The sequence below is a fragment of the Tenrec ecaudatus genome, chromosome 16, assembly GCF_050624435.1.
Source record: "Tenrec ecaudatus isolate mTenEca1 chromosome 16, mTenEca1.hap1, whole genome shotgun sequence".
NCBI lineage: Eukaryota > Metazoa > Chordata > Mammalia > Afrosoricida > Tenrecidae > Tenrec > Tenrec ecaudatus.
In genome coordinates this window covers 50,870,975-51,011,210 of record NC_134545.1, presented here as the reverse complement: position 1 = coordinate 51,011,210, position 140,236 = coordinate 50,870,975, and the positions used below count along the sequence as shown (strand labels likewise).

At 47.9% G+C, this 140,236-nt stretch overlaps 4 protein-coding genes and 2 pseudogenes across 9 annotated transcripts; 2 read left to right on the top strand and 4 right to left on the bottom strand.

The window, feature by feature from the left end:
- The first annotated feature begins 7,939 nt into the window (after window positions 1-7,939).
- Window positions 7,940-10,463, top strand: LOC142428865 (WW domain-containing adapter protein with coiled-coil-like; annotated as a pseudogene).
- A 2,689-nt stretch (window positions 10,464-13,152) lies between these two features.
- AIFM2 (AIF family member 2) lies at window positions 13,153-48,652 on the bottom strand. 3 transcript variants are annotated; one of them, XM_075533756.1, is made up of 10 exons: window positions 48,555-48,652; window positions 41,783-41,872; window positions 40,764-40,957; window positions 40,368-40,483; window positions 38,823-38,942; window positions 33,607-33,699; window positions 26,905-27,013; window positions 26,070-26,222; window positions 24,489-24,689; window positions 13,153-24,294 (listed from the first exon to the last, which is right to left on the bottom strand). In XM_075533756.1, the coding sequence occupies exons 3-10, from the start codon at window positions 40,939-40,941 to the stop codon at window positions 24,143-24,145; spliced, it is 1,122 nt and encodes a 373-aa protein (XP_075389871.1). In that variant the 5' UTR covers window positions 40,942-40,957; window positions 41,783-41,872; window positions 48,555-48,652; the 3' UTR covers window positions 13,153-24,142. The 3 variants fall into 3 exon arrangements, with proteins under 3 accessions (XP_075389871.1, XP_075389873.1, XP_075389872.1); XM_075533758.1 differs by having other exon boundaries at window positions 40,764-40,954; XM_075533757.1 differs by lacking the exon at window positions 48,555-48,652 and adding an exon at window positions 48,293-48,496.
- Window positions 48,653-52,397: 3,745 nt separating this feature from the next.
- Window positions 52,398-60,088, bottom strand: TYSND1 (trypsin like peroxisomal matrix peptidase 1). Its single transcript, XM_075534227.1, has 4 exons — window positions 58,758-60,088; window positions 56,415-56,545; window positions 55,482-55,667; window positions 52,398-53,523 (listed from the first exon to the last, which is right to left on the bottom strand). The coding sequence occupies exons 1-4, from the start codon at window positions 59,930-59,932 to the stop codon at window positions 53,306-53,308; spliced, it is 1,710 nt and encodes a 569-aa protein (XP_075390342.1). The 5' UTR covers window positions 59,933-60,088; the 3' UTR covers window positions 52,398-53,305.
- Window positions 60,089-65,318: 5,230 nt separating this feature from the next.
- On the bottom strand, window positions 65,319-78,389 carry SAR1A (secretion associated Ras related GTPase 1A). 4 transcript variants are annotated; one of them, XM_075534587.1, is made up of 9 exons: window positions 78,251-78,378; window positions 76,109-76,166; window positions 75,587-75,644; window positions 74,259-74,332; window positions 74,020-74,139; window positions 73,551-73,616; window positions 69,781-69,884; window positions 66,739-66,870; window positions 65,319-65,483 (listed from the first exon to the last, which is right to left on the bottom strand). In XM_075534587.1, exons 4-9 carry the CDS (start codon window positions 74,314-74,316, stop codon window positions 65,367-65,369), a joined length of 597 nt encoding a protein of 198 aa, XP_075390702.1. In that variant the 5' UTR covers window positions 74,317-74,332; window positions 75,587-75,644; window positions 76,109-76,166; window positions 78,251-78,378; the 3' UTR covers window positions 65,319-65,366. The 4 variants fall into 4 exon arrangements, with proteins under 4 accessions (XP_075390702.1, XP_075390700.1, XP_075390701.1 ...); XM_075534585.1 differs by having other exon boundaries at window positions 75,587-75,630; window positions 78,251-78,377; XM_075534586.1 differs by lacking the exon at window positions 75,587-75,644 and having other exon boundaries at window positions 78,251-78,377.
- An 11,626-nt stretch (window positions 78,390-90,015) lies between these two features.
- PPA1 (inorganic pyrophosphatase 1) lies at window positions 90,016-117,359 on the bottom strand. Its single transcript, XM_075533988.1, has 11 exons — window positions 117,192-117,359; window positions 114,909-114,967; window positions 105,449-105,502; window positions 104,122-104,241; window positions 101,387-101,473; window positions 99,116-99,242; window positions 92,841-92,968; window positions 92,517-92,602; window positions 91,587-91,656; window positions 90,736-90,778; window positions 90,016-90,367 (listed from the first exon to the last, which is right to left on the bottom strand). Exons 1-11 carry the CDS (start codon window positions 117,253-117,255, stop codon window positions 90,336-90,338), a joined length of 870 nt encoding a protein of 289 aa, XP_075390103.1. The 5' UTR covers window positions 117,256-117,359; the 3' UTR covers window positions 90,016-90,335.
- LOC142429025 (microtubule-associated protein 1 light chain 3 beta pseudogene) lies at window positions 97,185-97,810 on the top strand (annotated as a pseudogene).
- Window positions 117,360-140,236: the final 22,877 nt, after the last annotated feature.

Below are 140,236 nucleotides of genomic sequence, written 5' to 3'. Positions count from 1 at the left end.
GGGCCACCAAGTACAGTTGTGCAGGTCGCACGCTGCACAGGCACACATTTAAAGAACTGCCGTTCACATTCCAGAATCAAATACTTGTGGTTGCATGCTGTTAATTTTCACGACTCCTGGGCTTATGTTTGTGAATTTGCCTAGTTGCTGAGATTTATTTGTAGCTCCCAAATCCACATTGTGACTTTCACAGTCTCTCACAGAAATTTACAATGCAGAAAAAAATAGTCTCCCAAGGTGAATGCTCGCAGCTGAGGTCAAATCTGCCCTCTTGTTTCAGATCGCTTGCTCTAAACAAGTGTCCTTGCCAAAGCATGTTTGCTACCATGTTTTTCAATAGTTTTTATGCTTTTTTGCTGGAAATGTTGCTGTTGAAAGTGGCTCCCAAGCACAGTGCTGTGTTCTTGAGCACAAAAAGACTGTGATGTGTGTGTCATACACTTGGTTCAGACATGAGTTACAAAGGGGGTTGGTCATAAGTTCAGTGTCAGTGATTGTGTTAAATAAGGAGTCTTGGAACAGACAGGCACACAAAAAAGTTATTATTGATCATCTGACAAAAATGTTGGGGCCAGAGGCACACAGGAGCCTATGTTTGTCCTGGGAGCATTGGCTCATTATTTACTTATACAATAGTCTCATCAATAACCCTGCTAGCATCATTGGGTATGCATTGGGCTAACTCCCAGGTGGGCAGTTCAAACCCATATGCCTCTCTGTGGGAGAAAGACTGACACTTTCTGCTAAGTTAAGATTTATAGCCTTAGAAACTTCCCACGAGCACTTTTCTTCTGCAGAATCAACTCTATTTACTACAAAAATTTCCAGCAGATGGCAGTAAAGAGTGTCTTGTTCTAACAAAATCAGGGAAGTGAGGGACAGCTTTTTCTAATTTGTCCTGAGCTCTCTGTGGAGTTGTGGCATCGTTGGCATGGGTCTGAGGAAAAAACTAGGGGCAGGAACCCATTTACTATGATCTGGACGAGAAGGGGAAAAGTCTTCACCCAGACAATGACAATCAGCATGGAGAAGAGGCGCAAAGATGCCTAAGCTGCATGAGGTAGCAGGCGACTGGGAAAGAGGTAGAAAACGTAGAGTTATCACAGAGCAGTGTGTGAGAGAAGAGCTAATCCCAGTGGAGGTGGATAGAACAGGAGGCTGGGTTACCTGTGGAAGCCCCAGGTGAGGCTGTCTTAAGCAACACCATGGCAGGGCTAGACTGTAGCATGGGCTGGTAGATGGTAGCTGCCGCCCTAAACTGAATGAGCTACCCTACACTGGCATAGACTGCACTGAGGAAAAGACACAGAGACCTCGTGGCGCTGCCACTTGTTAAGTAATAAGACAAAGGAAAAGGAGCCAGTGAGGACAGAGTCTCTAAGGAGTGGCCCTCTACGCCCTTCATCTTCAACCTCCATGGGCTGGAATATTCACGTTGTGAATAAGACAAGGGCACCTTGCCCCCCAGCAATTAAAAACCTCAGTGCAATAGTCTATAATTCAGGATAAAGCGAAGGTGTCCACTTCTGCCACTCCCTGGACTGTTCCGGAGCCGCCCAGGGTATCGTCCACTTATGGAAACACTGGTCCAGATTTTGTGCTGTATAAAAGCATTGTTTTTAATCATTTTATTGGGAGCTCTTACAAATGTCATACATTTCAAAGTTCAATCACATCAAGCAGTATTGTATAATTTCCATCACAATTGGTTCAAAACACTTTCCTCTTGCGCTCCTTGACATCAGCTTCCCTTTATCCCCTCCCTCCCCAACCCCCCCCCATGAACATTTATCTATTTATTTGTGTCTCACCCCATCCATCCATCCATCGGCTCCTTTCACACACAATGCTGCCATTCACTCCCTTGAGTGGGGCTACACAGTTATCCATGCTCTCAGTGCCCCCTCCAGTCCCCTCTTCCCAGACCCTCAGAGCTGTGATTCCGATGTTTGCGGTTGGAAGGGGGATTCGAAGACAGGCAGCTTGATCACCTTGAGGATGTGAGGGCAGGCAATTTGGTCACCGTGCTGCCCTTGGCTGAGGATGTCCTCGGAAACTGACTCAGCTCCAGCTTGGTATCTCCAGCCAAGAGAAGACAAGAGCTTTCTGGCCTGCTCACAGGTCTCCAGCCAGCTCCGTATCTCAGCCTGCTCCGGATCTCTAGCTAGCAGTCACAAATTTCTCATCTCTTAGATCTTCAGTTCACACTGTCTTCCATCTTGTGTCCACCAGCACAAACACACTGGACCTTGCTTCCATTCTTCCTTATTTTGATAGAAAATTGACCCTGCTTGTTACCAAATGCCAAGTGGAGAGATCACACGCATGCACGCCCAAGAAGCTTCTCTTTTAAAGAAAAAAGTTCTGCCTCTGCCTTTTCACTAAAACCAAACCCACTGTCATAAAATTGATTCTGGCTTACAGCGACCCTATAGGACAGCGCTCCTTAGGGTTTTATGGCAGCAGACAGCCTCATCATTCTCCCAAAGAGCAGTTAGTCAGTTCGAACTGCCCACTTATGCTTAGCAGCCCAAAGCTTAACGCACTGCACCACAAGGGTTCCTTGTTATTGCAGTAAAGCACATACTCAATTTTTCATGCTTTTAAATGATTAAGGATTAGGCCCACTCTGAGCATCATATCAGGTAGGCATCATAGTGTATGCAGACCACTGCTTTAGACTCTTCATTTTTAATAATTGTTTCATTTTATAAAGATATATACACACACATTTTATTTTAAGAGTGATCCTTTTTAAGAGAAAGAGCTGAGCAGCCAGACTATATCAGCATGAATGTCCAGTACTCTCCCCAACCTTTGTACATGTTGTTGCCATCATCATTTCCAAAACACTTTCTATCTACTTGAGCCTTTGGCATCAGCTCCTTTTCCCCGCTCCCTCCCCTCCCCTTCCTCCTCACTGAAGCCTTGATAATTTATAAATTATTTTTATGTTCATATTTTACACCATCCAGTCTCCCTTCAATCACATTTCTGTTGTCTATTTCCATGTGGGTGTGAGTGGGGGAGGGAATACACAATCATTGAGATTCGTTCCCCTTTTTAAAACACAATGCCCATTGCTTAATAACTTGAAAAACATGATATGGAAAAAATGTACTATATGTTAGTGCATTTTGTTATGAAATCGATATAAGTATTTAACTCAAATGTTTATTTTATCCTAATGTTTTCTTCATCACATTTTCTTAGTTAATATAACATACCACGTACGTATACTTATGTATAAGCCAAGTTTTTCAGCACAAAAAATGTGCTGAAAACCTGGGGTTCACCTTATACACGGGTCAGTGGTACCCCAGCAAGGGACCCCAGCAAGGGACCCCAGCAAGGGGGCCCCAAGATAACAGGATGAGTGCCCGTTATCTCGAGGGTGACTGCCATTTCTCCGATGTTCATTCAAAGTCCCGCTGACACTGCAGGGCTTTGAATGTTTGTTTACTCACATCTAACCAATCAGAGCCATCCTATGACGTGAACTGCTCCAATTCGCAGAAGCACCCGTAGGATTCACTTACGCCAGCAGCTGAACTGGTAAGGATGTGTCTGTGGCTGCACTCTGTCTCTCCTCTCTGGTCTCTGTGTTAATTCACATCCTGCATCCCGGAGTCCCCACTTCCTCCCTGCTAACACGTCGCGGGGGAGGGAGCATTACCATGAAAGTTCTTTTCCAAAGTCTTGGTTTTTTATCCTATTAGAAATGGATACACTTGAACTAAAAAACGCAGGTCATATGAGGGTGGTTTCAAAATGAAGGTTGTGTCAAGAGCAGAAGAGAGCAATAACAGTATTGCAAGTAGGGAATTCTGTGTTGACAAAAAGCAAGTGAGGGAGTAGCGGAAAATGAAGGCTGACTTGGAACAGATTCCAAAAGCTTAAACAGCTCGTCATGGTTTAACATCTTTTTATGGGGCTCTAGAGAGTGAATTGCATAAGGGGTTATGGAGTGTCGTCAAAATGGTTACTGCGTAACACGCATGGGAATCTGCATACATGATCTACAAATGACTAAAGATGACAAAAATAAAGCACCAGGCATTGAAAAATTTGCTGCATCAGCAGGATGGTATACCTGCTTCATGAATAGGTTTGGCCTATTCTGTTTGAAACAAGGAACAAAGATTTCCCCAGAAATTGCCACAAGACCTTGAAGAAAAAATTATGTAATTCCAGTCATTTATTATAAAACAAAGAAGGATTTATAATTATGACCTGGCAGATATTGGGAATGTGGATGAAACTGCCATGACTTTTGATCTTCTAAACAGAACTGTGGCACGTTTAGGAGAAAAAACCATTTTTCTCAAAACCACAGGAAATGAAAAAAAGTTCTTTACAGTTGTTCTATCATGTTTGGCTAATGGAACTAAGCTGCATCCTGTCAATATTTTTAACAGAAAGACCTTGACTAAAAAGATCAATTTCCACCAAGAATTACTGTGCGTGTACATGTTAAAGGCTGGATGGATGAAGACGGAACAAAAAATGGCTGGAGTAAGTTTGGAACCGACAACCAGGAGCAGCCTTAAAGAAAAAGCCATCATTACTTGTTTGGGATATGTTCAGAGCCCACCACCTATCAGATAACATAAAAAAATTTGGCAACATCTAGTAAAGTTACTTTAGCCATTATTCCAGGTGGGCTTACATCTGTACTGCAGCCTCTGGATGTACCTTTGAATAAGCCTTTTAAAGACCGTGCGCGAAGGATGTGGCATGAATGGATGTCATCTGGTCAAGCCCAACTAACACAAGGAGGAAATCTCATGAAGCCTGACAAAGTTATTAGCAAAATGGGTTTAGGATGCATGGGAAGACATTCCAGAAGACATGGTGCGATGTGCCTTCCAGAAATGTAGTATTAGTAATGCTTTGGATGGCAGTGAAGACTGCACTTTGTATGAAAATGACAGCAGTGATGGTGATGACAGCAATCTCAGTGAGGACAGTGTCTATGATGACCTCACACCAGCTAAAGCTCTGCATTGGGATACGGATGATGATGAGGAATCCAGTTTTCAAGGATTTTAACTCTACATTTTAGCTTGGTTGCTGATTGAACTCAGGGAATAGTACTCTTAAGATATCATTTTTGATACCTTATTGTTTTTGTTGAACCTATTTTCCACTTACTATGCTGGTTTACTAATGTTAAATGACTTGTCCTTTTGTTTTTTATTTAAAATAAATATTCAAATACATTACCCCACTGATGTCTCAATTTTTAGTAATTTTATTTTCATTTGTTTTGATTATTGAAACTCACCAATAGTTTCTGCATTTTCCACCCTAGGCTTATACTCAAGTCAATCAGTTTTTCTGGTTTCCCAGTTAATAATTAGGTACCTTGGCTTATACTCGGGTCGGCTTATATTCAAGTACATATGGTACTTATGCTGTGCTTATTATTACCATTTTTGAATGATGGCAATTTCATGTGCTATTCTATCTAAAATTAGTGATTGTAAAAATTTATACAGAATTGCCTGTTAATTTTATAGCTTAGTGTTGATGTCATTATACATGCTACCAGGCATCATCTAGTTCTTCTGGTCTTGGGCTAGTGGAAGCTAAAATACATGCTATCCATTAGTCCTCTTCTTTGGTCCCAGCAGAGAGAGACCAATAGTAACTGCATCTTAGATGGCCCCTGACAAACTTTCAGGATCCCGTTATCTTTGTGGATTCTGCTAGGTGGCCTTCTGTTTTGTCTCTCAAAAAATGACAATGCTCCTACTTTACATACAAGGCTGTGCCAAAAAGTATTGCACCTACAGTTCCCGTTCAGACATGCACAGGCTTATTTCAAACAAAACACGTTTAAACATAGTTCTGAGCTTAGTGCAGTAATATGTGTGTCTGACAGTCCTGTAAGGGGGTCTTCAAACGAGCATCCAGTCAGAGCAGTGGCTTTGGGAGGAGCCGCTGGACCAGTGCAGTTTCGGACCAGTGCAGTTTCAGGCAGAGGGGTCAACCTGAAGGGTAGAGCATGATGATTATTTTGGAATTTCAAAGGAATGATCATAGGGTTTCCTGAACGACACAGGACAATCACAATTACGAGGACACATTGGGAAAAAGTTTAAAGAAAACAGAAAACTGCACTGGTGACTAGAAAGGCCTGGAATGTTGCAACAAAGAATCTGATTCCAATATGGTGCCCACTGGGCAGTGGGCAGGGGCCTAGATGGTCGACATACAGTGAGACCTCAGGTAAGGGTGCCCTGCAATAGGTAGTGGCGTGGCAGGGGCAGAGACGGATTCCGTTGGACTTTCTACAGAGGCAGGGGGGAGCCCAGGGAAAAGTGTTAGGGAGCCAGGGTAGGGAAGGGGAGGTCCCTCCCATGCCTGTACAGGCCCCATAGAGGGAATTGGGGCGGAATCAGGCGAACATTAGCCACCCACGAAGACCCCTTAAATGGTAATGCGCAAAATCAGGCCCAAAGTCAGGTGGGTGGTACACCTGGGTGGTACACCTGGGCGGCCCAAAGTAGGCCCAGGTGGGCTTAGTTCAACCAATGGGTCAACAATTACCTGCGACCACGCCTCCCAGCCAGAGGTTTACAGTGGTCTTTTTTAACCTCGTTCTGCGCTTGGCCAGGCAGGTCCCCCAGGCCCAGTTCACCCCGAGTGGGCACGCGGGGCTCGAGGCTGTCCGTGGGCCGTGGTGGACCCCAGCGCGGCTTCCCCGCGATTTGCACGCGTCCCTGAAATGGCGAGTCCCCCTTTGAGACGGCAAAACCTGCGACTTCTCCGACCTTCATCAGGACTCACTTGGGTGACAAACCAGGCTTCGCGTGAATTCCTTCTCGTGTGAAGCCGAACTGAAGTCTTGCCCCGTCGAGAACCTCACAAAAGTGCTGAGTCCAGGCGGCACCAGCTTGCCCAGGGCTAGACCCCGGGACCCTGCGCGACTTCCCGGGCCGAGGGGCGCCCGCGGGGCCGGGGCGGGACGGGGAGCGCCCGCGGGGGGAGCGCCGTCCGGCCTCCGGGGCAGAAGGCGGCGTGTGTGCAGTCGGAGTCCGCCGGGCGGCTCGGCCGCGGGAGGAGCTGCGCACGCGCGGGCGGCGGCGTCTCGCCGCTGAGGCCCCGCCCCGGAAGGCGTCCCGCTTCCGGATCCGGCGAGGTCCCGGCGGAGGACGGGAAGGCGGAGGACGGGAAGGCGGAGGACGGGAAGGCGGAGGACGGGAAGGCGGAGGACGGGAAGGCGGAGGACGGGAAGGCGGAGGACGGGAAGGCGGAGGACGGGAAGGCGGAGGACGGGAAGGCGGAGGACGGGAAGGCGGAGGACGGGAAGGCGGAGGACGGGAAGGCGGAGGACGGGAAGGCGGAGGACGGGAAGGCGGAGGACGGGAAGGCGGAGGACGGGAAGGCGGAGGACGGGGCGACGCCCAGTGGAGATGGCTGCGGGCCCCGTGGGGTCGGACGGAGGTGGGCGCGATGGCGCCGGGGTCCAGGGCCCGGAGCGGAGCCGGCAGAGAAGGGGAGCCGAGTCTGTGGGGCCCGGGAGGGAGCTGTGGCGATCGGACTGGAGAACGAGCGAGCGAGGCTGCGTCCTGGGATCGGCGGAGGGCGGGGCTCCCGGGAGGAAACCCGGTGCCCACGCGGGAGAGGCATCGGAGGTGGGCGAGCTGGGGCGGCGAGACGCGGGCGCCCGGGGCCGGCGGGGTGCGATGGCCTGGAGGTCACACGGGGAAACGAGGGACGAGCTGGGCTTATTAGTGAGAAGTGGTCAACTAGAGGTTATTAATAGGGAGAAGTGGTAAATTAGCGGGCCAAGGTGATGGGCCCACAGATAAAGTTCGGAACGTAACTGGAAAGAAGACGCCATGAATGAAGTCGTGAAATAGCAGATCTGGGGAAGTGGTGGGCAGCGGAAGAATGGAGATTGAAGAGGGGTAAGGCTGAGAAGATGTGTTGGGCCGCGGCGGCAGAGCAGGAGAAGGCAGGCTCTGAGAGGATAGCCGGACACATCTGGCCCTGCCCCCGCTCTTTGGCACGGTGTCCCCTGGAGCAAGATGGCCAAAAGTCCCGCACCTCCCTCCGGGGACACACGCTCACAGGTCGCACACCGACGGTATGTATTCAAGGAAAGTGCAGACTTCAGGGCCGGACTGGGAACCCACAGGCTCACCAGGCACTTAAATAGTGATCAAAGAGTCACCGCAGCAGTGGTGATCACAGACCTGTAAAGATGGATGACACCTCAGATCCTTCACCACCTAATACAATTTTGGGAAGACCTGATACTCCAGAAAACAAATATAGTGACGCCCATGTCATAGGCCAAAAAGGTACATGCTCACAGAGTTAGAGAGAGGGTGGACCAGTTATTCTCTACAAGAAAGGTCACACATAGTCCAGAGCATGCACACTGGTACAGATAAAAGCTCACAACACATGGCATCCAGGTCAGATAAACCCTCAGGAACAGAAATGGGAGTAGCAACACCAGGAAGGTAGGGGGAAGGTGGGAGAAGGAGGGGAGGAATGGGGGAACCTATTGCAATGATTGATGCATAACTCCACAATTCATAAATTCCAAAAACAATAAATACTTTGTAATTTATCAAGGGAGGAGAAGGGAGGGAGGGAAAAAAGGAGCTGATACCAAGAGCTCAAATAGGAAGTGAATGTTTAGAAAATAATGATAGCAACATATGTACAAATTTGCTTGACACAATTAATGTATGGAATGTTATAAGACCTATAAGAGCCCCCAATAAAAGGATTTTTTTTTAAGTCGCACAACCACAGTATACTTCATAGTTCAAATTCACTTTCTAATCCAAGAAAGCATCCAGGCAAAACTTCAGATACACTTTAGGATGCTGCAAATGATTACTCTGAGCATATTAGGTCTTTGGTGTGGGGGGAGATACTTGTACAATTGCTGAACAGGAATTTCCCAGTGGGCAAAGCCAAGAGTGGCTTCAAAGAGAACAGAGACAAGAGACATGGTTGTCAATAACTTCCCAGAAGACAGGGGTTGCAGAAGAGCGGTGATGAAAGCAACAGCTGTCTGGGGGTTTTCCAGTGGTGTGGTAGACAAGCATTCCAGTCATGCCAGTAATTGCTCCCACAGAAGATTTCATCTCAAATATGCAGACATAAGGACAGACTACAGACTGTCAAGAGCAGAGGCTCACAATATTTCTAGTACAGCACCCCATCAAACCAGTGCTTCATCAAACTGCTACCCCAAACCCTGTGCCTTCTAGTCCATTTATTTTACAATCTGATCACCAGCTAATGGAGCATCTGCTTTATCAAAACTGCCCTCACCCACATTATCTGCCCCTGCATAGAAAACAGCAAAAAAAGAATCTACTTCAGAAGACAAATCTGTATCGCCACCACCTATGCCTATTACATGTTCCACAGTCACCAAAAACTCCATTATTTCAGGATTCCAGTCTTAGACAGTGGTTTCCTGCTTTGCAAGCTACACTGTGGCTTAATAATTGCAATGTGGATACATCCAAAGTAAATGAAACAGCTATGACACGAGCCTCACTGCAGTCTACGATCCTACATTCTTACTGCTGGACCAGTGGCTTTCCACATCACTTCTCTGATTTCTCAAGCTGCTCCACTCTACTCAAGACCACCAGCTACTCGTTCTCCAAGGCTTTGCATATCTGGTGCATCATCCCCAAGATCTCAGGTGGGATCTAACACAGTAACTATCAAGCCTTTGATTAGTACTCCTGCTTCATCACGGCCAAAGGTTAGTACTCCAATAGTTATGCAAGGATAAGTTTCACAACCAGCTACTCAATAGCCTGTACCTTTTGAAAAACAGCAAGGTAATTTACCTGTTTCTCCAAGAAATCTTCAGCACTCTCACCAGACAAGTCCTTCACCTGGTTCAAATCATGTGTCTTGTCGTAATGCATCAAATGCAGCAGGTTTACCACCAAATTCATCTGCCTAACAGACATGTGACTAATGTCTATGCTAGAAGCATATCTCAATGAAAATTTCATAAAATCCGCCCCCCCACCAGAAGAATGTACTTCAGCGGACAGCACTGAAGCTACAGTTTGTGGGGAGGGGCACGTCTGAGAGCACACAGGAGAAACGAAGAGGGCAGGAGAGATAGTGGAACACATTGTGGCCCACCAAGCCCACAGAAAGGACCATAAGGCCAGCCCCACCACAAGATATGCCGTCCCTCACTGAACTGTAGCGCTACAGGAATTGTTCCCGATCTGACCTCATCACACTGGGGTGAAACACTAAGGGCGTGCAACACAGCAGCAAGGGGAGCAAAGTGATGAAGTCCCTGGGAAATACCAAAAATAGACTTTGGGGACAGAGTAGCACCCCATCAGACTAGACTGGCAAACACTCCTAAAGATCAGCAAACAGATCTGGAACTATTTATACTTTTTTTTCCTTTTTTGTCATTGGCTTTCATTTTGTTACTGTTATTTTGGTTTGGGTTTTGTTGTTGGTTTGTAGGTTTTGTCTTCCTTTGTTGTTTTGCTTGGCTTGGCCTGGTTTTTGCACTTATTAATGTCTCTGCATGTTTATCTAGTTAAGATAGGTGGGATAAACAATTCGGAGAAGAAAACAATGGGACCCATGGTTCCAGGGGGACTCGGGAGAAGGGGAGGTGGAAGAAAGAAAGGGGCGGGAGGGCAGTATGTGTCAACCAACACAGAGCCAAGGGAACTAAAAATGGAGAGAAGGGCGTAGAATGCCTAGTGGGGCTTAATCAAGGGCAATGTAACAGCGAGGAATTACTGAACCCAACTGAAGGCTGAACATGATAGTGGGACAAGAGGAAAGTAAAAGGAAGTAGAAGAAAGAACTAGGAGGCAAGGACATTTATAGAGGTCTAAATATAGGCATGTACATATGTAAGTATATTACATATAATGATTGGGGAATAATATCTATGTACATATATTTATAGGTTTAGTATTAAGGTAGCAGATGGACATTGGGCCTCTACTCATGCAAGAACACTTTGTTCTAATAACCTGGCCTTCCATGATGCTCACCTTCCCGACACGATCACTGAAGACAAAGTGGGTTCATAGCAAATGTGAAGAAAGCTGAGGGTGCCTGGCTATCAAAAGATACAGTGTCTGGGGTCTTAAAGCCTTGAAGATAAACAAGCGGCCATCTAGCTGAGAAGCAACAAAACTCATATGGAAGAAGCACACCAGCCTGTGTGATCATGAGGTGTCTATGGGATCAGGTATCAGGCATCCAAGACTGAGAACAAAATCATTCCAATGTGAATGGGGTGGGGGGTATGGAGTGAAGACCCAAAGCCCATCTGTACACAATTGAACATCCCCTTACAGAAGGGTTGTGGGGAGGAGACGAGCCAGTCAGGGTGCAGTATAGCACGGATGAAACTTACCACTTTCTTCTAGTTCTTTAATTCTTCTCCCCAATACCATGACCCCAATTCTACCTTACAAATCCAGCTAGACCAGAACATGTACACTGCTACAGATAAGAGCATGCAACACAGGGAATCCAGGACAGATAAACCCCTCATGACCAATTATGAAAAAGATTCCAGGAGGATAAGAGGAAGATGGGGGGAGGAAAGGGGAATCAATTACAGGATTGACATATAACCCCTTCCCAGGGGGACAAACAACAGAAAAAGGGTGAAGGGAGAAAGGATGATATAAGATATAAAAATAATCTATAATTTATGAAGGGTTCATGAGGGAGGAAGGGGTTTAAGGGAGGGGAAAATGAGCTGATATCAAGGGCTCAAGTAGAAAATGTTTAGAAAATGATGATGGTGGCAAATGTGCTTGACACTGGAAGAAAGTATGGATTGTGATCAGAGATGTAAGAGCCCCCAATAAAAGTATTTTAAAAACAGAAAATGATGATGACAACATATGTACAAATGGCTTGATACAATAGATGAATATGGATTGTGGTAAGAGCCCCCAATAATTTTTTTAAATAAAAGAAAATCTCCCTTTCTCTTCTAACCCTTTCTCTCTGATCCCCTGGGCACTGGTCCTGCTCTTGTCTCTTTTCTTGCTCTGAGGCTTACTCTCATATCTCAATCCTGCTTGCTCTTGCCTGGGGCCATTCTGATACCTCTCTTTCTCTGATCTCCCTTCACTCTGCCTCTTTGCTCTCTCTTCTAGTATAAAAAAACCTCCGCGGGTCATATTTCTCCATAAAGCCTATTAATTGATACTCACACACCCCTCCCATCTCTTGATCTATCCCCCATCTCAAGCAGAAGTACTAAAAATAGATAAAGAAAGAAAACCTCAAAAAATATGTTCAAGGATGGGCTGCAGATCATTCAGAGAAGCAGACATCACGATTGCATGAAGAAGCTCATGATGTGATAGGTTTACTGTGCCAACCTGGCCAACAGGAACATGTGGGATTAATCAGGTTGTAGTTTGGAAGGCAAAGAGATAAATTGCTCTGCAAGCGCCCCCCTCCCCCCACCGCTTGTTCTCTGGCGATTGGACCAGTGTGCTGCTACTTTAGCTAGTTTTTTGCCTCAACCTGGGTGCTTCACCACCTGTGGGCCAAGCCAACCCATGGATCATCTCGCTAGAGCTTGAGGCTCCTTCAAGACCTGCTTCACCATGCTGCTGGTATGTACATCCCTTGAGCTTGAGGCTGGTTGATCCTGTCGCCTTGCATTTCTTGAGTTCTATATCCCATCAAGGCCTGCTCTGCTCAGCTCCTGAGCTACTGACTATTGCTGACCCACCCTGCTGTTTGCTGCTTTGCTGGCAGACTGCCTGCCTCACCCAAGGGAAGACTGCTGTGTGCCTCCTTGGCCTTGGACTTGGCAACCCACGTGAGTTGAAGGACTTCCAGTATATTAACTGCTCCATAGAAGTGAATTGAACTGAGTCCTCTGTACAACTGTGTGGACTAATTAGCAGTTATATTCCTTTGTGCTGTATAAACCTATCCTCATATATATATTCATAAGTATCCTGGTTTTGTTTCTCTAGAGAACCCTGCCTAACACATATGTGAAGTGTCCACATATCAGAAATATGTATGAATTTTTAAATTTAAGATCTTTAGTCTGAGTATGAGAAATTCAAACAACTTAGTGAAAGCAATGGGTACTCTTTAAAACCAATTTTATTGGCATACAATCCACATATATAATTCAAAGTTCAATAGTATCAAGAATAGCTGTACAATCATTACCACATCTATTTTAGAATAGTTAGGTTTTACTTCTTCATTTTCTTCTTTCTTTAACTCATTATTAGCTCCATTTGCCCCCCAACCTGCCCTGCTATACTCAAGAAATCATTGATCCAGTTACTGTCTCTAAATATTAACCCATCTTATATTTCACATACCGAAAACATACAAAAGCAAGGAACAAAAAGTTAATAACAATCACAATATAAAATATAGAAAAAACTCCAATAGAAAAGAAAAAACAAAAATTAGAACAATTTTTAAATGGGTCAAAAGGGAGATCAAATGATAAGGTTTAAACTTTAACCTAACTACATCTGCCATGAAGTGTAGGGAACTGCGTGTCTCCCTACCCTGGATTTAAGCCATGAATTTACTCTGTTTCCTGCCATACAAATTGCCCTGAGGTTTTACTGCCCTTTGTCTCAATTCCCGCCAGAGGGTGGCTGCCTTGACCCTTGCTAGGATTGGTGCTCTTTCACTAGCAGCTGCTATGCTCATTGGTCAATACATGACTGATGGCATCTCCCCCCAGGCTCTCCAGGTGTGCTTCATTAGCATACTTACCTGTTTGACCAGTTGCCCGCCATTTCTTCCTTATTTAGAGATGCACGACTATTGGCTACCTCAGCTGTACCTTATTTAAACCTCTGCTCTCAGCTCAATAAACGAGGCTTGATCAGATTCCTGTCTTGCCTCCATTTCTCGCGCCCTTGCCCATCTTCATTCCCAGTCCCTCTTTCAGGTGTCCATGATCTTGATGTCCCACGGGACGTGACAATGAAGCACTTTCCATTGAACGCTGCATGATATCAAGACTATTCACATCCCTGGTCTATGGTCAGAGGGGACTCAACAGAAGGTTAATCCATGTAGAGTTTAATCCTGCAAATGGATTTCAGGCTTCCAGTCATTCATAGTTTTCTGCAAACTGGGTTTTCACATTTGAAACTCTGGTATCATTCCCTCCTCAGATTTGGGTTTTATTTTGTGAAATCCTTGAATCACACAGGCTGGTATGCTTCTTCCCTGTGAACTTAGTTGATGCCTCACTTAGATGGCTGGTGTTTGAAGACAAGCCTTTAAAACTTCCGGTGCAATTCTTTCAGATAATGGACACCATCTCCTTTTTGGATCACAGGTTGCTATAGAACCCATATTTCCATGAGGGCAAGTATCCAGTGGGGCTGTGTCATAAGAACTAATTGTTCTTAGATTGGAGCTAGAATTAACTGTGAGCCCCAAATCTATGCTTTATATTGTTTCTGGTTCACCTTAAAGACATTGTTGTCATTTTATGTTAAAGAACATTATCAACCATCTCCCTGGGGCATAATTTTATTGATTGGGTCACTAACTTAGCCAATGATATACAATTTTTCAAACACTTTTGAAAAGGAAATTATACAAGTATTGGCTGGCTACAAACCACAATAAATGAATTATTGATTTGTACACATTAAACTCTTAAATGACTGGACACTGTTTCCAAAAAGAGTAGGGGTTAGTGATAAGACAAAACTTTCAATAATATTCACTGACAGTGGCAGAACCAGACCTAACAGATTAATACACATCTTAATAAAGCAAGGAGGGTATTAAAAAAAGTATATCAAAGGGACACTATTTTTTAAACAACAAATGAAGGAAATCAAAAGGCTAAAAACCCACAATTCTTTCATGGTTTAAAGATGTGAGTGATTGCACATGGTTTGAGAGCAGAACTGTAAATCTGTTACCCAATCTTGACATTTTTGAACCATATTTAAGTAGACTTTGGACTTTTTCTCTGGGCAAAAGAAATGACAAGAGGATGAGTCTGTGCCGATTAATTCAGGGGAAAGATACAAGCTCAATTTGCAAAACCCTTGAAATGTAGGTTTCTTGTAGATAATTCTTCATGTTGTAAATATGTTTTGTAGAGTGAAGCCATAGGAAGCCATGTGCAACTAAGCTCAGGTATCCAAAACTAATCAATGCTGAGGTGACGAAACACATAGCCTTTAAATGTAAACCTGTCTACCAAATTAGCTTTAAAAACAAAATAGAGAAAATTGGGGGTTTAATTTATCAATCAGAAATCTTGCATTTTTAAAAATTTAATGCATGCACTAAGTGATCTGTATCTTAAGGATGTGATTTTGAACCATATTATGAAACAACTGGTTCCACACATGCTACTGATCAAGAGGATTCATTATTTGCAGACAATATGGTTTTTGTTTGTTTGTTTTTTTGACAATATGGTTTTATAGAGAGAAAACCCCAAGCACTCCACAAAAAAAACTGTACAAAGGAAACTACAGAATAGTATTACAAGAAACCAAAAAAGATCCACACAAATGGAATAATACACCATGTTGATGGATTGGAAGACTTAACATTGTGAAAAATATCAATATTATCTAAAGCAATCTAAAAATACAACACAATTCTGAGTCAAACTTCATTCTTTAAAGAAACAGAAAAAATAATTACCAACTTCATATGGAGAGGGAAGAGGCCCAGAATAAGCAAAGAAGAAGAACTTCTCAAAAAGAACAAATTAGGAAGCCTTGCACTACCTGACCTCAAAACCTACTGCCCAGCTAGAGTAGTCATTGTACTGATACAGTGACAGATACATAGACCAATGGAACAGAATAGAAAACCCAGAAATAAAAGCATCCACCTAAAGCCAACAGATTTTCAACACAATCAGAAAAACATTAAATGGGAAAGGGATACTCTCTTCACCAAATTGTGCTGAAAAATAAAACACACAAAGATTTCCATATGCAGAAGAATGAAACAGGGCCCATACCTCTTGCCATGCACAAAAACAAACTCAATATGAATTAAAGATCTAAATGTAAACCCAAGAGCTATAGGGATCACCAATTAGAAAATTGGGACAAACTTAAGGACCCTACTGCAGGGCATACACAGACTACCAAATGTAATAAAGGAGGCACATCTAGGTCCTAGATAACTAGGAACTATTAAAACTAAAATTTATTCACATCAAAAGAGTAAAGCAAGAGGCCGTGGATTGGGAAAAACTCGAGCATTGACACAATGAACAAGGGGAAATTACTAAAATATGCAGTGGGCAAAGGAGTGAATAGATCATTCACAAGGGACACCACTCAAATGGCTGACAAACATATCAGGAAATGCTCACAATCATTATCCATCTATGGGAGATGTAAATCAAAACAATGAGGAGATAACACCTTACACCCACAATGAAAGTCCAATTTTTTAAAAGAACAAATGCTGGAGAGGGTGTGCAAAGATTGAAGCTCTTATACACTGCTTTTGGATTTGTAAATATGTATAACCATGGTGGAAAGTGATATGGCGCTAAAATTGGGAGTAGAAATATCATACAACCCAGCAGCATCTATGCTAGGCAAACACACCAAAGATAAAAGAGATAGGATATCAACAGATGTATGCTCTCCCCGGTGATTGTAGCACATTTCTCAATAGCAAGAAACCATTCAAATGCTCATCAATAGAATGGATAAAGAAACTCTGGTATATACCAACAGAAATGAAACCTCATGACATGGATGGACCTGGAAACCATTCTGCTGAGTGAAGTTAGTCAATCACAAAAAGCCAGATACTCTATGAATCTACTACTATAAGGATAAACACCAAGACCAAGGCAGGCTTCCATTCTTAGGTTATGTAATCTTCTAATCCAGTGTGGCAGTTACATAATCTCCTGTCAACTTGCAAAGGGGTGGAATCTAGACTGTCAATCAGTCATAGCCAATGAGGCCTCTGTAAGGCCATGGCCTACTGAGGATTCTGGTAACTCCCTGGAGGTGAGACACACTCTCTCTGCTTCATCTCCTGTGAGACATTCCTACTGACAAGACATATGGAGTTAAGCTTATAGCACCCAGAGCCTTAGAACTGGAGGTGTCATGTGGAGACCCACGTCAGTGCTAAAAGGCTTCCACTGCCATGGGATCCACAAGACTCTCCACCCACTTGTCTGGCACTCAGTGTCATTGCATGTGTTGTGTAAGTCTGAAGAGGAATTTACAGACTGGTATTGACATATGGGCTAATATCAGACTTATGGATTTGATCTGGAATGGGATGGGATGTTTTCTTAGTATACAATTACTCTTTTATATGAGTACACATATGGCTTTCCCTGGATTTGTTTCTCTAGTCTACCTAGACTAACACATCCTGACTCAGAAGAAATGAGCTAGAGAGCCTGGCTAGTTCCCATGAAGCCTCTTATGTACATCTAAAAAGTCCTTCAACAGAGCAGAACTCACCTCAGTTGGGGTCAGTTTTGCAAGATGAGGGGAGAGATAGACAACAATTCAGTTGCTACCATACAACATTGAGCTAAGGCCACTCCAAATCAACATACCCTTCTACAAGAGTGATTATTGAAGCTAGTGGAAAGTCAACACGGTGGGGTGGAGGGTGGGAGGCAGAATGTCTGTCTCAGAGAAGTCTTTTATATTTCTGTGGTGGGTAAACCAAGAGGAGCAAGCTCCCATGAAGAAAAAAACCTTTTAACAATATTTATATAGAACCTAAGGGAAGAATATGCCTGGTACTATGCTCCTAATTGGACATTTTTGACATCGTTTCTACTCAGCCCTTGGTGACCTGGGCCATATGCTATAGGCTATTTGAAATTTAAGACTCTGGCATTTTGAGGTGCACAACATCCTGCATACGATTTGCACAATACCAGGATTTGATGTGGAAACCCCACAAGTCATGTAACAGATTTAAGAAGCTGACATACACCCTTGGACTGAAGGCTGAAACTCCCTAGTGTGAGAGGAAGCAGCTGATGGCTATCCCAAGGTTATGGAATTGGTGGTCGTTGGTTCAGATCTCTTGCTTTGGAGGTGCTCAATGAATGATGGTCCAGGACTACCATATATTTACTATATTAATGTCTTCCTTGCTTTATTAGGCCATGTATTAATATGGCAAGCATGGTTCTGCCCTTGTGAATAAGTATTATTGAAAGCTTTGCCCTGTCATCAACCCCCATTGTTTGAATAAAGTGTCCAGTCACTTAAGAGTATATTCTGTATAAGTAAACAATTCACGTATTTCGGTCTGAAGCTGGACTATCTTGTATAATCTTCTTTTCCCAATAGTGTTTTTAAGTTTTCTACCGTTGGCAAAATAATAACATTAACAACAGAATTACCCTATGCCCCTGGGAGATTTTTTATAATGTTTTTTATGGATTTGGGTCCCTCATTTAATTCTATCCCCAAACAATTAGTTCTTATGACATGGCCATACGCCATGCTCACCCTCCTGAAGAGATCCCTACTGAAGATATGGGTGCTAGAGCAAAATGTGACCAAAAATCTAGATAGTACCAGCCATCAGAAGAACAGCATCTGGGATCTTAAAGGCTTGTATTCAAACAAGCAGCCATCTAAATGAGACATCAACTAAGTCCAAGTAGAAGAAGAACATCAGTCTGTGTTATTTAAATATTTAAAAAATAAAATCCAAATCCCAAGGAGGGCATGCTATTAGACTTAACTTGTGGGGAGGAAAAAACTTTTTTTTTTTTCAGAAGGCTATGGATGACAGCAGAAACCCAAAATCCATTTGCAGGGTCCCCACATGGATTAAGTCTCCAGTGTATTCCTGATCATAGGCAAGCAATATGAATACTCTATCAGAAATTATTGTAAAGGTGATTGTGACAGATGTGGTTACATTACAATATAATACTTTATCATTTGATTTCCCTTTTGACCCATTCTAAAGTTGTCACAGTGTTTAATATTTTCTCTTTTTGTTTGAGGATTTTCTATATTTGGTCTAGTCATTATTGTTGGGTCTTTTTTGTTGTTTGTTTGCTTCTGTTTTGTATGATTTTCTATATGTGAAATCCAGGATAGGCAGAGCTATCCAAACAGAAACTGGATTGATAATTGCCTAGTGGCATGGCATGGGAGGATGAGCTAATGAGTATGAGAATAAAAAGTTCTGAAATTGATTGTGGTGATATTTGCTGAAATCTTCATAATATGATCGAACAATTACATTCTATGATATGTGAAGTAATGCCAAAAAACTATTAAATATAAATATATATTTTTAAAGAGTAGTGCTTCTCCATTTTTTTTGCAGAAATGTGTTTTTCCTGTGTGTTTCATTTCCCTCTGAAATCCTAGATCTGATTTTTTCCCTTTTTAAAAGGCACCTCTGTAACTCTGTTTCTTAAGGCACTGCTGTTATGGCACCTTTCTATAACCTTTTCATTCCTCTGGGCAGCAGCTTAACATTGCAGCGATTGAACATAACCCACTTGTTCGTCTGCATGATTGAAACCCATTTGCACCCTGTTAGAAACAGACTTAAAGGATTGCTGGACATGTGTGTTGAAAGTACATTGTTTGCTCACATGAAAATGGTTCAATGAACATGGTTATGGGAGGGAAAGAAAAAGCAAAGCTAGTCAGCTATGAATGGCATCTGCTGTAAAAAACATGTTAAAACAAACTATTATTTTTCATTTCCTTCAGTCAATACATAGAATGTGAACTATCTGGGGATTCATTTTCAGAAATATTCTTGTTGAACATTAATAGTTGATTCAAATAATTCATTAATAGAAAGTTTTATTGCCTATTAACAGAAATTGTGTATAAAATACTTAATGAAATATGAAACTCATCAAGAATGACTGAGTCACTTCCCAAGTGGTTGTCATTTGTCAAACCTAGCTTACATGTCTTCAAAAAGACACTTCATTTTGTAGTGTAGTCCCTGTTCAAATCTAGCGCCCTCTGCTGTTCTTAGGCAGTACAAATGCCTGCTGTTTTCTGGAACTGGTGGGAAAGCTCAACTTTTACAGTTTCCTAAAGTATATTAAAATTTAAAAAGAAACTACTGCAAAAATGCTTTTTAAAGAAAAATTTTGAGACGATGTTTATATCTAGTCTGGATATAAATATGGCCCAGCAAGGGCACGGAAGGAAGCGGAGAGGCAGGCACTCTGACCGTGGTCAGCCGTCTGTGAGTGCCCGTGTTTATACTCACACAGGAGGGTGGAGCTTTCTAGCGACAGTGTCCCTGTCTGTCCTAAAGGTAACCAACATGTTCACATTGAAGGAAGTGAGAGCCCTGGGGGTAGTGATGGATGTTTATTACCTGGTTCCATCCTTTGAGTTCTGGAGGCATAGTGGTTACACATTGGGATGCTAACCAAGAGTTCAAAACCACGAGCTGTTCCAAGAGAGAAAGAGGAGGCTTTCTACTCATAAAGAGTTACAATCTCAGAAATCCAAGGAGCCAGTTCTACCCTGTGCTAGAGGATGACTATGAGTTGGAATCAACTCGCTAGAGCCCTGGTGGATCCTTGGGGGGGATCCTTCGTCAATCTACCATAGTCTTCACAGATGATCCCAATGTGCACTTTTGAAGAGGAACTACTGTTAACAGGTGAGTAACGTCGGGAAACGTTGCTCTTCCTTCAGAGATGCACTTGTAAAAGGGACATGCTACCCCCTCAACATCAAAGGCCATCCTCAAGGCAACTTACCCTACTCTGATAAATCCAGAGGATCCTCGCGGAAGGCTTACTTCCTCTCTTGGACATTACGTGCATGGGGATCTACATACAGGAGACGGCCGAGCTGGATGCCAAATAGCTGCAAAGCCGGGCCACCGACAGGGAAGGGCGGAAAACTGGAAAGACGTTTCACTGCTGCTTTCTGTTTCACTGTCTCTGACCTTGAGCCCCAGTAACATCCGTAACGTCTCCTAAACAGTTCTCCCTTCAGTCCTTTTGATGCTGTTTCCTTTGAAAAAGGAAATCAAAAGGGAAACGAAAGACCTACTGTTTTCTTTACTGTAGCCTTTTCCTTGGCTTGAAGCCACTATGTCCCATGGCAGCTCCATCTAGAAGGCTGTAGTTAAACGGACAAGGTCTGCCATCAATGACTAGACTCGGGGCATAGCGAGGGGGAGTCGCAAAGTTGTGCCCCTAGCAACTACAAGATGGAAGACAGTCGGCAGCAGCAGAAACATCTCCTCCGGCTGCCTCAGCCAGGTGCCTTTCAGCGTACTGTGACACCTTGAAGTTCAAGCCTCATCTGGTGCTGCCTTGACTTGCCCACAGGGAAGACGCGTCCCCTCCTGTCCACCCTCCCTTCCCTCTCCCCTCTGCCTCCGCATGTCTCCTGTGCTTGAAGCAGGGCATGGGGCGCACGGATTCCTATGAAGAGAAACTGCTGCCATCGCTTAACTCCGCCTCCAGCTAGACCCCCACTACCCTGGGCCCCGGGTCAGAGAGCACCACAGTGGCCTGCTTCTTCCGCAGTAAGGCTTGTTCCTGGAAAGGTGAGTAATCTTTCTGGTGGTGGAGTAGGCTGGGATATTTTCTCAATATTCAGCTGGTCTTGTATATAAACCTCTTTTTTAATATACATATGAATGTCTATGGATTTGTTTCTCTAGTCTACCTGGACTAACACACCGGTTGTTTGGAAGTAGATTGCCAGGCCTCTCTCTGTGTGACCAGGTAGACTTGGTTAGCAGCCAAGCATTTGTCCATTTGTGCCCCCAGGAACTCCCTGTCAAACATGAGTCATTTATATCACTTAAGACAGGCGGTGGCAGGCACTATCACCAAGTGGCAGTGCCATCAGATGACTGGCATTGGGCTTGGCCAAGAAACCAGAAGCCCAAACTGCAAAGGCTCCTGTTGGACCTCCGGCATTCATCTGGATGGTGTCACAAGTGCCCAGGGGTCCCCTCCTGACCACTGCTCTGCTTCCTGAGTCTCACCCATCACAGGCCACCAAAGGATCCCTTTGCCTGGCAGCCCCTGCCTCCAGTGGCTGGCATGTTGGGTTTGATTTCAATCATTAGCTTTAGAAAAACTCACTTCTTCAATGTTACCTATGGTGTGTAATCAAGGAGTTCTGGTGGAGCTGCCAGGTAAGCGCTGGACTGCTAACCACAAGGTGGGTGGTTCTAACCAACTAGTCGCTTCACAGGAGAATGGTGAGACTATCTGGTCCCATGAAGACTTACAGCCTCCAGACGGTATACAGGGCTGTCACGAGTCTGAATCCGATCAATGGCGGGAGGGCGGGAGTAATCAGGATCTAAAAATGGGATTGTAGAAAGTTTCATTAAAAATAGACCGCCAGGGACTATGGTAGAGGCGGATTAAAACCAGATTTCCTCTTCCAGATGTAGAAGTAACGATGGCGGATCAATGCAATTGCAGCAGCAGCAGCTGGAAGCCTGGCTCCGAGGTGCACTCGCTGTGAGACTTGATTTCCTCTGTCTGTCCAGTGAGGCTACCGAGGCAGTGATGACGGAGCTTTCCGTGAGCATTCGGAGAGGGAGGCCTGAGAGAGGCTGAGGGAAGTGTACTTCAGGCAAATCTTTTTATCTGCCCTACTTCTGAGTATGGCCGCACCACCCAGAATGCATCGGAACCCCTGGTTAGTACTTGGACAGGAGACTGCTTGAGCAGACTGAGCACTGTGTGTCTGCCAACCTGCTGTGCTGTGATGGCCTGGGTACTGCTGTGAGCAGCAGACTTCCAGACTCCAGACTATGAATAAGGAATCGGAAGCCCACTTCACAGGAAGTAGCTGCTAACCACCTCTGCGTCGTTCTGAAGCGCTGTCAGACGCTGACGGCCTAACGAACAGAAGCAGAGCATGGTCGGTGACAGTGCCAGAAGACGAGCCCCTCGGGTCAGAAGGCCCTCGAAATGTGACTGAGGAGCAGCTGCTTTCTGGAAGTACAGTCGACCCGGTGAAGTGAATGACAGAAAGCCTTTGAGAATCTTCATTTGCTGAAGAGGCAAAACACACGGTGACAATAGCCAAAAAGTCAACTGCCCAAACCGTGGCATTTGCCATTGTCTCACATGCATGTGGACAATGAATAAGAAAGACCAAAGAAGCATCGATGCATGGCGGTGCTAGGGAAGAATGTGGAGTTTCATGGACTGCCACAAGGGAAAACAAGGGCAGAGTCCTCCTTGGAGGCAAGATGGCAAAACTTGGTCTCACCTCTTTTAGACATCTTGTCAGGATAGCCCGATCCCTAGAGAAGGACATCACGCTTAGTAATGTAGGGGGGCAGTGAAAAAGAGGAAGGCCCTCAACGCGATGGACGGACACAGGGACTCCAATAATGAGCTCAGACACAGGAACAAGTGTGAGCGCGGGCAGTGTTGCATTCGGTTGAGCAGAGGGGCAGTGTGGATGGGAACCAACTTGATGGCCTCTAACAAGGTGTGTCAAGTTCACATCGTACTGAATGGCAACAGCTTCCTAATCTGCAAATTCCATGAATGCAGGAACCATGGATGTGGTGTGGTTGATTAAGTGTTCAACAAATATTTTTCATCAATGTTCAAAAAATAAATTTGGAATTAAAACATTTGGCTTCTATTAACTATCTACGTATTTAGGGGGTACAAGATGTTTGAATGCCTACCTTCTGATGTGATGGGAGAGGTTTGGGTGCAAGTCGGCTCTACGCCAACTCACCTGCCTTGGCTAATCTCACTCTGCATGTTGTCCTGCCTGCCCTTACCAAGGGAATGCCAGCCACCGAGCTCTCTCCTTTCCCTTCCGGAGAGCTCTGAACGTGCCCCCCTCCTGCCCCCAAGGAGGAGCCTGGGCTGGAGAAAGCTGGCGGATTCCTCAAGACCACAGACTCCTTCAGTCAGTACAGGTGCAGGAGATCTTGCTGAACCCAGAAAGAAGTCTCTCGGCGGTAGTTTTTGGTTAGTTTCTGTCTGTTTAATTCCTCTCTCTCTACTTTTACACAGTTGCGTTTCTGGTCAGTACACTGTAGGCATCTGACTCCAGAAAACACCTTGCCTTTGACAGTTGTCAGCCTGGTGCTGTCCGTCCAGTCGTCCACTGACCGTCTGCGGTGAAGCTCGGCCCCTCTCTGGCCCCCATTAGGGGGGAGACTGCCTCATGGTTTTCCAGCTCGTGGAGACAAAGAGGTCCCGGCTCTTGGCCAGCCGGACCATGAGACGACCTACGTAGAAGCCACTGATCTGGCCCACGCCGTCGTTTCTTCCCATGGACAGGAGGAAAGTCAGCGCACCTGCGGAGAGGAGAGACGGGCACCAACTAAAACCGTGCTTGACATACACGGGCCTGAAGCCCTGTCAGGGGCCTGCAGTGTGAGACTTTCCAGAGTCAGTCTGTCACCAGCTCTGAGAGTCTGTCCCGGTGGTCAGTCATCTGAAAGACTTTTGGAAAAGCTTCCCCACGCGGAAGCCCGTGGGCTTCCCTTACCAGGTTTGTAGGCCTTGAGGGGCCTCTGCTTCAAGGAGTTGACGATGTTGGTGGTGACGATGCTGGCGTGGAGGCCGGCGTGATAGGCCATCTTGGGCTCCTTCACGTCCGCACAGTCTCCGATGGCGTAGACGTTGCTGTAGCCTTCCACCTGGAGGTGCTCGTTAACTCTCAGAGCGCCGTCGCTGGCCAGTCTACTCTCTGCGGGCCAAATGCGAGCCGTGGTTGCCATCGGAAGTGGCCACCAGAGGACCCTCGAGAGCAGTGGTTCTCCACCTCCCTAATGCCGCGACCCGTTAATACAGTTCCCCCAACCAGAACATTATTTTGGTTGCTACTTCCTAACTGTCATTTTGCTAGTTATAAATCCGGTGACCCCTGTGAAAGGGTCATTCAACCCCCCCCAAGGAGTCATGACCCACAGGTTGAGAACCACTGCTCCAGAGGCACAGCCCTCCCCCTCTACTCCTGCCTGCAGTCCCCATCGCAGACCTTCCCGAGGAGCAGGGCTCCTGCTTCCAGCTGCGTGGGAACTGGTCCCCAAACGACAAAATGCTCACTCACGGGGACCGAAGGGACAGAGGAGGACTGGTCCGCAGGGTTTACAAGACTGCAATCTTTACAGAAGCAGAGGGCTCTGTCTCGCTCCTACGAAGCAGCTGGTGGATAGGAACCACCACCTACCGGCTATCAGCTCTTGTGCCCTGAAGGGGCCTTGCGGCCTAAAGAAGCCCTCCGCAAGTGTCACTGCATAACATGCATGTAACTCTCTTTCTCTTTCACACAACTCTTTGCAAAATGTTATTAATTTCTTTTTGAATGTGGATAAATTTTAAATAAATGCAGTGCTTTAATAAAACAGATACTGTTTCCTGTTAAATTCTATCCTACTGGATAAATTAATGGCACTGTCAATAGAATTACCTGAAGTCCAAGGGGGTGGACTGATAATGGTCTCTATCATAAAATGATAATGCAGCCTTTAAAGTGAACCAGAGACATATATAACCCACAGATACATGAGTGGATTTTGGACTCACACCTAATTCTAGCTCCGCCATATGAAGAATTAGCTCTTACAGCATGGCCCTGCCTAACGGTCGCCCTCAGGAAGAGATCACTGAAGACAAGGGTTGTATAGCGAAGCATGGTGAAGAAGGCAGATGTGGCCGGCTGTCACAAAGAACAGCTGTGGGGACATCAACGGCTTGTCTCCAAACAAGCAGCCATCAAAGTGAGGCGTCAACTAAGTCCACATGGAAGAAGTCCACCAGCCTGTGTGATCCAAGGGTTTTAAAAAATAAAATCCAAATCTGAAGGAGGAAACGGTTTCAGAAGGACTGTGGGAACCCATTTGCAGGGTCCCTACCTGGATGAAGCAGCCTCCAGTTAGACAATTGTAGCCAACATTACAGTCTAATGTTGCTGCTCAGAAAAGGCCGCATGGCCTGTTGGGATGAAAGGGGAAGGCGGGGTGGTGGGTCCTGGGGAGAGGTCTGTGGGAGGGCGCCCTCCCCTCTGACCGGCCTGCTGGAGAGTGAAGAGGCAGCCAGGGAACGGGTGCCGCGTGCTCCTGCTTACCAAATGCACTGCGGTAGGCAGAGCTGTTGATCTCGATCCCGGTGCAGCAGATCACCAGGTTGGTGGCCACCTCCGTGCCCTTGTCGGTCTGCACTTTGATGTACTCCCGGTACTCATTGAGAGGCAGCTCCTTCAGGTTGCTCACCCGCTCACCTGTCACGGGGCAGGACAGCTCAGTGACCAGGAGGCCGGCAGAGGAGGGGGGTGGGGGACGCGCCACCAAGGCCAGTTCCAGGCCCACACAGATGGAAGAAGGGCAGATCCCCATCAAGGGCATTACTCCAGTCCCAACTTCCTCCCAGGCTCCTCCCCCAGGCTATTTTCTGGTCCCAAGGGATCCAAGTGGAGGAAGATGTGAGAAGGTATTTGGGGAAGTGGGTGTGAATTTCCCAAGAAGTTCTGGGAAAAGCGATTCGACACAAGCTCTCAAACCCAGTTCTCTGAATGTCAGCTAGACCATCCTGACTAGATAGGACAAGAACTCTAAGAATTCCACTGGTAAATAAAGACAAAAACAAGACAAATCAGAGTGCCAGCTTAGGACATTCACTGCGCGAAGGGAAAGGTGACAATGCTAGGTGCACCCAGGTGCCAAAAGCAGTCTGGAGAGCCACGAGGGACAGCCCACCCAGCGCCAACAGCGCGACTGAAAATGAGCAGACTGAGGCCCAGGGCAGTGAAGTGTCGGCCACCCCATTAGGACCAGAGCCTCCTCCAACATACCAGGTGGTTCTCTTTCCACTTGCTCTGGACACATGCCACAGGCAATAGCCAACCCACAGAACCAAATCTCACCAGCCGAGTGGGGTGGGGAGGAAGGTGAAATTGCACCTACTCAGCAGCAGCTGCACGCCTTTCCGGAGCAGGATCTCCTTCACTTCCTGTCGGACACAAGGCAGGAGCTCCTCGTCTGCGAGGGGCACATGGGAGTGAATGAGAGTGACCTGGGGAAGCAAGCACAAGGACTAAGGAGTCGCCGAGACATGTATACAGGCTTCAGTGCACATCAGCCTGGCTCCCCGGTCCCACCCCGTTCCCGCACGAGGACAACACATGAGACTGCAGAGAAAGAATGTTCGGGGCTGGTCCCCAGCAGTGGGGAGCCCACACCTCCTACCACCAGCCTCCCTAGGGCCAGAGGACCACCACAGCGCCGCTGCTCTGTGGCCCATCTCACCCGGGAGCTCATGGGAAACTATTTTCAAGCATCCTTGGACACTTGCAATTATGCAATGTGTAAACAAGCCACTGACTTCCCAGTGTAAATCAGGATGATAACGGTAGTAGAGATGCTTCTAAAATGAGCCCTTCCAAAAACAAAACAATAAAAATTAAAATGAGCACTCCCAGACCCATCTCCTGGGAATGTGTGTCAGCACAGGGGTGGGAGGGGACATCCACTGCTTGTGGCTCTTCTACCCATTTCTCTAAAACGCCCACCAAATGATCGATCGGGTGGGACCAGGCCAGTAAAGTGTGCGCCTGAGGCGACAGCGAGCGCCGTCTCAGAACAGGAGCAGAGAGACTCCCAGTGCCATCCAGGAAGAAGAGCCACAGTGGAGCCTGTTCAAGGTGCCGGCCTGAAGTGGCAGACGCAGCCCAGACCCTGCCACCACGCTGAGCCAGAGGCACCAGAGCAGAGGTGCCCTGCCGTTTAGACCCTGCAGCCTTCAGGCTGAGCAGGGGGCTGGCTTTCCGGCCCACAGAGGCAGAGACCAAAGGACCACATGACTGAGAAGATGGCTACTGGTTGAGATGAGGCGCTGCTGGGGACGTAAGGCTGTGTCCTTAATGTTTTCTGCTCCGGGTTTGTGGTGGCCTGGTACTTCCCTCAAAACCCCCCACAATCACATTGTATGTGAGTTCTGTGTGGCCACTGCAAGGAATCACTGGACCCAACCAGGAAGTGGACTGCCCCGGGAGGGATGGTTGGTGTCAGAATCTGGTGCAAACGGATGAAGGGTCTGACCCGGCCTGTGGCTGTCAGCCTGGCATTCTTTTTGTCTCTACTGAAGCCCAGGAGCTCCGGGGTGGCCCCTGCACCATTTCCTCAGCGGGCAGTGCCAGGCAGCCTGGGATAAAGCTCAAAGCTTGGGGGTTAGAATTCAGAGTGCCTGCATGGAAATCCCCTCTGTGACAGTCACCTGGACACTTCCGGGAGCCTGGGTTACATCACTGTCGAGTGTGGACCCCATTCCCCTCTCAGGAACTTCATCATGGACAGTAGGTAGAACACGTGACTCAGCGTGGAGTAACTTCTTCACAAAGGTTGCCTACTATTGCTATAAGGGACCCAGGTGGCACACTGGTTAGTCAACTGGCTGCTAACCGAAGGGTCGGTTGTTCAAACCCACCAGCCACTGCACAGAGGAAAGATGTGGCAGTCCCCTGGGGTAAGATGTCGGCCTTGGGTACCCTATGGGGCAGTTCTCTGTCCCACAGGATTGCGATGAGTCAGCGTGGACTAGACCCAACAGAGCTGGCTTGGGTTTACTACTGATCTCATTAGTCTCCTGATTCTAAGCATGTAGAAAGTGTACTGAGAGACTTAAGATCATCTAGTGCTTCTTTAAACCCATTAAACAAAATGCATAAGCTCTAACCACATCAATCAACCACAATCATTTCCACAATTTGTCAGAAGAGAGTCATCTAATTAAATTAGCCCCTATTGATTTTTCTGCATCAAACCAACCGGCCTTTCTCCAGGGGAAAGGAACCATCACAATTCCGCTCCCAGAAGCTCATCTGACCTCAGCTTCATGAAGCCCCGGCCTAAAGAAGACCTGAAGCCATTAGGTTCCTTCGGACCCAGGATGCCTGATGGAGAGGGAGGGAGGAGCTAAACTCGCCCATGGGGGTTGGAAGGTTGTCACTGTCCACAGGCAGACTGCCCGCTACCCCCGCCCCCCTCCCGCACGGAGGTTGGTAGGTACAAACAGTGGACCGTTCCATTAGAAGTCCAGTGCTTACCCCACACTCCCCGCTGGGCTTCTCGGGTCCTGCCTGGAAACGTTCACTCGCTGCCATCGAGTCCGTGCCGACTCATAACAGACCCCTGTGGTTGCCGAGCCTGGAACTGTCGTCTTTCTCCCAAGGAGCTTCTGGTGGTTTGGAACTGCCGACCACGTGGCTCACAGCCCAACAAGCCACCCCCAGGGCTCCATGGGTATTGTCTAGACACTATTATTCCTGACGATCACTCAGACCTCGGCCAAAGCCAAGAGTTTCTCACACTCCCCGGGGTGCCAGCAGGGAGCTTGAGTCCAGCAGAGCAGGCCCATGGGACTTTCTGAGCAGGTGGCAGGCTGGCCGACCATCTCCGGCAAGGCTCTCATGGCGCGGGGACCGTGAGCAGGTCCAGGGCATGGGATCTGAGAAGAAAGAGACTGAAAGGCCATAGCTTGTCCCAGAAAAATAACCAACTGAGGGGACTGCGGGGCCACGAATTATTTAATGTGGTTCTTCTAGCCAAAGTCTCGAACTCTCACCAAACGACCTTCTCTTGCAGGGGTCTGGTAAGACGGCGAGGGAAGATACTGATGGGATTCACTTGTGAAGAACTGAACAGGATTGCCTGGAGTGCCGTGTACAAAATGAGCCCTCTGGGAGGCCCGATGAGAGATACCTCATTACCAGCAAGAGCCAAGAGGGGGAGAGCAACCTCTGGACCCGAGATCCCTGAGCAGGGAACCTCCTGGATCCAGAAGACCCATGAACACCAGAGGACAACAGCAGAACCAAGAGCCAGCACACGGGGAGGGGTGGTGGATTTCGCAACCCCCAGAGCTAGTAAAGTCGAGCGCTTTGTGCAGGAAGCTGGCTTGGGGAGTGGGTGCCTCTAGACCAGTGATTCTCAACCTATGGGTCGTGACCCCTTTGGGGACTGAACGACTCTTCCACAGGGGTCACTTAAGACCATTGGAGAACACATACATATTTCACAATATATAATTACATATTCTTTTGTGATTAATCATTATGCTTTAATTATGTTCAATTTGTAACAATGAAAATACATCCTGCATATCAGATATTTACGTAATGATTTATAATTATAAAGTAGCAAAAATACAGTTATGAAGTAGCAATGAAAATAATTTTATGGTTGGAATTCACTACAAACTGTGTTGAAGGGCCGCAGCATTAGGAAGGTTGAGAACCACTGCTCTAGACCAGGGGTGCGCAATACGTCGATCGCCATCCACGAGTCAATCGCAAATGCAGTGTGGGTAGGTCATATGACATTAAAAAAATAGACGTAAGCCTATCATCAATCCTGCCACTTAACTGACATACAGCACAGCCAATCAGATGCGATCTTAGGTGTCAAACACATGCCCACACAACTGCGCTAAGTGGGGCAAAACTGACAAGCTATGTTATCGCCAATTTTGAGACCTTGTTTTTTTTCCCTCTTAAACGTAAGAAAAGGTATTAAAATAAGTGGGGGAGCTGGACCAAGTAAGAAGACAAAAACATGTCACTTTCACATGGAATGAGAGATGTTGACACCACAAGCCAACATTCAGCTGAAGTCCAGAGCGCAGGAACAGTCGCAGAGGGAAAGTACCCAAACATGAGAAAAGTGCTCCCTCCTTGACTGCATTATTCAGCTCTACTTATTTATGTGAGTCAGCCTTTCCCACATAAAGAACATGAAGTCCAAGCACCGTTCCACCATGACTGATGATCATTTGGAAGTGTGCCTGAGGCTGGGGGTCAGCAGTTACTGTCCGGAATACGCATCCCTGGCTCATTTCCTTCAGCGCAAGTCATCAGAGTAAACTCAGGCAATGACAAACAATGTACATAGTTAATTGTGTTGTGTTGTACAATATGGACTCATGCAGTTATGCAAGGTACATAAACATACATTGTACATATAAAGAATTCTCAATATTTATGAATAAATATGCTTTGCATTTTTGTAGTTGGTAGATCATTTTGACTGGATCATTTTATAAGTAGCTTGCATGCTAAAAAGTGTGAGCCCCCCTGCTCTAGACACGTCATTGGGGAAGCTGAGCTTGCTGACCTGGGAACTGGAGTGGAGTGCCTTCAGGCTGAGGCTGACTGCAGTGGGGCGGCTCTGGTACTTAATCCAGGCAGCTGGGTTTGCTGATCCTCGGGGGCTTGAGCTGAAAGCCTGCGGGTGGAGGCTTATAGGGGAGTGGTGTACCCCTTTGGGCATTTATTAACAGACCTGGTAGGACTTTGTAGCATGCCCTGATGAACAACTCTTATCCTGAGTATTTCTGACTGGCGTGATAACTTGTTTATTTCCTTAATGAATCTTGTAATCGTGAATTTTGCCTGTGAGTTCTGTGTAGCATTGGATACTAGACTCCACAGAGGCAACATGGAGCACATTAATCAACATTAACTAAGGCAACTACCTCCTGTCTGTGAGTTTGCGCACTGTGCTGGCTTGTGTGTTGGTGTGATGCTGGAAGCTATGTCCCTGGTATTTCGAATACCAGCAAGGTCAGCCATGTGGACAGGTTTCAGGGGCACTACCTGACTGAGAAACTGAGAACAGACTACAAAGAAGGGCTCAGCTGCCCACTTCAGAGGAAGAAACTGCTAAACCCGTATGCATAATTCGAGCCACTGTCGGATACCAAAGTCCTAATGGACGAAGTAGAACATGGTCCGAGATGATGCCCCCTGGGTCGGAAGACACTTGAAATGTGACTACGCTTTCTCGGAGTGGAGTCGACCAGGGTGACGTGAGTGGAGTAAAGGCTGTGGGAGCAGAGCCTTCTGGATCCTCATCTGATGCTCGGGCACAAGGATGGCCTTGAGAAGAATGGGAATTCCAGAGCACTCCACTGTGTCATGGGAACTTGAACATGGATCAAGGGGCAGATGTGGGAACAGAACAAGGGCACACTGCATGGTTTAAAATCAGGAAAGGTGTGTGTCAGGTTGTACTCTCTCATCATACTTATTCAATCTGTGTGCAGAGCAAATCATCAGAGAAGCTGGCTGCCATAAAAATATGGCATCAGGATTGAAAAAAGGCTTATTAACAACCTGCGATAGGCAGATGACACAACCTTGCATCCTGAAAAGTGAGGAGGACTTGAACCCTGACTGATGTTGATCAAGGATTACAGCATCAGTATGGATTACGACTGAATGTAAAGACCAAAATCCTCACAACTGGACCTATAAACATCATGATAAATGGGAAAAAGGCTGACGTTGTGAGGATTTCATCTTGCCTGGATCCGTAATCAATGCTCATAGAAGCAACACTTAAGAGATCAAAAGACACATTGCATTGGGTAAATTGGCTGCACAAGACCTCTTTGGAGCGTTCGTTCTAAAGCAAGAACGTTACTTTGAGGACTAAGGTGTGCCTGACCCAAGGCACGGTATTTTCCATTGCTTCCTACACATGTGAAAGTTGGAGATTGAGTAAGGAGGGCGGAAGAATGGGTGCGTTTGGGTTGTGGTGCTGGAAAAGAATATTCAAAGTACCGTGGACTGTCTAAAGGACAAACACTTCTGCCTTCTAAGCATAGCCAGAGTGCTCTTTAGAGGCGAGGATGGCAAGACTCTTACATACTTCCGACATTGTCAAGAGAGACCAGTCCCTGGAGAAGGACATGATGCTTGGGACAGTGGAGGGGCAGAGAGCGAGGAAGGTCCTCAGTGGGATGGGCAGCACAATGGCTAACACGATAGCTCAAGCCCAGGAGTGACTGTGAGGATGGCGCAGGACTGGGCCACGTCTCGTTGTGTTGTGCACAAGGTGGCTGTCGGTCAGAGTCAACGAGATGGCATCTAGCAACAATACCAACAACTAGATGCCACGGGAAGCTTTGTCCAAGTTGGGGGTCAGCAGGGAGAGGTGATCAAATCCCACCTCGATTCACAACATCCCAACTCATGGCAAACGCCAGGTGCTACCAAGCAAAACTGGTTTCCGGGGGCCTCTCGGCCATGATGCTCATGGTGCCATGATTGGTTAAGCACTCGGTCACCAACAGACACGTTGGGACTTAGAATCCACCCAGTGGCTCCATAGGAAAAAGGCCTGGCCATCTGCTCCCATAGAAATCACATGTGTCATCATATGTGTCACATGGAGTTGCCCAAGTCAACTCAGGGCACCTAACAACAATCTTCACCGAAGGAGGTTGCCAGGCCTTTCTTCCACAGCACTGTTACCTGAGTCCGAACCACCAAGCTCTTGGTTAGGGTTCAAGTGCCAACCATTTGTACCACCAAAGGCATCTCTCCTGGACTTCATTCTCCCTGTTGGGCACCAGGGGGAGGACCTCTCACTGACCTAGGCCACACCCAAAACAACTCTGTTCTCCACGTGAACTTCAGGCACAATGGGCCCTGGACCTCCCAGAAAATATCCCATGGAATCACACTTCAGCGGGCTCCCCTATACAAAGAACAGAGGTGAGAAAACATTACTTGTCCTGTCAGTTGGCCATCTGTCTTCAGGGCCCCGAAATATAAAGCAGAAAGAAGCCAACAGCTTGGTGTTCAAGGCCAGGGCTGGCTGCCTCACCTCTTTCTCAGGATATTCTGTTTTAATCTCTGCTGCCATCTCCACTCCTGCGGATCCTCCTCCTACCACCACGATGAACTGTGAGCTCTGGACCTGGGCGAGGAGAAGGCTTAGTCAGAGACACCCACATGGCCCGCCCTTGCTTCAGAGGTTAACCCGAGACTGTAATTGTTTACAGGATGAGGAAATCCCAGTCTTTCTCCCGAGGAGCTTCTGGTGGTGTCGAACTGCCAACTATGTGGATCGCAAGCCAACATGTAACCACTACCCCACCAGGGCTCCTTCACTGACCCTCTGCTTTACCAAACATGATGCTGTTCTCCAGGGCCTCGGCCCTCCTGAGAACATGGCCAGAGTATGTGAGACCAATTCTCACCGACCTTGCTTCTAAGGAGCATTCTGGCTGTACTTCTTCCGAGGCACAGTTCTTTGTTATTCTGGCTCCTAGGAGGCAACCGACAGCACCAAGCTTACAGCTTCAGCAGGGAGCACCGGCAAGGGGACGAATGCAGACGCAGTGTGGTGCACCCTTCCCACCTTATCACTTCTTCTCCCTTTCCGCCCATTTTCAACCTGCACTAGTTCTTGATCATTTCTGATATCTTTTGAACAGAGGTTTTTTTCCATTTAATTTTGCTATTGCTGTTTATTTTTTCTTTCCTTTTTTTAAAAACATTTTATTAGGGGCTCATACAACTCTTATCACAATCCACACATATACATACATCAATTGTATAAAGCACATCCATACATTCTTTTCCCTAATCACTCTCAAAGCATTTGCTCTCCACTTAAGCCCTCTGCATCAGGTCCTCTTTTTTTCCCCCCTCCCTCCCCGCTCCCCCCTCACTCATGAGCCCTTGATAATCCACAGGTTGTTATTTTGTCATATCTTGCCCTATCCGGAGTCTCCCTTCCCCCCCTTCTCTGCCATCCATCTCCCAGCGAGGAGGCCACATGTGGATCCTTGTAATCAGTTCCCCATTTCCAACCCACTCACCCTCCACTCTCCCAGCATCGCCCCTCACACCCTTGGTCCTGAAGGTATCATCCACCCTAGATTCCCTGTGCCTCCAGCCCCCATATGCACCAGTGTACAACCTCTGCCCTATCCAGTCCTGCAAGGTAGAATTCGGATCATGGTAGTTGGGGGGAGGAAGCATCCAGGATCTGGGGGAAAGCTGTGTTCTTCATCGGTACTACCTCGCACCCTGACTGACCCATCTCCTCTCCTAAACCCCTCTATGAGGGAATCTCCAGTGGTGGACACTTGGGCCTCAGGGGTCTCCACTCTGCACTTCCCCCTTCATTCACTATGGTATATATATATACATGCATACATACATACACACACACACATATATATATTCTCTTTTTTTTTTTGCATGATGCTTTATACCTGGTCCCTTTGGCACCTCGTGATCGCACCGGCTGGTGTGCTTCTTCCCTGTGGGCTCTTTTGCTTCTGAGCTAGATGGCCGCTTATTCACCTTCAAGCCCTTAAGACCCCAGACACTATCCCTTTCGATAGCCGGGCACCATCAGCTTTCTTCGCCACATTTGCTCATGCACCCGTTTGTCTTCGGCAATTGTATCATGGAGGTGTGCAGCCAATGATATGATTTTTTGTTCTTTGATACCTGATAGCTGATCCGTTTGGGACCACACGATCACACAGGCTGGTGTGTTCTTCCATGTGGGCTTTGTTGCTTCTGAGCTAGATGGCCGCTTGTTTATCTTCAAGCCTTTAAGACCTGAGTCACTATCTCTTTTGATAGCCGGGCACCATCAGCTTTCTTCACCACATTTACTTGTTCACCCACTTTGGCTTCAGCAGTTGTGTCGGGAGAGTGAGCATCATAGAGTGCAAATTTAATAAAAGAAAGTATTCATGCATTGAGGGAGTGCTTGAGTAGAGGCCCAAGGTCCTTCCGCCACCTTAATACTAAACCTATAAATGTAGACACATAGATCTATTTCCCCATCCTCATATATATATTTGCATGTACATGTCTTTGTCTAGACCTCCATAAATGCCCCTTGACTCCCAGCTCCTTCCTCCATCTCCCTTGACTTTCCTCCTGCCCCACTACCATACTCCATCCCCACCTGGGCTACAGCTATACCTCTTCTTTATGCAGCCTTACCCTTGATCATTCCCCTTTTTCTTTCTTTTCATATGTTATTTTTAATATAAAATCCAGAATAGGTAAATCTATGGAAACAGTAACTAGATTCATAGTTTCTTAGGATCATGGCATGAAAGGTTGGAGGGAAATGGAGAACTAATACTAATGAGTACAAGAAAGAAGAAAATGTTCGAAAATTAATTATGGTAATGATGCACAGTTTATAAAAATATATTTAAACTATTGAACTGTACAATATATTAATCATATGTCAATAAAACTCCTTAAAAATAATAAAATAGCTTGGGTCAGTTGCACCGTAGTCCTCAAAGTGAAATCTTTGCTTTTAACATTGTAAAAAGTCTTTCGCAACAGATTTGTCTAATGTCGTTTGAGTTTTTAACTGCTTTTACAGGGGTGTGTTATTTGTGTAACTGAGTAAAATAAAATCCTTAACAACTTCTATCTTTTCCCCATTTAACACTGGTCCATTTGTGAGGATCCTCTTTGCTTTTAGCAAGCACGGTGATGCCATCCGCATATCTCACTGCCATCAAGTCCATTCCAACTCAGCGGAATCCGGTAGGACAAGGTAAAACTCACTGGCCCTCTGGGTTTCCAAGAGTGTAACCTGTGATGGAAGTAGAAAGCCTCACCTTTCTCCCACAGAGCAACTGGTGCTTTTGAACTGCTGACCTTGTAGCTGGCTGGCCAACACTTAAGGCCACCAGGACTCCTCCCATCTGCTTAGCACAAGCTGTTCATGCATCTTCCTCCAACCCTGAGGCCGTGTTCTTCTTCCTATAGTTCAGCTTCTCTGCTTCTTTGCTTAGCATACAGATTCAATCAGCATGGCGAAAGAATACAACCTAAACTCTCCTCTTTCCTCCGTTTAAACCCCACAACATCCCCCTTATTCTATTTGAACCACTACCTCTTGGTCTGCATTTAACATGTGCACAACATTCTTCACAACGTTATTCACAGTCGAATGCCGTTGTAGCGACAAAATAACCCAAATCAACATCTTTCTGGTATCCCTTGCTTTCAGCCAAAATCTTTCTAATGTTAGCAAAGATATCCCTCATTGCACATTCTCTTCGCAATTAGCTAGAATTTATGGACGTTCCCTGTCAATGTACTCTTGCATCTGTTTTTTTAATCTTCAGCAAAAGGTTCCTTGCATGTGATGTTATTCAATGATGTCCACTGGCGGCTGGTCCACCTTTACTTGAAAGAAGCACACATCTAGCTAGATCGCTTTCATTGGCCGGCCAGGAAACTACCTTCCACATTTCTTGACATAAGCAAATGAGTTCTTTCAGGACTGCATCAGCTGGTTGAAATGGTTCAATGAGTCCTCCATCAATTCCTCAAGCCTTGTTTTTGTCAGTCCCTTTTATGTAGCTTGGACGTCTTCTTTCAATACCGTTGGTCCTAATCAGATGCTGCCTGTTAAAATGCCGGACCGTGAACCAATTAGTTTTGTTACAGTGGCTCTGTATATTCTTCCCGACTTCTTTCGATGCTTCCTGTATCAGCCAGTGTTTGGGCCCCTAGAATCCTACAATGTTGAAACTCAAGGCTTGAATTTCTTCATCAGTGATTTCTGCTTCAGAAATGTGGGGCATGTCCCCTCCCCTTTGGGCTATCTAACTCCAGGCCTTCGCACAGTTCAGTGGAATACGTTGCTTTGTCTTCTCAAGCTGCCCTGTGACATTTTCTGTTCAGTCCTTCGACGTCGTTTCTTCTAACAGCTTTCGTTTTTCTACATTCAAAAGTAAGTTCCAGAGTCTCTTCTGCCATCTAACTTTGTCTTTTCTGTCTTTCCCATGTTTTGTAATGACCTTTTGCTTTCTTCATGCATGAAGTTCTTGATGTTGTCCCACAATCCATCTGGTCTCCTGTTATTAGTGGTCGGTGGATCGCAATTGTTCTTAGCGTCAGATAGAATATACTCAAGGTTGTAGTGTGGGTCTTGTGGGCTTTTAAATTTTTCTTCAGTTTCAACGTGAATTTGGATATGAGCAATTGACGGTCTGTTTTACAGTTGGCTCCTGGCCTGCTTTTGGCAGATGATAGTGAACTCCTCCGTTGTCTCTAGCCACAGATGTGATCCATTCAATTCCTGTGTCTTCCATCTGTACCCTTCAAATGTATCCATGTCACCGTTTATAGTGTTGAAAAAGAACATTGTCAGTGAGTAAGCTGACAGTCTTAGAAAATTCTATCATGTGATCTCTAGCGTGACTTCTATCATTAAGCCCATATTTTCCAACTACTCTGTTTTCCAAATGCAGAGCCCACGACTGACCAGGCATTTGTGAGCTATTTCTCCTGAACCTGAACCACCCCATTTAATCCTGGCAGCAGCCCCAGGAGGCGGGTGTTATTACTACTCCACTTGAGAGGAGTGGAAAGCCGGGTTCCTAACCTCCGCACGGTGTGCTCAGTGCTCCGGGGCCTCTCAGAAGCTTTGCAGATGGTCCTGCCCTCTGTCCCTGAACGGCACTCACCTTGAGATCTCCTTGCTGGGCACTCATTCCTCACCTGTTAAATGGTGATCGCACACCGGTTCCATCTGCCAATTGGGGCTGCTGGGAAAACTGACTGAGATCATACACACCAGCCTGCTCTCAAGACCAAAACTCAAACCCACCGCCTTCGAGTCGGTTCCTGCTCACAATTACTCTCTCGGACAGGGTAGACCTGCCCCTGTGAAGCCCCAAGACCGCCACTCTTTACAGGAGCCGAACGTCCCATCTTTCTCCCACAGAGTGGCTGGTTGTTTCGAACTGCTGACCTGGGGGTTAGCGGCCCCACTCATAACCACTACAGCAGAACACAGGCACTGCTCAACCTGAAGGAGCCTGTGAAAAGCCCTAGGAATGAGGAGCGAGATAGGGACACCCCTGTCAGGAGGCTTTGGCGACTCGTTTCCAGGGTTTGGAGACAGGTCCAAAAGTCTTCTTGCAAGGAGTCTCTTCGTCATAAGCGCCTCAGGTGTCACCACAGCCACCTGCCTCTCCCCGCTCTCCCAGGGGCCCACCTGCTCTGCCCACAGCCCTGGTCAGCAGGCCAGCTCACCTGCCTCACCATGTCCTCATAGGCCTGGATGGCGGCCCGCTGGCTGGAAACCTGGTTAAACTTGCCAGGGAACGGCCCGGTGCTGCCTGTGGCCAGGATGAGATGGGAGAAAGGCAGGGCCTATGAGGGCAGAGAGAAGAAAGGGGGATGTGGGACAGGCTTCTGCCCCCAAACCAGCCCCTACAGTGCAAGGACCACCAGGTGGGAACACCCCCTCTGAGCGCACTGAGGCAGCTCCAAGGCCGGCCCTGAAACCACGGTCCGTCCCTAAGGGAGCGGCTCATCCCTCCTGCTGGGAGAATGCCTTGGTGACCAAAGCCACCCACGTGGACACCGGGAGGCAGAGAAGCAGACACCCCAAAGTGACGTGTGGGGATAAGCAGGAGTCTGGCCCTCAAAGTGGAGGGAGGGGAGGGTCTCCTGGGAAGGGGATTTCTGAAGAAGCTTTTCACTCAATAGATCCTCCTCCCCATCGCCTCACCTCCCAAAAATAAAATCAACCAAAAATCTTGTTCAGGGCTAAACACAAACAATTGAGCAAAACAGAGCTGTTCTGATAGGGGTAGAGGATTCTGGATAACTCGGGCCCGTTCTCCCCCAGGGAGCCAGAGAGACCCTCCCAGGGCCCCTGCAGGGCTCTGTGAAGCAGAGCTGGAACCCAGGACTAGAACCATCCTGGGAATCTTTCCAACCAGGGCATTCTTTCGCCCTAACAGTAAGTCAAGAGAGCGAAGTCACACTAGCTCCCATAGTCCTTCACGGTAGGAAGGCGCTTTCTTCCCGATTCCCGGAGCTCTGAAGGCTGCGGGGGGCTGGGCCTCGAGGTGACCCTCAGGGGACTAGGGGGGTTGGGGGGTGGCAGGGTAGCAGCAGCTCCCTATTGGAGTCCAGTCTGTGCCCCAGGAATCGTCCGAGCCCTGCACTCCCTGCAGCAGCGCAGTAAGCTACACATGGCTGTGAAGCGTGCAGCCAAAGAGCCCCTGAGGAACACAGCTCTCCTCCGAAGGCAAGGGCCATCTCAGGTCGGAGCGGCTGGCTGGCAGCAGGTTTGGTTGGGGCCTGGAGCCATGGCCCAGCATGACGCAAACAAACACGTCAAGAAGCACCTCTGCCCTGAGGACTGCCAGTCCAGGGTGCGTGAGAACACGCAGGCTGGGCCAGGCATTTAGCCTGTGATTCGGGGCAGGGAGGCAGCCCCTGGGCTGGCCAGGCTTCGCACTGGGATCCCAGGGCCACTGGCTTCTGGAGATGGCGTGCTGGGGTAAGACGGCCTGGCTTCCAGTTCTGGTTTAGTCTCTTCCCAGCACGGGTATCTTCAGCCAGCTGGGCAACCTCTCGGTAAAGTGAGGCTCTCACCCAGCTCACAGTCACAGGGAGCAGTAAATAAAATGTCTGGAAAGCTTTAGAACAGTGGGTGGCAGGCACCTAATAAAGGCCCAACAAACACCTGCCACCACACTCTTACGGCTGCTGTGGGCAGGCCTTTGTTTCAGGAGAATGTACTATCTGCCCAGCCCTGGGCAGATGATGGACCCGGGCGCTCACCTCGCCGCCCTGCAGCTGCACGGTCTGATTCTTCAGGTCGATCCCAACCACCACGCCCTGCCGGAAGTTGTCCTTGAAGGTCACCGAGTAGGAGATGAAAGTCTTTTTGGCAAAGCCTGGGAGATGGACACAGGAAAGGTCACCGTGCGCCAGAACTGTTCCTGGGAGGCACAGGGACAGGAGTGCCCTTGGTCAGTTGGCTGCCCACCCCACCTTTACCCTCCAAAGTGCCAGCCTGGGCCCTGAGCCCCTGGGACCTCTTTATGGGAGCTTCTTGGAAACCAGTGCCCTCAACAGCCTCTGGAATTGGGAGCATGTGAGTGGAAAGAACCGGGCCCCGCCCATGTGGTCCCAGGCCACCCTCGCAAAGCAAGCCCCAAGAAGGGGACACATTACCGCTCTCCACGGAGGCCCGGAGGGCTGCCACGTTGTGGTGGAAGGCGTCCTTCATGTCCACCAAGGTGAAGGGGACGTTCAGCAGCTGGAGCTGGCTGGCGGCCGCCATCCCGCCGAAGCCTCCGCCCACGATCACCACGTGCACCGACCCCACCTCCACGGAGGCCTGGGACCCCATGGCGAGCCAAGAGCTGCTGGCAAAGTAGGAGACACCCCACTAGCATCAGCAGGGCAGGGAGGGGGAGTGCACCCCTAATGAGATAGGCCTCAAATGCCCAGGCTTGGTTGGTCTTTTGAAACTATGTGATCATCCCATAACGAATTTGCATTCAGTCACATGGAAGCCATGCTGGCGATTGCGCCGCTTGCTTTGTTGTTGGAGTGACGAATGCAGTATCAGTTCTCAACCTCCCAAACTCCCAGTGACGTGCCCCTCTGAAAAGCAACGGCAGAGCGAACACAGAGCAAGGAAGGTTTGCCACCTCGGGGAACTGGGACCTCCGAAATACTCTTAAATGCTTAATAAAAAATCATTATTCATAAGATCATTAATCTTTATTAATACAAAACACACAATGGTCTCTCCTAGGGTGAATAAACCATCCAAACCTCAGGCATGGAATAGGCCCATAATTTAAATGACCAAACGAGGAAATTTCTGTTTACAGTAAAATATACTTATAAAATAGGAAAGAATTTACATTTTCTAATATTTGGATTCAATTCAAAAGGAACAAGGGATCCCATCGCCACGTCCCCTGCTCCCAAGGTGATCTGCGTGGCTTCCATGTGGACGCTCTTTCACACACTTTAAACAAGCTATATATATCTTTCCCACTTAATTCATGGCATCCAACACCTTCAAAGAGAGGAGCCACCTTTACCCAATCCGATCCAATCCCAGCTTCTGCTCTGGACAAGCTACGCCACCTTGGGCGGCAGGCAGGCAGGCCTGCTCCCGACAATGATAGTGGCAGCGCTTGCAAACTCAAAAGGCCAGGTGAGGTTGGTTAGCTTACGCGTTGCTGTGTGTTGGCAGGTGAGTCCTGGCTCCCGGCAGCCCTGTCAGGTGGAGGAGAACAGCCTCACTGCGCTTCCAAGGCAGCCACCTTGATGGGAAGAGATCACCCAGTCTTTTCTCCCAAAGAACCGCCGGTAGATTCGAACTACTGATCATTCACTCACCAGCCGAGCACTACACGCACCTGTCGTCAGTGACAGTCTTGGAAACTCACAGGCAGTCCTACCCTGTCCTATTGGGTCACTGTGAGTCAGCATCAACTCGATGGCAGTGAGGGCTTTTCACAATTAAATAAAGCAACGCTTCTCAGGGAAACCAGACAGGTGGGTCAGGTAAACGTGGGGTGGTTGGTCAGGTATACAGTCACAAGACCCAGTGCCCCACCTGTAGGGAACTTCAGAGCAGATGCCCCAATATAACAAAAAACCAAATCCGCTGCCATTGAAACAGGCAATTCCAACCCATAGCAACCCTGTACAGCACTTCTGAGACTGTCTGTCTTTACGGGAGCAGACATCCTCCTCTTTCTCCCTCGAAGTGGCTGAGTGGGTTTGAACCATCAGCCTTGCAGCTAACACCCAATGCTTAACCCACAGCACCAGAACTTTATAAAACAGGTCTTCTAGCAAGCATGTGAGTGTTGTTAGGTGCCATGGAGTTGCTTCTGACCCATCGCGACCCAATGCACAACAGAAGGAAGCGCCTCCCGGTCCTCTGCCGACTTCACCATTGTTCTGTTTGAGCCACTGTGCCAGTCCATTGTGTGGAGGGCCTTCCTCTTGTTCACTGCCCCTCTACTGCACCAAACAGGATGTCCTCCAGAGACTGGCCGCTCCTGACAACTTGTCCAAAGTAGGTGAGATGACGCAGTCTTACCAGCCTTGCCAAGCCTGGCCCCAGGTTCCGCCCAGCCCTCAAGTCACCAGTTTGAGCTCTGGTCTGGAAACCAATTAGTTGGTTACTACCCACTTGTGGGTCCTACTGTGACCAGAGGGAGTGGCGAGGGGGCGTGGGGGCTTTAGGGAGGTCACCCTGGGGATGGGAACTTGCAGGGGAGAGGCACCCCAGGAGACAAGGGGCGGGAAAGAATATCTGCCAGGAGATGAAACCACACGAGTTATGGACACGTAGGCAAATCGGTGCCCAGAAAGAGGATGGAGACCAGGCAGGATGGGGCAGGCTCATGGGAGAGGCAAGCAGGCAAGGCCTAGCTCCAGGCCAGGGACGTGGGTGCAGCCATCCACGAGAACCTGTCACCAGGGGCCTGGGTTCCAGCGCAGCAGGGAGCCCTCGGGCATCATGGGTTAAGCACTGGACTGCTAGCAAGGAGGTCAGTGGTTCGAACTCATCGGCCTCTGCTCAGGAGAAAGACACAGCCTCCTGCTTAGTAGCCTACATGGTGGCTCGCCTGTCCAGCAGACTGGTTGTGGGTTGGAACTGGCTCCAGGGCAGCCAGGACAGGGCCTGCCAGAGGGCATGCAGGGCAGCCTCAGAAGGCAGGGTGCCCTGGTGCAAGGGACTGCCCAGCTGTCTGATCCTGAGAGGCCAGAGCAAAGCAGCCACTGAGGCCTTCAGGGAAGGGGCAGAGGCAGGTGGCATGGGGGACATAAGAGGGTGGCATGGGAGAAGGAAGTGGCTTTTAGGGTCAACCTTGAAGGACAAAAGGCATGATGGGGAGTGTGGTCCAGCCAAATGGGCAGCATGGGACACCATTCTCCTTGTATGCCCATGAGGCTGGGGCAGAGCCCCTCCTGCAGTGACAAGAGGGCAGTAAGAACCCCAGCAGCTCACCCCCCTGAGATCTCTTTGTGCACACACAAGAGACGTGGCTTCCCGGCCAGGATCATCTTCCAGTTACTCAGCCCACTGCCCTGGTTCTCCCTGGGGCCTGTAGCTCTGACACAGGATGTGGGGAACTTAGCGTTCTCCTCCTGGCCTCCAGTGCCCCCGGCCACTGCATCCACCCATTCTAGAGAAACTAAGTCCTTAGCAGGTGATGCCACCCGTATCACTCCAGGCCCTCACAGGGTTGTCCAGGGTTCAGCCCCAGAACATTTGCTGACCAAGCTGAACCTGCCAACTGAGCCTCAAGGCCTATCTGAGGTGCCTCGAGGCCTGGCCAGGGCTCAGGAGAGTGGGTGCCAGGACCTGAGCAGGGCCTGGGAGTGGGGGGTGAGGTGGGGGTAGGGGTGGGCAGAAGAGGTGGACTATAGGATGGAGACACTTTGCCTGCCTCTTTGGCATAGTCCCTTGGGGCTGGCTGCAAGGAAGGGGTCGGGAAAATACCCCAAAGCCCCACTGCCCCCCTGGCTGGGTACAGGTCCTGATAGAGACCCACACAGCTTGGGCTGGGGGTTCCACCATGAGTCAGGTCACACTAATACAAAATGGGCTGGGGTGGGGGCCCAGCCACAGGAAAAGAAGGGCTTCGGAGAAGAAGTGGGAGGGGAGGCCAGGAGGCCAGCACGGACGGGGCCCCATTTGGGCCGATGGACTCACCAGCTCTGCAGCCAAGTGGACACACAAGTCTTCTCAGGAGAAGTGAGAAGGCGTGAAGCCCCTCGGGCAGAATCAAGGCATAGCTTCTCCGAAGAGCAAACTCTCCCCACACTTCACTAGGAGAGCTCCTCGGGGAAGGCAGGCAGGGGTGGAGTCTGAGGCTGGCAGGCAGGGCCAGGCAGGGCCAGAGGCAGAGTCAAGGGACAGGGAGGTGGCTTTCACATGCCAAACCGCCTGAGGTCTCTCCTTGGAATCTGTTCTTCTCTCTCCCCTACTGACCCATGGCACCCTCAGCAGGGCAAGACAGAGCCAGGGTGCACCCCGCCCCCTCAGCAGCTGCCCTTACCCAACACTGGCCACTCGGGCAACCCTCCAACGCCCTTTCATGCCTAGGCCCAAGGAGAGCTGGCTCCCAAGGCATGAGCCTCCGCCACGGACCGACCGACGCCACACTCCGGAGGTGCTTAGAAAGTAAGCGTGGGCCACAGAAACAGAAGGTTTCGTGACTGAATGTTCAGAACAAAGATTCTACAGAGGAATCCTGACCAAAAGGAGGAGGACATGTGGACCAGAATTCTAATTCTAGTGGAATCTAGACATTCTGGGGCCACTGTGGCTGGCTGACCCCCTGAAAACTACTGCCTTCAGCTAGTCTTACCTCGAAGCCAACAACCCTCTCCCGTGAAGCCTTCCTTAAAGCCAATCGACGGAAATGATGCTCAAACTTACTGCGTGGGATGGAATTGTTAGGGCCACTCAAAAGGGGAGGGGAGGTGCAGTCCCAGGAGCAGGGGAGGGCCCACTGAGGGGGTGCATGTAATCCCGTGACTGCCCTGTCCGTAATGCCCATCACTGTATCTCACACACAAATGGTGTAGAGCTGGCCTCGGTTTGCCTGTGTAGATGTCCGATCACTTTTATGCTATTTTTGAACTATGTGCGGAATTAAATTCCCCTGTGGAAACGTAGCAGCATCAGGCAAACAACCTCAACCCCTAGGAGAAAAGCACGCAGCTAACACCAGGAAATGACCAAAGATGTGGGCCTTTCTCTTACTTCTTGAATGATTTGTTTTTTAACATGAAAAGTTTGCCATGAGAATGCTGGGCATCAGAAGAGCATGCGAAGCCTAATCCCACTTATAGACTATCAGACACACATGACATAACCATGCGCATGGCTATTCGCCCCTAGCTTTACACCGAATAGCTACTTAATAGGTTCTCTTCATCTTGGAAAGAAGTTCAATGCCTTGTCCAAGTTCATTGCTCATCAGTCTAGCCTGGGCCAAATGCTACACACCCTGATCACGCAGTGATTAGGGTTATTCTTTTGTACAGTTTGATTTTTTTGTTTGTTTTAAATGAGCACCTACAGAAACAATAGCGCTTCAAAAACAAGGGAAGTTGATTTCTCAGTTGCGACATAACTCGCAGACTGCACAGTTCACTGTTTGCAGGGAAGGAGCGTGCAGTTTCCAGTTGTGCTGGGCAATGGTCTTAGAGAGACCTGGAGGTGCAGTGGTTACAAACACAGAGGCTCCACAGTTCAAAACCACCAGCAGCAACGGGGAGGAAGACGGGGCGTTCGTTCTATTCCCATCAATAGTGACAGTCTCATACACTCAAAGGGGGCAGTTCCACCCTGGTCCTGTGTGCTGGGAGGAGTCGGCATCAACTCGACGGCAGTCAGTTTGCTTCGGAGCTTAGTGTAGCCCTCAGCATGAGTCACCGGAGGGGACCCCGCGCGCAGCCATGCCCTGCTCCCCAGCCCTCCTGCTTGTGGCAGCCGCTACCCTACCTTCCGTCTCTGTGCCCTTGCCTCCTCTGGATGATCGAAATCCAAACTCACTGCCGAGTCGATGCCAATGGAGAACTGACCCCGTGAGTTTCCCAGAGTACAGCTCCTCCGGGAGAACCGTCTTCCTCCCCAAGCACAGCCCATGATTTGGGGCTGACTTTGTAGTTCTCAGCCCAACGTGTCATCGGGGCTCCGGGTGTCCTATAAATGAAGCCACCCACGGGGTGGCCTCTGTGACTGGCGGATTTCACTCTGCCTAACGCTTCCAGGGCGCCTCCCTAACGTAGCACGAGTCAGGATTTCATTCCCTCTTATGGCTGAATAATATCCCACGGCAGGCTTGTACTGCCTTCAACCGTTCATGGACCTTTGGGCTGCTTCCACTTTGGGTTAGTATAAACCCGTGTGCATAAGTCTTTATCTGGATGCATGTTCGTAACACTCTTGGGCAGCTACACCTAGGAATGAAGTTGCTGTGTTAGAAACGCTGTTTTGGAAAACTGCCAAATATGCAATCTGGTTTTCCCCTGAACAGCCACACCAAGGGAGGAGGTGAAGAAGACAGACCTCAACTGTTCTCCTCCCCGCCGAGACCCAAGGTCTGCTGCAAAGACAGCCTGACTGGACGTCCCCCAGGGTCCGGACACTCCAATGTTAGCTCTTCGCTCTGCTTGCCACCAACACCAACATCGACATCACACACCCAATCTGGTCTGGCCTCTCGTTTGCTTAGTAATCCTGTTTTCTCTGCCCAGCGCCCGAACCAGGGGGAACCTTCAAGTCACAGAGACGCTTACCTAACAATACCACAGGCCCTGTGGGATCTTGTGAGAATGAGGAGGTTAAATGAACGCCAACACGGGGAAGAGGCCAGGCCTCAGAGGACACACGGAAGGAATGGGGTGGGCCCAGATCAGAGCTAGGGTCTCGCCCGGGATTGCTTCATGGAGATTACAGAACTATAGGCTGTCGGCATGTTTTACGTCATCACTGCTTACAGCTGTGGGTGCCTTTCAGCATTGGCTCTGGAGACAGCCATGTCTCCAGAATGACCGTCTGGGTGATCGCGTTGCTGCTAGAAGCACCTTGGGCCTCCCAGGTCACCTGGGGGGAGGGAAAGAGATGGTGGCCTCCCTCACTGGACACCAGGGACCGTTTCAAAGCCCCCAGAAAACACATCGAATGTAATCCAGAAAACAATTTCTAAAAAGAACTCAAAATCTGAAGCGAAGGGACTGTCTCCCATCTCCCTTCAGGAGACGGCAGCTCACAGTGGACAGGCAGCCAAGATGGGGTGCCACATACACTGAAAACCTGGGCCCCAGAAATTTGTACACCCTCTTGAGGTCCAGCCGCTTTGTTGTGGTCCCCTTGAATCCCCACACCTGCACCTGGACCCTAAACACAAAGGACCCACTGCCTTGGAGTCGATTCTGAATCGCAGCAACTCTAGGACAGAGTAGAAATGTTTCCTACTGCTCTGAGGCAGTGCATCCTCACAGGAGCAGAAAGCCTCATTTTCCTCCCTCAGGGCAGTCGATGGGTTCGAACTGCTGACTTAGAGGCCCAACATATAACCCACTATGCCACCAGGCCTCCTCCTTTCTCCACTAGACAAAGACTAGGTTGGCTCTGAAATAAATACCAAATCAGCTTAGCTCCTGACCAATCCCAGGCTTTAGCAGGGCCTCGGTCTCCTCCTCTGTGAAATAGGTCTGCTCCCAGCGGGGACTCCTGTAGGTAGTGTGGGAATGTGGGGTGCTCTAGGTATAGGCCACACACACCACCACTACCAAACAGACCTCCTTGATATTTTATATGCCGGCCTCCTTAAACGAAGAGTGGCAAGCCCCTCTACGCAGACATGGACCTCACCCAGGAACGCTCCGCTGCCCAGCGACCAGTCCCCTCAGGGCGCGCCCGGCCTAGAATGTAAACTTTTGTTGCAGGGGGTTTAGCAGGGCCGGGATCAAAGGAAGCTCCTGGCACCACCCACTGAAAGCAGGTCCAGGTCAACCCTAGGCGTCCCGGTCTTCACTCCGGCGCCGCCCACCAGTGTAGCTTAAGAGGAAGTGACGCGCCCCTCCTCAGTACACCCCAATTCTTTCCCTGGGGCGACCTGCCCTCGGGCACCGTTCTCGCGCAGGTCGGTCCCCGGCGCGGGAGGAGTGTAGCCGTCCCCGCCCCCGCGCAGCAGGGCCCGTCTCACCGGAGCCGGGATCGGGCGGCCGGCGGCGAGGGCTGCCAGCTCCCCGGCGGGGAGCGCAGGAACCCCGGGCCGCGGGGCGCTGCTCCCGAAGCGAGCGTGCCGGTCCGTTCTGCCCGGGAAGCGGCCGGTGCAGGTCTGAGCCCAGCGTCCCCGGCGACCCTCCTCCGCAGCCACACTCCCACCCGCCGACTTCCCACCGGCGGGGCTTGGGTCCAGCCCTTCCCTCCGCTCCCAGCCCCTGCTCGGTCCGGCGCGGCCCCACCTGCCGTTCGCCGAGCGCGTTCGCTCCGAGTCCGCCCGCCCGCGGCCCCGAGGCCCCTCCGGGGCGGGCCCCACCGCGCCGCGCCGCCCCCTGCGGGCCTCCGGGGAACTGCAGCCCGTGCGGGCCCTCGGGCCGGCCCGCGGAAACTGACCCTGACCGCGAGCCTAGCCCGTGGCCTCCCTCCAGCTTTGAACCAAAGGACACACACAACCCAACCCTGCCTGCGCTCAGAAACCCTGCCTGCGCTCTGCGTTTGCCTTGCTGGGAGACACCTGTTAGCGCACGAGGCTCCCCCACCGACCGGCTATGGGCTTGGGGCCCATCAATGAGACCTTTCTTGGACTGGAATTAAAAGGCAATCGGATTTTCCCTCTACATTCCTTGGTATAAGCAATCATAACACACCAACCCCCAACTGAGCACTGTCTGTGCTGCGCTAGGCGCTGGGGGATAGAATGGAGACCAACACAAACGTGGTTTCTGTCGTCATCGAGGTAAGAAAACCCAAAGCCACACTCAGGGCCGTAGAGTCCATGGCGGCTCATAGTGACCCTAGGACAGGACCAGGTAGCACTGCTGTGGGCGAGGCTGTCCCTCTTGACAAGAGTAGAAAGCACGGTGACTGGGGTGGTTCCCAACTGCTGACCACGGTACCAGCAGGGACAAAAGCATATGCCCCCCACCCAGTATCACCAACTGGGGTGAGAAAGAGTGGGGCAAAGGAGGCCTACAAACGGCTTTCTCCTCAGATGCGGAATTAACTCAGATCGCAGAGATGGGAACTGGGCCCTCCCAGGTGCCAAGCCGCAGAGGCAGTTTGGCCAATAGGTCTGCATGATCCGGCCTACTTTTCAGGGACACTGCCGTCTGGTCGCCTTTGCAATGTGGCCCCGGTGCAGCTGGTGTAAGGAGCCCTGGTGGCTTACCCATTTGGCTGCTAATCTCAAGGTCAGCAGTTCTAACCCACCACCTGCTCAGAGGAAGAAAGATGAGGCCTTCTACTCCCTGAACGATTTAGTATAGCCTCAAAGCTAGCGTATGTTACACCATCGGCCTGGGGATGCCGCTGAGAGGTGTGCTTTACGATCTGTGGGGGGTAGAGGGTGAAACGGAGGAGACCAAGTGGGAGAGCAGAGGCCTGGCCTGATGCAAACGTTTTCAGTGTGCTTACTTGCTAACCACAAGATTGGAGAAGCTCAAGGCCCCCACCACCTGAAGCACCTCGAATGAAAGGGCTGGCAACTGAGCTCTGAAAAAAGTATCTGTTGAGAGCCCAGTGGAGTACAGCTCTACTCGGAATCAGAATCAACTGCTGGGCAACTAACTGGTTTGGCTGAGGGCTCAGTGGGGGGCGGGGAGAGAAATTGAGACAGCTCGGGCCTGTATTTGGAAAGAGATGGACCACAACAAGCTACATGCTGGAGACAGGATCACGCGAACTTTGGGAAAAAGAAGACACCTGCCCCGCCTCGTGCAAACGCGAGTATCAACACCCGCCTCGCAAAAGAGGATTCAGAGAGCTCGTTGATGTGTTTTGTTGTAACTGTGTGAAGTGTTTTCACGTGGAGACAGGTGCACAGAGACCCTTTTACTGCAGGTAGTTCCGTAAGGATCAGCTGATCCAAGCCCACACAGCACACGGGCAGCTTCTGTCCTAGCTCAATGCTCTTTGTAATACTGTCCTTCACCTCCCCACTTGTCGTGGAAGGTCACTTAAGAAGTGGCCATTCCTGTGCCTTGTCCAGAAACTGTGCTCAGAGATTCTGTACCCTGTAGAAGGTGCCCAGAATCCTCTCGAGCTGCAAGTGACGGTGGTGCCCTCCCATGTTATGACCATGCGCAATCCCCCTCTCGGCCTCTGGACTCCTTTGCCTCTCCTCCCTCCGCAGCTGGCACTCTGCCTGGTGCAGGCAGGAGTCCGTTTCCTGAAGTGTCAGTCTTTGTTATCTTTGGTCTTCTCTCTCAATCCCCGAGGCCTTGGGAGAGAACCCCATGCCAGAGATCTTGTGGGCTCCACCCCTCCTGATCTAATCTGAAGAAATCAACCGGGAGGCGCAGGCTGGGGTTGGAGTTCTGGGCACAAGAGTCTTGCATTGTACTGGGCTACACCGACTTTCAAAATAGAATCTATTTCCTCCTGCACCCCCAAACTCCTGAAAGGAAAATAGGGTAAACTTTGACACTGAGAAGAGGAGGAACCATCCTAAACTAGCTCTTTGGGGCAGAAGTCACACTTTGGTGGACTTTGGGGACCCTGCATGAGGCACTGACGCTACCACCTGGTTCCCCAGGAGATCACTAATCTTCACTAAATGAACGAAGCTTTTAAAAAATTAAGCTTGAATTCTCATATGAAATTTCCCCTTTCAAAGTGAACAATTTCATGGTCTTTAGTATGTCAAAAAGTCCTGCTAGAGGTCTAGTTCATACATGGTTTTATTCCATCCACAGCTCAGTGGCCGGCTGCAGACGAGAGAGACCAGTAGAAACCCATTTGTCTGAGTCCTGGTACGGCACACTCAAAACCATTGCTCAGCCAGGTTTGCAACCATAGAGAGCTCAGTTCAGAAGGTTATAGAAACTGTCTTTGGAGATTCCAAAAAGATAATCTTGGTAGCTTTTGTTCCAGGACAAACGACAATCACAAGGCCTTCTTGGGGCTTTTTCCCCCTGTTTTGTAGGCTGTAGGGCACTCAGCTGTTAAATAGAGATATACTTAGCATTTTATTGTACTTTAGATAAATGTCCGATTGCCTAACAGAGGGTTTTTGATTTTGAATTTTCCATGAGAGCCAGAGATAACAGGAAGATGTGATTGAGATGCTGTAACAATTCCACAGCCCTTGCAAGAGTAGGGCAGCAGCCTGTTATCTGACTTAGCCCAAACTAGGAGGGGGAGGGGCTAGACCTCAACCTGGATGGCCTTTCCACCACAAGGACCTTCCCTGGCAGATGACGGTGACATTCTGGATGGTTCCCAGGGCTGGGGGGGGGGGGGGGAACTCCGAGATCTGTCTGTGTTCCACTCTGGGGGGCCCTCAGAAACAGGGGGTCTCCTTACTTGAGGAAGAGGCCGCTCTTAGCTCTCCAGAGCACCCGCCACGGAGTGTCCAGTGGTTGCTCACAGTTGGTGCTCCAGAAACGAGTGTGTGCAGCACACTGTCCCACGCACCCTCCCTGCTCAGAGAGTCCTCTGACCAATGTCATCAGGGGTTGAGTCCCTGTTTCTTGGGGGCCCTCAGGTACAGGGGCCTGGGCACACAGTGTCCACTTCTGACTGCAGGTTGGTCTCAGCTCCCTCCCTTGGCCACACTCATCTCTGAACTCCTGCCCACCCTGGGGCCTAGCACAGGCAGTGGCTTCACCAAGATGGTGGGGGAAAGGGGTACAGACCCTGCTCTTGGGCGTGACACCAAAAGAATCCAGCAGTGGCGCTTGGCAGAGGCAGGTGGGCTGGTGTGCTACACACAGGGCCGGTGATGTCACTGGAGTGGGTGCCTGTCACACACACCTTCCACGTGGAGAGCTAGCAGGTCTCCACCTAGACCAATGGGAGAGACTGTTCCACCTGTGATGGTGGGAGGGGAGGGTGGTCGTGTGACACAAATCCTAGCAATGCCCCCGAGGACAGGGTTTGGCACATCACAGGCACTCGCAAGCACTTGCCGAGAGGCCAAGCCCATGGCCACATCCTGGGGCTGGCAAGCCCCACCCAGTGCTGACTGGTCTGCCAGGCACCACAGTACCCAGGGAGAGCCAACCCTGCTGGGAAAGCAGGGCCGAAAAGTACTGGTGCTTGCCTATCACAGACGCAATTCTTGCAAAGAGGCAAAAAGAACCTGGCTTACGTATGCCAGCATCGAGGTTCTTCCATAGTGTTTATTCTCAAGTCCCAACCAGACACATCCCACACCCTAAGACCCCGAGGCCCAGGTTGAGAGCTGGGAAATTAAGGCACTAGGCAGCATCCCACGGCAGGGCAAGGGCCCCTACAACGTAACTTCTCCCTGTGTGGGCATGAGGCCCACTAATCTTCCAGACAGCACCCCCTGGGTAGCACTGAGCACTGGCAAGGGAATGCTTTGGGGACAATCAATGAGCTGGCTATCCAGGAGGTCCCCTGCGAGAAAGGACAAGAAAGGTCCCACTGGAGCCCCTGTGTGGCCGTGATCTGAAGTTCTGACTTCAGGGACACCACCTCTCCATAAGTCTGAGCGACCAGGTACCTTCAGTGTCTGGTCCTTGCCTGGTACCTTCAGTGTCTGGTCCTCAATGCAGACCTGTCTCCTGAGATATTCGGAGGATGCTGTGTCCTCTGTTGACCTCCATTCAGACTTCCAGGCCGGTGGGAAGAGCCAAGCCCCAGTGAGGGGCAGGCTCCAGGCATCCAGTGATAGGCAGGCTAACAGATGCCAAATTCTGGGCTGGAGCCTGCCTTCCAGTCAATGTGTTGGTCAGCTACTGAGCTGGACTCCCCAGAAGAGAAACTAGCAGGATTCTATTTAGTGCAAGGGAGGCGCCCAAGATGCGCTGCCAGCTGGGGGAGGGCGCACAGTGCCTACAGGGGGCTGTGGGGCTGAAGTCTGTTCTGGATGCCAGAGACTGAGCCCCTTGACCACAGTGAGTTGTGATGCAGGGGTGGCCCATCCCCCTTTGAGAGCTGGGCCCTGGATCCCATGGCTGCCTGTCGCCTCAAGGTCATTTCCACAGCAGAGAAGGGTTGCTCCACTCTCCACAGGGACAATGTGGTCTCAGAGCTTGCTTCGGGGGGGCTGTGCCAGGGGCCGCTGCAGTCTCCATACCACCTGAACTGGCTGGGCAGCACGGTCCAGCTGGCGAAGGCCGCCCAGGTCGCCCGTCCTGCAATACCGCTGCAGGGCGGGCCCGAGCACCGTGATGGGAACGCTGAAGTTCAGGTGGGGGTAGGTGGCCCCTGTGTTATTGTCCCGAGTGTTACTGGCCACGATGCCTGCAAGGTCAGAGAGGACAAGAATGTGAGTAGACGATGGGGGCTGGAGGGTGATCGGTTCCCCTCTGGGGCTGCCAGGGTCCTCTCAGGTCAGGGATACCCCACCCCTCCACACCCCCTTCTCCCAAACACTCTGCACCACTCATGCCATCGATCAGCGCCCTCCCCGGCCAGTGTCCACTCCAAGAGTTCAGGGCTCATATGTGTGTGGTTCATGCTGTCTCCCCAGGGTTAGAATAGTGCAAAGTGCTTAACAAATCTTGTTGAATGAATGAATGAGTGACACAAATCAGTTTCGTTTGGTCTGCTTGGTGCAGGTACAAGGGGGCTTCAAAAAGCTCTTGGAGAGTGGGATAAACAATCTGGAGGAGAAAACAACGGGGCCGACAGTTCCAGGGGGGACAGGGGACAGGGGGAGGCAGGGGAAAGGAAGTAGTCTTAACAAACCCAGGAACAAGGGAACAACAAATGATCTAAAATTGATGGTGAGGAGGGTGGAGGAAGCCTGGTAGGACTTGTTCAAGGACAATGTAATGAAACCCAAATGAAGGCTAAGCATGATAGTGGGACAAGAGAAAAGTAAAAGGCAATACAGGAAAGAACTAGGAGGCAAAGGGCATCTATAGAGGTCTAAATACAGGCATGTGCATATGTAAATATATTTAAATATGATGATGGGGAAATAGATCTATGTACAGGTATTTATAGGCTTATATTAAGGTAGCAGACAGACATTGGGCCTCCACTCAAGTACTCTCTCAATGCAAGAACACTTTGTTCTATTAAACTGGCATTCCATGATGCTCACCTTCCAGACACTATCACAGAAGACAAAGTGGGTACATAAACAAATGTGGTGAAGAAAGCTGATGGTGGCCAGCTATCAAAAGAGATAGCAACTGGAGTCTTAAAGACTTGAAGCAACAGAGCCCACATAGAAGAAGCACACCAGCCCGTGTGATTACAAAGTGTCAGTAGGATCAGGTATCAGGCATCAAAGACCAAAAAAATGCATATCATTGTGAATAAGGGGGAGTGCGGAGTAGAGACCCAAAGTCCATCTGTAGGCAACTGGACATCCCCTTACAAAAGGGTCTCAGGGAGGAGACGAGGCAGTCAGGGTGCAGGGTAGCACCAACGAAACATACAACTTTCCTCTAGTTATTTAATGCTTCCTTCACCCACTATCATGATCCCAATCCTACCTTACAAGTCCGGCTAGACCAGAGGATGTTCACTGGTACAGATAAGAGCTGGAAACACAGGGAATCCAGCACAGATAAACCCCTTAGGACCAATAATGACAGTAGCGATACCAGGAGAGTAAGGGAAAGGTGGGGGGAGAAAGGGGGAACTGATCACAATGATCTACATATAACTCCCTCCCTGGGGGATGGACAACAGAAAAGTTGCTGGAGGGAGACATCGGTCAGTGTAAGACATGAAAAAATAAAAAGTTATAAATTATTAAGTGTTCGGGAGAGAGGGAGGGTGGGGGAGTGAGGGGAAAAATGAGGAGCTGATACCAAGGGCTCAAGTAGAAAGAAACTGTTTGGAGGATGATGATGGCAACAAGTGTAAAAAAGAGCTGGACACAATGGATGGACTATGATAAGAGATATATGAGCCCCCAACAAAATGATTAAAAAAAAAAAGCTCTTGGAGAAATGAAATTAAAATGGGCTTTCCCCACTGTCTTTTTGAAGCCACCTCGTAGGGGCAATGGTGTGTATGTGTGTGTGTGTGGCGGGGGGTAGGGGAGGTGTTCTCTACGTACATTATTTTAAAGGTAATTGCTGACCTCACAGAAGAGTCCAGGCGCTGAATGGCTTAGAAACCTGGGCTAACTACTCCCCAGGCCTGCAGACGGCATTCGCCCTGCGCACTGGACACTAATCCCTCGCCGGGTGGGGCTAGCACAGGCAAGGAAAAGGTCAGGGAGGCCGGGCGCCCGTTACCCAGGAGGGCCCCTGAGCAGGTGGAGAAGAGAGGTCCCCCGCTGGAGCCGCCGTGCACAGCACACGTGCTCTGGAGCATCACGGGCGAGTCGTCCACGTGCACCACAGCCGACAGGATGCCCGACGTCACCGAGGGCCCGCAAGCCTGGCCGAAGACGCCAAAGCCCACCACGCTGACAGCCTCGCCTGCCAGAGAGGGAAGGAGAATGATCTCCACCCCAAGACCCCAGACCCAAGCCCTGTCTGCACTCCACGCTTCTGCCGCGGGTCCCCAACTGGGCTCCCAATATTGCAGCTGCTCAACCAACTTCCCCCTGAGCTTTCAGGGCCCTTGCCTCCCTGCTAGATGGCTCAGGCCCTTGGGGGGGGGGATCACCCCTGGTTCTGAATCCCCGAGTGTGTCCCGGGAGACAAATCTACAGTCCTCAGAGTGCCCAGGAGTAGGCGTGTCCACCCCACCTTGCAGACGTGGAGACTGGGCCCGAAAACGGTTCCACAACAAAGCCTAAGGCTTTTAAGTAGCAGCCGAGAAAGACCAACCCGGAGCACCTGGTCTCTCCATTGCGGGACCACTCAGCCTCCAAGAAGGGAGACACTTGATACTTACCTGGCCACATTACTCAGATTGTGCCACCGACGCCCTCAAGGGCCACACACCTTCCTGCCAAGCGAAGTGTCACACCACACCGCTACCAGCCAGTGGGGCAGAGGTGCGCCTTACACTTTCCCAGGGACCTACCCTAGCACCTTGTGGTGGCATGGGCAGGTGGGGCATCTGCAGGAAGAGCTTCCAAGGGCAACCCTGGCCAAAACACTGAATGACAACATACATGCGCTGGGGTGGGGAGAGGGGCTGGCCCCCTTAAACTGACTTCCTTTCCTGAGCTCCATCTCAGACAGCGGGGGCCTGCTTTGCACTCCTGTGACCTTTACCTTCCTGGAAGTGTTCCACCGGCACAGGCACAGGGACGCCAGCCAGGTCCTCCTGCAGCCTCACCACGGCTATGTCGTAGGGCGACACCGCCTGCGTAGCAAACACCACCCGTCCCCAAATGGCGGCACTCCTAGGAGCAAGGGCAACACATGACAGATTTTCAGACCTTTAGTGCCAATTGTAGGCGCTGGGGGAGGGGGGCAAGGAGGTAAGACAAGGACAGGGAAGCACCATGGTCTGAGACCTGCCCGCTAGGCAACTCTGGCTCTGTCACTTCAGCAGTGTGGTCCTTCCACACAAACTGTCAGCAGCTCTAATCAAAGCCCTTGAACAACCCTGTTAATGAATTGACTCCAACTCTGGTGCCCCTCGACTTGTCGGAGAACTGCTCCACAGGGTTTCCAATGGTTGGGTTTTTTTGTTAGTAGACTGCCAGACCTTTCTGCTGAAGTGCCTTTGGGTGGCCTCGAACCTTCGGCCTTTTGGTTAGCAGCTGAGGATGGTCCATAGGTTAATACCAAAAGACCAAACTAAACTTGCTGCCACCGAATTGATGCCGACCCCTGGCAACCCTCTACGACCGGGTAGAATGAGTTTTCTACCTCTTTGTGGAGGTAGAAAGCCCCATCTTTGCCCCTTGGCGCGGCTGCTGCTTTTGAACTGCTGCCTTTGCGGTTAGCAGCCCGACTTGTAGCCACCACAACCAAGAAGGACTCCTGGCCGTGGCTAAGAGGACTTCCCGAAGCGGCAGCCACTGAGGCCCCATGGGGCACAGTTGACTCTCACAGATGAGCTGGAATCAACTTAATGGCAACTTGTCCTTAACACTCTGGGCTAGGCCTGGTGTGACTTTTTAAAGGAGATTAGTGACCTAGGCCCTGTCATTAGTGCCACTGAGTCCCAGAATGGCTGAGTATGTAATTGGCCAGATCCAGGGCCCATTCCAAGCACGGTTGATGATACCAGCCTGCTTGTTGCCCCTCTGGATCCTTATTTATATAAATGCCAGCTCTTCCATAGCCAGGTTCTGTTCTGACTTCACGTCTTAACTCATGAAGGCAGCTTAGAGATAAAATGACTCGCCTGTAATACAGGCTCTCTGCGCAGATGCTGTGCATTTGAACTGGCGGTTTCACTCAGCGGGGGGGTGGGGGGTGGGGGTGGGGGGGATGGTGGTGTGTGTGTGTGTGTGTGTGTGTGAGAGAGAGAGAGAGAAGAGAGATCTGGGAACCCCCCCTGGGGTGTTCCTTATACAATCCAATCGTGGTAATGGCAAAGCCCACTGGGCTTCACAGGTGGGATTTGGAAAGACCTGGCCTGGAGAAGGTTGAGTCATTTGGTAGAAACACCAACGCTTTATTCTGCTCTGCTGAGACCTAAGTTAATCACCTGAGGTTACAGAAGAAAGGGAAACGGAGAGGCAACTTTTGGCAGACCTAGAGCAGGTAGAAAGAGAGCAAAGGTGCTTTTCCCTGCAGTTGGAACAAATGATAGTCTAGGCCAGCAGTTCTCAACCTGTGGGTTGCGACCCCTTTGGGGTGGAACGACCCTTTCATAGGGGTCGCCCAATTCATAGCAGTAGCAAAATTACAGTTATGAAGTAGCAACAAAAATAATTTTATGGTTGGGGGTCACCACAACCATAGAAATGGTTGTGAATGTAATAAAGGGTCGTGGCATTAGGAAGGTTGAGAACCACTGGTCTAAGCCCTACACTCACCCAGAATGTTCACACTGTGTCTACCTGCCTGGGCCTGCCCCATATCCCTCACTTTGATCCAGAAGAAAAGATCTGTTAAGATCTCAGAGATGAACAAGCCCTTCTCCTTCCCTTAGGAGGCAGTTTGCTGCACTCCTGGGGACTTCACCATCACTTGGAAGGTGAGAAAGTCTAGGGTTAGGAAGTCTCCATTAAGAGGGAACGGAGTACAGAGAAGCTACCCAAAATTAATTTAGAGGCCCGGGGATACCAAGGCTAGGATACAGAAAGGCCCCCTCCCACCCCCAAACCAAAATCTCACTGTCATATAGTGGATTCCTACCCAAAGTGACCCTTCAGGGTAGAACTTGGCCCTGGGGTTTCCAAGGCTGTATCTCTGTGGGAGAAGAACGCCTCAAGGCTCCATCCACCTGGGCAGAAAGGGCCCAGAGCCCTGGAATTGGAGTTGTTTGAAGCTTGGCATCTTGCCCAAGACCCATTCAACCCCTGCCGGGAGACCCCATAGACTGGGGTTCTGGGTTTCAAAGATGAGAAGACGCCCCAGGACACCCCAAGAATCACTGAGCTGCCAGCAGCCAAGGCTGATGAAGGGTTGGGTGGGAGCACCAGCGGGGGGCCTTACTTGGGGATGGAGGAGTGCACCAGGACCTTCGCACCCTCTCGAGGGACCACGTGCCGGCAAGTCACCACGAGGTCGGGCGCCACGGCTACTCCGGAGCCCCATACGGTGCCGCACTCCACCAGCACAGCTGCGGTTGCCCAAGGGGGGCTGGGGTCTTGGAAGGGCAGGCCCCGCGGGGCGCCCACCTCCTGCGGCAGCCGGGCAGCCAGGTCAGCAGAGTCCGGGTGCAAGTGGCCCAACGCGGCTCGGGCGGCGTGGAGGAGCGGGGCGACAGCGCAGAGCAGCGTGAGGCCCACCCACTCGCGCGCCTTCCAGCAGAGCGGCGCCGCTACCAGCGCCACAAGAGCGCCCGGGGGCCGCGCCGCGAACACCCCGCCACCCTCAGTGCCTGGCAGGCAGCGCGCGTCGGTGAGCAGCAACGGCCCAGCAGCGTTGCTGAGCACGCCACGGCTCAGGGTGTTGAGGAAGATGTCGGGGCAGAAGGCGCCGAACGGGGAGCCGCAAGCCAGCAGCGGCGCACCCTTAGGGACAGCCCCAAGGGGCGCCACGGCCACGGCCGCCCCGCGCTCCTCTGCGCCCTCCCGGGCCTCCGCCTCGCCGGGCAGCACCCGCAGCAGCGCGAACCAGCCCAGCGCCCTCAGCTGATCCTCCTCCACGTCGTCGGACACCTCGTCGCCGAGCGCCCAGCTCTCGAAGCGCCACTGCTCGGCCGCCTCGCCCTGGAAGAGGCGCGCAAAGTGGGCCCGGAACGCCGGGCAGCTCAGCAGCAGCAGCAGCTTGGCGGGGCGCGGGGCCTGCAGCGGCCGGCCGCGGGGCAGGGCGGGCGGGCCGGGCTCGGGGCCCGCGCACTGGGGCGTGCACAACCCCAGACCGTTGCGCTCGGCGCAGCCCGCGGGGCTCACCGCCGTTGGAGCCCACTGCACGTGCAGGCGCAGGTCGTCGCCGCAACTGTCGCCCGGCAGGAAGACGGCGCCGGGCGCAGTCAGGGCGCCGCTGCCTGCCCGCAGGAAGGGGGTGAAGATACCCCCGTGACACAGGACGAGGCCCGGGCTGCGGCTCAGGATCACCCCGCTGCAGCTCCACGAGCCCTCCTCCGGCTGGCCGGCCCGGGAGGCGCTCACCACGCAGCCCGTCTGCTCGACCGCCTTCATGGCGGGTCCCCACTGCCGTCCCATGGCCTCCGGGATGGAGCACCCAGAGTTTCAACGAAGACCGGGTAGCGAACTGGTGAGGACCCCCGGCGGGAGGAATTAGTCCCCGTAACCCAGTGCTGAACGACAAAGGTGCCTGCCTTCTCCGTGACTTTCCTGCTGAAGCGGGATTGGCCAGCCCCCAGCTGACCGGTCCGGATTGGCTAGGGTTTGGGCAAGCCCTGATTGGCTATTGATGCTGATCCCGCCTCCCCACGCCCTCCTGGGCTCATCCAGCCTGCAAAACGCAGCGGAAACAGCTGCCCCTGAAGACGCGCCCCTAGGAGAAGGATTGGCTGTGACGTTTTACGTAACGAGGGGCGGGCGACAGACGGGGCGGGTCCCTCAAAGCCTAACCTGTTGCTAAGGCCGCAGGAAAGGCGGTCGAAATGAGCTGACGTGGCTGGACTTGTCCTGGCTGCACCTGTCAGAATCGACATTGCGACAGAAGCGACACTGCCGCTGCGGCCCGTGGGGTGAGGCAGTCCGAGGAAATCCCTGGTCCATTCCGTATCTAGAAATTTTGAAAGCAAATCCTACAGCAAGTCTCTATGGGGCGTGAAGCTCCCAACATCTACTCCCAACATCTTTTAATGCCGAAGCCCCACCCTCCCCACGCCCCCACCCCAACAAAGCCCATAGTAATTGGATTGGCTCTAAATAAAATAGTCCTTTAAACTACGCAGCTCAAGTAAAAAAATTAATCACACAACACTACATTGTGCAGTATTCTAAAGCAAACACAGCTTTACTCCCATTGAGTCATTTCTGGCTCATGGTGGCGCTATAGGGCAGGGTAGAAGTCCTCCTGTGGGCTTTTCCAAGATTAACTTTTTTACTGGAGTGGAAAGCCTCATTTTTCTCCCATGGGGAAATTGGTGGTTTCAAACTACCGACCTCATGGTTAGCAGCCCAACAAATAACCACTATGCTACCGGGGATCCTCTTTGTCGTATACACATTATACACACCCCAGGGTTTATCTAGGCCAGAGATCAAAACCGTTCTCTCTAAATAGGTTCTGCAGACAAAATGTTCCTGCTGTTAGGTTCTGACCCACAGCGACTATATACAACACTATAGACAACAAAACGCAGGCCCGGTCCTGCGCTAGCCTGGCAATTGTTACTATGCTTGAGCCCATTGTTGCCACCTGAGGTCCTTCCTCTTTTTTCCCTGCCCCTCCACTATGCCAAACATGATGTCCTCCAGGGACTTGTCTCTCATGACATGCCCGAGGTATCTAAGACAGAAACCTCCCCACCGCTGCCTCAAAGGAGCATCCTGACCCTACTGCTTTCCAGACAGGTCGCTTTGTCCTTTTAGCATTCAGTGGTGCTTTCGGTGTTCTTCTCCAGCACCATTCAAATGCACCGATTCTTCTATAATCTCCCTTATTCCACTGAAAAGTGAGGCAACTGAAAGCACCATGGCTTGAGTCCAGCACACCTTAGCCCTCGAAGTCACCTCTTTGTGTAGCAGATTTATCTAATCCAACACGTCTTTTGATCTCTTGGCTACTGCTTCCGTGTGAGCACTGATTATGGATCCAAGACGACAAAATCTATGGCAACTTTAACCTTTTGTCGCCTGATTATGATGTTACCTGCTGGTGCAGTTGTGAGGCTTTGGGCCTTCTTTACATTGAGTTGTCATCCATCCTGAAAGGCTGCAATCTTCTATCGTAATCAGCAGGCCACATAATCTGTCTCAAACACTCAACTCTGCAGCCGTAGCGTGTAAAAGCTAACCCAAAGGCTATGAGTGTTCCAATAAACCTCGTGTGGACACTGAAATTGGAATTTCACATAATTTTCACTTGGCCCAAAATTGTTATTTCTCCAATAATTTTAAAGTTAATTTTCTTCTCTTTAAGAGCTCTGTACAAAAACAGGCCTGATTTGGCCCAGAAGCCACAGTTTACCTAACCTGCATCTATGGTTAAAAAAACCTCACCTTTCTACATATTCTTGAGGATAAAGAAACATGAAGTATGTTTGGGAGCCCCTCATGGCACCCCCAAGTCACAGGCTAGACATTTTTAAAAGTTCTGCTTTACCATGTCACAAACATGCACAAGACTATTATAGTCCACCTATTTATCAGTATTAATGAAAAATATATTCTGTACTTAAATTACATAACCCTTTTGTCTCAACACCTCGAAATGCTATTTAGCTGTGCCCAGCACAACCTAGGGTAAAGCTCTGTGTCACGAACCTGCTAGACAGAGGAAGACTAACAAGCACTCTAGTAAGAGACAGGGTAGAAATAGTCTTCCATAGCACTGCCTTCTTTGGGTTCTGACACAGAAGATGGCCTCGTCACAGTAAACTCTTAACTCTCCCTATTTCCATGGTGTGTTGTGGATTACATGCACATTGGCCTGCTACCACCAGCAGCTCAGGAGCGCTGAAACCCACAGCGCAATTCTACTCCATCCTGTGGGGTCTGAGTCTCAACTAACTTGGTCTCAGTGAGGGTTTTGTGTTTTTTTTCAACCCAATTTCCTTCTCTCTAGAGCAGTGTTTCTCAACCTTTCTAGTGCCACAAACCTTTGATACAGTTCCTTATGTTGTGGTGACCCCCCAACCATAAAATTATTTTTGCTGCTACATCCTAACTGTAATTTTGCTGTTGTTAAGAATCAGGTAACCCCTGTGAAACAGTCGTTCAACCCCCAAAGGGGCTGCAACCCACGGGTTGAGAGCTGCTGCTCTAGAGGCCAGGATCTTCCCTTATTGACACTAGACTACCATGAGCTTTCCTGTTCACAGCAGCCAACAGAAGTCCTTAGTCACAGCCAGCAGCAGCCAAAGTGATACCCTACAGTGGTGGCCGTCTTTTACTCAGCCTTTAAACATCTTATTCTATTTTCCCTCCAAACCAGCCCATCCATGTATCCACAGAACTCCCAGCATTCCTATGGAATGAGACATTTGTTTCCATAGCAAAAATGCCTCCAATGGCTAAATTGGGCCCAGTCCTCACTGGCACATTGGAGAACTGATTTATGCTCATCTGCTGCTGAAAGGACCCACCAACTCTGAGGCCCAGCATGTCCCAAGGCTTTCCAGTGGCGCTCAACGCAAGGTCGTATCCTTCGTCGAGATGTGCAGGCACCTGCTGCACACAGTATCTTAGTTTCTCCAGTGTTCCTTCCCAGGAACTTGTGCTTCTCCCCGAATGTCAGGAGGATGTGTTCAAACTCAGAACAGACACATACACCAACAGCATTTGTTTTAACTTTTTATTAAAATGTTTTGGATACAGACTGACTTTCATTTGCAAATGACTACTGGACTTTTCCTGAAATAGGACATATATGCACTCTGTGAAAACAGAATGGAAAGAAAATCTCAATTCAAAGGTGTTCCTGTACAAAGCTCTGATCCTACTCTGTGTGGAGCAGCACTGCTCCGCACAGCTGTTTCTCTCAACTATCTTCTCATAGGAATGGTGTTTAGTGGGGCAAGAAACAGACGCAGCTGGACTTTTCAATTCCTCTTTCTCCAGTGGCTGGAATGAACCACTTTCACAAAGAGCTGCCCTATCTAGAACCCATTCTTATGAGGGACAAAGACGGGCCCAAACAAGCGAGAAAATGAACACTGGAGCAACCATACTTCATGGGTCTCTGGAGAGAGAAGCATGGATAACTTTTAGCCAAAGGAAATAGAAAGGATGTCGGTCAGCTACCTAGTTCGGTCACTGTTAGCTAGATTTGTTCACATAAGGCTTTAACTCCTTTCCAGAGCAACCGTCTAGCCTGCAGTCCGGCGAAATGCATGTGCTCATCAGACTGCACCTTCAGGTGTCTGCATTTGGGACTTGGCGTTGAAAAAGTATGCTTTCCCACTAGGTCCAACTGAAGACGAAGAAGGGGAACGGCAGCTCGAGGAGGAGTCCCATCCACAGGAATATGTGAGCCACCCTCTACCTTCACGTCAGAAGCAAGGATCCTCTGGTCCAGCCTCCGCAAGTAAGCGGTATCTCCACCATTATCTATTTTGAGATTCTTATAATCTTTCATTAAAGGAAAAAGGAAGCTATTCTTCCATCTTTTACTCCAAGGGGGGATAGAGGTGAAGATGGTGAAAGCCCAATTTTAGGGCTGCAGCTCTTCCACTGGGCGTCTCCCCACAGAACGGGATGCTGGCCCCACACCAGGTGTTTCCCTGGTTTACTTCTGAATTGGACAAAGGGCAAATTTCAGGCCTAAAAACAAAATGATAATAAAACAAAACGGGAGAGCGACGGCTGCTAACCACTGCTCACAGCGCGCAAATGGGAAACCGCTAGAGAAGAACTGCGCGCGGAGATGAGAACAGCTCTTGGGGGGGGGGGGGGGGGGCTCGGCAGCAGTCAGGAGACCAAATGCTGAGGAGGGAGCTTTACAGCCTGAGTACGTCTTTCCAAGACTGAAATGTGCTACATTACAATAGTGTAGGCCCTTAGCACAATTAAGGACCCTCAGGCCGTGATCTTTTCTCTGCGTGACTTTCCAACTCAGAAAACCCCATCACCACACCCCCAAACCTGTGCAAATGTAACTGTCACCCACAGCGTGGGGAACCTGGAATTGATGCCAACTCTTTAGAGGCAAGTCGCTTTACAGCTGAAAATGGGAAAGGGGACTAGAGGCATGAATGGAATTTCATGACAGTATAAAAGCAAACCCTGGCTGAAATGTAGAACTTTCTAAGTAAAAATAACATTGATAACCCGCTCTTAGAATTAACTCCTCAGCAAACAATCAGCTACACATTCGGTGATGAGGAACGGCCTGTGCTCGCCAGTGGAAGCCTGCTGCAAGCTAGGCTACTTCTCTAGTTACCTGCACACAGAGTGATGGCACCCGCCAACGGCAGTGAGAGTGGCAGGCGAGCTCAGGGGGCTTCGCTCACAACCCCTAATTCAACAGGAGTGAGTTCACCTGACTAAGCTCCAGCCTCTTTTCATTATCTTATGAACACCTAAAAGCCATTCACTGGATTAAAAACAAAAAACTCTGGACCAAGTGAACTGTGAACTCAAAAAGTTAGGAGGGACACCAATTAAAGCAACAACACGTTCCTTAAAAAATAGAACCGCTTTCTTTTTCCATCAACCACAGTGGTGAGACGTGTTTTTCCTTTCAGGCGCCACAGAAGGGGCACACAGAGTTACCCGGCAAACCCTGCCAGCTTCCAGGTCCCGGGGGCTGGCCTGCACCAGCATGTGGGGCAGCACCACCTCCCACCAGTGTGGAGAAGAGCACATGTCACCACTGGGCGATGAGAGCTGACAAGAGACTCCTGGCTTCTCAACGCCAAACATGGTGGAAGAGCTTTTCTTGTCCTATTAGAAAAGTTCATGAGGAAGCTGTGAATAGGATCAGTCCAGAGAAGTAAAGCTTGTTTATTTTCACTGTCCAACATCAGTCAATGTACTGGGAGAGCCAGCGGAAGCCTTCGCCATAGCCTTGCCTCTTGAGCACGCTGCACATGAACACTTCCATGGGGCGGGCGTTCAGCTCCTTCAGCGTCACGTTCCCCTGGTGGAGGCAAGAGCAACACAGACTGGTTAGCACGCACGTCTGGGGTGGAAGCGCAAAGGCGTGAGCGTGGGGATCTCCGTGCCTGAAAAGGCGGCATGAAAACTGCACTACAGAGGCGCCCAAGAGCACCGAGGCCGGCACCTGCTCTGGGCCCGAGGCTCCGCCGGGGCGCAGGGTCGGCAGCACCCTTCTCGGGGAAAAGCACTTGCTCTCGACACCTGCACTTTCGCCTGGAGAGCTACGGCTGCAAAGCAAGGAAAGGGCTACGGGGCTCACGGGACCAGCATGTCCTTCAACAAAGACATGCTCACTGACCCTATGGATGCAGAAACGGACATAAATAAGCGTTTATTCTGAGGAAATTAAGGGTGATTTCACGAGCCAACACTTATGCAGAAAAGAGGGGACACAATGAATTTGGGAAAGCATTTCTAGGCAGGAAGAGGCAAGGCTAAGGAATCCAGTCAAGAGGTCACAAAATTATCATATGACACACACAGGACTGTCCTCTCAGGAAAGGTGCCGGGACCCCACAGGAGGAGTCCTGTGCACTTACAGCTCATCCGGGTGTTCTTGCTCACAAACCAGCTCTTCTGTAGCAGATCACTCCTCCAACCGGAGACAGCACAACCTACTACTCTGAAGACCAGGCTCTGTTTCTGGTCTTGTCACTGATAAGCTGTGTAGACCTGAATAAATCACTCTCCTGAAAAGCAGACAACACTCCCGCCTCGCTGCACGGGAGCACTGGGCATGAATCAAATGCTTGGATGCCTACTGCTTGGAGAGCTGCATAAAGGACTGGTCTGCCTCACACCTTGACGTCGCCTGTCAGGCAGTAGCGATAGATTCCAAGAAGGGTACTTCCGAGAGAGATTTCTCAGAATCGGACTTGAAAGGTAATTAAAGAAAGTCTTGATTTCTGTAACAGATAGCCTACCATTCCCTTCATCCTCAGCTACCGGTGAATAATCTCATTAGCAATCAGAGAGGACACGTGCCTGCCTTCAAAGAGCGTACAAAATACAGTACAACAGATACAGAACACTTTAAACAGATGGAAGGCACAACCCAAATAGCAAAACATGAAATATCAGGAAAGTAGTGACTGCCCTTTGGAATACATCCCCTGAGACTTTATAATATTAGGAAGGTAGTGACTGCCCTTTGGAGTACATCCCCTGAGACTTTATAATATTAGGAAGGTAGTGACTGCCCTTTGGAGTACATCCCCTGAGACTTTATCTCTTACCTTTCCTGTAGTCTGTCCATAAAGCCCGAAGATCTCCCGGAGTTTTTCTTCACTGATTGCATCTGCTCTGTCAATTTTGTTACCCAAGATAAGGATTGGCACATTGGATATTGTTTCATCAGTCATTAAAGCCTAAAGATTAAAAAAAAAAAAGTCAAGTAAACAATCTACAGCCCAGATAATGAAAACACTTTTGACTTGTACTGGTCTAGAGGGTATTAGGTGAAAATCTGAAGGGCTTAACTAAAAGCACTTATTCTTGACATTAGGCCCCTGGATATGAGGTGAAAATCTAACTGCCTCAAAGTATTTGCAACTCGAGGCTCTATGTGTCTTTTCAAAGCAGCAGAACAGCCTCAACCCTCACTTGAAGCTAACTGGTTTACCCTCAGAACATCCTCAAGATATCCGCTCAGTCGAGTCCAGAGAAGGACAGTGCTGGCCAGGTCCCTGAAGATGACCATAGGAACTCGCCCAGTGTCCTCCGACGGCCCGTGTGTACAAAGCAAGGAGGCACTGGAGGGTACAACAGGAAGGTAAGACACAGCCCCTGTCCTCAAGAGAGCCTTGCTCTACATTCAGACACTTGCTAACAAAGTTTAGTAAAACCACAGGTGGCAGAGGACTGTCACAATGAGCAAGGAGAGAACAAAGCCCTACAAAGTTGAGGGCAATAACATATCAATGTGAGCTTGAGCAAAGCCCCTGCAAAGATGCGAAGCTGCACGAGACTCTGCAGGAAGGGCAGGGTTGGAACAGGTGAAAGGCAAAGGGAGCCAACAGTAATGGCTCCGCCATGGAGGAAGAGTCACATGGATACGGAACACGGCCGGGCTGGATTAAGCATTTATGCTGATGTGTGAGGACAGAGTTTGTGGGGTGGGAAGGGATGAGCCATATCTGGTGTCCATCTGAAAGACCGCCATACACAGAAGTCATGCGCCAGAGTTCATGTGCACTGGTGGCGTCCAGGTGAAGGACGACAGTGTGGCCCACGGTGGCAGTGTTTCATGAATACGGCAGGAGACATTGACGGTGACAGAAGTAAAACAGCACAGTGTCGAAAGGAGGCAAAGTCAGCAGTGTTCAGGTCTGGGACTCTAGTTCCAGCTGGCAGCAAAGCTAGGAAGGGAAGCAGAGTGGCCGGGAATGTGCCTTGGCCAGCGTGGGTTCCAGGAAATGAACAACAGAATAAGGGTGTCATCCCCTCACAAACACGGTCCACTCTGGGTCAGATACTGTGTGAGGCACTGGAGATTCAGAGAAATAAGGTGCGGGCTTTGCCATTTGCGCAGTGTTTGGTGGGAGATGCCTACAGGAAAACCAGTCAAGACAACAGACACGGACAAGGTAGGCATAAGAACACAGGCTGCCAGGGTAGAGAAGGTGTCTGACAAGTGGTGCTACCCGAGCTGAGTTCTCTTAAAGGACATGCGAGAAAAACAGGCAAAGGTGGGCACCTGTGCCTACCCAAGGACAGGCAAGTTCTCTACATCCCAAATGGAGGTCAAGGTAAGCAAGAAAGCAAGCTGGCGAAATAAATACGGGGAAGATCATGCATAATCTCATGTGCTAAGCAAGAGATCTTACATGGAAGTGACAGAGAACGACTAGTCTGAGCCAGTTCCTCCCAGCATTCAGCGCACACTGGGGTGGCGGTGGGAGTAGAGGCAGTGCACATGGAAGGCAGGGGAGGCTGTGCCAGTAGCTGGAATAGAGTCCAAGCTTGGACATGTTTGGGATTTGGCTCCAGGTCACTGGAATAAAGCTACCAGTGCAAGAAAGAAAACCACACAACTTTTCCATGGTTCCCCAGTGCATGTAAAAGTTATGTTGAGACTATACTGCAGTCTTAAATGCACAGCATTATTCTGAAAAAGTGTGAAGCATCACGAGAATTACGGAAACGTGAGCTGCGAAGTGAGCACGTGCTACTGGGAAATGGCAACCATAGCCCTAATTGACACAACCTTCAACTTCTAAAGCAAGTGATAGTACACTGAGGCATGCCTATACTGAAGCCTAGAACCCACGCAGGGGCACGGATGGTGAGAAGTCGCAAGTAAGGGACAAGGAGGAGTAGTACAGGTGCACCAAAAGCAGACGTTATGGGGGAACTTAAAGACAGCGGGGATGGCCAGTGCCAAGAGCGACGGCAGAGGAGCAGCACTGCCCTATCACAGGCAACTCTACATGCGACGAGGTGTAAATTGAAGACACAGACGCATGACCTGCGGCACGTTCAGAGAGCCAGGGTCAAGGATGCAGGCAGGCAGTAACATATATCCAAGAAAAAGGAAAGGCATGGGGGAAAGCAGGAGGTTAACGGTAAAGGGGCAACAAAAACATCACAGAAATAGTACAACCTGGAATATGCCATGTTGGGAAGGGGAAAAACTCCCAAGTGGGTCACTGAAGATTAGCAAGTGGTGCGACCAGACAGTAAAAGCCTGGCAAGTCAATCCACGGGAAGGTGGGTAAACACAACCCGAAAATACAACTCCTCATACCACATTTATGGCTGCTCCACGCCTGCACTACATAGAGAGACGGACCATACATGACACATGAGCGGGAATGCTAGGACTGTGTGGAAGAGACCATCACCCTATGATGCAAACATCAGTTAACCTTAACTCAATCCTACCTTGAGCTTCCTCGGGCCACTGGGTTTTTTTAAGTAATTTTTTTGTTGAAAAAAAATATGGCAAAACACAGCCTAATCGTTTCTACCTTTAGAACTAATTGCAATCTTTGAGCCGTGCAACCCTCCCTCCTGCTCTGAGGTATTTCTCCTTTAGGAAAAGCACTCTGCCTGCTGAGGTCCTTCCTGTCGGACCCCGCCCGCTGCTGCTGCCATCTCCAAACCAGACAGCGCTCAAAAGAGCCCTGTGCTCAAGACATTTCAGTGATTTTCAAACCCTTCCTTCTGCAGCTAGACCCTCCACAGAAATTAACTAGAATGACTGTGCACTGGCACTCCTGAGCTGTGTTCCTTTAAAACAAACGAGCCGAGAAAGGGAGAAAACGATGCAAACGTACATTAAGCTCAACTTTGGATTCCATGAGACGAGAATGATCTGCACAGTCCACCAGGAATACAATTCCATTAATCGCAGGAAGATAATTTTTCCAAACTCGACGTGCTGAAAGATAAAATGTGTGGGTGGGGGGAGGAGAACGTGTATACGGTGAATAACCTAACGGTCTAGCAAATGGGCAAATATTGACCAAGTTTCAACAGCATTGATTCCATGTAGATTCTCCAAGCCCTAGCTAGTGTTAACTCAGAACTCAACTTGATATCACTGAATCGATACAGACTCAGTGACCCTGTAAGACGGAGGAGAGTCTCTAATCACTGAATCAATACAGAGTCAGTGACCCTGTAAGAAGTCTACAGCGTCTTTCGCCCTAAGTCAGAACAGAGGGTGCAAATTCATGGCCCATGAGCTGACTGTAGGTTTTAGTCTTTAATATAAAAATCAGAATTTGGAGATCCCCTTGCAGAGGGGTCTAGGGGAGGAGACGAACCAGTCAAGGTGCAATGTAGCACCAAAGAAACATACAACTTTCCTCCAGTTCCTAAATGCTTCCTCCCCACCCCACTCCCCACTATCATGATCCGAATTCTACCTTGCAAATCTGGCTAGACCAGAGGATGTACACTGGTACAGATAGGAACTGGAAACACAGGGAATTCAGGGTGGATGATCCCTTCAGGACCAGGGATGAGAGTGGTGATACTGGGAGGGTAGAGGGAGAGTGGGTTGGAAAGAGGGAACCGATTATAAGGATCTACATGTGACCTCCTCCCTGGGGGACGGACAACAGAAAAATGGGTGAAGGGAGACGTCAGACAGGCAAGACATGACGAAATAATTTATAAATTATCAAGGGCTCATGAGGGGGGAGCAGGGAGGGAGGGGAAAATGAGCTGATGCCAAGGGCTTAAGTGGAGAGCAAATGTTTTGAGAATGATGAGGGCAGGAAATGCACAGATGTGCTTTACACAATTAATGTATGTATGGATTGTGATAAGAGTTGTATGAGCCCCCAATAAAATGATTAATAAACAGAAATCAGAATTTCTGCCTTCCTCGCAAGTCAGTAACTTGGCAATCCTAGATGTGTTGGCCCATGTGCCAAAGCTTGGCTGGGACTGGGCAATGGCTGTCCTTTTAGGCTACACCTGGGTTCTTTCATTTGACCAGCGTCACTCAGCTAAATGACTTCTCTTACAACCTGAGACATTTTGCAGTTTGCAATCTCTGAGTTAGAACATCAGCATGCCGTGAGGGTGGAAGGAAGGTGAGGGAGAAAAAAAGAGGGGGGAACAAATTACAAGGATCTGCATATAACCTCCTCCCTGGGGTCAGACAACAGAAAAGTGGGTGAAGGGAGATGTCAGACAGGTCAAGATATGACAAAATAATAATTTATAAATCAAGGGTTCTTGAGGGAGGGGGGAGCAGGAAGGGAGGGGAAAAACAAGGAGCTGATGCCAGGGGTTTAGGTGGAGAGCAAATGTTTTGAGAATGATGAGGGTAATGAATGTACAAATGTGCTTTACACAATTGATGTATGCATGGATTGTGATAAGAGTTGTACAAGCCCCCAATAAAATGATTTTAAAAAGACCATCAGCATGAGAAGTGTTTGTCCCTAGAATTAAGTTGTCTCGCGTTAACTTCTCACCAACCACCCTGTGTGGAGGGGTGTACTCACGCTTGAGCAAGCATGCTCCAGGTGAGGTGACTCAGCCCTCAGTTCTCTGTGGTCTAACACATTGTGGAAGCCTCCAGGGTCAGTCATTAGTCTCCTGACCAAAATGCCCTATAAAATATTGCTTTTTAATTTGTGGCAGGGAGTGACACAAGCCGAGAAGCACTGATGTAATCAAATGGTAATTCCTAAGCCATTCATTTTCAGTCCTCTCACAGGGCTGAATGAGAAAGCACCTCTACACCAAATAGTTACTGCTGGTGACCTCGAATGTACAGATTTTAATAATTTCTATAAAATGACATTCAAGTTATTATAATAAAGTGATTCCGTGAAGTTTTTTAAAGGGGGGAGGAACTATGCACACGTGAACCCATTTCCCTTTTTTACTCTTGCCAAAACTGAAGCTAAATTTATCACATCAAACAAGCGGCAATTCCAGGTTGAGGCATCTAAAAGCATTTACGCCTTCTGCAGTCCCTGCATGAATTCACTTGGACTCTAAATGGAAATTTGTAAGCCGCCACAAATCCTTTTGGAAGGCAAAAAGTTGCCTTACACCCCTTTCCACTCAATAATTATAATAAAACACATGATAGTACAAAAGAAACAAGATCACCTATAATCACTCTCTCAAAACACATCCACTGCTAGTATTGTGCTGCACTTCTTTTTCCTGCAAATATTTTATGTAACTGGGATCACACTGCAGGCATTTTGTAAGAGACATATTAAATGAATAAAATAAATCTAATATGTTAAGGAAATCACTGACAAATAATGCTAGACTTAATAACTAGAAATTGTCGAGATTTGATTAAACCGTACTTTTAAAAAAAATCACATGACATTCATCCAAATACCATGCTCTAAACGTATATTTAACAAATAAGCAAATCTGATGGAGCCTCAATATGTTCTTTTCTGACTTCCCAGAATCCTTATTTCCACACCGTAAATGTTTGACTACGTCTAGAATCTTGCCAAGTGTTAAGTTGAGTATCATCAAGCTGCCCCATTCTGACTATCTCTAAAACATATATAAGTCTGATAGGAATCTGGGAACCAATTGGACCGAGCGAGAGTAAACAAAAGCACTTGTGAAGAGCGCAAGAAGGCTCAAGAAAATGTCCCATCAACTGCCCCAAATGAGTAGAGCACACAAAATATCAATTAGTGCGGTCACAAGAAAAGGGCACAAGGTCGATATCCCATTTACTCCCACTCCGTTAACTGAAGGGTACAAACGAGAACAGCACCTAAATGCACTTGTAATTCTGTCCTGGGTCTTGTTTAAGGTGAAAAAAGCAGTACACAGTCATTATCCAGACAATGGACAAAAATACAAACACATTACACTAAACCAAAAAAAACAACCTCTCTGCCACTCGCTAGATTCAAGGGTAGATAAAAGCATGATTTCCTGAATTTGAGAGCAATGATTATGTAAGGGGAAATTCTTCTTAGAAAACACACTGAAGTATGAAGGACACGCTGTACTCACAAATGGTTCAAAACCAAAACTCGCTATAACAACCCTAGATGGCAGGGCAGAACTGCCCCAGGGAGCTTCTGAGACTGTAACTCTCTATGGGAGGAGAAAGCCCCATCTTCCTCCCATGGAGTAGCTGGTGGTTTTGAACTGCTGACCTTGCAGCAAGCAGGCCAACTCGTACTCACTACGCCAACAGAGCTCCTCACAAATAGTTCAGAAAAAAAAGGGGGGGATAGTTAACACACACTAGCTTCAAAAGTTCACAGGAAAAAATAAAATTAAAAGGTAACAATTTTCCCATAACTGTTTAAAGCTCTCTGGGGGGTAGGGGTGCATGTGTGTGCGAGCACATGACGGTGTGTGCGTGCATGCGCGTGCATGTGTGTAGACTGACAGACACACAAATAAGTCTGGGTTAGGGCACAGGAGAATGGAATTCACTACATTTCTTGCAACTTGTGACATGTTTGAAATTACCCAAATTGAGTGAGTGCACAGCATTACTGAAGTAATAGAAGGATCTGTAAGGCACGAAAGGGAGCACAACACGGACTCTAAGTTACTGTTATCCTTCCACTCAGCGGTCTCTTACCTTGCTCATGCCCACCAAGATCAAAAGTTGTGAAAGTCATGCCGGCAATCGTCAGCTCTTCTGATGCTGAAAAAGTTACCAAAAAGGGGAGAAATAATTTCTCAATTCAACGAATGTAAGCAAATACTACTAAACATTTAATGAGGCTTCTCCCTTATAAGGAAAAGGTAAACTAGCTGTGAAATCATCCCAAAGCCGAGAACGGCCCTCCCCGCCCCTGTGGCTTCTGAGCAGGTGGATTTGGAGCTGTTCATCTACAGGCCAAGCGAGGAGACGTGAACAGTCCCCGAGGTCTGCATGGATGAGCGTGTGGCCAGAGTCCGTCCCACAGGGAACCTTTGTCAAGTAAAGTGTCTTTGGGGACATCAGTTCGTGTTCGTGAGAGAATGATGTCAACGGGGGACTCATGCCCACATCTTGGCACTGACTTTCCAATATCCAAAGGGTCTCCTGGTGTTTGCAAACCTACTCGGATGGAGTGTGGGGACGTGCTGGCCCAATCTGTCGTCCTTCAGCATGTGCAGAAGCGTGGTTTTGCCCGCATTGTCCAGGCCCAGGAAGACAAGCTTCCCAGACTTCTTGTAGAGCCCTGAAAGAGAAATGAATTCAAATGCAATTTAGTTCTCTAGACACGAAAGGCTGCTTATATTGAAACTAAGAAAATGAAAGAGTTTTAACTTATGGTCTATTTCAAGAAGATGGCTTTACCTAGGAACTGGAGCACGCTGCTGAAGCCGTTGTAGATCCACTCAAAGATGAAAGACATTATCAACGCTTACTACCTGTACAAAACAGGAAGGCGCCAAGCATTAGTTCTCTGACTGCCAGTTGCTTTGGAGACATTAGCTCTGAGCCCAGCGCTGACACAGGTTTTAAGGAAACAGGGAACATGCAAGAGACTCCCTGGCCCTTGAGAGACTTATGAATTCCCCAACCCTCTGGGCCATCAAGGCTGCCCTAATCCTGGTTTCCAATCTTCTTCAACCACCTATGAAAATTAGATACGTGTTTCTCTTTTACTGGATGACTCACTTTGGCAGCTGCATATTCACATATTCTAGACACACCAATAACCATAAAACACTACACTCGCTGTCATCGAGTAGACTGCACCTCATAGTGACCTTTGTTGTCTACCGATTAGTAAACACCTCTAGGAAATTAGTATCAGTAATAGTCTAATCAAAATGTCACACAGGAATTAAAAATAATATTAACCTATACTTATTAACAGTTGTACAACATAGTCATCAAAATTTTTACTGGCTGGCACAATTTTCCCTGCTTTATTAACCAAAGTTATCCCTTCTTACATCGTATTTGTTTAACCCTTTTTGCAGATGTGTCACAGTTTATAAAGCAAGAAATCAGTTTTATAGAATTGTAGAGAGGGAGAATCCCTTTATAAAGTGAATATTCAAACACTAACATCTTTTACAAGCATGTGTTTCTTCAAATCAAACTTCCTATCGAAGATATAGTGGTAGGTTCCCTAGTCGGTATTAATGCCACTTTACATGGTGCTTCCAACCTCCTAGTGAGAACAAGACTCAGGTCACGAAGGGGTTTATAAACCAAAAATTAAACTCACTGTCATCAGGTCAATGCCAACTCTTAGTGACCCTATAGGACAGAGTACAACTGCCTCTCTGGGTTTCCAAGACTGGAACTTTTTACAGTAGAAAGCCTCATCTTTCTCCTCAGCAGTGGCTGGTGGTTTGAACTGCTGACTTTGCGGTTAGCAGCCCAATGATCAACCATTATGCCAGCAAGGCTCCTTAAAGGGTCTATATATACTGTAGTAAACAAGAAGACCTCTGAGAGAGGTGGAGAGATACTCCGGCTCTAGAAAGAGTGGTGGGTTTTAAGAGTTTCTCTGAATTAGCACGTCCAGGTCATAATGATCTTCTTCTTCACTGTCACTGATACAGATGCAGAAGTCAATAAAAGTCGTGTCCCCACCCCCAGCCCTACTCCCATCAGCAGGAACATTTGAACACAATGTACCAGATGTGACCGGAGGACGTGACACAAACCTTTATGGGCGACTGGTTCATCCACAAAAATTCACCCACAGTCCCTATTGAAAGAATACTAAATGAAGAAATTGACAGATGAAGGCAATCTGTTCGTTTTCTTTTCATCCAATTAGCAAGATCTCATAAACTTTCTCCCTCACTGTCACGGAGTTGATTCCAACTCAAAGCAACCCTAAGCAACAGAGCAGAGCTGCCCCTGTGGGTTTCCCAGACTGCAAACCTTCCCAGGTGCAGGCAAGCCTCATCTTTTCCCCTGGGTGTAACTAGTGGTTTTGAACTGCTGACCTGATGTTACCAGCCCGAAACATAACCCATCATACCACTATGGTTCATTCATAGAGTTTAAACCAAACTCCCTGTCACTGAGTTGATTCCGACTGAAAGCCACCATATACTACAGGGCAGGATAGAACTGCTTACAGGAGCAGAAGGCCTGGTGGTCTCCAACTGCTGACCTTGGGGGTAGTAGCCTGACTAAATCAGAGGGCCCATTTTATGCTACCTTTCCTAGGTTCTTACCATGGAAGGCCAAATGGGCGTTGAAGAGTTTGGGGTTACAGTGGAAACTGAAGCAAGGCTAAAATGCAAAGATACCAAATGATTATTTTTACCTTTTCAGCAACATCAAACTATATCTACCAGGAAAAATACTAATCTGAAATGCATGTTAACTCCTAGTTTTGTTAGCTCTTGACGAAGTCCAATAACTCCAACACACTTTAAACGCTCCCGAGCTTATGTTACCACTCTGTTGTTAACAGCGGCTGTCAGGTCAGTTCCAGCATACAGCGACCCTAAGCCCTATACAACAAGGACCCAAGTCAAAGACGACGCACCTGTCCTCTGCAGTGCCCTCTGCTTCCACTCTGCTCAGACTGTCACTTCAACAGGGCCCCCTCATCTTCCTTTAGAACCACTCCTTTTGGTCTCTCCTGTACAACCCAACACGTAATGCTGTCATTTGCACGACCTGGTTTACCCTACCTCGTTTTAGAAGCATGCTGTGTGTCTATTTCCAACTAGCTGACGTATGCAATGCTGACATGGTGAAGAATCCACAACGAGAAATGATTTTCAATGTTAACTGATTTTCCAATTTATTTCCCATCCACATTCCGGCTTTAAATACGAGAGAACTGGAGGAAACTCTTCAGGTGATGTGCAAACAATACTAAAAACCCTTAACGGACCCAAAGCGCTAGGCTGCACTGCTACCCAAAGTTAAGGAATGGCCTCATGGTTATGATTTAGTTTTTAAACTTTATTTCGATTTTGTTATTTTACACTTTATTGTGAGATCGTAAAGATTACTGTTTTTCACTTTATACAGTGACTACATAGTCACCTCGTCCTCACACCAACCACACCAGGCTGGCATCCTTGACCTCACTAGCAAACAGGGGCAATACTGGCACTCCCAGGAGGACTGACTTGTCCAAGACGGCTCGGCTAAACAAACAACAGTGCCAAGACATAACCCTTCATCTTTCCAATACCAAAGCCAAAATGTTTCTTATCCGTATCAAATAAAATTCAAATCCAAACCACAAAATTACTTAAATGAAGGAAACAAAAATTCCTTTATGCCACCGACAGATCATAAATCTGTTTTAAGTCTTTGTTCTAACCCTTCACACCTTCTGGAGGTGGCATTTCAGTTTTTAAGAACTATCCTTCCCCTTCCTATTCTGGATGCCCCCTACCACGTTATGGTAGAGTACAATGAAGTGCGAGCGCTCAGCCAGGGCAACTCAAAACTTGCCAAGTTCGACAGGCACTGATTGACCAAACAAGAGTACCAGAGTGTCTGGCTGACATTAGCCAACGAAGAACCTCAGCCAGGCTGCCTTGCCAGTCACACATTATACAGCTCAGAGCAACCTTGGGAGACCATTAAGGCCAGAAGCGGGCAGTGGGCAAGCTGACTTTCAGCTAAAATCTCTGCTGAGCTTAAGTGAAAAGTCTCAGGTCAGCTCCACAGCTGCTGCCACCACCTCGGTGGATGGGCTCACGCTACAGAATGCCAACAGCAACAGCACGGACCCTCACAAGTTGCTCTAGACCCCTCTGGGCAACAATGGAAAAGGAAAGATTAATCTCCGCCAAATGCTAATGAAGGTATTTCTCCGTGCACGAAGCAGAGAGGAGGGCACCGGCCTGAAAAGCGAGATCCCGGGGTTTGACCCGGAGCCCTGGAGCTTAGCTGGGCCGAAGTCGGTCCTGGGGACCCGGTTAGGGCGCTCACACTGGCTAGTGGCCGAGGCCGGGTCCCCGAATCAGGATAACAAGAACCCCCAGTCCGCTTCACCGAGGGCTGTGAAGCCTCATCCCAGACAAGGGACGTGAAGCTGTTTCGTGAACCACGCGCACAGGACGGGACAGGAGAGCCGAAGGGGACCTTCCTCCGCCGCGCCCGGCCGACCCGAGACCCGGAGCAGAATACAGGTCGGCACAATGGCCCTTAGGCCGAGCAGCACACCGAGCCGACAGAGTCAAGGCGGCCCGTCCCCGCCCAGAACCAGCCCGCGGCCCCCACAGAACCGCCTGCGTGTCACTTCCCCCCCCTCCACCTGCCTGAGCCGGCCTCCACCCGGACCCTCACCGCAGCCCCGCAGCCTCTCCGGGCCCCGCTCCCTCCCCCACCGCGGCCTCGTGACTCACGGCCCCAGGGGCTGCTCCGGCGGCGACCGGCGGCCTGGACCCTGCCTCAGAGCACACAGAACAGAAATAACCAGGACCGCCAGCTACTTGCCGGATGTACGTAACATCCCCCTCCCTCGGGACTTCCGGGTACGTGCGTGGCCCCGCCCCTTTGCATGCGTCACGACGCTCAGCTCCTTCAGTGCGGTCCTACCAGGGGCTCAGGTCGCGAGGGGGCGTGCCTGAGGCGTGACGACCCGCGCGCGGGGGCGGGCCTTGAGTTGTCCCCGCCTCCCCCGGTACGTACGAGACGTGGCAACGCCGGCGCCCTGAGGGTGGAGACGGGATCCCTGCGTCCCTGGAGTGGATGACCTGAAATGTTGGAGGACCCGGAGTTCAAATCCAGCTGCGTTCGCAGACACAAGTGATGCCTTTAGAGTCGTGCCAACTTTTTGCTTTCCCTCTGGTCGTCTGTTTTTTTCGGAGAAAACTACATTCTCGTTCCAAGCCGTGTTCTGAATACTTTACGTGCCTCCTCTAGTCACCCTCATCATAGTGCTATGGAAGGCGCTCTGGTGGTGTAACGCATAGGCTGCTAACCGCCAAGTCAGCAGTTCGAAACCATTCCGCAGAAGGAAGGCCTGGCTTTCTAATCCCGTAGAGTTACAGCCGCGGAGACCATCAGCAGCAGTACCCTGTCGGTCGCTCTGGATTAGAGGGGATTCGAACGTCGTGAGTTTTTTTGCTTTTGTCCTAAAATTTTCATGGAAATAAATAAAATGGAATGGCTAAGAAACAAAAAAAGAAGAGAAAGGAGAAGGGAACCAGCACTATCCAATATTAAAACTTATGATCAAATCCAAACTAATTTCGGTGAGTGCAATCAGACTCAGAGAAGCCCTCTTAAGACAGCATAGAACTGCTCCCACCGGGGTTCCAGGGCTGTAATCTTCATGGAAGCAGACTGCCATATCTTTCTCCTACCCCCGAGGCTGCTGCGTTTAAAGCGCCAAACTTTTTGGACTGAGCAGGCAGCTGGAGAGTGCTCCGTGGTTGGATCTCCTTGGTCTCCCCTCAGAAATAATCAGCGTGCAAGGTACAAAGCTCCCTCCGAGCTAATTCCGACTCACAGCAACCCTATAGAAGAGACCAGAACTGCCCCTGTGGGTTTGCAAGACTGCAAATCTTGTGTTAGGTGCCACTGAGTTGGTTCCAACTCAGAGCATGCCTATGTACCAGAGAACAAAACCCTTCCTGGTCCCTTGCCACCCTAACAAAGCTTATGTTGAGCCCATTGTTGCAGCCACTGTGTCAGTCCATCTCCTGGCGGACCTTCCTCTTTTTGGATGCCCCTCTCCTTTACTACCTATGATGTTTTTCTCCAGGGATGCATCTCTCCTGATAACATGGCCAAAGTACACGAGAGGAAGTCTTGCCATCCTTGCCTCTAAGGAGCATTCTGGCTGTAGTTCTAACCAGACAGATTTGTTTGCTCTTTTGGCAGGCTGGGGTATTTTCCATATTCTTTGTCAACACCATAATTCAAATGTAGCAATTCTTTGGTTTTTTATTATTCAATTCCAACATTCCAATTCCAAATTTCAGCTGCACATGAGGTGATTGAAAATACCATGGCTTGGGTAAGGCACACCCCTGTCCTTAAAGTAACACCTTTGCTTTTCAACACTTTAAAGAGATCTTGTGCAGCAGATTTACCCCCTACAAATCTTTAAGGGTGTAGAATGCCTTGTCTTTCTCCCTTGGATAAGCTGGTCGTTTTAAACTTCTGGCCTTTCGGTTAACAGGCCAAAGTATAACTCATTTCACCACCCAGGCTCCTTCTAGGGTACAAAAGAAACCCCAGATCTAATTTAACTTAAGGAGAACATTTATTAAGTGTTAATCAGGAAAAGAAAGAAAAAGACCCTTCATCTGGATGAGAGAGACCATCAGCACGAGGTCGTAATGGCATCCAGGGTTGGCAGCGATTCAGAAACTTAAAGGGGTGGGCAAAGGAAACTGTCACAAAAGTATGATTGGCAGCAGATCAATACATCACAGTTACAGGTGGGACTATAGAAGCAGGAATGGGACCTTGATTGGAACACATACATTATGTTAAGCAGAGGAGCTTACAAGATTGACTCAGGGCCCTCTTACTAGGAGACCCTAGCACCCCAAATTCCATGAAAGAAACACCCTGACAAGGCCCCTACAGGTGATGCCACTTCTCCCAGATCTACTGGACATATAACAGTGGTCTGTTCTCTAATGCACACTGCCAGAGAACTAGGTTATTCATGCTGCTGGTTAGTGGTCAGAAGAGATTCAATGGAGGCTGAATTTATGTGAGGATTCGTAAATGAATTTTAGGCTTCCACTGTAAAATATAGCCTTCTGAAAACGCAGTGCTCAGAAATTTTACCTCTAATACAGTACCCTCTCCCCAGGTACAAATATTACTGGAGACAATGTTTTCGAAGCACCAAACACAGTAAGAACAACAACAAACTAAATTCACTGCCATTGAGTTGATGCTGAGTCATGGTTGACCCCCCTGTGGGTTTCCAAGATTAAAACTGTTTATGAGAGTAGAACTCCCAGCTTTCTCCTGTGGAGTGGCTGGTGGTTTTGAACTGCTGACCCTGCGGATCAAGCCCAACTTGTAACCACTATACCACCAGGGCTCTCAAGAACCAAATCTGCCTCCCTTGTTTGGCAGCTGTCCCTTTCTCCTAGACCACAGCCCCATTGGGATTTAGTCCACAGAACAGCTTCTCCAGAAAGACATTCCTTCCTTAATTGGTTAAGGCCAAACTGGCCTCGGGAGTTCCAGGGACGGTGACTAACTTTTCCAGAGACTGTATAGTTTTGAGGTTACAAATCATGAGAGCCATCTCAGTCCCCACTCCTGGGGAAAAGTGGATTACAGAATTCTCCTTCTTCCTCGGCACAGTGGTGACTTAAGCTGGTCTTCTTTACCAGGGTGAAGGTCACAAAGACTAGTCTCTCCTACTTCTTCCCACTATCCAGGGGCAAAGAATTTGACAGCTGTATTAAAGTGGGCTTTGGGGCTAGGACCATAGGGAATTCATATTGGTAGTGCAATGCCCACATGTCTTTAAAGCCTAATATTGGCATGGTTAAATGCTTACAGGACTGCTGAGGCAAAGATGCAGCTGTTCATTTTACAGGTTTAACCTGATGCCCACAAAATGCTACATTGACACTAACAAGATTAACTCCACAGTAATTCCCAATGAAAAAGAATCAGTTGAGATCCTCAGCCAACTTAAGAAGCATGGTGAAGGCAACAATAATACAATAGCACTCCTCCAGCTGGCTTCCTCAAATTACAAAAAATCCTGATTTTCCCCATGTATGCAAAGATTTTTTTTAAAAAAGGAAAAGGAGAGAGGGCTAGGGTAAGGCCCTGAAGAGCCGGAATGTGGAAGTTTTTGTGATGGCTGGCCACTTGGTGAAATCCTGCAGGACACGTCTCAACATGTTTTCGTTTTTGGCACTAAGTCCCGCTGATGTTTGCGGGTCATAACTATTTGTCCTTAGGAAGCGATGGAAGAATTTGCATTTGGGGATTAATTCATTCTTGCTTCCATCCTTTTCTTCTTCAACTTGCACTCGGTGTCCCAGCTACCTAGACCACAGGTCACGTGGGGTGGGTTAAGAATGTTTTCAGTGACGCATCTATATCTACACACACACACACACACACACACACACACACACAACTTCCCAGAGGTCAACTGTGTGTTTTTTTAATCTCTCCCAGAAACTCTCTGTGCCCATGCAAGCCTCTTCACTCATTTAACCCCTTCTTCCCAGGACTCCCTTTGTGAAACGTGCAAACAGGATCCTGAGAAGAGCAGGGCATGGCTTACTTTTCCTGTCAGGGATGAAATCGCCAATATTTTGTCAATATTGTCTGCTTCACGGGGCCATCTGGCTTCTGTCCCGACTACCCAATTCTGCTGTTGCAGGAAGAAGGCAGCCACGATGTTTGAAACTGAGGCGATATGACTGCGGCCCAATGGATGGGGAGTTTGACACAGGCGGAGGGCTGGAACGGGCAGGCAGGCCTTTGTAGGCTGACCCCTGCTCTGAAGTTTTCCCACTTTCTCTTTCCACTTCAGCACGTTGAACAGTTTTTCCAGATCTGCCCGGGCAGCAGCTCCTGTAACTGCTGCGTGGGCCGGATTATATCTTTCCCATTCCTCTCCTGGCCATGGAGCTCTGTACTCAGGCCTTGCTCACACCCGGGGTGTTAGCTCCCTGCTCCGTGGGATGACTTCCTAGCATCAACTGCTGCGTGAAAGCGTAAGCATGAGTTTAACATTCTTGTCGATCTCATCACCATCTCTCCTTTTAGAATTCAGATGGTTACGGGACCTTGTGCTTTTTCATTGCTTAATCTTATTCCTGATGAGAATATTCTGTTCTTTTCAAGGGAAAAGATCCCAAAGACCAATAGAGGTAAGCAAGGAACTGGGTGGCGATTGATACAGATATTTGACTCTTAAATACTTTTCCACCAGTCCATGTAAAAAGCAAATCCTCTCCCACCAGGAGAACCCCCAGAAAGTGGTGAGTGCTACATTGTTACTTGTAAGTAACAGTCTGAGCACAGTTTCAACCCTTGCTAAAAGAGCACAGTTTCATGAGGAAAGGGGGAAAAAAGGATGAAAATAAGGAAGAAATGGGTAGCGGGGGCACAGGGCACTAACCCACCCAAGGGGAGGATATTGTTTATATCTCCACAGGGAAAGAGGGACCAGACTTCAACCCAGTGCCCCAAGGTATGAATGCAACATTCCAGCATGGAGAGGGAACCAGTGGAAAGGTCTGGGGGGCTGGCCCCAGTACCAAATACTAAATGGATGCCTAGCCCTCCCTGCAGAAGAATTTATTTCAAAGCACGGCATTGAATCTGCAGCTCCCGGAGAGGGACATATCTGATCGGCACACACGGGAGCAGATGAAGGGGTAGGAGGAGAGAGTGGAACACATCCTGGCCCACCGGGCCATGAGGGACGATGACCCCAGGGAATGCTGAAGGTGGACTCTGGGGCCAGGGAGTGGTGCCCCAACAGACTGAACTGGAAAACACTCCTAAAGGCCAACAATCCTTGAACTAACTTCAAGCTTTTCTTTCTTGTTGTATTTTTGTTTTGTTCTTTGTCAGTGGTTTGTTGTTGTTTTGTTGTTGTTGTATCTTGGTTGGTTTTGCTCTGTCTTGTTTTTTGTGCATGTTATCTCCGCAAGTCTGTCTAAATAAGATAGGCTCGATAAACAATCTGGAGGAAAAACAATGGGACGGACAGTTCTGGGGGGAGAAATGGGACAGGGGGAGGTGCGGGGAAAGGAAGTGGTGTTAACAAATCCAGGGACAAGGAACAAGTGATCCAAATTGGTGATGAGGTGGGTGTGAGAGGCCTGATAGGGCATGATCAAGGGTAATGTAATGAAAAGATATTGCTGAAACCCAGGTGGGGATGGAGCATGATAGTGGGACAGGAGGAAAGTCAAGGAAAATAGAGGAAAGAGCTGGGAGGCAAAGGCATTTATAGAGGTCTAGATAAAGACATATATATATATGCAAATATATTTATATATGAGGATGGGGAAATAGATCTATGTGCCTATATTTATAGGTTTAGTGTTAAGGTAGCAGAAGGACATTGGGACTCCACTCAAAGTACTCCCTCAATGCAAGAATACTTTCTTCTATTAAATTGGCATTCTGTGATGCTCACCTTCCCAACACAGGCACTGAAGACAAAGTGGGTGAATAAGCAAATGTGGTGAAGAAAGCTGATGGTGCCCAGCTATCAAAAGATATATCGTCTGGGGTCTTAAAGGCTTGAAGATAAACAAGTGGCCATCTAGCTCAGAAGTAACAAAGCCCACATGGAACAACACACCAGCCTATATGATTATGAGGTTCTGAAGGGATCTGTTATCAGGCATCAAAGAACAAAAAATCATATCATTGGGTGCACACCTCCATGATATCGCTGAGGACAAACGGATGCATAAGCAAATGTGGCGAAGGAAGCTGATGGTGCCCGACTTTCAAAAGGTATAGTGTCTGGGGTCTTAAAGGCTTGAAGGTAAACAAGCAGCCATCTAGCTCAGAAGCCCACATGGAAGAAGCAAACCAGCCTGTGCGATCACGAGGTGTCAAAGGGATCAGGTATAAGGCATCATCAGAACAAAAAAAATCTTACCATAGTGAATGAAGGGGGAAGTGCAAAGTGGAGACTCAAAGCCCATTTATGGGCCACTGGAGATCCCTTGCAGACGGGTCTAGGGGAAGAGATGAGTCAGTCAGGGTGCAATATAGCACTGATGAAAAATTCAACTTTCCTCCCCCCTTACCCCTTACCCCCCTCCGCCGACTACCATGATCCAAATTCTACCTTGCAAGTCTGGCTAGACCAGAGGATGTACACTGGTGCAGATAGGAACTGGAAACACAGGGAATCCAGGACGGATGATCCCTTCAGGACCAGGGGTGTGAGTGGCGATACTGGGAGGGTAGAGGGAGAGTGGGTTGGAAAGGGGGAACCAATTACAAGGATCTACATGTGACCTCCTCCCTGGGGGATGGACAATAGAAAAGAGGGCAAAGGGAGACATCAGACAGGGCAAGATATGACAAAATGATAATTTATAAATTATCAAGGGCTCATGAGGGAACCGGGATGGAGGGGGAAAAAAAAGAGGACCTGATGCCAAGGGCTGAAGTGGAGAGCAAATGCTTTGAAAATGATGAAGGTAATGAATGTACAGATGTGCTTTGCACAATTGCTGTATGTATGGACTGTGAGAAGAGTTGTACGAGCCCCAATTAAACGTTTTTTAAAGAAAAGAGCAGTTTCAAGGCTTGTATCATGACTGTGCTGATCACATAGGAAAGGAGTGCTGTAAGAGCTGCCGCCTGGGCTCGGTGTTGGTGAGAATGAGGGCGGTAATGCGAGTCCAACACCAGGAGGGTAGGGGTGAGGTGGGCGGGCAAAAGCGGACCAACCAAGTGCTATGATCTGCATATAACGCTCCCACCCAAGCCCCCACCCCCACCCCCGCAGAGTGAAGAACAACAGAAACGTGGGTGCAGGGAGACAGTGGATAGTGTAAGATAGGAAAATAATAATAATAAATTATAATTTATCAAGAGTTCACAAGGGTGGGAAGGTGGGGGAGGGAGGGGAGAAGGAGGAGCTGATACCAAGAGCTCAAGTAGAAAGGAAATGTTTTGAAAAGGATGATGGCAACATATACAAATGTACTTGATACAATGGATGTATGGATTGTCATAAGAACTGTAAGAACCCCAATAAAGTGATTTGTCAAAATAAAAAGAAGGTCCTGGGTAGGGTGAGGAAAAAGTGTGGAACAAGAACACCAATTATGAAACAGACCAGGCTTGCTGATCAGGTAGACAGCTGAGACCCCATCCACAACCAAGACCTTAGTTACTCTCTCGGCTGGCACTGAACTCACTCCTGTGGTCAAATAGTCAACTGTTTAAGACCCAAAGGACATTCACCCAATAACAAAGTCCAGAGTGTGAGGAATGCAGAAGGAACGGATGCCGCACACAGGGGAGACAGCGGGATCAGAGAAGGTCCACTGAGGGGATTGCAATGGATGAGTCGAAAGAAAATGTATATGAACGACTGAGTCTAAGACTGATGATCTGCTCTGTAAACCTTCATTTAATGCACAAAAGTTTAAAGCAAGGAACAAACTTTTGAACATTTAAATAACATCCTAATACATATACTAAATATAACTAAAATATGAATTTGTAATAATGCCATGGAAAACTATTTTTTTAAAGGAGTAGCTAAACTTTTGAGTCCCAGGGAAGTAAGGCACATCATCTTATTGTGCTGTCATCGGTGGTCAGACTGCCCGGGGCATGATGACATTCTGACCATTAGAGCCGATAATGGCATGAGAAGACATGATGTCTATAACCAGCATCCCCACCCTAGGTCCAGCATTCTAACGTTTCTTTCTCAGACCTCCCCCTTTCTAATTTATAGAATGATCGCCTCACTTCCCACAGAGAGCCTATCAGAGAAAGCATTCTTCTGTGGCCTTGTGTTATTGATCCCACGACCGAAACTGTCCTCCTCGGCTGGTGTTGGAGAACTTTGGCTTCACTCCGGCAGGAGGCAGATTTTGCCTGACTTTTCTGGTGACACTGTCTCCATTGGAAAATGGGGAAACTAAAGCTCTTTAGAAAAAAAAACAATTTTTATTGAGACAATTGTATAATGACATGCAGTGACAGGTAATACGGAGTGACTTCTCGCAGGCGTTCTCGTGTGCTTTGCCCGGCCCTCACATCTGTACAATGAGCCTATCCCATCCAGGGTGTCGGCTTTGACCTGGTCCACGCCTGACACCCCACCTTCATGCGGTGTTTGGAATATCTCTCTTCCACAGAACAGGACTGCTTGCTACTCCTATTTTCTCACAGGAACATAAACAAATGTCTTACATCCAGTCAGGTTCCCATGGGTCTGTCTCCCCGGGCTTGGGACAGGAATCTCGGGGGGCTGGGCCAGGGGACAATCTGGACACCAGCAAGGCAGTCCCTGATGGCATCCCACTCTCCTTGTTGTGTTGTGCCAGTTGGCTCCCCCAGGGTGAATTCCCTCTTGTCCTTTGTAGAATGAAGTGTTAGCCTGCTAACTGCAAAGTCAGCAGTTCAAAACCCCCGCTCTCCGGAGGAGAAAGACGAGGCTTTCTACTCCCGTGAAGAGTGACAGTCTCGGAAACCCACTCCGTCCTATAGAATCATGATTCAGAAGCGACTCGATGGCAGGGAGCTTTTGATCTCTCTTTTCTTGACTGAGCAAGTGTGGCCCCTGGATCTGCTGTGCTCACTGGATCGTCCAGTCCAGCGGTCCTCAAACGCTTTAAACACGGGGCCAGTTCACCGTCCCTCGGACCTGTTGGAGGGCCAGACTATAGTTTTAAAAAAAAACTATGAACAAATTCCCATGCCCACTGCACAGATCTTATTTTGAAGGAAAAAAAACAAACGGGGCAAAAACACCTGGCGGGCCCCATGTGGCCCACGGGTCGTAGTTTGAGGACGCCTGTTCCAGGCGGCGCTGGTCTGTATGTACGGTATCACGCCCACGGGAAACACACTGACACCTCAGCTGGTTGTCATTTGCTTTGTTCCACAAATCATCTTCTAAGCACGGGTGACACATCAATAGGAAAAACAGCACCCTCGCCCCAAATCTGTTTACATGCAGTGAGGGCGGGCAGACAGACAAGCATTCCCGTTACACTGTACCTTACTTAGGCGGGAAGCAGTCCTTTGGCCTGGGAACCACCATACTGGGACTGTGGTGGGCGTTAGTGCTGCTCCCCTCTCTGGATTAACCCTGCCCCGAGGCTTGTGTGAGCCCATGAAGTAAGGACGTCTGTGAGGTATGGCACTTCTGGGCGGAACCCCTTCAACATCACACGACTCCAACCCTCTCCTCCTCTCTGGCAGCCATCACCAGGTCACAGGCCGTTAACATGGCAGCGTGATGCTGCGCTATCACATGGAGCACGCCAGTGGTGTGAGAATCAACTCTGGTTTTTCAAGTCCCTGAGATTGTAGATTGTTGGACACTGTGGGGTACCAGCCTCCACAGCTGAACAGGTCCAAGTGGTGGTCGTGTAATTGAAGGGTAAAATTAGAGGCCTCAGACAAGATAAAGCATGAAGTGCTCACCTCCGGGACCACCATGACTTCAGGAGCCAGATCTGCAGAGAGCGAATATATTTCCCACCAATATACACTCTAGGGGCGTGCCAGTCCCCCTAGTGATAGGCAACCACATGCGTAACAGGAAGGAGTTGTACAATAGGCATACACGTGGCGGGAAGGCATACATGTAACAAGATAGGTGGGCTCCAGTCAAGATGGCAGCCTAACCTTGGTCCTCCCTGAGCTGATGTGACCTTAGGAGTCTTTGGGCTCTCCTTCAGGGGAACAATCCACTATCCTTATCAGAAGGGAGTGGGCCCTACTTAGGTGGGTCAGACAATAGGGCCTGATTGCCTTAGATGGCTGACAACCTTCAACTTTAAGCAGTTGACCTCCAAGTGTACAGTCAGTCGGTGACCATGTGTTTGCAAACAGCCCTTTAGGTTTGGCATATATTATGGGGGTCAACCTGAGGAATAACTTTTCTGTTTCCCACAGGACATAACCCAACAGACCCTAAAGTTTGACTCTGTCTATTCGTCACAGTATTTCCTGAAACTTTCAGCTTCATTACACTGGTTAGTTTTTATCCAGCATCATGGATGAATCAGCTTTCCACCTGGGTGAAGCTTCTCCTTGAGAGTGTTATGCATCTCTTAGATTCCACAGAGTGACAGAGTTCTCTAGAGGCACCTGTGGAGGAAAATGGCCATCAGGTACCATTCCAGAAATCTGCATCAGTCTGGTAGATGACCTCTATGTGTGGATCTGTTAGGTAGCTTAGCCTAGGGAATTGGGAAGTCCATTTACGCATGCCCAGGAGAGCCAGCAAAGGACAAAAGCTGGATTTTCCCGCCGGTGGGCCCAGATGGGCATTACACCTGGAGCAGCCCACCTGGGCCAGGTGACTGCAATGCAGCCAATGGGATCGACTTGGGGTCGTTCACCATGCCTCCCCCGGGAACCCTTGAAAAGGCAGGGACCAAGAGGGAGAGGGGGCTTGTCTTGCTTGGGTGGTCTGGGAGGAGAGAGATCCTTGCGTGACCTGGGGCAGTCTCTGCCAGGCCGCATGGTCAAAGGAATCCTATGGGTGCCGCGTAAAACCTGATGCTTCTTTGAACTTTCATTAAATTCACTTGGACCACGAGCCAGGCTTCGGCGTGAAATCTTTCTTGCGTGGAGCCAAGGACCGAGGCTGAAATCTAGTTCCGGAGAGAGAAACCTTACAAATCTATAATGATCTTACTACATGCATTGCTACCTGTAAACTGTGTTTTGTTGAGGGAATTTAGATTAGTAATGGATCTAAGATTACAGGGCTAATAAGATAGGCTGAGAGTCACACTCAGGTCTGTGCAGGAAGGCTCAAGGACTCAATGGCACGGCTCCTCTCAGTTGGTAACTCCCAAGGTACACGAGTGACTTAGGGTCCAACGGGTTGGTAAAAAAAAAAGAACTATCACTTTAAAGGGTGTGAAGTTTGTGCTTCCTGTGAATATGGTTTAAAAAGAAAATGCTTTTGCTCTAATGGAGGGGGTCAGGATCGAGGTAAAACAGCGTGTTCTCAAGGCCACTGAAGGTGCCCTGGTGGCACAATGGTTAAGTGCTCAGCTGCTAACCAAGTACCCGCCAGCACAGTTCTAAGGGGAGAAAAGACCTAGCAATTTGCCCCCATAAAGACGCCAGCCTCGGAAACCGTGGTGGCAGTTCTACCGTCACACGTGGTCGCTTTGTGGCACTGTGGACTCACACCCACCAGTTGCTCCCAGGGAGAAAGATGAGGCTCTCTGCTCCCGGAAAGGTTGACAGCCTCAGAGAACCTACGTAGGGGTCACTATGGGTCGGAATCGCACACGATGGCAGGGGAAAGGGGAATGAGTCACAATTGAGCAGACGGTCTCCAACATGAGGACTACAGCAAGTCCAAGATCTCATTCCTGGCTTCCTAGAAATGAGCAGTCAGTTTTAGCCTAATAATTCTGAAAGGGATCCACGCCTGCCTGTCAGGTTTCCGTTGAAAAGAAAAATACCTTAAGCAGAATTTCAGCAAAATAATTTTATTTCCTAACACATGGGCGTATACATACGCATACACATCCGATGTGTGCATACCTCGCACATCTATGAACGACTACCGTATTACCCAAATTACAACCACTGTGAGATGTAATGTGCACGTGCTGTTATCGTAGCTGAAATATGAAAAACGCTTAGACATTCTGAGTATATGCGACTGCTCATAGTAGAATTTTCTTTCGATTAGTTCTACACATTGGAAGCTTTGAGAAGCTACTACACTTTTGCATCCAGATGAAGAGGGGAGCGCTGTCCACTAATATTCCGTGTTCCAGAGGAATGCCATCAGTTTTTCTGGTGATGGTACCATTTGTTCACTGCATTCAGAGAAAAGAAAAACACATGAAAACTCCTGATATGGGAATCATGAAGGATCCCCAACATCTCACAATGAAACAAGGGGTGCAAATATAGTTGTTTGAATGGATCTTTTGTGGATTCCCTGATACAGACAAACAGGTGCGGAGACTGGCCCACCCGGCTGCCTCGACAGTGTCCACAGGCCTCCATGAGCACTGAGAACACATAGCTGGTCGTTTGGAAATGGCCGTGGTAGGGAGCGGCAATGGACGGGCTAGGCAGCAGCTCGCCTTTCCTCTCACAAATACATGTACCTGGTACGGAGGCACACATACTCCCCCATGTTCATGAGCTTACAGTCAGTCTACGGAGCTAAAGATCTTACCATCTGCTGGTATTGTGCAGCCAGATTCACAAGGTGGTGGCAACTAAAATAAAATAGAAAGAATTAGTCTAGTCCCAGAGAAAAATAAGCTACAAAGTAGGCTGACACAAACATTTAACAATCTGAACAGGACACTATCCCAATATTTAGTCTAATTCGTCTCAGTCCTAAGTGATAGGTGTGTGTATGTGTGTGTGTGTGTGTGTGTGTGTGTGTGTGTGTGTATATATATATATATATATATATACACACACAAATCTAAATACATGGGGTCTCATTGCTAGATGGTCCTTTTTTCTTCTATCTAATGAGGAGGGCAATGAAGAAAAAAATCAGACTTCACTTCCTTTTGCTTGTTATTGAACACTGTAAACTTAAAATCAATGTCTTTTGGTTAATCCAAATCAGATCATTAAACATCAAGCAAGAATAAAAATATTTGTGGTGAATAATTTACTGTCTCATAAGGAGGTTTGGTGTAGTATCATAAACCACACTTACACGATACTGAAAATTTGGCAAGTTCTCCAGTCCCTGTGAAAACCTGGGACTGGTAAATTGGTTCTTTTAGGGGAATCGGCTTATAAAAGGCACATGACCGTTGGGTTGCTCGATACGCTCTGGGACCCTGTTGACTTGTACAAGTCCCGCTACTCTGCCCTCTGTCCACTGAGGAAGGAGACGGCGAGGACCCCCTCAGCTCTTTCCTCAACCGCTGACTCGTAGGTGCGCATGCTAAGCTTCGTCTGTGCACACGGGAGGCACTCAAGTGTTTGCTGACAGAAGGAATTCTCTGTGTGCTTAGCGCAGTTTTGGTCGCCAGGTGTTGGGGAAAGGAAGCGTTTACATACAGCATCCACAATGGCTTTGGCAGCACCAGCGTCACACTTGAAGGGGCTCTCCGACACTGTTGTGTTCATGCTGTCGAATAAAACGAGACAGACAGGAGCCATGGTAACAGAAAATCCCTCTTCAGAGCCAGATGATATTCAAGTTTGGTTTAGCTGAAAGCTTTCTCAGTCTCACCTGTATTAAACACTCTACTTATTTACTTAGACAAGAACAGCTCTTCTTGTAGTCAGCTTTCCTACATTTTAATGAAATTTCTATCTTATGAAGGTCAGATTTAAGACCTTGAGCTTAAATGTTCTGTAATTCTCACTGAAGTACATGGCTCAGTTTACATCTCCGTTGAGGAGCTCTGATGGTGTGGTGGGCTATGCGGTGGGCTACTAACCACAGGTCACTAGTTTGAACCCGTTAGCCGCTCTGCGAGAGGAGGAGGGTCTGCTTCTGTAAAGGTTGACCGCCGGAAGTCCTAGGCAGTAGTTCTACTCTGCCCTTAGGGCCACGGGGAGCTGGCACCCGTCCAGTGGCAGGAGTTTGGTTTCTGGTCGTATACCCCAGCACAGGAACTGCTCAATGAACACTCTCCTTTATTCAGTGGTCAGTTTCGTGCACAGGGCAGACAGTGGTTTACTTGCAAGGCAACCTGTCTACTTACACCAGCCCCGGTATTCTACCTCCTTTTTATCCCCTGCATCCCTTCCCGTCAGCGCCACAGAGCTCGGATCTCACCTTTTCCTTTCGTTTCAGTTGTGTGCATTCAGAGGAGGTGTAATGGATACTTTTCAGTTGTTGGGGTCAGGATTTTATCTTCCTACTGACTTGACCACTGAGTGACAAGACTACCGATCTCTGTTCTAAGTGGATAGACTGGACTAGTTAGTATCTTCTGGTAGCTAGCTACGTGTACTAACCAGGCACAGAAGAGTACTCACCAACTGATTCCTTTTCCATCTGTTTTCTTAGTCACCAGTGCTTTCCAATGGTCATGGGTGCTTTTAATAATATCAATGGCAAAATCCTACAATTTGACACGGCAAGCATTACAATGATTGAAGAGGGTTCTTTCCCATTACTAACACTTCCCCAAATTTGGTATTTTGAGCCTGTTGAATTACTTTCTTGGGTCAAAAATAAAATTAACAAACTTCTTGAGATAATTGTTGTTCTCTGGATTATATATGCTTTAGATGGTAATAGTATAGGTAAACCTGAATACAATTAGGCCTAAATCTACAGCTGTGAAGGGTAGCTATTACCTTATCTTTAAATTCTGCATCGAAAGCAAACTGGTTTTCTGGTTTTCCATCGGGAACCTTGTACCTTCGGAACCAGTCCACAGTAGCTTCTAGATACCCGGGCTTCAGACGTTTGACATCGCTAATGTCTGAGAGTAAGAAGATTGCAAGTTATGTTCAAAATACCGAGCGAGCGGCGGATGGCTTACCGGCAACGGCTCACGCCCCGTCGGAGCCGACTTCCCAGCTGCAGGGGCATAGACTCAGTTCACAAGGCAGCCGTTTCCTAGCTCGGCTGTCCTCGAGTCGATGCTGCCTCAGTCCCCATGCAGGCCAAAGCACAATGGACCTCCACAGGGCTTTCAACGGCGCAGGTTTTGTTTTGACCATTTTATTGGGGGCTCGTACAACTCTATCACAATCCATACAGACATCAATTGTGTCAAGCACATTTGCACATTCGTTGCCCTCATCATTCTCAAAATGTTTTCTTATTAATATAAACTAGACTTTAATAAACATTCCTCCCCAAAACACGCTCATGACAGTAAGAATATAAAAAACCATTAGGGAAATGCAAATCTAAACCAAAGATGTGCTTCGCCAAAGCACAAATGTTATAATAACACGATGAAAAAAAAGACAAGGATAAAAATGAAGAAAAAAAAGATTACAAGTTCTGGTAACGATAAAGAAAAATAGAATGTTGCTGGCAGAAATATAAAATGATGCTGGTGGGGCGGGGGTGGGGGTTGAGCTGATACCAAGGGCAGAAGGAGAAAGAAAATGTTTTGAAAATGATGATGGCAACAAATGTACAAACGTACTTGACACAATGGATGGATGGATGGATGGGTTGTGGTAACAGCTAAAGGCCCCCAATAAAATGATTTTAAAAAAAGAAGAAAATGGTGTGCCTGCTATGGGAAAACCAGCAGTTCTTCAAATGATTAACCAGATTACCATATAACCCAGCAATGTATCTACACATGAACGAAGAGAATTAAAACCAAATGTCCACACAAAACTTAACCATGAGTGTTCAGAGCAAAGTTACTTATAATATCCCCAAAGTTAAAACAACCCAAACAGCTTGATAGCTGTTCATGACGGAACAAAATGTGGTACGTACATAAATAAGACAGAAAACTGTGTGAAGTAGACTTCAGCAGCTGTGGTTAGGCTAACATGTATTAAATGTGATCTTTTTGACCCACTTTAAATATTTGACTTTATTTTTTATTGAGATTTTTCTCTATTTCACTTGGTTGCTGGGTCCAGGCAGTTTTTCAGAAGTAGATTGCCAGGCCTTTATTCGGAAACATTTCTAGATAGACTGGAACCTGTAACCTTTTGGCTGACAGCTGAGCACTTCGTGCATTTGTACCAGCCAGGACACCACGCTAGAAAGGCAGGCATTAAACACCGAGGGGACAATCAGTACAACAGTAATGGCTCTGAAGGCAAAAGAAGGGAGAAATTACTGGAGGCCACACAATTAAAAACCAGTTTGGGGGTTATAATGGTACCTTGCGTTGGAAGAGTAGAAGATATTTTAAAAGTTGAGACTATTTTTCACAGGAAGGATCCCAGCCCAGTCACAGATGGTAAGGGAAAAAAAAAAGAGAGCTTACTTTTTCAGGCGATTAGCCATTGCTTAGTCAATAGCACAATGGTTTAAGAGTTGGGGATGAGGTGGTGGGGGTAAATGTGTTTCATGTGTGGAAGGGCCAGTAAAAGTGCTCTGAAAGCATACAGTTTCTATCCTTCTTCAAGTATGACTAAGCCTAAGGTCTCTGAGGTGAGAACAGAAATGCCACCGACAACCCTGAGGAGAGCAGGGAGACGCCGTCACTTACTGAAAACCTAGGGACTAGACCCAGAACCCCGTCAGAAGATGCGTCCCTCAGTCAGAGGTCCCTCTGAAAGTAGACTTGACCATGACAGGGATGGAGTCCAGCCTTCAGGGCACAACTCAAAGTGAGAAGAAACAGCGGCCAATATCGATTAATCGGAGCTTGGAACGTATGAAATATCAGTCTAGGAAAGTGGAACGTTGTCAAAATGAAATAGAACGTGTAAGGACAGACATTCCAAGCATCTGTGAACTGACATGGAAATCTGGAAGACAACTGCTTGGTCAACTGACTAGAAGAGATCAGGACTTGTACCCAGGCCAAAGAAAGGCAAGCCAACGGATGCTCAATGCACAACAGGGTCACCGACGCCACATGCAAGTATGATGTTGCTAAAAAGATCACCTAACACCGGTTGTATCAGCACATTGACAGGGAGCTGCCGGAGGCTCAGGCTGGATTCAGAAGAGGACATGGGCGTGAACACTGCTGATGTCAGATGGATCCTGGCTGAAAGCAGAGAATACCAACAAGAAGTTGACTTGGCCTTTATTGACCAAGCCAAGGCATTAGACTGACCGGATGCTAGTAAGTGACGGAGAGCCTTGTGAAGGAAGGATGGGCACCGCAGGGCTCTTCACTGTGTCCAGGCCTAACGTGCACAGGGACTGAGAGGCTGGAACTGGGGAGCGCTGCCCGCTTTAACAATCAGGGAATGTGTATGCAGGGTTGTATTCTCTCAGCCTGTACACTGAGCCAACACTCAGAGACGCTGGGTTCCATCAAGAAGAATGTGACATCAGTTTGGAGGAAGGCCTGTGAACAACTTCCATATGCAGATGACACAACCTCGCTTGCCGAAAGTGAGGAGGCCTGGAAGCCCTTGCTGATGAACATCAAGGATCGCAGTCTTCAGTGTGGATGACGACTCACGGCAAAGAAGACCCAGATCCTCACAACTGGACCAATAGGATGAATGGAGACAAGACCGACGTTGTTTTCAGTGGCGCGGCTTCATCTCACGTCCTTTGGACACGAGAGAAGATGCCTCCAGGAGAGACCAGTCCTTGGAGAAGGGCATCATGCTTGGTAAAGCACAGGTGCAGTGAAAAAGAGGAAGGAAGGGCCTGGACAGGACAGACGGACAGTGGCTGCAGCAGTGGGCTCAAACATAACCACCGTGAGGATGGCACACGGAGAAGCAGGTGTTTGCTCTGGGCACCTAACCACAGCGGCAGTGCTGTCGAGCTGGAACGCGAATGACAACAGAAGGTTAAGTGCTAAAAAGCCAATCAGGACCCGCGCTACTCAAAGGCCCACACTCAACAGCAGGCTCCTGTGGGCAAGGCCAACACCCAGAGGGCGGAGGTCATGGCGACTGCCGCGTGGTTCCGAAGGAGGGTTCTCCTCCGGCCTTGAGACCTAGTGGCAACTGCTCTGCTGGGTTTTGCACTTGGTTGGGTGCCTGCTATCCCTCCTCCCCCCACTTTCTCCCATTTGTATTTGGGGTGTCTATCTTGTACCTGTTCCACGATTGCGCGTCCGAAAGATAATGCGCATTAGAGACTTCACACGCCCAGATGAAGAGGAATTTGACTCCAGGATGGAAAACACTTTAAGTTTCACCCATACTTGATTTAGATGGTTCAGAAGATGAGGTTTTGGACTGGGAACCGATTGAAGTTTGGGGCTGATGCGATGGGCTCAATGTGCTCACAGATAGCAAGGACATGAAGTCCTAGGCTCAAACAATGGACTGCGATGATTTGAACAGGGCCTCCACGAAAATGGCTCTCATCTCACTCGGGAAAGAGCTTTCTCTTATGCTAATGACAGAAGGGCTGGAGGATGTGTCTTGAGTCAATCGCTCACGAGGACAAAGAGGCGAGTGGAGTGGGAAGATGAGAGGCTAAGCCAGAGGAAGACCTCCCAGAAGCGGAAGCCCAAAGTGACAAGGACATGCCTTCAGAGCAACAGGGGAAGGAAGACCTTCCCCTAGAGCGAGAACCCTGCCTCTGGACTTCTGGCCTCCTAACCGGTGAGGAAAATAAGCGTCCTTTGGTGGAAGCCATGCCTGTGGTCTGCGGCAGCAACACCAGGCAAGTGAGACAATGCCGCTGAGGGGACACCTTCCGACTTTCCGTTTGCCCTGGCGGTTCACTGGGCTGGGCTATGTGATGGGACTACTAACCAACGATCAGCACTTTGAACCGTCAGATCCATTGAGGGGGAAAGAGGTTTTCTGCTCCCATAAAGATTCCGTCTCAGAAACCCACAGGGGCAGTTCTACTCTGTCCTAAAGAGCTGCTATGAGTCAACATGACTTGATGGCAGGAGACTAACTCTTTACAGAAGTAGAAAGTCTCACCTTTCTCCTACAGAGCCACTGGTGGTTTTGAATGACCGTCTTTGTGGTTAGCACCTGCATCCATAACCACAACACACCAGGGCTCCTAATAATGGAATATTACGGTCCTAGTCTGAGCTACTGTCTGATGCCGCCACCACCGTCCTGCGCTATGCTGTCTGAGAAGACCTTCAAGCAGCGCTGCTCGTTCGAACAAAGAGTGGAAGATGTCCGGCTTATCCGAGAACAACATCCTACTAAAATCCCGGTGATAATAGAAAGATACAAGGGTGAGAAGCAACTTCCTATGCTGGATAAAACCAAGTTCCTCGTCCCCAATCACGTCAACATGAGCGAGCTCCTCAAAATCATAGGAAGGCGCCTGCAGCTGAACGCCAACCAAGCCTTCTTCCTGCTGGTTAGCGGCCACAGCATGGTGAGCGTGTCCACGCCCATTTCTGAGTGTACGAGAGCGAGCGGGGTGAAGACGGCTTCCTGCACATGGTCTACGCCTCCCAGGAGACGTTTGGCATGAAGCCGGCTGCCTAAGACCGACCAAACCATCTCCAGAATTGTCACCCCTTACCAAGGGGCGGGGAAGGAAAGGGATGTTAGCGCGGGTCGATCGGTCAGCCCCTCTAAGCACAGGCCCTCACCGCTGCGGTGTCCCGCCCACTGGGAGTTGTAGCGTGTTTCCCTCGCGCAGTGCGCGCCCTCAGCTTCAGCAGACTATTCTTATTAAACCCAGATGTTAGGTTTATAAATAAAGTGCTTTGCATTTTAAGTTGCCAATAAAATAAACACTGGAGTTACCCTAAAAAAAAATAATAATGGAAATTACTCAATCATCAAAAAGTCCTGATACATGCTACAACACAGAACACATTAAGCTAAGTGGAAAAAATATTGTAAGGTTCCATTTAGACAAACCGTTCTCAAACACTCACTGCCAGCCAGTAGATTCTGACACACAGCAACCTGTAGAGCAGCGGTTCTCAGGCTTCCTCAGGCCGCGACCCTTTCATACAGTGCCTCATGTGGTGGGAACCCCCAACCAGAACATGATTTTCACTGCTACTTCATCACTGTACTTTTGCTACTGTTATGAATTGTCATGTAAATATGTGATATGTAGGATGTATTTTCATTGTTATAAATTGAACATCATTAAAGCACAGTGATTAATCACAAAAACAGTATGTAATTATATAATTACATGTAATTACATATTATTTCTAATCAAAAGTGAAATTTTGTCTTGAAGCATGGTAACAGTCCTAATATAGCAACAGTAAACTACATTGCTACACTTTGTGACAGTATGGGTAAAAGCCAAGTCAGTGCCAAGACTGAGATCGCTTCTTTCTCACCAGATCTGCATCTCTGCATGTGGGCAGAACTGCCTAGAGAGGTGTGGTGTCTCGGTTCCTAGGCAACCCCTTGGGGTCACAAACCACAGGTGAGAACCGATGCTGTAGACCCACCAAGGTTGAACCAACTTCCCGTGTGAGTTTCTGAGACTGTAGCCCTGTATGAAATAGACAACGTCATCTTTCTCCTGCAGAGCTGCCGGTGGTTTGATCTGCTGGCCTTGGGGATGGCAGCCCAGAGTGCAACCACTAAGCCACCAGGATGAACTGTTAGAAACAGAGAAACCCATGAAGACACAAAGTGACTGGTAGGCCTGGGGGCAGGGAGGGAATGCTGGTTACTGGATACAGAGCTTCTTTTTGGGATGGTGAAAATGTTCTGGAATCAGATCATGGTGATGGCTCACTACTCGGACAGACACACACACACACACACACACACACACACACACACACACACACACACACGAGTGCGTGTTCTGTGAGCCCTATCTCCATGAAAGAGAAGGAAAGCCGACCAATGAGGGGCAGCGTGTGGGAAGGCAAAGGGAAGCACAGGCTACCTGGGCGAGTACAGAAGTTGAGTAGCGGTAACCAGGCTTCCTCAAATGGCCCCCTCCATCCCTCAGATGTTTGAAGGCAATGGTCTGTGGCCCGGTTTGGTGGTGGCTTACGAGGCAGGTATAATACAAACTTCAGTCTCTTCAAAAACGGGTTCCTTACCATTGAAACTGGCCGCGTCCGGGTCATCCACATTAATGGCGATGACTTTCCAGTCGGTCTCCCCTTCGTCAATCATGGCGAGGATGCCCAAAACTTTCACACGGATTATCTCTCCCCTCGTGCACACCTGAGAGGGAACACCACAGTCAAGTCAGCAAGCACAACCCTCGGAGGGATTGGAAGGAGAGCGACCCTTGAGTCGTCAAAGGGAATGTGGAACCTGCCAAGTTTCTGCAGACTTGCCTTCAACGGCTCCTTGTTCAGTGACCTGAGGAGCTCCTTCATCACTTTCCCTACCCCACAAGAAAACTACTAACATAATCCAAAGCAAGTGATATCTGTACACTGTCCTCTGGAATTTGTTTTAAACATATCACTATGGAGGGAATTGTGGCCCCTCCCCCGAATGTGTTCTTCATCCTAGCCTCCATGTCCCTGCATGATCCCATAGCCAATCTCTTTTGAGCAAGGGACAATAGAAAGAGGTGGGGAGGGAGAAGACAAATGCCAAGTCACACAAAGTTATCGCTCAAGAGCAGAAATTCAGAGACCAGGACCTTCCTCCCTTGCCAGCAGAGAGGGTAAAGTCTTCCCCTAGGGCCAGCACCCGGAATCTGGACTTTCAGGCTCCTCACTGGGAGGAAGAAAATTTATGTTTGGAAAAGTCACCCATTTGTAGTACTCCTGTTATGGCAGCACTAAGTAACTGCTGCGGTTGAGTGTCACAGTCGGTCTTCACCCAAACCAAGCCTGTGCACGACGGCGGCAAACACTGCCTGCTCCCGAGTCATCCTCACAAACACAGGGCTCTTCTCCAGCAGCTGGTTTCTCTTGACAACACGCCCAGCGTGCGTACGAGGAAGTCTCGCCACCCGTGTCTTCAAGGAGCACTCTAGTCATGCGTCTTCCAAGACAGATGCATTTGTCCTTTTGGAAGTCCATGGTTCTTTCAATACTCTTCTCTAGCACAATTCCAATGCATCAACACTTCCTTAGTCAATGGCCAACTTTTTCACCCATCGGGGGCATTTGAAAACACCATGGCTTGGGTCAACCGCATCTTATTCCTCAAAGGGACATCCTTGCTTTTCCAATATTCTATAGAGGTCCGTGTAACAGATTTACCTAGTGCACCTCATCTTTGATCCCATGAGCACAGATTGTGGACCCGAGCAAAACGAAATCCTTGACAACATCTATCTTTTCTCCATTTATCATGTTACCTATTGGCCCAGTTGTGAAAATTTTGGTTTTCTTTACATTAAGTTGTAAACTATACTTAAGGGTGAAATCCTTGATCTTTATCAGCAAATGCTTCAGCAGGCAAGGCTGTGTCATCTTCATATCACTGATACCACCTTCTTTTTCATATAATGCAGTTTCTCTTGACTATTTACTCAGCATACAGTTTGAGTAAGTACACCCTTGACCTTGCCCATGTAGTTTGCCCTTGTGCCGTTTGCACAGCTGCCTCTTGATCCAGGTACACGTTCTTCAGGAGCACACTGAAGTGTGCTGGGAATCCCATTCTTCTCAAGATGATCCAGTTTGTTATGATGCACACAGCCCAATGCCCTGCCATCGTCAATAAAACACAAGTAAACATCTTTCTGGTGTTCTCTGCTTTCAGCTGAGATCCAGCTGATGTCAGCGGGACATCCCTTGTTTCACTAACGAATTAGTTTAACAAGGCTTCTTTTTACTTTAAGGCTGCTGCTCAGTTAAATTATACAACATGACTTAACAACTTTGTTTTAAAACACAGCGTGACAACTTTGCTTTTTCCAATCCGAGGCATAAAGAAAACATAAGACTATTAAATCCAAAACAAACAAACCAACGCCCCTCCCCAAGAACATCACTATATATCCCTACTGGACAGAGGCTCCCCTAATGTCAATCTCCGACTCCAGAGGTCAATTGCTTTGAGTCAATCACTGACCACTCCAAAGCATTAGACAAGGTTTCTCAGTGTTGAGATGAACTTGCTTCTTGGTACCCGTCAGACGAATAGTCTTTTAACATAGAACATGCCTATACTACTGTATAGAAGTACATTCAGATACACATATATGAACTTTTCCCCTAGACTAGGTTTAAATATACGTAACATACAAGTGGTAGGAATGAAAGGAAAGCCTTTTTCATTCCTAAAGGCATTATTTTCACTCATGTTCCCATATTTGATTCACAATACTTTCCAAAGTATAAACTTGGTGTATTTCAAGATTATCATTTCAACACTGAAGAAAATAAATTTTAGATCATTACCTTGCCTCCAATTTCACAAACATCAATCGGGTCATTGTCACCACAACAGCCAGTGTGTGTGTCATTGTGTCCTGGGTCTTCCCAAGTCTAAAAAATAATGGTTGGCGAACAGCGGTACACGTTAGCACTGAGAGAGCAGCTCATGAATGTTGGGGTGCAAATATGAATCTCATTCTACACTCTATACACACTATTCATTCTACACACAATGCCAAGCAAATCCTGAAACCCCCTAGTATGCATCTGCGACACTAAAAAAATGCTTTATAGTAAAATTATTTTTGAAATTTCCCATTTTAACAATTTCAGTTCTACAGTTCAACAGCATCGATTACACTCACAATATTGTACCCCCCTTGCCATTTGCTAATTCCAAAAGTTTCCATCATTTCAAATAGAAACTATGTGTTCATTAAGGGGACTCATCATCCCCTTCCTACAGGACTAGAATAACATCGATCTCTTTTGTCTTTATTAATGTATACTTCCTATAGATGTATACACAACACGCATCCCATTTCTTTATCCAGTCATCCACTGAAAGAACCCGGGCTGTTTCCACCTCTTGGCTATTATGAGAATGCTGCTGGGCACATTCATGTGCAAATATCTATCTGAACATGTGTCAATTCTTTGGGTGCTACACCTAGGCCCTGCTTGGTCAATGGTTCCCAAGTGGGTGCCACCACCCATTAGCGAGCCCTAAAGCAATCTGGAGGGGCTGCAAAAGTAAGATATCCACCCTTTATCCTGGTGGAGTGTAAGAGCTATAGTATAAAGCTCTTCATTGCCAGGGGGTGCTGAGTAATTTTTTTTCTGAAAAGGCGGTGGTAGGCCAAAAAGTTTGGGAACCTATATGCTGGGTCATCTGGAATCCCCCAAACAGCAACTGTACCATCTGACCTTCCCCACCAGGCTCTACTTTGTCCCTACCCTTGCCCCACCTGCCATCTTCTTCTTCAACAGCCGTCCTAGTAAGTGTCAAGCGGCACCTCATGGCTTTGATGCACGTTTCTTCAAGGACAACTGAGGCTGTGCCTAGTTTCACAGGCTTATTGGCCATGTGGGTCTTTTCTTTAGAAGCATCTCTACTCAAATCCCTTGTCATGTAACCACAAAGAAATAGAGACCAGAATATTTACTTTAGAAATAGATTAGGGGGAAAAAAACTTTGATCAACTCCGCTGGGTACTTTGTTCTTTTAACTAGGCTTTCATCAAAATAAGTTTCCCCAGCAGACCCCGACCAGACATCCAGACTGAAACATGGAGTCGGGGTTTCCCAGGGCTTTAAACAGCTACTTTCTTCCCGTGCTAAACTGCAAGGGAACAGATGGCCTGTGGATGTCAGATGTCAAGCTTAAGACGCTGCCTTTGTCCTTTGCTCCCCAACCAGGACAAATTACTTGCATTTGGCACCCACTCTTGCAAAAAAAGATACAAGTGAGGGAGACAGAGGAAAACTGGGTCCAACCAAGCCAACACCAAGGACGCAAAATCGAAACCACAGAATAATAGTTCAGCAATGTTTTCCCAAAGGACAATATTTCTAGGCATGATACCAAATCAATTAAAGCGCATGCTGAAGTGCAGTCATTAGTGAAGCAGCATTATGATTACGTAACAAGCTAAAGCTGGATGAGCTTGACCTATATTTTAACAGGCAGATGGCTTCACAGGGAACTGTTTAATAGGCGAAATAGTTAATAATAAAAACAAACAAAAAACCAATCATTTCTCCGAATCAGCAAGGAAAATCTGAATGGAGCATTTCATATAAAAATCTTCAGTTCAAAAAAAAAAAAAAAAATCTTCAGTGCCACAGTATTAGCCCAGTCAAACCAGAATCTGACTCACATCATTAATAGATGTCACCCTAGTGATTCTTCATCCTCAAATTAAATAAGAACCCATGACATACTGGGGAAAAATTAGTGAAATGAAGACGTTCCCTCTCCTCAAAAGGCTGTTTAGGCTGTCGGGATCTCATCATTATGCTACTAGAAAGAGCCTTCGTTTAAAGAGGGAACCAAGATTCTACACATAAAAGTCAATGGCTTTGATGGGCCAGATTCTAGGTGCTCGGTGGCTTTATTCTAAACAAACTCAAGAGCCAAGTGCTTTTAATATCTGTCTTGGGGAGGAGGAAACTGAGACAAGTAAGGTAAACTAGGAAGTGACAGACTGGATTTGAACCTTGGTCTGTCCGGTAGCAAACATCCATGCGTTTAGCTACTGTTCTGCATCATTTGTCTTTAGGTAATAGACTCAATCTGTACAGAAAGATGTTAGGTGGCTTACAATCAGTTCGTGCAGGAGCCCTGGGGCCACAGTGGTTACGTGTTTAGTTGCAAACCACCAACAAGCAACAAACCACCAAGCATTGCTTGGGAGAAAGATGAGACTTTCCACTCCCAATACAGCGTTACAGTCTCAGAAACCCACCTGAGTAGCTCTATCCTGTCCTACAGGATTACTATGAGTTGGAATCCATCAGTCCATAAAGAAAAAAATTCACAAAAAGCAACTTTCAAAACTGAAATTAAACCCCATCAGCATTTACCTTTCAGTGTTTCTTGAAAAGGAGTTATTCAACATAGAATTAAAATTAATTGATGGCTTTTTCTTAGAGTGGCTTTACAACCTCTCATGACAAGAGCTGTATGAAGGTATCAAGAGTGGGCCCGCTGTGAGTAGGCTAGAAAGTGCATTTTCAGCCACTGTCCAGACACATACCTGAGGAATGGCACCATAGTTCCAAATGTAGCCTTTATACGGGAACAAATTGGCAACATAACGGAGCTTTCCTTTTTTCACATCTTGCTTGATTGGGTTTAAAGGGTCCTTAGTAGCGATCTGAAATTTAAAGTTCAACTGTTATGTGGCCGTGCATTACTATTCCGCTAAGAGTTGAAGGAAGCCAATTACAGCATGTACGTCCCCTTCATTTCACTCCAACGACATCGTTTACATGTTACAATGTGAGACTAAAATGATACTTTTTAGGCTTAAAATTTCAAAACAACTTCACCATCAGCTACTACATGAAAAACACTCTTGTGGGATACAGGAGCTTCTACGAAGAGAAAAAAATCACGCCAGTTCCACAAAGGAAAAATGACTGAGGAGTCAAGTACCACGACTCTATGAAAACAGCAAAGTAAGTTATTATCCAAATTCCCCTTTCCTTTAAAGCATTTAGAAATGTTCACGTTTCCTTGTGTATTTATTACATGCAAAATCTGGTTACTGTCAAGAAACTTGACTAGGTGGTGCAAGGCAGATTACACACATCAACAAAAAGCCACATACGATAGTTGTCATCAGCAGACTTTAAGGAGTTGATTTGTGACTGGGTGCTGAAGTCAGGGGCAATGGTTGTTATATAATCTGTTGTCAATTTGAGGCTTAAGAGTGAAGGGGTGGAGTTCAGCCTGTAAATCAGGTTACACTGACTGCTCATCACACATTACTGACGATGAGCCTGATGTATCTACACTGATGCAGTAGGAGCCGGAGCTGGAGGAGCCATGTGGAGACCTACTCCAGTGCTAAGATGCTTCTACCGCCACTGGATCTACAAGACTTTCCACCACTGGCCTGTGATCTTCCTGTACTCGGCATCACTGCATGTGTTGCATGAGTCTGATGAGGAATTTAGATTGGTATCGGACATATGGTCTTGATCTGGACCAGGTTGGGATGTTTTCTCAATATTCAATTGCTCTTGTATATAAAGCTCTTTCTTATGCACAGATGTGTGTCCATGGATTTGTTTCTCTAGTCTACCCAGACTCACACAGCGGCTGACTGAGAGGCCAGGACAGAAGAGGCCACTCGTGGGCTTTGGGAAGGTCAGAAGCAAAGGTCTGAGGAAGGGAGGTCAGGAGTAAGGTGAGTTGAGCTATCTTGTACAGAATGTAAATCTACAGGTCGTGGGAATGTAACCAGAAACTGCATCAGGACTAGACAGAGGAGAACCCTGGGCTTGAGGTGTGGAAATCGGTGCAAGTGCCAGCACGGCTACGCTCAGTAAATCTACCCACATAAGGCAAAACCTTACCTCCATTTTGGCGTTAGACCATCGGGGCACTTCAACCACCATGTGGAACACATCCTGAAAAAAAAACCACGAGGAGATGGTCAGCTGGTCACAGGAGCTCACTGATCTCGTCCTCCCACGAGCACACTACGTCCCCCATAGCTTAAAACTGCTCACTGTAATCTAATTGTCAAAAGATCCTTTAAGTCTGATGCCTTTTAACAGAACGCACTTAAAAAGAAGACAGCCAACTGGAGAGATACATAATCAAGTATATCTGAATATTAGTTATCATGTCAAGATGGCGACATAGATAGAGGAGTTCCCTATGCAAGTCTAAATCTGTGTGTTTCATAATAAAACACTGGGAGGGGGGGTGAGAGAGCGAGAGACTATCCGCACACACTGTTGTTAAGCAGCAGAACTTGCAGTCCACAGGAAGCCCATCTTCCAAGCATCCTGGCCTAGGCTATTCATGGATCCAGGCTGCGATTACTCAAGGAGCTCGCAGAGCGTCGGTGCCAGGCAGTGTACAGGACACCCCCCAACCAGCTCAATTACGCTGTCATCCTTAAACAAAAGTCAATCAACACAACAATCATGCAACTCAAACAAAATTAACCAGCACCATTGCCCATGTTAACTCTCTGGATTTGACTATTTCCAAAAATCAAGTCCACCTAAAAAAAGGCATGAAGTTTGACACTTCATTTAAGATAAAATTTTTTTTAAAAGCCAGACATATTTTAACCCGTGGCAGCAGCTCTGGGTACAGTTGCCCTTGAACAGCATGGGGTTCAGCCGCTGTCCTCCCTCGCCAGGGAGAACAATCCCCGTATAACTTAAAATAGAACTTAAAGTTGACCCCCAAACAACACAGGCTTGAGCTGCCTGTTGCTATCACAGTGAGTTCAAGTGTTTCCAGTAACCACTTGAAAAAGTTAAGGGGGATGATTAGTATCAAACAAACAAACCTTGGTTGGTAGCTAGACAGGGACAGGGGTTGTCCTCCCATGCCACTGAGTTGATTATGACTAGTAATGGGTCTAGTGGGTAGAGTGGAATTGCCCCGATGGGTTAATGAGACTGTACATTTTTATGGGAACAGAAAGCCTATTTTCCTAGTTAACGTAACATGGCATTTTAAACACTTGAACTCACTGACATCCAAAAGAAAATGTGACCCTATAGAGCATTTCTGAGGCTCTTTATAGGAGCAAATAGCATGTCTCTCCCAAGGAGTGGCTGGTGGGTTAGCAGTCCAAGTGCTTAGCCACCAGGCCTCCCCATACCAAGAGCAACAAAGAAAAAAATCCACTTAGGTGGGACTGAAATTCAAATCCAAGTTAAGGGTCACTGTAATTAGCTTCCAATTTAAGCTTGTTAGGTAGCTACACAGGGACATGGGGTTGTCCTCCCATGCCTGCAAAGGCCCCCATAAAGGAGGCTGGGAAGGACGCAGGCGACCATTAAACACCTATAAAGACTTCTGAACTGGACATGCTCAAATTCAGGCCCCAAGCCAGGAGGGCGGTACACCTGGGCGGCCCAAACTAGGCCCAGGCTGGTGCCATCACCCAGGTGGGCTTAATTCAGCCAGCGGGGTCAACCGATACCTTACCTTCAAGCGTGCCTCCCCAGCAAAAGATTTGAAGTACCCTGGCGGCAGGAAGGCCACTCTCTTTATACCCTGCTCTTGTGCCTGCTTGTGGCCCGCCACGCTCTCCCTGGCCTCGGTCCCGCTCATGTGGGTGCGCTGTTCCACGAGTTGTGAACTTGCGCGGCTACCGCGTACTTTGGCACGCTTCCCTGAAATAGTGTGCACTTTTGAGACTGTACAACCTGAAATGCACCCATCCTTCATAAAAACCCACTGAGATTACAAGCGGGCTTCGCGCGAATTCTTTCTCCTGGGAAGCCAAGAATTGGGGTGTTACCCACTTGAGAAAGGTGGCCACTTAGCAGACAGCCACTGGGAAGCAGCAGCACTGCTTACTCTTGCTGGAAAACACCCGTGAGAGGGCCACTGTGATCTCCTTTTGCACCCCAGCGATAATAACTTGAAGTATGTTCTCCAATAAAAACCGAGCAGTCAGAATATGCAGTTTTCAGAGCCTTCCAGAGAGGGCAGAGATGAAGTCACTCAGGCAACAATTCCTTTATAAAACTTCGATTTTTAAAAAGGTGATCTCAAGTGAAAACCACTTAACTGTTTGGTTTTGGGAATGAGCTCTACTTTGCACCCAAAAGTAGGGGCTCCTAAGTTACATGGCAACGGCACAGAGGATTCAAGCCAATCTTTGCCTCACTGCTTTTACCTAAGCAGAAAAGTCACGCAGGCTTCTAGTCTGCCACTTTGTCACTTGGTTAAGCTCTCCTTCAAATGACAAAGCCTAAAGCCCGGCTGAGCGTCTACTCTAAGATGCATACTGCCTATTTGAAGCGATGTAAACATGAACAGGAGTAGCAGCATTATTTAAACCTAAGACTGAACCAAACAGCCTCTTGCACTGGACAAATCTGCTTCAAAAAGGCCCCTTTGAAATGCAAAGATGCCACTTTGCGGTCCACAGCCAAGCCAGGGTATTTTTAATTGCCTCATATGTATGTGAAAGCCGGGCGATGAACAAGAAAGACAGAAGAATCGATGCATTTGAATGAGGATGTCCGGAAGTGAGGTTGGCAGGACTTTGTCTCACCCAGTTTGGACATGCTATCAGGAGGGACCACTCCCTGGAGGGCATCATGCTTGGATAAGTAGGCCGTGAAAAAGGCCCTCCGTGAGATGGACAAAGACAGTGGCTTCAACAACAGGCTCAAAGACAACACTCTCTTTGCACAGTGCCGGGCAGGGCTTCGTTTTCTGTTCTCCATAAGGTCTCTAGGAACCTGAACTGACTCCAGCATCAAATAAGACCCCTATAAAGAAACTAGATGGTCATCATTCTACCCAAGATATACGTTTTCAAGACTGTGTACCATACAGTAAGTACCACCTCTCAAGTATTAAAAACGCAAGACTTGCATGTATGATTCAAGAACAAATTAGGGCTTTTAAACTCTATCGCCAATTTCCTAAAGCGTCACCAGATGGCGCTGTGACAACACCAAAGTAAATCTCCAAAACTAACTGCAGGAGAGCTCATGCAGACTTAGTAAGCAACTGGATAGCACACCTAACTGGCCCTGCGGGGTTCAACGACTCTAATCTTTACGCAGTAGAAAGCTACATCTTTCTCTTGTTGAGCAACTAGTAGATTCAGACTGCTAGATTCATAAGTGCTGACCACTATGCTACCAGGACTCACCTTCCATGGGAAAAAGATGAGGTTTTCTACCCTGTGGAGTTGGTTTCAGACACTCACAGGGGCAGTTCTATCCTGTCCTATAGAGCTGCTGAGTCAAAAACGCCAGTGAGTTGAGTACATGCAATGAAGCCCTGGTGAGTTATGAGTTGGTGGTTCAAATCTACCAACCGCTCTGTGGGAGAAAGATAGGCGTCTGTTCCCATAAAGATTTACAGGCTTGGAAACCCACAGGGGCATTTCTACTCTGTCCTATAGGATTGCTATGAGTCACAATTGATAAAACGTCAGTGAGAGAGATAACTTTAGGAAGCAAAAAAAGGGGAAGAAAACATCTTTCAAGATGATGGCAAGCTAATAGTACTGTGAAAAGATCTCCGGAAGTCTGAAGATCCGGTGTTTAGAAATTAGCTAGGCCCCAAAATAGCAGTAGATCCTTCCTGCAAGGAGAGTGCCAGGGCGGTGGCAACACTGCCAGCCCCCAGATGCTTCCTGAAGGGTTGGAGGTTCGAGGCGCTTGAAAGAAAGGCCTAGTAATCAAGCAACTTCCAAAAATTAACAGTGGAGAAGCCCATGAACCAGTTCTACTTGGACTCCACACCTCCCTCCATGAGAACTTCCTGCACGCAATCCTGGATGGCCAGTGGTCTTGTTCCCACTGCTAGGGCTTTACACACCTGCTCTCCGCTTGGAGCACGCCCCAGCGCGGTTCAGAGAAAGGAGCGAGGGGAGCAGCTCTACAGGGGTGATTCGGACACGCCGGTGGGAGGCCTGGAAAAAGGCGAATTTGAGCTTCACGGATCTCCCAAGGTCAGAATCTAAGTCACCTGACTTGCCATCGTTTCATGGGGGGGGGGGGGGGTCAATAATGGTAATGATGTCCAGAGTCTAAGGAAACGGGAAATTGTAGCAAGTCTAAATTTTAATCACTCCACTAATCAAACCATTGTTTGAGAGGCAGAAAACGTGCATGGCCTACAGCTATCTCAGCGTAGGTGTGTAGCCCCACTGATCAACCAGGGGTGTTATGGTACCATAAGGACAATGGCTATCACCCTCCAAACGGGTCAGTTTTCCAGACGAGTCAAGCTATTTACTCACGAAGAGGCTTCTGGTAGTAACACATCAGCACATTTATATGGGGAAGCATGTCTTTTAAGTTCATTACATCCCATCTCGGAACCTTAATAGTAAATGTGTCTTTATTGGAAAATTGGTGACCGCTTTCTGACTTGTATGGTACTGCAGAATTGTCTGAGTGGCTTAAACTAGCATGTTCAAGCTGACCTGCATTGGTTCCTCTAGAAAACTCCAGAATCAATGTCAAGCTTAGAACGAAAGTATAATTGAAAAAAAAAAATCACTCTATTCCTATCACTCCCTTTTATTTATGTTTTGCAATAAAATTTGGAGAAAGGCTATCTATGGTGGGAGAAAGGAATTTTTTCTAAATTCACCTAGAGACTAGACATAAAGAGATTAATGAAAAAACACATCCACTAAGCCCAACAATAAGGAGTCCTGATGGAATGGTGGCTTACGATGTGGGCTGTAACAGAGGTCAGCAGTTCGGATCGACCAGCTGCTCCTCAGAGAAATATGAGGCTTTCTGCTCCCCTAAAAGTTTACAGCCTCAGAGACCCACAGAGGCTGTTCTACTCTGTTCTTGGAGTTGATCTGGGTTGGAATTGACTCAATGGCACTTAGTTTTTTGGGAAGACGAACAGTGTTTAATTAACCCAGTACTTTGTTCAGTGTCACAAAGTCAGTCAGTGGCAGTCAGGCCAAGATTTCTTCATCCAAGTCCAGTGATCTTTACCCTATAAAACAGCTTTGAGAAGCTTTTGCTGTAAGTAGGCCTTGTTGCCAACATCCTATATTTAGTTTTCTGTGACTTTTTTTAGTTTATTGTGACTTTGCTAGAAGCCAGGTCTTGTGGTCGCACATAATATGCATTTTCAATCATCACAACACGGTCTCTTATTGTTACCCAGTTCTTGTCTGTGTTCCAATCCTAACTTCAGTTAGGAAAGTATGAACCCAAGAGATAAAAACACCTAGAACCCTCACCCATTCTGCACACATAGGAAATTGGGGGAGATAGCCTTTACATGACTAGTCCTGAGGGCATTTAAAAATGTTTTGGGAAGGGTAAGTTGAAAGAAAGAAAATCGAAAACAAAGCAAACTGTGGGATGGAAATCAGAGGTCTGAAAAACATCCACCTGAATCAGATCTTTTCTGAAACACCCAGGTAAAGGGACCTAAACATAAGTTAAGGATGACAGAACACTTCTGTCTACCACACCCTTACTTGTGTTTTGTCCGAGCCAAACTTCCTTAAGAACAAAACAGCTCTTTCCTGTCTCTTAGGTGGGAATCAGAAAAGCTATGGTTTATGGAGACTGAACTGATGCAATCCATAGCTGTCCTAGAAACATGGGCTTCAGGACCAATGCCCATGCCCGGGAACGGTGGCACTGATCTCAGCTCATGAAAGCCCACATGGGTGGAGCACTCTGCTCCATAGGGTTGTTCATGGCTGAGCTTTCGAGAGTAGATCAGCAGGCTTTCTTCTGGGTGAGCTCAAACTTTTGGCTGGCAGCCAAGCACACTGAGCACTTGCATGATATGACCCAGAGGCTCAAAGGGTGGTGGAAAAGCCAAATCTTCCTGTAACAACAGGTGACAGACAACAGTCAGTCCACGAATGACTTCACAACGTCGCAGGCTATCTGGGCAAGTTCTACCCCTCTCCACACATCATCGGTTCCCTGCTCGGGAGGGAACTGGGAGAAGCAAGACGATTAGCTACTGCGCTATCATCATTCTGGTCCTTGGCCACAAGAATGTTGTCCAATCACTTTCGAACGGCCCCAAGCAGCTATGAAGAATTAGCGCCCCTGTTTTAGAAGATCTGTATTCCAGAATGCAGTCACTAAATTTAGGGTCTTTTTAGCCTTCTTTGCAGTTCAAGATGGTTCCAGATATTACTGTAATACACTCCTATATAAATACTCAATAAAATATATCAGGAAACACCCAAAGTTCTGTGGGCAAATGGGATGCAGAGATAATGAAATTTATCCCCCCCCTTTTTGATGCCCCCCACAGATACACTTACAACGGACACGCCAAAGCAACCAAATGCTGACTTTCAAGAAGGAGAACCGCCAGTTCCTACCAACTCCCAGGGAGTCGACTGTAGCAAATTAGAGTTTCTGAACAAATGTAGCTGCGAGACTCCCACAAGCACATACGTGCCAATTAGAGGTCCCTCCTGTAATTGTGGCTTGTAATTGGCCTCGGGCTGCTTGCTCCACTGCGTCCGATTGAAGCAGTTCAGAAAGGCTCCTCCAGTAACAAGAAGGCTAGACATTTTGCCAAAGTCCAAGCATCTGACCAGAACTGCAGCAAGCTTCTCAGTGGGCGGGCAATAGACTTGTCTACACGGTTCCTCACTCATCGACATGGTCGGGGGATTCCAAAGATGAGGTCACCACGTGAAAATCAGCATCATGCAAAAACGGAGGATGACCACAGCAGATCACAAGATGGAGAATGAGGATGCCATTTCATAACTGCCACGTTGTATCATTACGTAACTGTCAGGCTATCTCTACACAACTGCCTGATCCGTACATACCTACAGAGTGTACCATTCCACAACTCCCAAACCACTGAGAATCTTGGCCTAGCCAAGGGATACATGAACATGACAGCCAATGCACCTCTTGCGCAAATCTCAGTGTTTGTTACCACCAGCTGCACATAGTTCATATGCAAAATAGTCAGATAGTGGGTATTTTTCACTACTGTTATAAATGTGAAATGTCACAAATGCTGGATAATGAGATAGGCGATCAGTGAGGTGTATTTCCACCATAGTTAAGCCAGAAACACAAAAGAACCCAGCACATGCCAGGATCAAATTTTATCTACAGTAGTATTCTGGACATGCAATAGAACACCACGTTCAAGTCTCTTATGGTGGGACATAGAACTCAGGTGGAAAAATGCACATAGCTTTTACCACTGGGAAAACTTTGCATGTACTTACTGCGAATCAAGCTTCCTGATGAAATGAAACAATATGTAAATGTGCAAAAAGATTTAAACATCCATCCAGTAAGTCAATTCCTAAATATAGTACAAACTTCTGGTATTGGAAAGGAGTCTAAAAACACAATATACATCACATTTTTTGGAGGGGGGGGTGTTGTTTTGCATGTAAAACTATGTTTATACTATACTGTAGTTTGAAATATGAGACAAACTAAAAAGTGACCGAGAGACATGAAGTGCGCATGGCTGTTACAAAAAGGGCGTCAAGAGGCTTGATGCAGCTTGCCGCCCTTCACAGTGTAAACCGTGCGGTGTCCATGAAACACGGCAAAGCAGAGGAAAAGTAAATAAGGTGTGCCTATCTATCGTTGTAGCTTTTGTGTGTGTATGGGACGGGAGATTCTTCCTCATTTGTGATAAACTTCCAAACCCACCAATGCCCTTGCTGTCCAAGACTCAGTCAGACTCCTAGCAACGTCAGAGGAGTAGAACTGGCTGGAGGGTTTGCAAGGCTGTAAATCTTTGCAGGAGCACAAGGCCACTCTTTTTCCAGAGGAGCAACTGGTAGAGTTAAACAGCCAACTTCATGATCCACAGCTGAGCGCTTAACCACTGCGCCACCGAGGGTCCTGGTTCTAAATCTGTTTAGGGCTGAAGTTTTTTAGCTCACTGCTGCGTGTACAGGAATACGCAACACTTTGGGGGAGTCGGTGGATTTACCGTTGGAGTCCTTGGGTGGTGAAAATGGTTAACACTCTTGCCTAGTGACCAGAAGGTCAGTCTGTGCAGCAGTGCCATGGAAGAGAGTCCTGGCAACCTCTTTGCCGATCTTACCTCTCCCAGGCTAGGACGTAGATGTTCCCCCACCTTTCCAGAGTACTCTAGCCTATTTTTACTGTAAAATCTCACAGTTCACGCAAACGTGGTGCAGCCACACGGTTGTTTTTGAAACCACTAAAGAAGCAGCCCTGGTGGCACTGTGGTTAAGCACTCACCTGAGAACCAGAAGGGCCAGCAGCTCAAACCCAACGGCAGCTCCGTGGGAGAAAGACGCGGCAGGCTGCTGCCAGGAAGCTTTATTGGCCTTGGAGACCAGATGGGCCGGCTTTACGCTAGGATGGAACTTGACTCCCCAGCTACTAAGGGTTTGAAGTTGAAACCTATTATTATTGTTCCAAAGACCCACACAGGAAAGACCAATGTGACTTCCTAACGCCCTCACTTGGCTTCGATGCCTCTCCTCCTGCCCCCGTTTATGCCTGCTCTACTAAAGAAATAATCTCTCTTTAAGACAGACTTCTGATTTTATCAGTGCACATTTACCTCCCAGCTTGGCGATGTTTCTTTTTAAAAAAAAACAAACATTTTATTAGGGACTCATACCACTCTTATCACAATCCATACATACATCAATTGTGTAAAGCACATCTGTACATTCTTTGCTCTCATAATTTTCAAAGCATTTGTTCTCCACTTCAGCCCTTTGCATCAGGTCCTCTTTTTTCCCCTCCCTCCCAGCTCCCCCCTCCCTCATGAGCCCTTGATAATTTATAAATTATTATTTTGTCATATCTTGCCCTGTCCAACGTCTCCCTTCACCCACTCTTCTGTTGTCTGTCCCCCAGGGAGAAGGTCACATGTAGATCCTTGTAATCAGTTCCCTCTGGCCAACCCACTCTCCCTCTACCCTCCCAGTATCACCCCTCACACCCCTGGTCCTGAAGGTATCATCCGCCCTGGATTCCCTGTGCCTCCAGCTCCTATCTGCACCAGTATACATCCTCTGCTCTATCCAGACTTGCAAGGTAGAATTCGGATCATGATAATGAGGGGAGGGAGGGGGAGGAGGCATTTAGGAACTGGAGTAAAGCTGTATTCTCCATCGGTGCTACATCTCACCCTGACAGACTCCTCCCCTAGACCCTTCTGCAAGGGGATCTCCAGTGGCCAACAAATGGGCTTTGGGTCTCCACTCTGCACTTCCCCCTTCATTCACTATGGCAAGATTGACGAAGTTTCTTAAACACTTAAGATACATCTAAAAAAAAAATCCCACAAGTGGAACTAATTGATCTAGACAAAAAGACTATTCCGAAGACTAGGAAGCCTTACCTGAGCTGCATAAATTGGAATATCATGAAATGGAGATATGTACTGTCCTTTCTCGTTTTCTGTAAAATGAAGTTGAAAGAGTTATTACTGCAGTCAATCCTATTGCTAAAAAAGTACAATTTTTATACCAAGATTTTAGCCCTACACCAGAAAAGCTGGATGTAGGTGTCCCATTTCCTGACCCCGCTTCCACACTGGGTTGGGTTCTCCTCCTATGGGTTCCTTAGGCGACACACAAACACTTATCCTTATAGGGAGGCCAGACAGACTCATGCACCTTTGCATCCCCAGAGCCTAGCAGTGCCTAGTGCCCCAAAGACGGTCACATTGTTTTAGGTTACTCTTCCATCGGTTTGGTTTACAGCTTACGGAACTATCCTGAAATGCTCAGGGAGAAAAGAGGGAGCCAGGCGGCTGAACCATTAACCGCGCCGTTCTCAGCGAAGGCTCAGGAACACAGCAATGGTAGAAGGATTTTTCTTAAAGATGATCAGGTTGTAGCAACACCTTCCCAGGTGATTTCTATATCTAGAAATCTAATCGCCCTATCCCAAGGAAGTTCAAAAACATCGTCACTATCCTTGGGAGGGTCAAATCTCCCTGACATCCCTCTAATTTCAACACTTCAATGGAACAGCTAAAGCCAAACAGCGAGCATCTGCAGTCCTGTTGAAAGTTGCTTCGGAGCCAGTTTTGACCTTGTGGGCGAACCCTGCATGAGTTCTAAAGAGGACGGGAAGTGGAACCTGACAGATGTTTAAGAAGAAGAAAAAATCTTCTCACATTAGGAAAAATGCTGACACGTTTCAAAGCTACATAATTGTATAACTGGAAAAAAAAAGTAAAAAAAAAATTGTATAACTGGCTTTCGTTATTGGCTATTCCTTTAGATCCAGACAGTCTCGTTTGATAAAAAACCATCAACGTTAGCTAGTGCCAACGTCCATGCCTGGCTCTGGTCTCCCATGAGGGCCATCAAATACCCATTGTCGCTGTACAGCCTCAAACTGTTACCAAGGAAAAAATCTAAATCCAAAGCATCTGCTCTGTAACCAGACCTCCAAGACTATCACCCAGGCCACTGGGCCAACTTCAAATCAGAGAGAGTCACGTCTGCCCCTACTAGAGAGAAGTCCTGGAGCCAACCCTTATCTCCAAAATAAAACTGTCCAGTGAAATGTGAATCAGAAGTCCCTACAATGCCCTGGCTTGCCTGAATCCAAAATGAAATAACACCGGCAGCCCCACCCTTCCTGGTAGCTTAATCTTCAGCTAGATGTGTAGATGCTGGGCTTGACTTTCAGTTTCTTCCAAGTTCCTTTTTTTTTTAAAAAAAACATTTTATAGGGACTCAAACACTTCTTATCACAATCCATACATATACATACATCAATTGTATAAAGCACATCTGTACAGTCTTTGCCCTCATCATTTTCAAAGCATTTGCTCTCCACTTAAGCCCTTTGCATCAAGTCCTCTTCTTTTTCCCCCCAAGTTCTTTTTTTGCTGGAAGCTTTGCTTGTCCATTCTCTCGGCCTTCCTGTTTGTCCTCGCCCTTCCTCCCTCGCCAGCCCTTCAAACACACAGGTGTGCACACCTGCCCACTTCCTTTGGCAGACCCATGCTTGAATGCGTGTGTTTATCACCAATAAGCTATTCCTGGTAGCGTGGAGGGTAGAAATTGAGCTTAATAAACCCAAGCATCCTCGGGTAACAGCCCCACCCCGCCCCTTACACACTCAGTCTTGGCCCAAGGTCAAGGGTCCAAGCTCGGACTTTCTTCCAGCCTGACATCACTAGTTTAACTCGAGGGGAAGAGCTTTCAGTTTCACCGGGCGCTTTTCCCGGCAGGCAGCCGCGTTACGGGAAAAGGCCTGGGGCAGGCGCGCGGCCCGGGACCCCGGCGGGATGAAGGATGGTGCGCCTCCATCGGCCAGCGCTGCCCGCGGCCTCGGCTTCCCCGGCGGAACCAGGGGCTGGTCCTCACGCCGCCGCCCAGGTATCCAGGGGTGCAGGAAATCACCCCCGCCCCAAGCTGGCTGTGCAATCCTCTCACGGGGATTGTTTTACCTCCGCGCACCTTGCCGGAGTGACTCAGAGGTTTCCCCGTCCCAGGCCGACGCGGCCGGGGTCGGGCGCCCCACGACTCGAGAGCGGAGGCCGAGGCCGGCCCACGCGGTCCGGCCGGCGAGCGGGGACCGGGACCGGCGGAGGGCCCGGCCCGGGAAGCCGGGAATGAATGGGCGGGAGAGCGGGGCAGGGGCGCGGGCCGCGGGCACTCACTGAGGAAGACGCGGTACTCGAGGGTGAAGGGCGCGGCGCGCTCCTCGCTGCTGAAGCCGCTCATGGTGCCGGAGGCCAGCCGCCGCCGCTCGCACAGACCCAGGCGCCCGCACGCGGAGCCCACTGACCTGCCGAGGCGCCCGCACCTGCGCACTGCGAGGACTGAACCGGCCCGGGGGCGGGGCCGGCCCTTAACAACCCGCCCCGACCCCTCCGTGCGCAGGCGCACTCGCGGCCTCGCCCCTCCGGCCCCGCCCGCGCCCAGCGCCCTGGCCGCGGCGAGGTTTGGCCACGTGGCTGCTCGCGGGCTGCTGCCCCTTTCTCCTATCCCCGCCCACTGGCTTTGGGCTCGGCACCCATCTTTTCATTTTTTTGCACCCCTTTTCACCTTGGCCCAGCTTCCTAATCAGACACACCTAGGGAATTGCCTTTGACATACACCCCTTCCAGCAGAGAAGTTCCTTATCTCGAAAAGCTTATCAACTACCACCTGCTTCCGGACCGATGTTTCCACCTGGCGTCTTGAGAGCGTTTTTCGGGACCGTTTTTTGCAAACGTGACTTGCGTGACGCCTGTCATGACTGCGAGCCAGGGTTTTGCCTCCCAGCACCTCCACTATGGCGTGTCTCATCTGGACGATGGAGAGAATAGTCAGTTTCATGGGGTCGGTGGAATGATTGAGTTGGTTATAAGCCAAAAGCTTGGCACAGAAGTTACAAGCGGTTCCCCCTTCCTTCTCGCTCAGGAGTGAGAGTTTGCCAGCCTTGGAACTGTGCCTGGCTTGTAAGCGCTCAGAAAGAGTAACTTCTTATTTCCAACCTCCCTAGTTTAGGAGAATTTTCGCTGTGCTCTCTCCGGGTCCCAAACCTCCAGGTGCCAGGGACTTCAGAAGGAAGCATGGCAAAGATCCAGACTTGAATTCAGAGTTCCCCGAAGACATTTTTCTCACGGTTTGGCTTTTTCTTTCTAAAATTTAATCAATTATTTTTAAAAAATCATTTTATTGGGGGCTCTTACAGCTCTTATTACAATCCATACATACGGTATACGCTCTTTGGAGCTTGTTTCTCTACTTCTTTCTCCATCTGTCAAGCTAGACATCCCCCTACCACGAAAATCTGACTGAAACTGGGGTGGGGGGGGTCTTTATATTGTTTACTTATCCAACCCAGTGATAAGAAAAAGTATATTTCAGAATTCTAATAAACAGTCCATTGTCATTAAGTTGATTCATGGTGAGCTGGGTGTCACAGAGTAGAACTTTTCCATAGGGTAATCTTTATGGAAGCAAGTTGCTAAATTTTCTTCCTCTGTGTCTTTGGGTGGTTTCCAACAAATAACCTTTAAGTTAGTTAACTGCCTCTGGGAGTTTTTGAGACTGTAATGCGTCATGGGGGTAGAAAACCCCAGCTTTCTCCCACGGAGCACTGGTGGTTTCAAACTGCCGACCTTGCAGTTAGCAGCCCCAAATGTAACCACTTGCAACCCCTTTCAGTAGAAATTAGAAAATGATATTCACAAAGACTAGTTCATCTTATTTTTTGCAAAATTTTTGATGAGCAGTTTCTTAAACAATTTTTTTTCTAGGGTACTAACAGTAATTTGCCTTACATCTTATCTATATCCTTGTGGGCTTAAATTTTTTTTCAAAGCAATAATATATTAAATGGGAGGATCTCTGTATTAAATGTCTAGAGTTAGGAAGAGCACCCCTTTCTCTGTCTCCACCCAGCCCTCCCTGTCTGACGGACAGGCCCACTGATTTTCAGAAGGCAGACTCACTGACCTTTTGAACACTGTAACACTCTGTTTTACTGTGTTAGAAAAAAAACAACAGGCAGCAACAAAGAATAACGGCACAATAATACAGCCAAGGAAACAATGTAACGTAGGCCTCTAATTTAAAGGGATATCTACAGATCGTGTAGTAAGTAGAATCCAATCCAGAGACTTTTGGTTTGATTTTTAAGGGCATGTGCTTTTGATTGAGAGAGACCTAGTGGCACAGTGGTCAAAGCACTCAGCTGCTAGCCAAGAGGTCAGCAGTTCAAACTCACCAGCTGCTCCAGGGGCAGAAGATGTGGCTGATTGTTTCCAAGAAAATGCACTGTCTTGGAAACCATAAGGAAAGACTACCCCGTGGAAGCCTATGGAGAGCTGCCCCATAGGGTACCTGTAAGTCAGAATCGACTTGATGGCAGTAGGTGGTGGTGGTGGTGAGCTTTTCTTTCGATTGCTCGGTCTGTCTTCTGCCTGTGAGCAGACACGCACGTTTTCTTGGGAAAACCCAGACTTTCTTCTCTGACCCACGAACAGAAAGAAATGACGCAATTATGGGCCACATAGACTTTCCCTGTTTCCTCCTGCCAGTTCAGAGCAACACAATCAAACCTACTGACCTCTGGACTTAATACACTAGCGCTTGTTTTATCGAATGTCTTTGGAGAGCCAATCAGCGGGCACTCCAATCAAACACCCCATCCTGGCTCGGGCTAGGCACAAGTCAGTGCTTTGTAACTTTTCCTTGTAGGCAAGGGTGGCCATTGTTCTAGTCTCTAGAGCCTAGCATAACACCTGTTTAGTGACTGTTTGCTAGGTTAATGGATAGAGTAACCAATCAAAACCAAAAACGAAGCCCACTTTCCATTGAGTGGATGGCGCCCTATACAGGACAGAGTAGAACTGCTCCTGAAGGTTTCTGAGACTGAAAGTCTTGACAGGAGCGCTCAGCCTCTCTTTCTCCCTTGGAGTGACTTGTGTATGCCAAACACCCAGCGCTTCGCCCTCAGGGTCACCAGCACTCCTTAATAAGAAGGAGAAAAATATACTTTAAGGATATTAGTTTGACAAGGAGGAAACTCAACTACTACCACTGAGTAAATTCCAACTCATGGCAACCCTACATAGGATCTCTGAAACCATACATCTTTTATTTAAATCATTTTATTGGGGGTTCATACAACTCTTATCACAATCCATCCATACATACATCCATTGTGTCAAGCACATCTGTACATTTGTTCCCATCACCATTCTCAAAACATTTGCTTTCTACTTGAGCCCTTGGTATCAGCTCCTCATTTTCCCCTCTCCCTCCCGAAACCATACATCTTTATAGGAGCAGACAGCCTTTACATTCTCCCAAGGAGTGGCTGATGGGTTTAAACCACTGACCTTGCAGTTAGCAGCCTAACTCATAGTGCCACACAAGGGCTTCTTAACTGTTCTCAAAGGTCATCTCTTATTGCTCTGTAACCAAACATAATGGCCCTCAGGCTGTCAGCCCTGTTGGGGATGTCCAATTTCCTTCAACTTGTGACCGAGTTCTTTCCCGACTTGACTTTCTTCTCTGGTCACTCATTTCTCATTGTCCCTTAACCTTCTCTCCATTGAAGCCCGTTGCTGCTGAATCCACTCTGACTCATGGTGCTCCCTTCTGTCTCTTTATCTGCCTGCTCATTAACCATCCTTGTCTTTGAGACTTCTCATGCTCTCTCAAACAGTTGAGCACTTGATGATCAGACAAAAGGTTGGCGGCTCGAACTTACCCAACTTACCAGTCGTGGCATTCTGCTTCTGAAAGGTCACAGCCTCGAACCCCCTATGGTGCAACTCTTTCAGCTCTACGGCCACCGCTGACAAAATCCTGTCTCAAAGGTGGTTAATGCAGCAGACCTTGCTGGAGCCTCAGCCAATGCACCTCAGTGACAGCCACCACCTGTCTGTCAGTGGAGGACTGTGTGTTGCTATGGGGCTGAACACAGTTCAGCAGGACTTCCAGATGGAGACGAAGAAGAAAAGTCTGGAAACAGCCTTCTAAATATTAGTCACTGCCAGCTCTGTGGATCATATATAGATATGACATATTTATGTGTGTATATTGTTATCCTTGTCCACTGCCCTGCTTTTGCACACACGTGTGGGGACGGAAACCGCCATGGCTCCCGTCAGACACACCTTAGTCCTCTAGGCTATTTTCAACTCTGTAGAGAGAGATTTTGTACCAGATTTTCCCAGAGTAGCTTGATTTATTTTATTATTATTATTATTTAGAAGAGTCTTTATTTGGTTATAACCGGACTACTAGAATCTAAAAGCAATTCTTTGATTGCAGTCTCGAGTCCACCTCTCAGTTCATCTTTAAGGCCGAAAAACTCATTTTTCACCTGTTTGGGGTTCAAGCATGCATGGACAGGAGGAGAAAGCAAAATCAATGGATTAATTGTAACTTCAAGAAGAGTATGCATGCAGTTGTAGGAGCCCCCAATAAAATGATTTTTTAAAAAGAAAAAGCATGCATTACAAGGTACATTTCTTATAAAATAAACAACACCAAAATAGATTATAACATCCTGGTTACCATCATAAAATTATATTGTAACATCCTGGTGATCACGGCATGATTAACTACACCATTCAGATTACAATGTCCAAGGGAACAATATTGAATGAGAACAGATGATACATTGAAGAACAGTTAAAACTAATTGTGGTGTCCAGAACCTGGGAACATGGAGTACATTCTAAAATTAATCACCAGCAGAGACTTTCCCATAAGGGGAGGGAGGATGGGCAGGTTAAGTAGCAGTCAGCTTTCTGAGATGGGAGGCAGGAATGGGCAAGAGACTGCAGAGCTGAGATGGAGTTTCTTTTGCTAGTCTGCCTCATTCTCTACTCCCATTACTTGGGAATCAAATAGTTGATTCATCAGTAACTTCTTCTGCCCTTAAGTTGGTAGACGAGGTCCTCGATATCATACACTTAATAGCTTCTACAGCGATTTGGTCGAGCTCTCTGGGAGCCACTTCCATGAGTGTTGATTGTGGGTGCAGATGAAATGAAATCCTTGAAACCGCCAATCTGCTCTACATTTATCATGCGTCGCTTATGGGTCCAGTTGCGAGGATTTTTGTTTTGAGGTGTAAGAGACACTGAAGACTGCGTGTCTTCTCTGAGCTTCTTCAGTGCGAGCTTTAATTCTGTTTGGCTCGCAAACAAGGCTCTGTCTTCTGTATATAGCAGATGCTTCATGGGGCTTCCTCTGATCCCATGCTGAATTCTTGTTCATGTAGGCCAGCTTCCCAGGCAATCTTCTCAGTATACAGATTGAACGAGGACGGTGAAAGAACATGAGCCGAATGCACACCTTTCCTGATTTTAAATCATGACGTATTCCCTTGTTCTCTCCCAGCAGCTGGCACCTGGTCTGTGTACAACTTCCATATGAACATAATGAAGGGTCTAAGAATCCCATTCTTCAGAGTATTAGACATAATTTGTTATGACTCACACAGCCAGATTCCTTTTTTTTAATTGTAGGTTTGTTTTTTAATAGATCACTCTGTTGGTGACTCTTACAGCTTTTATAACAATCCATATATCAATTGAATCAAGCACATTTGTACATATGTTGCCTTCATCGTTTTCAAAACATTTCTTTCTACTTAAGTCCTCGGTATCAGCTCCTCTTTTTTCCCTTCCTCCCCTGCCCTTCCAAATTTCCTTGTATAGTCAATGAAAGTCAGGTCAACCTCTTTCTAGTCTCTGCTTTCAGCCCAAATCCATCTAACATCAACAATGATATGCCTTTTTCCATGTACTCTTTAGAATCTGGCTCAAATTTCTGGCACTTTCCTGTTGATATATTGCTAAATTGTTTTTAAATTATCTTCAGGAAAACTTTACTTGCACAAACTATTAATGATATTGCTCGTTAATGTCTGCTTTCTACTGAGTCATTTCCTTTAGAATGGGCACAAATCTGGACCCTCTTCTCCTTGGTTAGCCAGGTAGCCATCTTCCAAGTTTCTTAGCACTAGACATTCCTAAAGCCTTATTATTGTTTGTTTTGTTAATGTATTCAGTGTAGCTTGGGCCTTTCCCTTCAATACATCAAGTAGGTTCTTCATCCTTTGCTCTCTCCCGAAATGGTTAAACGTCAGCCAATTCGTTTTGACACGATGACTGTGCATTCCATCGGTATTCCTTTAATACTGTCTGCTTATTTCATTGTAATACTTTGTCTTCTCCAAGCTCCCTTTGAAATCTGCTCAGTTCTTGCACTCCTTTCTTCCACTCGCTTTAGCTTGTCTACATTCAAGATAAAGTTTTAGAGTCTCTTCTGACATCTAACTTTGTCTTTTTTTCCTCTCTTGTCTTTTTAACAACCTTTTGATTTCTTCGTGTCTGAGGCCGTCCCACGACTCCTCTGGTCTTCCGTGTTCTATGCTCCAAATCTGCTCTTGAGGGGGACTCTTCATTCAGGCCATCTTTGATGCTCACCTATAAACTAGGATTGCCACCTAAAAACTCTCATAATTATGTTTTATGTATAACTTATGATAACCATGCTTTGTGCTAGGTAAAGCTGACTAAGTAAAACGTGGTCTGAGCCCTTACAAAATTTCTAGTCTGGAAGGAAGAGAGACTTCAGTGAATAATTACCGTGGGTTGTTTATGTGATAAAGGAAGGAGCCCAGGTGGCGGAGTGGGTTACGTGTTGGGCTGCTAATTTCAAGGTCAGCTGTTTGAAACCACCAGGCCCCCCACAGGACAAAAATGAGGTTGCCTGCTCCTGCAAAGATGGATGGTCTCAGAAATCTAAGGAGGCAGTTCTACTCTGTCCTAGAAGGCCACTATGAGTCAGAATCAACCCAATGGCAATGAGCCTTTTCTTTCTTTGTTTTGAATGTGATAGAGGAAGGAGGGGCATTACATTATTGGATCACTGCATTCCCCTCTTCATGGAATGACCCTGAAGCACGAGAAGGAATTCATAAGGCAATGGGCCCAAGGCAGGAGGCAGAAAAAGCTTTAAGAGAAATGAAAGCAGAGAAGTGGCCAGGCCCGGGTGCTAGAGCCCCAGAGGCCACAAGGTTGGGTTTAAACTGCCTTTTAAGAGAGATGGAAAGCCTAAACACTATTTTTTTTTAAGTGGGAAAGTGACATAATCAGGATGGCTTTGTAAAAGAGACTCTGTCACCAGTGTGGTCCTAGAGTAAGGCTTCATAACCCAGGCACAGGGGACCCGGCCAGAGGTGTTGAGGATGACATGCGGGGCCCTGGATTTGGGTGGCAAAAGAGAAGACAAAAGAACGGAAAGCTCAAGCCAGTTGCCATCAAGTTGGTTCTGCCTCCTGGTGACCCAGGCGGGTCAGAGAAGAGCTGTGCCCGTAGCGTTGCCAGAGAGAGAATCGGAGTTGCTTTGGAGTGGGCTTCTTCTCTAACTTTGCGATGGCAGTGGAGGGCCTTAGCCACTCACACTCTCAGGCCTCCGTGGCAGAGGGAGAGGTGTACACTTTTCTGACACAGAGAAAAGCAAATCGTTGGGAATAACAATACCTTGTACATCTTGATGACCTTCTCCAAGGTCTGATTCCTTCTGATCACTTATCCCAAACTCACGATTCCATTCCCCTTCTAAGGAACATTCTGGTTGCCCTTCTTCCAGGACAGATTTACTCATTCTTTAAAACCTTTTCCCTTTATTTCTTTTTAGCAGTTTTATTAGCACTTCATCCACATGCCGTTACAAGTGTCACCCTATTCAATTCTACACCATTTTCCTCTTCCTTGGAGCCATTGTGATTCATGTAATTGCTTTGTTTTTACTAATTGTGGCAAAAACGCACACAACAGCCCCTTCTCCAGTTTCACAGCTTCTCCTTGAATGACTCAGTGTCATTGATTAGGCTCTCCATGTCCTGCAACCCTTATGGATGTCCTTTTCCAGATGATTCCACCACCATTGACAAAAACTCAATGTTCCTCACCAACCACTCTTTCCTCTTCACCTGTGGTAACCATGGGTCAAGTTTGGTTTCTTTTCTTCCCCCTACCCCACGTGGTTTTCTTGATTCACATATCATACATTTCCGTGATTAAATCGCTTTTAAAATGAGCTGTATATGCATAATCACAAACATTCTAATGCTCCCTCCTCCCCGCTCATTCATCGTTTGCTCCCCAAACCTCCTCACCCTCCCTCTCTTCCGATCCCCAACCCCACGTCTCCGAGAAACCCACGCATCAGTTATGTATGATCTCTGTGTATCTCCTCCTCCCGGGCTTCACAGACTGGGAAAACCAAACGAAACACGAAAATAAAATAAAGTGGTAAAGATAAAGCAATATAAAGCCAAATATATAAAAATGAGTAAGAAAGAAAAGAACACCATCAATATGTAAAAAGGCAGAAACTCTTGTCATGGAACAAGCAAGAAATACTCGCGCAAACTAGAACAAACTCAGGTTGGGTCAAGAGGGAGGTCAGCTGACCAAGTATCACAGTCCATCCAGCATAGTCCAGTTTACGATGGTCTCTGTCTAAAAGTCAAGCTGTTCCTGCCAGCGGCTCATCCAACTGGCCACTCTGCAGATGGGTCTGGGCTCCCACTGCCCTCCATGGCCTTACACAGATTGGGTGCTTGCCATGTAGGCGCTGATATTTTCCGGTTGTCATAGTTGGATCTTGTTATTGTCATCTTTGGCTCACACAGGCTGGTGTGCCTCTTCCATGTGCACTCAGTCAACTCCTCACTTAGATGGCTGCTTATTTGAATACGAGCCCCTCCCTTCTCAGAATTCCCCAGTAGTGATTGATTTTAGAAAGTACTCTTATGATCCCAGGATCAGGACATTGTAACTAATTTAGATTATTCTTTCATATTGCTCCTTTGGATTACTATTTATATTGTTCCCTTTGATATTTTAATACAAATGGTATAATTACTATTTTTATTTTGTTAACCAGAACGCTATACTCAATCCTGCTAGTGTGTATGTGTGTTTGCTGTTGTTGTTTAGTAGTAGATGTACCCTGCAATGCTTACTTGCTCTTTATGAAGTTTTAATTAACCCACTAATTTTGCTTCCTGCTTTTGTCACACACTTGCTTTAAGTACCTGACAAATGGTAAATGAGTTTTTGCTTTTATAGGCTCACTGAGATTTCCACTTGGGGCTGCTATGAAGGAAAACACTCTCTGTTTCTCGGTAGCCCAGCTCGCTGAACTAAGACTCCATTACAGGGACTGTCATGTACTTGAACCTGCAACACATACAAGCCTTTTAAGAGTCCAGACACTATTCTGATTGACAGCCGGCACCATCTCCTTTCTTCACCACACTTTGATGTCGCCCCCTTGCCTTCAGTGATCCTTTCATGAAAGTGAGTATTGAGCAGGGCCATGTGATCAGACTGACTGTCCTTGGATTGGGACTAGGGTTGAGTGGGAGTCCAGAATCCATTTGATTGTCTATGGGTTATGCTGGGCTCTGCTTTACTTTGGCAATCATATTATGACAAAAACAAAACCCCTTAAGACCACCACCACCACGGCGTTAATTGAGGTCGACTAGGGAAACAAATTCATAGACACTCATATGTGTAAGAGAGAATTTTATACCAAAGAGCAATTGTACATTAAGAAAACATTGCAGCCCAGTCCATATCAAGTCCATAAGTCCTATATTACCCCATATGTCAATAGTAGCTCATAAATTCCTCTTTAGACTCATGCAGACATGCAATGGTGCTGAATTCAGGGGGTGGAAAGTCTTATGGATCCAGTGGTGGTGGAAGCATCTCAGTGCTGGTGTGGGTCTCCACTCTGCTCCTCCAGCTCCAGGTCTCTGGCTGCATCAGTGAAGCTCCAGGTGGCTTGTCAGTAGAAAGACAAAGCAGAGAGTGGGTTTGGGTCTGGCCTCCAGTGAGTGATTTATCTCCAAGGTGCCTCCAAATGAGGTCAGCAAGCTGTGACCTGATTGACAGGCTAAGCTCCACCCATTCGCAAGTTGACAAAAGATTATGTAATTACCACAACCACCCAAAGCAGCAAAACAACCAACCAACCAGCAAACAAAAGGCAGAAAAACCCAAAGAAACAAGCAAAAGAAAAGCATGGTCAATCATGGAATAAGGCAGTTGCTTTGATAACATCAACACTTTTTCTAATGGTATAGCACTCCAGGCACAGCCATCTGAGGAGTCCATTCAGAGCAGTTCCACCAGGAGCCACAGCCCAGGAGTCCTCGCCCTGCACAGCTGGGTTGCACAGATGGAGCTCTGTTTACCCTGAGCAAGGGTAAACATGGGGGTTGGTGCCAGGGGACACTTCCTGCATCAATTCTTACAAGTGCCTCTCCCTGCCCAACAGATCAGAACCCGTCATATCAATGTGATTCCGGGTCCCTTTCCATTGGACACCCACCAAGTCAGGGGTTGCCCACAGAAAGCCTAAGGACTGACACTTCACAGCCCCGGATGGCCACTCTCTGCTTCCTTCCCCATCAGAGGAACCCACTCCTCAGTCCAGGGGTGCAGGCAGCTTCGAGGCAGGGCTCAGTTCATTCAGTCGAGCCTCTATGTTGAGTCCTTCGGTGTATCATGATGCTCAGGCCATGAGTACCAGATTTGTTCATTCTTCTGGCCATCCATGGTGTCGTTCATATCCTTTGTCAGCACCCCGTTTCAAAGATGTCCACTCTATTTTTGGTCTTCCTTGCTCATCACACCTGCTAGAGAGTCCAGGGAAAGGAAGAAGGCCTTCAACAGGATGGGCTGACGCACTGGCTACTACAATAGGCTGAAACGTAAGCAATCTTGAAGAGGCTGGCACGGGACTGGGCAGTGCTCCCTTGTGATGACTAGAGGGCTCCTGTGAGTCAGAGCCGACTGGACAGCTCCCAACAACGTCAGCAACCAGTTCCTGGGTCATAAACCCTCGTCCCTCCCCCCAGTGCGCACAAAATACACTCGTTCTCTCCCGCAAAAACTTTTAACCAATCACACCAGGGCCAGAGCTCAGCAATTAAAAGTGATCTGCCCTCCTCTACCTCACCTCTGTACTCGATACCCACAGCTGAACAAGGAAACATAATCACTGGAAGAACCGCCCCGCCCCGCCATTTAGAAAGAGAAGGGATGGGAAACAAGCAGCCTCACTAGTTCTCAGGATTATTCCCCAGTCCTGCGGCATATAGGGAGTATCCTTTCTTTAGATCCCGATTCCATCTGTCTGCTGAGCCAATAATCAGGATTGGAGGAAGGCTTCTTAACAACCCGGGATATACAGATGACACCACCTTGCTTGCTGAAAGTGAGGAGGACATGAAGCACTTGCTAGTGAAGATCAAGGATTGGAGCCTTCAGGATGGATTACAACTCAATATAAAGAAGACCAAAGTCCTCATAACTGGACCAACAGGTAACATGAAAACAGATAGCCGTTGTCAACGATTCCAAATGGTCTGGATCCTCAAACAATGCCCAGGAAAGCTGCAGTCAAGAGCTCAATGACACATTGTATTAGGTAAATCTCCTGCACAAGACCTCTCTCTCTCTCTCTCTTTTTTTAAAGATCATTTTATTGGGGGCTCTTACAGCTCTTATAACAATCCATACATCAATTGTATCAAGCACATTTGTGCATATGTTGCCATCATCATTTTCAAAACATTTTCTTTATACTTGAGCCCTTGATATCAGCTCCTCTGTTGTCTCTACCCCGCCCACCCTCCCACCCTCGTGAACCCTTGAGAAATGATAAATTATTGTTTTCATATCTTAAACCGACCGCTGTCTCCCTTCACCCATATTTCTGTTGTTCATTCCCTTTGGTGTGTGTGTGTGTGTGTGTGTGTGTGTGTGTGTGATTAAATGTCAATCATTGTGATTGGTTCCCCCTTTCTCCTCCTTCTCCTCCCACCTTCCTCCTACCCTCCTGGTATTGCTACTCCCATTATTGTTCCTGAGAGGTTTATCTGTCCTGTAATCCATGTGTTGAGAGCTCTTATCTGTACCAGTGGACATGCTCCAGTCTAGCTGGATTTGTAAGGTAGAATTGGGGTCATGATAGTGGCAGTGACAGGGGGAGGGGTTAGGGAGGGAACATTAAAGAACTAGAGGAGTGTGGCATGTTTCATCGGTGCTATACTGCACCCTGGCTAGCCTGTCCCTTTCCTGCGACCCTTTTGTGAGGGGATGTCCATTTTTCTACAGATGGGTTTTGGGTCTCCACTCTGACTCCCTTTGTTTGCATCGAAATGATTGTTTTTTTTTTGGGTCTTCTGATGCCTGATACTTGATCCCATTGACCCCTTGTGATCTCACAGGCTGGTGTGCTTCCATGTGGGCATTGTTACTTCCCTGATAGATGGCCACTTGTTTAACTTCAAGCCTTAAAGACTCCCTATCTTCTAATAGTCAGACACCATCAGCTTTCTTCACCACAGTTGCTTATGCACCCATTTTGTCTTCGGTGATCATGTCAGGAAGGTGAGCATCACAGAATGCCAGGTTATTAGAACAAAGTGTTCTTGTGTTGAGGGAGGACTTGAGTAGAGGCCCAATGTCTGTCTGCTACCTTAATACTTAACATATAAATACATGTACATAGACCTATATCCCTATTGTTATATATTAATATATTTACATATATACATGCCTATATTTATACCTCTATAATTGTCTTTTGCCTCCCAGGTTTTTCTTCTATTTCCTTTACTTTCCTCATATCTCACTATCATGTTTGACCTTCATTTGGGTCTCAGTGATTCCTATCAGCTATATTGCACTTGATCAAATCCCACCAGGCATTCTACACCCTCCTCGCCATCGATTTTTTTTCCCTCGCCATCGATTTTATATCTCTTATTGTTCCCTTCTTTCTGGGTTTGTTGACTACCCCCTCCCTTTCCCCCAACTCCCCCCTATTCCCTGTCTCCCATGAACATTTGGTCCTGTTGTTTTCTCCTCAGGATTATTTATCTTGCCTATATTATATAGATAGACATGGAAAAAAGAAAGAAGAAGAAAAAAGACCTATAAATAGTTCCAGGTCTGTGTGCTGCTGACCCTTAGATATGTTTTTCAGTCAAGTCTGATGAGGTGCCAAATCCTGCCCTCTGAGTCTGAAGTCTATTTTTGGGATTCCTGGGGATTTCATTGCTTTGATCTCCTTGCTGCTCTGTTGCTTCGTGACTCGCCCTAGTGTGGGGGGTCAGACTGGGCACAATTTCAGCACTGTCTTCAGTGCTGTCCCCTGCAGCACTGTTAGTCAGCGAGGGGATGCCATGTCGCTTGGTGGGGCTGACTCTACAGTCTTCTCTGTGCCTTGGCTGTTCTCAGCAGGAGTGTTGTCCTCAAGGGCTTGGTGGGCCAAAGTGCGGCGCTCTCTCTCTCTCTCCCTCTTAGTTTGCCCCTGTGTGGTCTGGGCAGGCCCGCCACTCTCCCCGGGCTGTATCTTCAGTGCCGTCCTCGTCCTCCGTAGTGCAATCTTCTGGGGAGGGGATCGACTTAGCTGGGATTGGGGCCGGCCCTGCAGACTTCTCTGTTAGTTCACTGCTCCATGATGGTATGTTCCCCTCAAGGCTTGGTGCTCCAGGTTGAGGTCTGGTCCCTCTCTCCCTTTCCTGTGGAGACATAAACAATACCCTCCCCATGGTGGGTATCCCCCCTGTTTTCCCCTCCTTTTTAGTTGGCTGACATATGCATCCCTGGGTTGGGTCTGACCTCTTCCAGAGTGCCTGGGCCTCGCCCCAGGAATTTATGCACTTGGTGCCTTTTCCTCTAGGCCCATTGTGCTTTTTAAGTTTACCTCAGAAGACTCATGTTGTACTTGTCCTTTTGTGCTTGGCTTACTTTGCTTAGCATAATTTCCCATGTGACAATGTGTTTCATGCATCCATCACTGTTTTTTAGGAATGTGCAGTACTCCAATATATGTATTACCAGAGGTTTTTAGTTCATCCGTCCCTTGTTGGAAGTTTAGATTGTTTCCAGCTCTTCGAGACTGTGAACTGCACCGTGATGAATAATGGAACACAGATGTCTGGCCCTGGTCTGTTTCTTACCTCTTCTGATTATATGCCCAGTAGGGGATTGCTGGGAATTGCTGGGCCATATGGTAGCTCGATTTCCATTTGTTTTAGGTATCGCCAAATTGATTTCCAGAACAGCTGCACATCCCTACCGGACCACCAGCAGTGGATGAGAGTCCCTATCTCATCACACCCCCTCCAACACTGTTGCTTTCTGAATTTTTGAATTGGGCTACCTTTGAGGGTATTAGGGGGTGTGGTAGTTACATCATTTGTTGTCAATTTGAGACTTACAAGTGAATGGGTGGAGTTTAGCCTGTCGATCAGGTCGCAGCTTGAGGACCTCATTGGGAGGCGCTAAGGTGATAAATAGCTCACTGGCGGGGGGGGGGGGGGACATGCTCACTCCCTGTCAAGAAGACACATGGAGCTATGCTAGAACCCCAAAGCTGAAGGAGCCACATGGAGCCCCTGCCAGCGCTGAGATGCTTCCACCCCACTGGCCTGTGATCTTCCTGCATTTGGCTTCATTGCACGTGTTTCATGAGTCTGAAGAGGACTTTATAGATTGGTATCAGACATGTGGGCTAGTATCGGGCTTATGGACTTGATCTGGACTGGGTTAGGATGTTTTCTTAATGTTCAATTGCTCTTGTATATAAAGTTCTTTCTTATACACATATGAGTGTCTGTGAAATTGTTTCTCTAGTCAACCCAGACGAACATAACACGTATGAGTATCTGTGTGCCCACATGCTTCAGGGAATCGAGTGCCATCCTCAGCCCCAAGGGAGGGCCCTGATGCATTGAAGTGCATCCAGGTGGCTTCAGTCCTCTGGACAGCGCCTGCCTTGATCATGGTTATATATGACAAGTCTGGCAAAGAGATGTGAGGGCGAGGCTGGTGGAGGCGTCTGGGAAAGGGTGGCTTGTTTCCCTGAGAGATTCACTGGGGGAGGGTACCTCTTCTTCCTTTGAACAGAGACAAGGGGTTAGGCAGCCAGCTGTCTTACAACCTGGCGGAGAGGGAGGCTCTAGGTAAAATGCATGTACCAAAGGAGAACGATATCAAGTGGGAAAAAACGGACTCTTGATGATGTCATTGAGCTGCTGAAGGAGTCAATTCGGCAACTGCCCTGCCCCCATGTCTTGTTACTTGAGAGAATAAATGGACTTTGTTGTTATGCTTAACCTGGTTTGATTCAGGGCATTCTGTTTCTGTAGCTAAACCTCATTGTAATAGAAACAACTTAAATTTAAAAATTTTTTAAAGAAAACAACCCAACCTCCCAGCCGTGAAATCTAATCTGATTCATAATGACCCTCTAGGAGGGAGTCAAACTGCCCTGGGGTTTCTGAGATTGTAAATTGTAGATGGTCTCATCTTTCCCCCATGAAGCAGCTGGTGGTTTCACACTGTTGACCTTGTGGTTAGCAACCCAAGGCATAACCCACACCTCCACCAGGCCTCCTGCGGATACAACTCCCCAGCAGTGGTTTGCCAATCTGGCAGATGGTTTAGAAGGGAACTGGATCCTAGTTTCAGGGACAAGTCTTAATTTCTCTAAGTCAATCATGACAATCCGTCCCTACTCCACGAAACACCTTCCTAAATCAATCAGAACAGGACAGTCCCCTGGCCACAGGGATGCTTCAGGAATAGTCAGCTGACACGATTTGAGTCCATGAAAGTTTGCTTCTCCTTTCGCTGGATTGAACCAAGACAGCATCTGATTGCTGGTGAGTGTCCTGCACCACAAGGGAAGCGAGCTTGAGGACAGCTCATGCTGCAGATGGCAGAGCTGAGGACTAGAGACAGACAACCTGGGTCCTTGATGACACAGTTCATCCCCTGGGTCAATGCAGCCTCTTCCTTCCTGTTCCACGGGCCAGTAGATCCCTCATGGGCTGAGGCCAGTTTGAGTCAGATCCTGTCCCTGACAACTACAAGCACCCTAGATGAGGACCAGCCCTCTCGAGTCCTAGCTGTTACCAAGGAATAGACTTCGTAGACATTTCTTGTACTTCTCACCTTCACTCCATCCCTCCTGTCCTAGCCCAGTCCATGATTTCTTACTTGGATTCTCACAAACACCTCCTACCTCTCCAGCTCCAGCTCCCTCCAATTTAGTCTCTCCCTGCTGCCAGATCCCAAAACAAGCCGGTTCCTGTGGTGTCCATTCCAAGTCATGGGAGCTCCGCATCACCTTCACCAGTAGACTGCCAGGCCTTTCTTCCATGGTGCCGCTGGGGCGAGGGATGGAACCACCAACCTTTAGGTTGCACCACCCAGGGGGCTTTCCTGCTGCCAGAGCGAGCTTTAAAAGATGCAGATCTGCGTGCGTGGTCCCCCCACCTCAAAGCCTCCTCCTCCTCTACCAGGTCGGCTCTAACACAGTCTAGCAAGAGTGCCTTCCAGCTTCCAAGGGCACTCTTTCTGAAGTCTCTCATTGCTCTGCCCCCCATGAGCGTCCACTGTAGAAACGACAGTCCCACCTTCTGCGTCTGCTCTTTGCTTTCTCTGTGAAGAGGTCCACGTTCCCAGACCCAACAGACCCTCGGTACGTGCCAGAACTTAATCTAACATGGACCAGAGATGTGACTAGCCCTGCCAAGATGCAGGACGCATTGCAAGGTGGATTGATGCAGATGCGGTTAGGTTAAAACTTAGCACCCTGTGATTTTTATCTTCGTTATGATCCATTTACATTTGTCCTCGCTTTTAATATTTTCTGCTTTCTTTTCTATTTAGGTTTTTATTTATTGTACTTTGTTATTCTTGTGAGGTCTTGTTTGTTTTCTAATGTTTGTCTGTCTGTTCAATCCAGGCTAGGTGAATCCATAGAGATGTAACTGGGTTAATGGTCCCTTGGGGGGTCTGGCAGGGAAGGCTGGGCAGGGGAAATTGGGAGCTAATACCAACGAGGACAAGAATGAAGAAAATGTTCTAAAACATTGTGGTGATAATTGTACAACTCTTTTTGATGCAATTGAACTATTGAAGTGTATGATATGTGTAATATATACCAATAAAACTCAGGAAAATAAATAAGTGGGGAAAGAAGATTTTTGTCAAACTCTCACCCATACGTGTAAGTCAGGAGCTAAACAAACAGGTAATTTGCTGTAGAAGTCCTGGACCACAATCCACAAAGCCGAAATCTTGTCCTGATGCCCCTACTGACTAACTGTGGGGACCTCCCTCAAGGAGCTGCCTTAACTTCCACTGACCCCCGCTTCTCCTCTGTGAAGTGGGCGTGCTGCAGGCATGTCCATGGCAACAGGCTACTTTGGGAGGAATGGACCATTTGCCTGGATGCTTTTCATTCATGGTGAGGACACAAAAGGCGGAAAAGTCCTAATGTCACGGGAGGTCGAAAGCAAACACCAGACGTTTTCATGGTGACTTTAATTGGCATAATCTGTAGCACAGGGAACAGGATCATTTTCCAAAGACACAGCTGAGCACAATCAAGGGAGTGGTGAGGAGCATTACAGCCGGCTTCAGAGGACTTCTGGGCAGCACTACGAACAAACAGAACACACTTTGCAAAACTTCTTCCCAAAGGATGGGCAAAACCTACCAATGCAGGTTGCTCTGTTGTGAAAACAGCCCGCCTTTGGCTGTTCTGACCTCCGTACAGAGAGGGTGATGGTGTGAGTGTGTGTGTGTGGTGGTGGCGGGGGGGGGGGGGGCAGTGATTACCCCTAACACAGAGAGGGATTCATCACCACCATTGGCCATGGGACAGATAAACAGATTTGCCCAAATCACGAAGCTTGGGTTTTTCCACCACATTGAGTTGGCTGCTTGCACATGACAACAGGAGCATCTGTTGACGGCGGGCCTCGACGGGCTGGGCCTTGCAGGCAGCAAGAGAACAAACAACTCCAGCCACGACGCTACCGCCCGCGCGGCAGCTTCCGCTGCACCGGTGACCACAAGGGCAGAGGGGCTGAAGTGTGAGGGATTTCTCCAGCCCCGGGTTTGCCTAAACTAAATTTACACCTTTTCCTTAAACGGTTGATATTCCTTCCACCCCAAATCTTTGGAAGCCAGTGAATGCGCTGGAAATGTGGTCTTGTGGCCAAAACGACAGTCTGGAGCCTGTGGCTGGCTGGCTGGCTGGCTTTATTTTTAGAATTGAAGAAGACCACCATTGATTCAACTCTAATTCCTACCAGGCTTCCCTTCGTTTCTTTCACTCAGCCTCACGGCTTCCCAGATGTAGGAAAGAGGGTCCACAACAGCTTGGGGACAGGCAAAAACGTGAACTTCCTGGTCCTCTGGGGTTGGGATACTGTGTGACCTTCATCGAGTTATGAGCCTTGGTTTTCCAATCCATAATCTGGGAATGATAACGAATGCCTGCTTGCTTCTCTATTTGCTGCATTGAGCAGACTTTTATGGAGTGCCTCTTGTGTATCAGATGGTGCTCTGCGTCTGACTCTGCAGAGATAAGAGACCCTGCGGCTCATTACGAGAGAACCATGCCCACATCTTCAGAGATGCTCAGCAAATATTTGGAATCGATTGGAAATTTAATTTTTGAAATTCATTAGCATTTTGATAGTTTTTCTTTAATCCCACACTGACCTCATGGTCTTTTCTGATGATGCTCTTTCCCTAACTATTTCTTTCTCTCTCTCTCTCTCTCTCTCTCTCTCTCTCTCTCTCTCTCTCTCTCTCTCACACACACACACACACACACACACACCACACAGTCATCTATTAGTGAGAAGCATATCAGAGATTTGGGGCAAATTTTTGGACTAAAGTCTACACAACATGATCTTATCTTAAAAGACAGATGTGAATGGGTGCTTCACAATGGCCAATGAGCACATGAAAAGATGTCTAGCAAACGAGTCATCAGGAAATTTTAAAAAGACTGATACTCGAAGTACTGGAAAGGAGGTCGAACAACTGAACACTCAAGTCGCGCTGTCGGGAATGTAAAACGGTACGGCCACTTTGGAAAACACTTTGGCAGCTCACACAGTGAAGCATATATTTACCATGCAGCTAGGAATCCCACTCCTGGGCATTCAACCCAAAGAAACAGAAGATCTATACATCCATAAAGGACTTGTATATGAATGTCCATAGCATCACTGCTGTTAATAGCTAAGAATTGGCAACAATCCAAAAGTCCACCAGCTGGCAATAAGCAAAATGTGCTGTATACAATGAAATACAACTTAACAACAACAAGACAAAAATGAACAAACGACTAATACATGTTACAACATGGATGCATCTCAAAAGCATCACGCTAAGTGAAAAAAATCAGACTCTGAAGACTACTCCACGATTCCATTTATGGGGCACTCTGCAAAGTCAAGGCTCGTGATAAATGAGACTGGTGCTTACCTTGGGGAAGGAGTAGGGAGAAGGTGATTGCCTACAACTTGGCAGGGGGTTTTGGGGGGATAATGGAAATATTCCATATCCTGTGTGTAGGGGTGGTCCACCAACGCAAACATATTTGCCCAACCTCATCAAACTGCACCTTTAGGAGGCTCGATTTTATTATACTGAAGCGGAGTTTCCATAAAGCTGTAAGCACATGGTTTTGAAACAGAGAGATAGCTATACATACAAGATGACTCTGTGTTTCTCTCTTGTGGTGGGATTGTTGGCACTTCTTATTTTTCCTCTTTGATGACCTAACTTTTGTAGAAATTTCCACAATATCTATGTCGTGCTTTTGTAGAGAAATAAGGCAACAATAAAATGCCACAAACATAGCTACTCAGGTATTGAACAAGGAACCTCCTGACTCAATATTGTTTGCTTGTAAGGGAGCCCGTTTGGGTCTTTCCTTCTTCTCATCTGTCTTCCCTTGATGGCACTTCAGAGGGTGAACTGAGGAAAAGGAGGCAAAGAGGCACAGAGCTTAATAGCAACACTTTGTCCAGCGTGGGTTTGGCTCTTGCTTTGAATTTTGGATGAATACACAGTAGTCTAATGATAGGGGGCTCCATCTCATGTTGCCAAGCCTGCCCTCCATTCCAACCCAAATCAACTCATGCGTCCTCCGCGCCCCAAGAGGAAGGCCTCAGCATAGGGCTCGGCAGATTGTGGTTTGTGGGGTCCCGGCGGGGCGCCGGGCGCAACTCATGTTGGTCTGTTGGGTGTTGCGTATCCTTGGTAGAGTAAGAGACCATTCATCTGTAGAGCCTCACGATCAGAAGGACCCCTCGTGCTGTGCATGGCAGGACAGGACATGGAGTCTCTCCAAAAACCACTCGGGGGTGGGGGTGCTCAGTGTCAACAGGTCTTTGGCCCTTTCTCCCCCCGTTAAACATCCAACCAGTCTTCAAACTTTCCACCGTGGAAGGGCAATCACCTTAGGAGACCCTGCCCGTCTGTAAGTAGAGGATGCGTCACCTGGAGAAGCTGCCGCCCTTGCCCCGTAAGTGGTTTGGGGCAGCTGTTTAAGGCCCCTGGCAGAGCCCAGGAGCCAGGACACGGGAGTCGTGTAAGGATCATAAAGCTTTGATTATAAAAATAGTTTCGTGAAAAGCCCATCTTGTAGAGCGTCGATACCATCTCCTAGCTACACTAGCCAAGAAGGGTAGCCCCCACAGGCTCAGGGTCCTTGACGGAAGGAAGTCGATCACAATTGTCCTCGGGGCCTCAGTTTTGTTTCCCTTCGATGCTAACTTGGGAGAGATGCCCGGATCCCAACTTGGGATCTGTGCTCTCGGAGTTTATACCAGCACTACCTTCAGTGCCCACTTTCAGCATCTTAACACTGAACACAGCCCACCAGGCCGTCAGTAGAACTCTATTAAATCATCAAGTAATGCCAGTTTCCATGGCGGCAAAACTCTCTGAATGAACAGGTGAAGAAGACTGTGACTGATTTTTAAAAATAATAATAAAGGTTAAAAAGTAAATGAATTGTGACTGTGTGCATTTTTTGTTCACAGTCTCTCTACTAACCAAAGGACCCTAGTGGGACCCTAGTGGTACTGCTGGCTTGAGTGTGCGCTGTGGGCTCCCCCAGCCACAGAGGCTGTGGTTCGGGAGGCCATGCAAAAAGACAGACCAGGCAGTGTCTCCAGACAGACCCCACCCAGCCACAGGGACAGGTATTTGGGTTTGGGATGGCCCTCTTTTTTCTGATTCATTTTTAGAGCCTGGAGTCAGAGTTCTTTAAACAGTCAGAACATTGGTAAACTTATCGATGCCAAGTTGATTCTAACTTATAGCGGCTAGTATCAGAAATGAGGCCCAAGGCACCCGCTAAGACCATTCAATAGACAGGCTGGCACACTCTCTCCTAAGACACTTGGGTCTGAAGAGGTCATGATGGATGTTGGCAGCCTGGTCCTGCTCCACATGGGGGTATGGAGAGTGTCTGCAGAACAGCTCGGGAACATGGAAGAGTCATTTCTAGACCCAAGAAGTTGGGGTGAAAGGTATGGTTTTGTGGGTGATCTTGTTCACAATTAGGCAAAAAAAAATTGTGGCAGAATCTCCAGTCCTCCTCCCGGTCATGCCCAACTTGCCCATGTGGGAAGGCAGGATGCAGTGTGGGAAGAACATTGCGAGTTGGCGAATTCCAATCCTGACCTTGTCCCTCTGCGGTCCTGTGACCTTGGCCTCTTTGAGCTTCTGCTAAATTGTTTATGAAATGACAACTACAACATCTGGCCCCTCAGTTTCACTTATATGAATCAAAGGAGATAGGATCTGGGCACATGCTTGAAGGAAACATTACACAATTGTGTAGAAATCACCTCTGCTCCTCAATTCCACACTTTATGAGTGGAGTATCCAAGGTTAAGTCATTGAATATCAATTGAGGAAGCAATCAATGACTCTGAGTCACATTCTCCGTTGTGATCCCTGGAAAATAGTTCTTTATTCACTAAATGTCTAGCAACCCCTGTTTTCTATAATGGCGAAAAGGGTCCAGATTACTGAGGCTGTGCAAGGAATCCCTGCCTCCCCCATGGGCTCCCAGACCCTCATCTCTTGGAGAGAAGGTGATGCAAAGTGACTCTGACATCACCTATCCCCCTCTTTTGGGGGGAATTTGAGCCAGCATCCACGCTGGGGAGGGGGTTAATCTTTGTCCTTCAAGGGGCACCTGGCTGTGCCTTCAGTTAGTCAACTTCTTAAGGAAGGCCTTGACAGAGCCCTCCACAACAGCCAAGCACAAACTGAAATACCTAGGGATATATCTCATCAAAAAAACACAAGATGTGTATGAGGACAACTATAGACTCCTACTACAAGAAATCAAAAGTGACCTCCACAAGCAGAAGAATATGCCATGGTCATGGATTGGAAGACTCACTATAGTAAAGATGTCAATCCTACCCAAGGCACTATATAAGTTTAATGCTATATCAATACAAATATCAACAACCTTCTTCAAAGAAATGGAAAAACTGACTACCAAGTTCATATGGAGAAGGAAGAAGCCTAGAATTAGCATAGAACTCCTCAAGAAGAAAGACAAAGTCAGAGGGCTTGCTTTATCTGACTTTAAAGCATATTACACAGCCACATGGTCAAAACTGCATGGTACTGGTATAATGACAGATACTCAGACCAATGGGAAAGAACAGAAAACCCAGAAATAAAACCAGCAGCATATAGACAACTGATCTTCAATAAAGGTCCCCAAAACATCAAATGGGAAGCAGATGCCCTCTTCAACAAGTGGTGCTGGAAAAAAATGGACATATACCTGCAGAAAAAATGAAGCAAGACCCTTACTTCACCCCATGTACAAGCACAAACTCAAGGTGCATCACAGACTTGGAAGTAAAACCCCAATCTATTAGGGTCATTAACGAAGGAATCAGGACAAACCTGAGAACTTTGGCACAGGGAATCCTAACTGTAACAGGGAAGGACACACACACTGAAGAAGCTGGAATTGACAAGTGGTATATATTACAGATAAAACACCTTTGTGCATCGAAAGACTTAACCAAGGGAGTAATAAGTGAAACAGAAGATCTTTACCAATGGCACTTCAGACAAAGGGCTTAGTACTAAAATATGCAATCCCCTAATAACCTGCAACAAATAAAAATTGGAGAGCCCTCTGAGGAAGTGGGCAGAAGCTTCAACAGGGCGGAAATCCAAATGGCCAATAAACCTATGAGAAAATGTTCACGTTCTTTAGCCATCAGTGATTAAAACAACCATGAGATATCACCTACCACTCCTGAGAACAACCGGGTTCAAAAAATCGG

Bases quoted from the DNA above. Each gene is read 5' to 3' on its own strand.
- AIFM2 (XM_075533756.1), bottom strand. From the start codon at position 40,941: ATGGGGTCCCAGGCCTCCGTGGAGGTGGGGTCGGTGCACGTGGTGATC. The intron at 27,014-33,606 runs GTGAGGCAGCCA...TTGCTTCCCCAG, and splicing joins CAGAATATCCTGAGAAAGAG to GTCACTCTCATTCACTCCCA. The intron at 26,223-26,904 runs GTAGGTGCAATT...GCCCCGTGACAG, and splicing joins AGGCGTGCAGCTGCTGCTGA to GTGAGCGGGTGAGCAACCTG.
- TYSND1 (XM_075534227.1), bottom strand. From the start codon at position 59,932: ATGGGACGGCAGTGGGGACCCGCCATGAAGGCGGTCGAGCAGACGGGC. The intron at 55,668-56,414 runs GTAAAGGTCACA...CCTCTCTGGCAG, and splicing joins GGTGGAACACTTCCAGGAAG to GCGAGGCTGTCAGCGTGGTG. The intron at 53,524-55,481 runs GTAACGGGCGCC...CTGACCTTGCAG, and splicing joins CTGCTCAGGGGCCCTCCTGG to GCATCGTGGCCAGTAACACT.
- SAR1A (XM_075534584.1), bottom strand. From the start codon at position 74,316: ATGTCTTTCATCTTTGAGTGGATCTACAACGGCTTCAGCAGCGTGCTC. The intron at 69,885-73,550 runs GTAAGAGACCGC...TTTATCTTTCAG, and splicing joins TCTTGGTGGGCATGAGCAAG to CACGTCGAGTTTGGAAAAAT. The intron at 66,871-69,780 runs GTACGTTTGCAT...TTTAATCTTTAG, and splicing joins AATCCAAAGTTGAGCTTAAT to GCTTTAATGACTGATGAAAC.
- PPA1 (XM_075533988.1), bottom strand. From the start codon at position 117,255: ATGAGCGGCTTCAGCAGCGAGGAGCGCGCCGCGCCCTTCACCCTCGAG. The intron at 92,603-92,840 runs GTAATAGCTACC...GTCAAATTGTAG, and splicing joins ATGCAGAATTTAAAGATAAG to GATTTTGCCATTGATATTAT. The intron at 90,779-91,586 runs GTATGTAAACGC...ATTTTATTTTAG, and splicing joins CCAAAGCCATTGTGGATGCT to TTGCCACCACCTTGTGAATC.